This window comes from Perca flavescens, chromosome 11, assembly GCF_004354835.1.
Source record: "Perca flavescens isolate YP-PL-M2 chromosome 11, PFLA_1.0, whole genome shotgun sequence".
Lineage (NCBI taxonomy): Eukaryota > Metazoa > Chordata > Actinopteri > Perciformes > Percidae > Perca > Perca flavescens.
This window is the reverse complement of record NC_041341.1, coordinates 33,041,844-33,186,022: the sequence shown is the minus strand read 5'-3', so window position 1 is coordinate 33,186,022 and position 144,179 is coordinate 33,041,844. Positions and strand designations below refer to the sequence as shown.

Genomic DNA, 144,179 nt, shown 5'->3' with positions numbered 1-144,179 from the left:
TCATACCTCACTGCTGATCTCTGGATATATTTAACTTAAAGCTGCAATAGCTAAAACATGAGGTGTCTGCATGAATCACTGAGATAAATACTGAACTCCTGCAAGGACTTTGATGACATTGTTGTGTATTATTCAACTCTGAATGTCCTGGACTAATGTAAGGGATAATGCCCGACGTGTCCATTAGCATCAATTAATGGATGACGGGGAGGCCATAACCTTCTGACGCGCAGCGGAGTCCATTAATACCTGACAATAGACACCTCGAAGGGTATTATCTCCCCTATACCATGCTCACTTGCAACAATATCTCTTTTTCCCTGCTAAAACCTGAGGACTTGACTAATACCTGGAACGATCATCACAAGCCATCCACTCAAAACGTAACATTAGCCTACTACTCTTTGGCCGGCTCGCAAGCCCAAACAAGTTGTTTTGTTTCCGGTCTAGCTAGATCCGGTGTGGTGTTGTAGTTTTTTGAACGTTACTGGTTGTTACAACAACATGTGAAAAAAGTTTGCTAGGCCAAAAAGAACGTTAATCTTGCAATAAAAAAATGTACGCCGTTAGAATGGGTTTGCATTAACGCCGTTAATAACGCATTTAACTGACAGCACTCATTTAAATCAAACTGACCAAACAGCAAATACATTGGCAGATTTTCATTATTTTAGTAAATGATTGATTGCAAACTACACCGTATGTGCATCAACTGCAAAGGCTTTGATGTTGCATCCTGCATAACGTCACAATAATTGTGTACAAGTTCAAGTAATTACCAGCATGGATGCCTGCCGAATTTTTAACATCCACCACATCACCATTTAAGAGATATTTAATTTCCTTACTTAGTACGGTTGTCCAATACTTAAGAAAGCCTGCATAACCACTCTGTCATTAATAATGATCTTTTAGAATAAAGTGCCGCCTTAAATTACATCAGTTTTCTTGTCTACTTGGTTGACCCTAATGGATCATACGGAGTGTATTTTGTGGTTTTTATGCCGTTGCCTCTTCATGGTGGATGCCTTTATTTCATCCACATTTGTAATTAAACTTTAACGCTGAACTGGAGAAATGTTACGAGGTTTTCCATTTAGATGGAAAATACTTTCCAGTCATTATGGCACAGTTGGGTACCTTCCATATAATCTACCACGAAAAAGGCAAACAACATGCTCCAAGAACCACAATTAAGACTGAAAAGATGAATAATAAAAACAAACTGTCATTGGTGTGCTTTTTGACTGAGGAGAAGTCGCTGACTCCTCTCAGCACCTCAACCAAAAACGAATATTCAGTGGAATGTGACATTTAAGCCTAAAACACTGATTGATGTGATGCTCGCTGCAGATCAACAATGTTAACAAGGATGAGGGAGCGGTAAGCACACTGCCAAACATTTACATCTTTGCAAGTGATTTATTTTTGACATTCTGGATAATTTTTGCAGAAGTAATACATTATGCAGAGGCTAGTCTCGCATTGCCAGATCTATCTCCACAGTGCTGCAGAGGAGGGTCTGGCTAGTCCACACAGCATTCTGGGATGCGAGAAAAACGAGCTCTGGTTTATTGGCAAGTAAAAGACAATACATGCCCAAGACAATAGTCTTGGGCGGCACTAAGTGCCGGATGGAGCAACGGTGCCTCTGCAAATTACCCTCAAGAAGGAACTTGTTTTGGTGGAACATGTGTACGTTCAAAAGTAGTTCTAGTCGTGCAACAGAAAACTCAGATTGAACAGATAGTCTAGCTAGCTGTCTGGATTTACCCTGCAGAGAGGAGCAGTTAACCATAGTCCTCAGAAATCCAGATTTAAATTTAAATCTAGAGTCTAGAATGAGAACACAAAGAAAGAGGAAGGTGACGGACATCCGGCCAAAATGAGGGACATCCGGCGGAACATCCGGCGGAACATCCGGCGGAACATCCGGCAGAACCTCTGGCGACACCGGAACAATCCTGTAAATGAAACGTCGTCGATATAGACTACGCAGACCCAAAAACAGTTCTTTTAACAGATTTTAAGCCTAAATACAATGTTTTTGGACAAATGAAAAACAAGATTTAACCTTGCAATCTACTGTATAACATGTTAATCACTCAAATGTGATCTACTGACATATAAATAGCAAGTGTGAGTGAGCTCACACAAAACATAGACTACTATATAAGGCTCAAACGCTTAAAGTTCAAACTCATAACTTGGACTTCCATGACCTTTACACACCGGCTGCAAGCCTTCAGGCTGATCAATGGCCTTTTAAAAACTCTTAAGATTCCATCCAAAGAAAAGACTGCTCAGTCAGAAGAATCCATACGCTATTGTGTGGTTCACTGTGATCAGTCTCAGGACATTAATCATTTCAGCAGCCGGTCATTGAGCCAGCTTAAAATACTGTGTTGATTATCTTTGGCTATCACCTTGGGTTAGTTTGAAGCTGACGTTGAGCTGCGTGAGGTGAACCCTGCTCACTGCTGTCATTATCTGTGAACAATGTTGTTCAGAGGAGTAGCCTTCAGCACTTAAGTGAAAACAAGCCATCTCAGGTAACCGAGACTTTAAGATTTACTGGATTAATCATGTCAGTGGAAAGTCACCTCCTGAGTTCCCGGAATGGTTTCTCTTCCCTGTTGTGCAAAACCTCTGTCAGTAATTGAATTATACCTGGGGTAGCAGGCACAGTCGAAGGTCTTCAGGATGGAGTTTGAATGCCTGCAATTTAAAGCATCATTCATTTAAAACCATCTTTCTCCGGCGAACCTGTAAATCCTACTGTGCTGCAGGGAGGGAGCCTCTTGATCTATCTATCTGCCTGCTCCTCTGTCTGTCTGTCTGAGAGAGAAGAAATATCAAAAGCTCACAGTTATCATATAAAACTTGTTTTGTTTCGCAGCAATGACCCTAATGTTTAACAAGTGTACTTGACTTTCAGCTGATATGTGAAACCGTACCTTTACAACTTTTTCTGAATTCTATTTGGTTATTGACAACTGGCAAAACCTTCAAAAGTAATTACTGTAAATCATGCAGTTTACCTGTTTGTGTTTTGTCTGTACAGGCGGAGAACTCTGCTCTGTCCATGGAAAACGACAATCAGAGGAAGCAGTATGAACGCTGTCTGGATGAAGTGAGTGTTGCTGTTCTTCACAGCACAGACATGTCCTGTGTAAAGTGACTGCTTTTACTTTTACTCTCCACAGTGTCCCACAGTACATTTTTATACAGAAATAAAATGTTTTATCTTGTATTGAAAATGACCCATATCCATACTGGTTGTATCTCAGCACTGATTTGCACTGGCAAACACTGTCACCGTGCAAAATATCACTGCTCTCGTATTTCCAACATACTGCTTTCAGCATACGGTACTGTGTAGGCCTACATCAGTTCTAGAAAGCAGCCTTGCGTTATATTTGCTGTAAGGCAAAATAAGGGTTGAGAGAAACCACAAAAGTATTCAACAGGTGTGAAAATAAGAAAATCGTCAAAACGACAGTTCAGCTTTATGCTGCAGTCTTATCGATATCTGATTCTAAAGAATTAAGAAAATAACGTATTTCCTACCTTATCTGTAGGGTTAATATGAAGCTGGTTAGCTTAGAGGGAACAGCTAGCCTGGCTTTGTCCAAAGGTAGCAACATCCGCCTGCCAGAACCTCTAAAGCTTATTAGTTAAGAGAGTATTCAACTGCTCCGTCATTGCACTCCTATAGCATGGATGGTTTCTAAACTGATGCAGCAGAACCAGAGCTACCGTCTTTTTTTATTTCATGCTATATTCTTCCTTGTCAAAACCTGGCTGCGTTACCCACAATGCCAGCTCTGGGGTTTGTTATGCTACTAGCGGTTAATGTAGCCTCTAGTTGCTAGCCTCAAGCAGAGACGAGTAGCTACAGAGGTCTGGTAAGCTTACTTCTCCAACTCCACAACCCCTGATTCTTTTCACTGTCAAAGTTGTAGTCTTCAGACCCAACCAACGCTGACTCATGCTACGTTTGCACAGTTTGCGTGTAAACGAACGGCACACACAAAGGGAAATGTCTCAATTTTTCGAAATAACCATGTGCGTGTAAACTTCAGACTTCACACAGCTCCCTCAGGTACCACAATAGGCTTTACACAACTTTCACATATGCAGTAACGTTAGTGCTCCCCAAACGGAGTCTGATGTGTAAAATCAGTGGAGTTCCCATTAGACATGTTGTCTTGTTGTATAGATTGGTTTTCTGTACAAAAACCAAAGCGTTCTTCATTTGGATCTCCAACAAGATGAAATGTGTGAATTAATTAGCTTTAGACTTCTGAAGCTCATAAACATGTTTTAGCTTGTTTGTTTTTGGTAGTTTTAGTCAAATTTAGAGTTTTGAAAGTGCTGCTTGGTGGATTTTTTCACTTTAGACCGAGCCAGACTAGCAGTTCCCCCTTCCTCCAGTTGTATGCTAAGCTATGCTAATCTGACTGCAGCTCCTGACTCGAAGCACACAGTAGTGGTATACATTTTCTCCCCTCACTCTTGAACGGAAAGTGAATAAGCAATTTCCACAAAATTTTGAACGGTATTTCTTTAACTTTTAGCGAGGTTAAAGAGGTTTAAAAAACAAACGTATCTGTTGGTCAGGACTCGGACAATCAGAGATGACTGTCAGCTTCCAGCTAGTAAGAGACACACATCCACACTCCGACTATTATCTGGAGTGTTAGAGGACAGCCAAGAGAAAGGAGCATCTCTAATTGAAGTGGACAGACAACAGAAGCCTGGAGAGCTGGAAGAGCAAGCCTCACCGCTCAGGAGGACCGACTCCCAGCATGCATCTGGGTTCTCTGCCTGCACTCCTTTCTTCTGGTTTTCTCCATGACAACACTTTGATTGTCTCTCCATCTCTTCCCCTCATCTCTCTCCAGCCAGCCACTTTATTTTTTTTTTAGCAGGCCTCACTAATGGGCTTGTTACCATCGAGATTGCTGCCCATGAGATTTTACCGTATTCTGGTTGAGGACTGAAATTTCAGAGTTTTTGCTGTGGGATGAATTTCTCTTCTCTTGCTCTTTCAGTCTTATAATGCCCATTAATCGTTTTTTGGGCAAAGCCTTCAGAAGGCTTCCTGTCATGGTCTGAATGAGCTGAGGCAATTCGTTTTGATGGATAGATGAAAGAGGCGGAGGGAAATCATTTTTCAGCACACAAAAGTGAAAAGATAGTTATTATTCCAGTGTCAAGGTATAATGTATGCGTCTGCGTCAGAAATCAAAATAAAGCAATAAGCAAGAAAGAAGAAAACATTTCAGAGTATGCTGTTTTTAACTCCCAATACAAACTAAACTACAAAATGTCTTCTTTCTGTAAAAAAGAATATAAAAGTTTGGTCGGTCTAAATCCAGTTACATCAAGGCAAGCAAATTAATTGTGTAGGGATTGTTCAGCTTTTTATGACTATATTTTGGTTTATTTATGTGCTGAGAATAAAGTTAGAAATACTAACTGCAGGCAGCTTCATGAGTGATTTCACTAAATCGGACTTTATGATGCAACACGCTGTCAATTTGTTCTCACAGCATCTTCCATGCCGCTATGGAGTTTGTTCTGGGTCATTTTCATTTACAGTCTCTCTGCGTCTCAAAGCTCCACAGAAAGTTTGGATATCCACTCTACAATAATGACCGTTTTTACATTTTCACATTCTTTTTTCATGTCTGTTCTAGGTGGCTAACCAGGTGGTCCAGGCCCTCCTCACACAGAAGGTTGGTCTTTGTCTCCGTAGCAATGTTGCATCGTTAATCCAATCAGCCATTAGAAACCGTCACAGAAATGAGGATCACTACAGTATGATGAGTAACTGCATGTCACTAACAGGAAGAAAGATTAGCAGCACAAATCTAATTCCTTTGAGGTTCCTTTTGTTTAAATATTTCAAAGTAAGTGTTGCTGCTGTGAAAAGTGCAACTTTAAGTATTTTATCATCCATAAAGCATTACCAAATCAATTCCTTTGATACAAGGTATGGTCCACCAGACATGGACTTGAGTCAGACTTTAGACTTGACCAAATAAAATCTTATCTTAAAAATGATCTTCAATATCAATGATTTGGGATTTGACTTCTAATGTGAGGATTCACCAGTGATCTGTGTTTATAGTAGATAGTAGACATAGTAGCCCAGGTTTTAGAGCACTGTCATGCACATCTTGCATGAATACAACATTGTGTCCTTTTCCTGTTAAATTAGCATCTGGTACAGGTGTAGTTCTCTGAAATATCCCTCCCAGTTGCAGTGATCTGTCCGTTTTTCTCCTCTTTGCGGGGTTTCTAGGACTTGAAAGAGGAGTGTGTGAAGCTGCGGACCCGCGTGTTTGACCTGGAGCAGCAAAACCGCATCCTGAGTGTGCTGTTTCAACAACGTGTCAAAATGTCCACGATTCCTGTCTCCCAGGTAGGAACACATGGCACGATGGATACAAACGGGCACTGACAGACCCACCCGGCTCAAGGCTGTTTGAATTTTACATGACAAGTGTTCTACTTCAAAAGGTTACTAACATTAAAAAGGACTGCAAAGAGAGAGAAATCTACCCAGGGTGCAATTCAATTTAAATGGTTGGGCCTTCTATTTTTCTATTCTTAAATAGTGTGGTTATTTTCAAAGTGGCATGCTTCAGTGCGCTGGCGGTCATCAAACAAGCATAACCGTCCCTACCACTCTTCTTTTATACCAATCATGTCAGAATTTAACCAAATAATGAGCCTCTCATCCAGCTGTGCTGCTGGCCTGCACATCTCTTATTGGAATGCTGTCAACCAGAGAGTGCCAGGGATAATTGGTTCAAACCTATTGTTAGCCTACATGTTCAGTTGTTGAGCTTCACCACTAACTGTACTGTAGAGTTTTAAAGCTGCACTTAGCAGAAATTTGTTTTTAAATAAGGTGTCGGTAGTGGTGACAAATCCACAGAAAAATTCTGCAGTTCCTCTCAGCACTCCGTAGCATTTTAGCATCTTTTTGCTCATTGTTTTGGTTTCTTGGCTTGCAGACTTAGCTCATATTATGTATCACAAAAAGTATCTATTTGCAACTAATTATTCTATAAAAACCCACTGTACACTACATGCTCATCACCAAAGGGCAGACAAACAAAGTTAGCGACTAGCTGGTGAACATAGCATTTAGCAGCTAAAGAGACTAATATTTTGGTCATGCGTTGGTGGAGACCAAAACAGAGCTATAAGGAGAGTGAATATTTGGACTTCCACTCATCAAGTAGCCAGAAACACAATTCCAAAATGAATGCTATTGTTGCTCTGCTGGATGTGTAAATATTAGCAATGAAACGGTTACTAATTAGGGTTACCATGGTTTTCAGTTCAGTTTGGTACATTTTTGGCAAAATGTTAACTGTTAGCCTTAACACAATTCTGGAACAAGAACATAAACACTTCTTTATTGACGAAACTTTATTAAAAGAATAGACATGAAGCTTTGTTGAAGCATAAGCTCAACCAGCGCTAGACTTTTTCTTTTAATGTAAAAACATTATAATTCCTAATGCAATATTAGATGTTCCACTTGAAATTAAAGTGCAGTTTTTTTTTTGAAAATACAATGAAAGGAATATGGCTCCTTATCAAAAAGGAAGGTGTCAGTGTTTTAGAGGCTAAGGGCATCAACATAAAGTGCAACATAACACAAACACACTGTTTTCAAAAACAACACTGCTCTGTTCATTCTATTTTCATGTTCCTCTGCAAGAAAAATACAGTTAGGGATTCACTGTGTTGCTGAAATATTGGCTGTTTAAATGCTGCAGGAAGAAGGAGTTGCCCTTTCTACCTGACTCTCTCCTCCATGTGCTGTCAACAGACACACTGATGTGGTGTCTCTGTAAATGCGCCCTCAGAAACTCTATAGCTAACAAACAGCCTTGTTCTGCACATCCCTACAGCAGAGATGTGTTGCAATGGAGAGAAACGTGTCCTGAACTTACTGCATGTATCTGAAGTCAACTAGCCAGCTCTACCATGAATATTGATGATGGACAATGCTTTTGATGGAAAGGTGATTTTTCTTGCATTCTGAGCTGGGTTGGTCGAGCCCAGCTGGTTAGCCCTTCAGTTTTAAAGAAGTCTAAGCTGTAATTGACTGACAATGACTGCAATGATGATCTCTCACTGTCATTCTACCAGCCAATTACAAACCCAAGACACACTGTGCTGTTGAATAGCTACAGCTCTGCATTACTGGTGCATGCCTTCATTATTTGTGCTCCAGTCTCAAAATCGTTCCTTGTTTTGTTGAGTAGGCTGTACTTAGACAGGACACAAGTAGCAACAGAGACAGATTAGCCCAGGGCGGGATGGCACATCAAAGGTAAATCCACACTAAAATAGTGTTTTGAATCTGTTAATTTGGTTATTTAATTTTCTTATCCATGCACCCAAACCCCAATAATCCAAAAAAGAAGACCCATACAATATATGAAGAAATCAATGTTGGATTCTCACCGATCCAAACATTGTCAGATACTTGGTGTCGGGTGGCATGCCCGTTCGAAGCGAGAACCAATGGTAAATGGTAAATGTACTGCATTTATATAGTGCCTTTCTACCTTTCCAGACAAAGGGCTTCACAATTAGCCATTCACATGCCATGCAAGGTGCTGCCCTGCTCATCAGGAGCAACTTGGGGGTCACTGGCTTGCTCAACCTGTAGCGCTCTACCTCCTGAGCCCTGGCTGCCGTGACTACTTCACACTGCACTCCCATCGGTCCTCAGCAATACACCTGCCATGTGCCAAGTCGATTGGATGAATGTTTCTTGAATTTTAGACATGCATTTGCTTATATGTATATGCTTAACCAACCAAGCTCAGTCTAAAAAGGTTGTACACAACAGTATAGACAAAAACCTGTTGATTTGAACCCAAACAGCAGAGAAGGCGTTTACATACTGCATGACATAGAATAGCCTACATCAGACCGAAATCGCACAACATATCCTTTGTGCATTCATAACAGCATTGTGCTTCAGGACTATGGTCAGATCATGAGCAGCAAATGCCCTACCAGCAGTAAAAGAAAATCAAAGAATGAAAACTTCCATTTTCAGTTATGAAAGATATAATGAAAAGTGGCCAGCAAGGCGCCAAATCTTAGACAGTGTATCGAGTCCACGGCAGTGACAGGATCAAAGAAAACTAGAAACTACGTTACTCAGAGATAAGTTATCTTCTTATTTAATGTGGACAAAACACAAACGCGTTTCAGCTAGAAGCCATCATCAGTGTTCACCATTTCTTACTAAACAGCAAGGTGACTAGGTTACTTAAATAATAACGCAAGAAGCATGAAACCCGTTTTACTTAATGTTACCTCTGTGAGGGCCTCCTCTCTGGCTGATGGGCTGTCAGCTCCACTGGGGAAATGTCTGCACATGCTGCAGAAAAGCTCGTCCACAGAGCTGGGCTGGACTGGCCATCGGGCGTACTGGGCATTTTCCCGGTGGGCCGACGCACTTTTGGGCCGAATCGCCGATATAAATAGGCCTTTGTTAATTTTTTCGCCGGGCCAGCCCATAAAGAATTCACAGCGACCCATTGGTTAATTTTCTTTGTTGGCACTGACCTGACCCAATCAAATCCAGGAACCCTCTTCCGCACTCCGGGCCGCAACTTTACACACAAGCTGTAACAGTTTTGCTGGAAGTTTAGCATCCACCGTTAAAATGGACAAACGACCACTAAAGTGCAAGGGATGTGCAGAGAAATTACAGGAGAAAAATATTAATAATCTACAGGTGGATTCCTCAAAAACTTCGGACATGTTTGGGGCTGTAGTAGCTGCTTCATCAGCATTACCTGAAGCCGAGGAGGAGAGATGGCTGGCTATACAGAGAAGCAGAAACAGCATCATGACAGGGAAGAAGCCGAGGAGGAGGAGAGTGACCATGACAGGGCCAGGGGAGCGAGTGAGGAAAAGATGGAAGAGAGTAGGGCTGAACGATTAATTGCATTTGCGATAATATCGCGATATGTTAAAACGCGATTTCCTAATCGCAAAGGCTGCGATTTGGTCTCGATTTGATGACTTGCGATAGCAAATCAGTCTGCACTACGCAGAGAATGCATCAACTTAGCACGCTAACGCTACACTGTACCTTGAGCTGATCTCTGTCATTCAAACAATTCTGAGTTGAAGTTTAAAACTTTTACAGCCATTTTAATAAAATGAAGGGTTTTGCTCGGGCTCGAGTCCATACATGCAGTTAATGGATACAGGCACGCCAAACTGAAGGCTCGGTTGGCAACCTTGTTTGTCTTTGTTGAATAATACAGAAGAAAAAGAGCTTAAAAAAATAATCGAATATCGAATCGCAATCGCAATATTTGGGGAAAAAATCGCAATTAGATTATTTGCAAAAATCGTTCAGCCCTAGAAGAGAGAGTAGATGACGATGTGGTAAGGAGTAGGCAAATTAACAGGGATTCTCAGGAAGGGAAGGAGGCTGTGTTTGTGTGTGTGTGTGTGTGTGTGTGTGTGTGTGTGTGTGTGTGTGTGTGTGTGTGTGTGTGTGCGCGCACACGCAGGTAACCTGTAATCTGTTTAAGCTTACATTGAAAATGCTAGCGGTTAGCCTGTTGGTTAGCTGAAAAGTCTGTGATCTATAAAATCAGTGTTGATACAAGCATCAGTGTTCCTTGAATGGCTTAATTAGCTTTTCTTGTATTGTTGCTCTTTTCCAGGGCATATACTACTCTCAGATTTATTGTAGCTTTTGGGAAGGGTTATGGTTGATGGTTGGGTATATTGTATTTAGCAGACACTTTTGTCCAAAGCGACAAAATATGAATCTTCCAATAGTTAAAATTAAATTTAAAGTTGCTAAGCCAATATTAAGCAAAATAGTAATAATAACAATAATGGCAATACAATATCAAATATCAATAATAAAAAAATATAAAAATACCATAAATATACAACATACATAACTCTAAGAATGAATTAATTATTTAAGTGTAAGATCAACAGATAAATCTTGACACCCCTCTTGAAGGATCCAAAACTCATATCATAGAATGCACGCATATTTTAAGAGGACTGTCTGCAGGGAATGTGTCTGACCAATCACAGTGGGTGTGGACCGCCTGGGCCAAAAATGCCAGGGCTGATTTTTTGTCCCAGTCCAGCCCTGCTCGTCCTTATTTACCCTGGATTCCATCCACGATAACTGTCCATACCACGTTAAAGAGAAGCCATTGTTGTCGCATTAACTTTTAACAGTATATTGCTTAATACATCCATGGTGCATTGTCTAAACAGCCAGCTAGCTAGCTGCTGAAGGCAGCCCAGAGAGTCTGCCTGTTATATATACATAGCAACCAACTACGTTCCGGAGGCTTCCTAATTGTTTGATCCTTATTCTATGGTTTAAACAGCTTGGTTTTAATCCAAGGAGAAGACACATTAAACACACACAACTAGTTATGTTACTATTTCTTTTACATTGAATATTTTTTCATAAAAAAAATTATTTTGAGCTTGGCTGGCTGGACGGGCCAGTGAGTTAAGTGCCGCCCTGGCCAATTATTGACTACGCACCTGATATGGAGCAATTCAGGAACTCTGGCCATATGTTAAATGTATCACATAGCACGAGGCCATATACAAACATGTATTTTTTGAGTATGAAATACCATATGGATCTGAATACTGTATATTACTAGTACTACTACTACTATAGCAATATGTGCATTTCCATCCATCCACCTCAAAATTGTTTATCTTTGCATTTATGTTGCTGTGGCTCAGTGGTAGAGCGGTCGCCTGCCAATCAGAAGGTTGGTGGCTCGATCCTGGGTGCTGCAGTCCCATTTTGAAGTGTCCTTGGGCAAGACACTGAACCCTGAATTCCCCCCGATGCTGTGCATCAGAGTGTAAGTGTGTGTGAATGTTTATCTGATGCGCAGGTTGTACCTTGTATGGCAGTCTTGGCCATACAAGGTACAAGGTGTGCTTTGAGTAGTTGTTAAGACTAGAAAAGTGCTGTATAAATGCAGTACATTTTGAAGTGGGAATTGTTTTTAAATAAAGTATTGAAAACAAAAGGTGGAAAAATTGGTGTATCAATACAAGCAAAATCGGACAAATGTAGTCCGTACGTACGCTGTACATGAAGCCCGTAATTTACACATTCACTGGAGAGACAAAATATGTCCCCCTTCTGATGGAAGTTGGAACACACATGAATTTTATTTATCAGTTTTATGGGAATTAGATGTTCCACCAAAACAACTTCCTTCCCGAGGCTATTTTGCAGCGGCTCCGTGCGGAGCTTAGCGCCGCCCGTGACGATTGTGATTGGTTTAAACAAAAGCCAAATAAACCAGAGCACGTTTTTCTCCCATCCCAGATTGCTGTGTGGTGACTAGCCAGACCCTCCTCCGCAGCGCTGTGGAGGACGGTCTGGCTATGCGGGACTAATTGATGAAGGCAGAGAGATACATGTTTTCTCTAATGACCACAGTGCACTGCAACTCCTTTACACCTCATTACCATGTAACTGACATAGCTATATTCCAACCTTGAAATGTAATTATTCTGGTTTTATGACTGGATTCACTTTTCAGTGAGTAGGTAACAGCTGGCAGTTCACAGACCAGCTGTGTGTTTAAAGATTGTTCAGAATCAATTCAGGGTTGCCAACTCTAATGCGTTTGGTGTTGGACACCTCCTTTGAGGCATTGTGTCAAACTGCTGAGCAAACAAATGACATGCCATATACGTGAGCAACGAAGCCATTCTTGGATGGAAAACACACCTACAGTGTACACGTTATAGAAGATACGGCTGCACACAGGCCAATTATGAACACCAGGCTTTTCTACACATTTCAGCATCGTTCCATAAACATGACAGAGAAACGCGTTTTTCATTGCTTTAGGTGGCAAAAGAGAATTCACACACGTTCATGTTTATTAGTATTTGGCTGTTTCTCTTTCCTCCAACAATGCTCACACTGTTAAACAGTTTGAAATGTCCATCAAAATGCAGGTTTTAATGGGATTGAATTGAATTGAAAGCCTTTATTGTCATTGCACTTTACAATACAGCGGAATTAGGAGCGCTACTCCACTGGGTGCATACAATAAATACAATAAATAATCCTTACAGGACATATAAAACAAAATAAAAACAGTAAAAGAGCAATGATCAGATAAGTGCAAGTGTAGAAGTGTAAGAGGTGACAGTGAGCGACTGGGTCTGTCTAACTACATTTGTTTAGGGAAACTATTGCATTTGGGAAGAAGCTATTCTTAAATCTGGTAGTGCTGGATTGTATAGACCTAAAACGCCTACCAGAGGGTAACAATAGAAACAGGTGGGGGCTGAGGATGAGAATTGTCCTTGATGATGTTCTTGGCTCTTGAGAGTGCGGCTGAGTGCAATATCTGATTTTTTTTCATCTTAGACAAAGGCAGATTCAGGTTATTTGAGACTTTGGCTGTCTAACGACACTTCTTAATGGTGTACATAATGTCATTTTAACATGACTTGTGGTAGACATTTTGAGTATCCAAGGGTACATTTTACAGTTCATTGTGAAGTGAAGTTAGATTGAAAGACATAGTCATGGCTTAAATACAAAATGAAGTGTGTCTGGCCAATACAATGTTGATAGTATTTCAGCCAAAACTTTTCAAAACTACTCAACTTCAATTAAATAATCCGTAGTCGTATGTCATAATCATTATGCAGAAGGCAGGCGAGAAGTTGCTTCGTTTCTAAGGGTCTTTTAGGTTGTCGGGGTTCTCAGCATGATTCCTCTCCTCTGACAAACTCACGCTATCTGTATTCAGGGGACCAGTTTGATGTCACAGACAGAATTGGTAATTAACTCAAATCTTGGATAAACTGTATCAACACTCCAGAATTGTCTTTCTCCGGCTTCATGGAAGTTTTCATGGAAAGTCTAGGACTTCCCATACCAGGCCATTAAGTATGCTGCAAGCCTAGCAGAGCAGCAAGTGCTGTCCTTCATCTTAAACCTTTTCTGTAAAGGTCAGACTTGAAGACTGTTGAAAGAGAAAGAGGGATTCTGTCTTTAGTAGAACCGTATGTATCACTGCAGAGCTGTTTCTGCTGGAAAGCTTCTGTATTGTACATGCTGACATCTTACCTCAGAGCCTGATTAAATAAGGTCTCATCATTAGTTCACTGTTGAGCAAGTTCTTGAAAAGAAATATTGCTTAATGGAGCAGTAACTCGTTGCTATTCAGTTCCTCAGATAATTCTGTACATAGTATTTATCAAGGGAAAGACCGCTTGACCTGCAGTCTGATTCTCCACTCCTCTGGCAAACATTTCATCTGATTAAACCAGCTCTTTCCTCTCATTAAACACTCCGTACAGTAGTCATTAGAACATTCTCAGGCTATAAAATAGACTTTAAGGTCATCCGTTTGTTACTGTGGACAGTGAATTCCAAATCTTTCGCGATCATTTCACCATTTCACTGGGCAAAATGGATTTCATGTGCCAAATGCTGCCTTTGATTCACTAATGCAGCATTCCCAGCTATCCAAGAGGCTGCAGTAGTAGTGAGATAATTATCTTGCGCCTAAAGCTTGAATATTAACTACTGTTGTTATATTTTTTCGTCTCCAGCAAAGTCACAAACAAAAGTTTTGAGAACAAGCCTCACATTTAAATCATTGATTTCAAAGTTTTGGGGTATTTCATTTGTTGTGTACTTTAGAAAAGTTCCACATGTGATGTCCTGCTGGGACCACTCGCTGTGCAGCTAAGCCACATTTGGTTTGTGGTTATGACTAAAAGATGGATTCCCTATAAGGCTGGGGAAAAAAAATTCTGTCTGCTGGTTGGTGACTGGGAGTTGGGTCAGAAATGTTTACCTAAACACAGCTTCCATGTTCTGCATGAACTAACGCTGAGCCAAATTATGAATCTGAAAACAGTATATAATAGGTCACCACACCGCCGCACAGCAACCGCCCTGAAAACCAAGCGTTTCCCAAAAAAGCAGACATATTTTTTAAAGTGGTTCCTGCTGCCCCGTGGTTACCGCCAGAAGTTCAGCATGGTGAAATAAGCTTAGCCAAGGTTCCGTCAAGAAGACTCTCTTTGTTTGTTTGTTTCATTCATCCCCAATCTCTCTGTCCCCTCTCTGTCTCAGCTTACTATGGGCGTTCACTCTTAAGTTCAACCAACCAGATGTTTGCTCCGATCTCCCTAAGCCTATCATATTGCCTCTGTTAAAATTTTAATTCTGTTCTCCTCTGCTGCTGTCAGTTGTCATTTCAGTGACCCTCCTCCACCCCATTCACCTGGGGGACAATTCACTTTATTGTGCACCATGTAATGCATTTATTATTCATTCCAATGAAGTCTCTCCTGATTGAACTCTGCGCGGCAGAGCAGAATCTGGGCGCAGTCACGCGGCCGGCAACCGCATCCTACCTTTAACCGCCCCGATCAAAACCGCTTCCGCTCTGCCGCCTTTCGCTTCAATGAATTGACTGGAGGCGGCGAGTTACCGCGCGGCTGTGTGAAAGCCCCTTTAGATGTTGTTTCAGCCCATTTATTCAGTTTCCATTTGTCAGATCCAAAGGGGATGATAAGGGAAGGGGTGTACCAGTCTTTTTGAGTAGAAATACCATGGTGGCCGATCTACTCTAAACCTATAGTCACAACAGCCATTTTGAGTTGATGCCACACTCAGGATGGGAAACTCTACCTAAAACATTGCTATATACTGTCTATATAAAACTTATTTCAACATATTTTAATTGTTTGTACTAGCTTTCAAACATGTTTGTGGTGTCTTACCTTAAACAATTTTCTATGTAGAACACATTCAATGTGCCAGACGCGGTATGACTGGCATTGCCCCTTTTCTCTAAAGGCCCGGCTCACCTTTGTTAGTGATGGGCATGGCCTCTGAGATCAGATAAGCACTGCAACAAGAGCACATGGCTTTTTTTTACTTCCACAAAGTAAGAGCAAAATCCATTAGGCTCTACACTGTGTTACAGCTGCAGAGAGAACTCCACAAAAAAAAATGAAATCATTTCGTTGTCCCTATCAGTGATCATGGATGGTGTTGAGATCAGAGACATCATACAACACTCTGGTTGTATCAATTTGCCAGATAATGTTAATTTGTTTTTCCATGCAAGATATGCTTGTTGGATTCCTTAAACAATGTCTAACTCTTTATTGGATTTGGGCAAGTTTACACTTCATTTAGCCAAATACATTGGTTAGTCCTCGCCCTGAAAGCTTTTTCTCTTGTAACGTTAAAAGTAAAATGTACCGTTTGCTAATCAGTCAAACAAGGTTATGTTAGAAAGATAAAGAAGTCTCCCCCTACCTTCTTCCTTCTCATCCTTTTATACATAATAAAAAAAGCTGTTTTCAGACAGAAAGCAAAGCAGATATTTGCATTATTTGTGCTTATAGTTATTCGCCCCGTGCTGATCAAATTTTCTCGTCACAGTAGCCAAAACTTTCCACCAAAAATCAATGATTGCCAGCTAGAAATGAAAAGACTTGTCTACCTCTGTCAATCAATGATCCATTGTACAGACGAGATCTGACAATGCGTTACTTTGTTTCTGTGATTACACTGCGACTAGATGTTTTTAAGAAATGGTTGGACTGTATACAACAGCAACATTGTCTCCCTGTGTCTCTGTTCCAAAGAGTCCTAGCTGTTAAAGCCTGGTGGCTCTGTGACAGTGTCGTCTGTCACAGTGTTACTGGAATACAGCGGCAAAGTGACGCTCGAGAGACGTGCGACTGCAAGGTTTTTAAACAGCGACAGGTGCCTCTTTCCTCAGATATACTTCCTGGGAGGGCTGCAGCCAAAGATAAAAGCAAATATATAATAAAGTCACATTTATTTGCCCCCTTGGAAGTGCTGTAAACGACATTTGATTTAGTTGCTGTGTGAACTCGTATAACAAAGTCACATTTATTTACTCTTTTCGAAGTGTCTGAAGATGCATTCGCTTTTGCCTGGAAGGAAGATTTAGAACAGACATAATGTGTAACACAAGGAACCGCTTTGCTCGCTGGCCTCTTTATGTACGGTTCATGCACACTTTTTCTGCTTGCACTAAGCTCTGATTTAAAACAACAACTTGAACTTGAATTTATCGTGAGATTTGTCCAGGAATTTTGGACCAGGATACATGATAACCTCTGTGGGATTGCAGGGAGCCAGGTTCCATTCAGCCCAAGATGATTTGTCCTGGGAGATGGGTCTATCCTAAGTGGGATGGATAAGCACATAGGAAGCTGGGTCCAGACTAGTTGTAATGATAGCCAGACTGATTCTTTTAAGAGGATGGAAGAATGAAGGGGTGCCGTCAATCCAGGAGGGGGGGTTGTGAGATGGCTAGGGTGGCGGCGTTTGAAGAAACGTCATATTAGCGGTTTACCAGGTTGGATGTCTACACTAGAACATGAGGAACGTACCTGAACTTTCTGGAGGGCTCCTAACAAGCTTTGTGCTGGGAAGAGTTTATAGTGTGTCCATTTTGTTATTATGCTGTTGTATGGTTTTGAATATTGTAGTTATTGTCATCTTTTCTTGATTTTTGTCTGGGTGGGTGGTGAATGTTGCAAATTGTATTTTTTTTCCACCACACCCGCAGTCCTTCAGCACACCTCACCATGCAGAGCTACTAGCTAGTGCGGTCTGCCTGTTTTCCACCAGTTCCCCTCCCTGCTTCCCTCCTCTCTCTGTATGCTAACACCAAAGTGAACAGCAGTACATCCAGTTAGCGCCCTGCAGGCTTCACACTGAGCAGCAATGACAAGGGAGGGCAGACGGGGTGAAGGTGACATGAAAAAGACAGACAGCAAGGTGTAGATGAGCAAGAAGTATTACTAAGACAAGGAGTTGGATGAGGTGGCAGTCGGTGCATGTGATAGTGACCAAGGTTGGTGAAGGTGGTAAATGTTTCAGAGACTAGAGTGGAGAAGACCGTGGTCTGAAGAGCAGCTGAGCGAGTGTAACCTTGCTTTGGGCGGCGCAGGGGGACGCATGGACGAATTTTGATGAGATTGTGAAATTTAAATTTATAACTCAAAAGTCCATGGAAGCTAAAGTGCATTGTCCTTGTGTATGAATGGTCTGTTGATCAGCAGCCTGGTTCAGTGGCAGGGAATCAGAAAATGGCTTAATAGCGAATTACCACTTTAATATTTCGGACAAGCCATGATTTTACACTTTTTTTCCCCCAGGGTTTTAGGTGAATACTGACCGGAAAAAAGAAGAGTCAAAACCAGCCATGCCCACTCCCCTCTCTGTAACCTCTCCAGAGTCGGGAGTATGGATGTATAATAAGAACTAGATATGGTGCCGCCCCTCGGCATTGCATCCATTTTTTTCCCCAGTAGCCGAAAAATCCCCCTGCGGCCCAACATTTGTTTTTCTCCAATAGGCCTCAATTGTAAAAGAGACGTCTGTAACTGTTGACAGGACACCTCCAACTGCAAACAAAGTTGATTATCACTCATTTTATTCAGAATTTTGGAATCCATGCAAGGGAGATGTTGTTTTATTTAGGAGGCAGATCAGCCAATAGCAAAATACAACCAATAGAGAGCAGTCTCTATGGGAGTTTCTCATTACCAAGAATGCAAACTACGGACTTGTGTTCTTGGGGAGAACATTCTTGCTGGTTGTTCTTGGAAGAATGAACTCGCAAGTTCACAAGCACAGAAAACGCTGTTAACAGTTTGAGACGATGCGTTCTTGCTGGTTTTGTGCAACACCCCCCAGCACAGAGGCTACCTGCAGGGCTCCAAAATACCAGCTAGAAATAAAAACCCCAACAATATAACCACTTTGTATTAAAACAATCTCCGGACAAGAAAACCTCATAATGCTATCATAATGAGATTAAAGTATGCGGGTGAGTGGGCGGCTGGGTAGCTCACCTGGAAGAGCGTGCGCCCATATACAGAGGCTCGGTCCTTGTCATTCCCCCTCTCTCTCCACTTTCCTGTCTAAGCTGTCCTATCAAATAAAAATGCCAAAATAATTATCTTAAAAACAAGTGTGTACAATTCAGTATGCTGTCCTTACAAATCCAACCTTCTCAGTATGCTATGGTACGCCTTCCTTGCAACGTGAGTAACATAAATTCCAAAAGTTAAACTAGAAAAGCGAGGACCCCTCCTGTCAGCACAGTCCACTGCTGGGCACATGCATGTCTGAGTACTCCCAGTACAGCGTACAGTTTAGTTCCTAGAGTAATCTCCAGAACTGCCAGGGTTAGTGGAGTTCCATTACGAAATCTTTCATAAAAATGTATGAAGTCATGGCGCTGTGGGGTGCCTGGGATAAAAGCATCAGCATAATAGCATATGCTCTGTGGAGAACCCTTCATAAACTGTAGACCCACCAGCTGACATAGTGCTGTATTATTCTGACTGAGAAGGCTGGATGGATGCAGGGATACAGTTGTATGATTTTATCTGTTGTAATTCAAATGTTATTGAAATTATTATGATGAATGTAATTTGCTGAAATGCATGCTGCGCACTCGGCCCCATTCATGCCACGGTGCGTCGAAGCCCTTGAAATATACACAGTGATATTTAGGGGATACAATCCCTCCCATGAAGCTCTGTTGTTATTCTTTAAGGAGTATTTCCACACTCTACTATAGCACTGTAACGCTGGGAGACCTGCCAGACAGAGGTGTCAACAAGAATGGTCCTAACTGATGACCTGTCCCATAATGCAAAAACAACGAAAAATGCAATAAATAATTTGTCAGACCCTCCTGGTTTGTTGTTTCAATTTAAATCTTTAATACTACTAATAATTAATGACAATGATACTAAAAATTATATGAAGAAAAAGAAAAAAAACATAACTCGCATGGCACAACATACAAATGGATGCTGTATAGAGTGCTGCACTCTTGTTTTGGATCTCCCACAGCCTAGTCTTTATTCAGGACGTTCCACTTACGGGATTGCTCCAGTGCCGCAGGAAATTCGGCCGGATGCATGTATTTTCGCAGATGTCCGTTACCTTCCTCTTTCTTTGTGTTGGCTTTCTAACCTCCGGTGGATTTCTGAGGACTATGGTTAACTGCTCCTCAGATCTCTGCAGGGTAACTCCAGACAGCAAGCTAGACTATCTGTCCAATCGGAGTTTTGAACATACACACCAAAACAAGTTCCTTCCTGAGGGTATTTTGCAGCGGCTCCGTGCGGAGCTTAGCACCGCCCAAGATGTTGTGATTGGTTTAAAGAAATGCCAATAAACCAGAGCACGTTTTTTTCCCATCCCGGAGACTACCCACACCCAGACAGAAAACGTTTACGCAAAACCATGTAATTTTAGCACTTTCATTTGTGTCATAAATTAATTTATTCACTTACTTTTCCCTTTAGTCACGGAAAAGCTGGACATTTAAGTAGAAAAATCCTGACACTGAGCTTTCAAATCTTTTGTGAGTAATGGTTTTGTGATCTCTCTATTTACAGAACATTGTGAGCATCTGAATGACTAATGGTAGCAGCAGAAAGACTGCAAAGACATGTCCCTTATTTTCTTTCAAAATAGATGACTTATACATGTTTGATTTGATGCTGAATACATCCAGTGTGATTCATGACTTACTGCCATTTGCTAATGGCTATATATATATATATATATATATATATATATATATATATATATATATATATATAGGCCATTAGCAAAGAAATGTATGTGGCCAGTATCTGGAAGTGGTTTTGGTGCTGATGTAATCAAAATGACATAATCTTCTTCCGCCCTTTAAAATAGTCATGTCTGAATTTTATGAAACAGAAATGAAATATTTTGAAACGTTGGTTCACAAAGTGGAAAAACATTCAAATATATGATATGAAAAAAAAACATCTCCACAGCCCTTGAATTTGCCCTTGACTTTAAGCACAGCGGCACTCTGATTGAGGGTTTTGTTAAACTGGATCACTCAAATCTCAGATACCCCTCGACATGCTGACTGTAATTAGTTCCAAGATTAATCCGCACAAGCATGGTCAAATGTGGCCTCCTCCCACAGTGCTCGTGAAATAAAGGCGAGCACGGATAATCAAATAATAGGTGAATATCAATGAATAGACCAAATCACTTTAGTCCCTGGCTCCCTTAAGCAATTATTTCCTATTCACATTAATTATTGCTAACAGATGACACTAATGACTTTGAGAGGAAGCTGGCCGTTGCAGCCTCGCAAAAGATCAATGCTCTTTTAAATGGGATCACTACACTTTGACACCTTCGGGTCCCTCTGATTGGAAATGGCACCTATGCAAACAGCATATGCTGCATGCCAGTAAATAATGCCAGCAGTTCCAACTGGGCTTTCTACATAGGACCCAACTTCTTCACAGCTACTGTTAGTGGACTAATAAAACATGAAGCAAAAGATTAAAATACAAATGCAAAAATTTTAATTGAGAATTCTACCTTCTGCCCTTTCAGTGCATGTTGATGCCCTGCAACTTATCAAAATCTAAATTGACATAAAAATGATGACCAAATGCACACCAGTTGTCTGATGCGGTCTTTATCCTGTAATCAAAGATGACATTTTTGTAAACAAAAAACAAACAGACAAATGTGTTTTCTTACACACTTCTGTTCGGGCAATATAACTAGTTTCAAAAAGTAAAATGTTAGGCTTATATGATTTATATGTGATCCATATTATATTTTTATAAATTGGTTATCTAACCTACAAATCTGTTTTGTTAGTAAGGACTTGAAAACCATGTTGTTACCAGTTACATAAATTTAGTATCATAAATAATAAACAGTTAAAATCAATTATCTGGGATGGTGGGGCAAAACAAAAAGAGTTACTCAAATACTTCCATCCCAACAACTAACAATCAGGCACCTGAAGGTACCATAAGTTCTTCTGATTACTGAAAATGATAGACTTTCTCCATCTGCCACTCGTATTGCACACTCAGCTCATCAGGATTAATGAAAGAGACTGTAATACAGTCTATGTTAGCCAGAAAACCAAAACAAAGAGCCAAAAGTGGCTACAAGCTATAATTCTCAGTTGGTGGATACATATAAACCACTGGGGGGAAAAACACTTGAATACACCTTAATATCAATCAATGGACCAATCGGTCAGTAAACCTTAGAGGAGGGTGTCAAACTCAATTTCACTGAGGGCCACACTGAAAATTGAGAATCACATCTCAAGGGCCTGACGTGTAGTTTACTGACATGCTTTTATTGATCGAAATGAAAATATTTTTTACTGTATTATTGCATGTCTTATATAGCCTTCCTTACATACAAATCGGTCCACATAAAGCCCTAAAATGTCAGCAAAAAAGTTCCTAAGTCATCATAGAATTTAGCAAATCAAGCAAAACAATGCTTTCTGGTTACAATTTAAAAGTAGGTCACCACACAGCCGACTCACAACAACCTGTTTCACAGCCTGAATATGCAAACGCTCCGGTTCTGTCTCAAAGTCGTTGAATCTGCTAAATTCTGCTTTTGAGTGTCGTGTAATTGCAGTTTGAAAACAGTTTCCTGTCTTTTTGGTTTGGCACACAACTAGGCAGCCCAAAATGTAATGTGAGCCTAAATTGATATGCGGGCCGTATCAAAAATTGGAGGGCTGGATTTGGCCCCCGGGCCTTGAGTTTGACACATGTTCCTTAGATAGATGGCAGCTTGATCACTATAGAGAACTGCTGCTTCAGATTTAGAACAAGGGAGTCTACTTCAAAATAAGATGTATGCGATAAAATATTCAGTGAAAGTCCTTCCAAGGCTTTCAACATTTTTTTCAAAGCTACCTCTGTCATCATGTCTCTTTAAAACAAGTATTTTGCATCAGCTGAAGATGTATTTGTTTTTTTTTCTGTGATATCTAGTTTCTTAAAGGTTCTATGAGTTAAACATTTGCCTGTTATTACACTAAACTATTCAATCAAGAAGCTTGCAATGCTCTTTTCTTCACTTTGTCACTTTTGATGAACAGGCAGAGTGTGGACAAATAGTTGCTCTGGCATTAGCAGCATGCTTTGGAATATATATCCAAAGACTCCAATCAGTGAAAGATGCTTTTAGGAATCTTCTGAGTCAGAGGAAGACTATGTGAATGTTGATTTTTATTTATTGTGTAGACTCTGACCAACCCAAAAGCATCATCATCTAACAGCCGTCAACTCATTGAGCAGTTATATTTGAAATATGAATAAACAACAGACACACCAAGAGGCTCCTTGTTCAGTGAATCATGTCAGAACAGAGTCATCACTTTAAAATGTCTCATTGACCAGCTCCCAAAAAGTTATCATGGTACACCTGCAAGACATGAAAACACATTGTATTTTACAGTAGAGGACATCTAACGTGTGGAGTGGAAAATGGCATTCCAATTACTCATTAGCCTTTGGTTGGAAAGAGGCAGCTATGTATCCAGCATATTGATTCTTTGAGATCTATGACAGACAAATGGAGAGCCCTGGGACATTCTCATAGTGTATATCGTTCAGACAGCAAATAAAAATCTATTGAACATAATTTCAGGGATTAGGTGGATGAAAAACGTTGAGTTCGCTGGTGCGAATGTGAGCCATAATTACAATATGTGTGACTGCTGATAAATTGTAAATCCTATAAGTATATAAGTATGTCACTTATTACCAATGCTGTGTCAATGTTATCCTGCAACGATGACTTATATTTTCATAATTATTGTATAACTGCATAAAGGTCTTTGCTTAATTTGTTTAATTTCTGTTGATTCATTACATAATTAATGATTTTCCAGGAGGTCCAAAGGAACGGAAAAGCAGGTATTCCTGCAGGAAGGTGGCCCAGCCTGCTGAGTCTAACATGCCCACGCAGTAGTGGGAGCGGCAGTGGCAGTGAACTGTCACTATCCAGTGCTTGTAGTGAGTACTCCAGTGGCTCCCACACTTGGGCAGAAGGACGTGGATTCTCCAAGCAGGTGGGTTTCATTCATCTTCCATTCATCTTCCTTCGATTTGAAGTATAAGGAAGTTGTCAAAGTAAAATACTTGTTATCATCTTCACAGAGTGCTGCAAGCCGGGACAAAAGGATGAGTACGGGTTCAGTATCCAGCAATCACTCTGCACCCATTGAGCAGACAGACCTGGGATGGAAGGAAGGCCACATTCTGAAAGGACTTAAGCGTCTCCAAATGTGCAGCTCCAAAGAGGCATCCTCACATGCATCTGTTCCACACTGCAAAGACTGTGAAACCTCCAACGAGGGCATATACTCGTTTGGTGTGAACCAACAAGGAAGTAAAGGCAAGCAAGTAGCCACTACAAATAAACCTTTCAAGGCCGGAGCAGGGACTGCTACCCTAGACTCTGATGATGCAGATGATGATTCAACTAAATTACAAAGTAGGGAACCCAGTGACCAACAAACAAAAGAGCATGTTTGCTTGGAGGAACTAGTTGTTACAAGAGATGATGAGAACAATTTTCAAGAAGGCCCTGTTAAACTTGCAGATAATTCTGGTATTTTTCCTTCACCTGTCACAGACAACTTCTTATTTTTGGAGGGCCCCACAGTAAAACCTGGTTTAAGTCCAACAGATAGCCTTACGCATCCGGAGGAAAAAAACAAAGACTTGCTAGAAAAACACAAGCCTTCAGGCATGAAGTTAAGTGACAGAAACAATAACCAGGAAAGGTCTACTGATCGTAAGTCCAGACTGGATCATGTCAAAAGAAAACAGGGCAGACTCGCAGTCAAGCAAGTCGAAGCAGGTGATGGGAGCTCTCCTATTCAGCATTCTGCAACAAGAGCTGTGAGCTTTGAGAGTGTAGCCAGACAGCGCAGCTCCTCAATGGAGGTTCCTCACTGCAGAGACCAGGCGACTGAAGCTGGCAGCCAGAACTACACCATCTCAGAATCTCCACAGAAGAAACCAAAACCTCAACTGTGTGAGTCGGCAAGAAAGGCTTTCATTCTGCGGAGCAAGAGTGCGGATGGAGGGAAAGAACAAACGAAGCATACGCATTCTCCTCTCCACCAAAAGCTTATTAAGGGTCACAGGTCCAAAGGACAGTCAAACCCTCCTGGGCACAGTGTTCCTAGCGAAAGGACAACTCTCAGTAAAACACATTGTTCAAGCAAGGGACCATTATCTAAAGTTGAGAAAGATGAGGACATTGCGGTATCAACAAGTTCCAAGTCTCTCAAGAATGTGCGCTCTCCCATGGCTTCCCCTGTGAAACATTCAAAGACATTTAAGAGCCCAACAAAATCACCTTTGCAAAGCACTAGACTTCAATCAAGCAATGAGTCCATGGAAGAGAGCATCTATGACAACCTACCCTGCTCACCGCGAAAACAACGACGCCGAGACAAGCACTGTGATGTTTCCCGTTCAGAACTTAGGTCCCCATCGCCACCACCACCCCCAGGTCGAACTACTTCTCTTGTCCTTAGGCCCAGTTGTGACAGCTTACCCAAAGCATATACATCTACAGGTCAGGCTCAAAGCTTGACTACTGGGAAAACAACATCGAGCACCACCAAGCACCAATCAAATCTTGCTTCTATTTCACAGCTGCAACAATCCAATACGGCAAAGGACAATCAGCACACAGCCCCACAAATGGGTGCTGATGGTAAGCCACTGAAAGATATCCCTGTTAATCTCTACCATACCAACTCATCCAAGATGCCACCTGTCCCAGTTCAAGAGTCTTTAGAGTCAGTCCAGCTATCTATGGACAGAACTGCCACATGCCATGATGAACATGGTGCTCCCTCTATATTTCCAAGTCAGAGCATCTTACAGAGATCCCAACAGAGCATTAGTGAGCCGAAACTTTCAGAAGTCCTGCCTCAGGCATATTCTAATGTTTACTACCATGGGATTGCCAATAATCTTCAGAGTTCCACCTCAAGAGCTGCAAAAATGGCTCTTCCTGTAAATGCTAAATCACACGAGGCAATCTCTGGACAGGAAACCAGTACCTTCCTAGTTTTCGGGAGACATAACAAAGATGATACAAACTCTTCTGGAAAAAGTATCCACACCTTTCAGACTTTTACGTGTGATCCCCAGATGATACATGAATGTGGAGCTCATGACAAAGTCCGCAGAAAGATTGACACCCGCTGTAACTCACTGGATTCTGAGCCCTCAGTTCAGCCTGTCGCTTCTGACAGCGGTGTGATGTTAGATTGGGGATTTGATGAGGAAGGTTGGCTGTTTAAACGGTCTGTGTCTGTGTCAACCAGACCTCCCCTTAAGCCTGTAATGGGCATGAATGGGGCTAAGGCTCGTAGTCAGAGCTTTGGCGCACGCTACATGGACAGGCCAAGCTTCAACAGATCTGGAAAGGTCCGTACCCAGATCAAAACACACTCAGGGAGCTCCTTGAACTCTCTTAGTGATGTCCTTCCAGGAAGTATGAGTTGCTCTAGTAGCTACCATTGTCCAATGAACCGATCCCTTTTGAACAACTTCTTGATTGAAGAGGGCCTGACAGTTCCTTCACATTTGGGGTCCTCCAGTGAAAGACTTCAGAGTCTTAAACTCCAACGAGAGCAGGCTAGGCGCCTTCAGATTGAGCAACAGTTTTCAAGCGCCTTTGGTGAGCCAGTTTCTGAAGAACCAGAGAGACAAAGTACTATAACCACAATCGAAGAGAAAGTGATGCTCGGCATAGAGGAGAACTTGCACAAGTCTCAGGAACAGGAGAGAACCAGCGAAGTGAAGCAAAAATCTGGCTCAACTTTGGCAAATTGGTTTGGTTTTCGTAAGAGTAAGCTTCCTGCTCCAAGCAGCAAAAAGACTGATCCACCGAAAGTAAAAGAGGACAAGAGGGAGCAAAAGATTACATCACTTCTGGGAGGAAAGCAGACAAAGTCTGACAAAAAGAGAGACAGAAGAAAAAGCGATGGAAAAGACTGGTAAGAAATTCATTAAATCAGTAATATATGCCATCTTTTGACTGTGGTGCATTTGACACAATAGCTGTGCTTTTGAGATGTTCACTTTCATTGAAATTTCATCCCAACATTAAACCTTCACAGCTTGTTCTGGCAGATATCTTGATACAGTAGCTTATTGTCAATAAACTAATTTATTGCCTCAGATGACTTCAGCCATTTTTCATCAAGTGGTCTTGGTCAGTCTCTTTAGCCCAGAGACCATCTGATACACATTTAATACAGAGGTTTCAAGACATATAGGGTAATTTATCACGAGAATCACCCTGGGCATGTTGAGTCAATATCAGAGGATCTCAGTATGTAGTGATCTGTTGACAAACTGTTTTCTTACAGCTCTGTTGGGAAAAGAGAGTCTCATGATGCAGTGCGGGCATGCATCTCAATGCCCTGCCCAGGAATGTCCCTGAATGAGATACAAGGACATTCTGACATCATCGGGGAGCCAAAGGTAAATTAAATTAAATCCTACAAAAGGGGCAGCTATTTTATTAGTATGCGGACAGTTTTACTTCTAATCACAAAAATGTCTTCTTACATAAATGTGTTCCCCAACTCTGTTTTTATGTTAAGTATGTTTGTTTCGGTAATATGACATTACTGTGATTGCACCAGAAAGACACATTAAGAACAAAAACAACCAAAGACTAAAGAAAAAGTAGAAATAGAATAAAAAAATGTAATTTGAATGATTATTTGAAAAAAATAGTGAGATTAAATAAAAACAGAAAAACACTACATGACCGTCTTAACAAGTGAGTTGTGCTTCAGGCTGATTTCCCAAACTGTCCCTCAAACCCTCTTACATACAGTTTCATCATTTCGGCCTTTATTACCAGCCCTTATTATAAGACCTTAAAAATGTATCACTGTGTCCATAATTTAACCACGGGATCCCCGAATGTATCAATAATGTAACAATTGAACACATCAAGTTTCAAGCAGACCCACTATGTTATAGTTTGAATATTTGATAGTTTAAAGTTCAAAACCTGTGAAACTGTGCACATAAACCTCTCCATGGAGGACTGGGTAAACCCAGCCCAATCTGCCGGCGATTTGATTTCGCCCTGCAGCTCAGGCTGGAAACCTGTACGTTTATCTGTCCTGCTTCCGTTACAAATCTACGGGGACCAATCACAAACTGGCTTATCCACCTGACACGCTATTGCGCTATTTAAATGTCCCATGACATGGTGCTCTTTGGATGCTTTTATATAGGCCTTAGTGGTCCCCTAATACTGTATCTGAAGTCTATTTTATATAGGCCTTAGTGGTCCCCTAATACTGTATCTGAAGTCTCTTTTATATAGACCTTAGTGGTCCCCTAATACTGTATCTGAAGTCTCTTTCCTGAAATTCAGCCTTGGTGCAGAATTACAGCCACTAGAGCCAGTCCCACAATGAGCTTTCCTTAGTACGTGCCATTTCTGTGTCTGTAGCTATTGAGGAGGAGAGGGGGGGGGGGCAAGGTGGAGGGTGGGGGTGTGGCCTTGACCAACTGCCACTTTGCTCGTTTGAAAGCCATGATGTCTCTCTCTCATGGGTGGACCAAATTCTCTGGGTGAGCAAAGCAGAGAAAGGGGAGGTAACCTTGCTCCTTATGACCTCATAAGGAGAAGATTCCAGATTGGCCCATCTGAGCTTTCATTTTCTCAAAGGCAGAGCAGGATACCCAGGGCTCGGTTTACACCTATCACCATTTCTAGTCACTGGGGGACCATAGGCAGGCTGGGGGAACCCATATTCATTTTTTAAAAAAAAGTGAGGAAAGGGAATTGAAAACACTGGGCCCAGTTCCATTATTGGGAAATATATGGGAAAACCTGAGTAGTGCTTCAAAAAATCTTGTGCATCAACTCATACACTTCAAGCTGATACATCGGGCATATGCTACCCCTTTGAAACGCTTCAAAATGAAATTAGTCCCAAATCTTATTTGCACTCACTGCCCGGATCAGGCACTTGGCACAACAATGCACATGTTCTGGGAGTGCACCCCAATCAGACGCTTCTGGGCGGAAGTATTTTCTATAGTGTCATCACTACTGGATGTTGTCATACAACCTAGTCCCTCCCTCTGCCTTCTTAACGATGATTCACAGCTATCCCTCACTCTCAACCAATGTAGACTACTCCTGGCGAGGCTTACGGCAGCAAAGAAGACCATCTTAAGGCTTTGGTTCCACCCTAATCTACCCTTATCACAATACTGGCTAAACTGCCTACCAGTATATTACTTCTCTTGAGTGTACAACTGCACGCCTTAACAAGGCCAAAATAACAACCATCCAGGCATGGTCGCAGATTACACTGTCCAGCCAAGACCACTTTGTGAAACAGAAAAATCTGACCTGAATGTAGATTTGTGGGTGTTTATTTTTATTTAATTTTACTTATTTTATACATATGTTATTTTTATTTTTTATTATTTTCTGGGGAATGCTTTTTACTTAGTAGCTGATTTTGACATTGTATCTGCTATCTTTCATCTACTTCACCATCTCGCTTTTATCTCTCATGAGCTATGTATTGAATGTCGTACTGTAGTTTGCGCTATGCGTGTTCAGAGTAAATGTGACTGTAAATGTAACATTTCAATCTTTTCTAATAAAAGAATTGTTGAGCTCACAAAAAACAAAAAAGTGAAATGTACATGCCATGGGACATTTAACACGATGACGATATAGAAGCGACCAAGCAGCTTTTTGTTTACATTCAACTTGGCGGCCACCGAAGCGCAGCGACCCGTTGATGCCGCTGTCGCTGCTGTCGCTGCTACGTCACCCGGATGGTTGGGCTGATTGGTTGAAGGAATTGCGTACAGAGTCATTTGAACCATGCCCGTTGATCACGCCTCTTGTGCAGTAGAAAACACAGAGCAGACTCCCCAGACTAATGTTCAATCTTAAAAGATTGAGCTTGGTCTGGTGATAGCCAGTCTATCTCCATGGAGGACTGCTTAAAGAAGATCTGACATCCCTCCTCCTACATCCCAAACTCTCAGAAGCATATAGAGTGCCACGTATCAGTCAATTAGAAGACTGTTGGTAGCATGATGTAAATAGAGAGACCATGAGATGAAAATAAGGGTAGAGGCAAAAACACAAAAAGAGTATGGAGCAAATTCATTATTTAGTCACATTATGGCACTGTCAAGGTTAGAGGGGTTACTACAGTGCGATGTAGCGTTTAATGAGGCACTATAGATAAAAGCAAACAATGTCATTGTAGAAGTATGAAAGAACATGTAGGTAACTTCTTTTTTGTCCTTCTACAAAAAACCCACAAAGATGCAGATGATGAGCCTGAGAGCCGATGGTGAAAATGGATCCAACGTGAAGAGCCCCAACCAGGACGCTGTAATAGGTCAGACTTTCTATTCTCTGTTGTGTAGGACTGTCGGAGGAATTCCTTACAGTCACTGCAGTTAGTAATGGACCCCACTTAAAACATCTTGGTACCTTAACAAAACGTAGCTAACTGCAATGCAATGTTAGCTGTGTCAATTTGAGCATGCTAGCCTTAAGGTTTTATCTGTGCTTACCATTTTACAGTTTGCAGACAGAAGTGAAGACCAAATATGACAGATGTGTAAGTCATAAACATGATGACTATGCTTTAAGCAGTCAAACAAACTTGCAAAATGCTGAATTTTGTCAGTGTGTGCTTTTTTCCCCCCTCCATATTAATGTTTCATTGTATTTGTTCTACCTCTGCATCTTTGAATCTGGGCAAATAAGAACCATTTCACCACGGTTGTATTTCATGCAGAGTTTGCCCGGGGAGATTGTATACAGCCTTGAGCGCTCATCTTCACACATCCATGCACTGAAAATTTGCATGCACAGGCTCATCCAGTCAACATGAACCTATTCATCCCAACCAATCCTCCAAACCACACGACCATATTGGTTTTTATTCCTGCCCTCTAATACGGCCCATAGGAGCGTTTCATAATTAGCTGCCAACGGCGGCAGGTACCCACATTTTTCTGTCCTCATATGTTAACTAGCTTTAACACAGTCACACTTAAGTTTAAAAAAAAGATTGTTGTTTGGGCTAAAATAATTTAATTGTTATGCTTCTTCAAGTCAAAAAAGTAAAAAAAAAAAAACTTGCCGTTTATACTTTTATATTTAATTGGGCCAAGGTCTCCGGGGTAAAAATCCCATATTTGTTTGACTAATCCACCACCCCAACCTGGCTCCTTTAGGCGATCTGACAGCTGGAACACACAGGACGCGTAAGGGTCACGTAGCGTAAATACGTGCCTGATCGTGCGCCTGGCCATTCATACCAGACGCGTACTTCTACGTGCCGGTCACAAAGCGATCCTTCTCCCTTCTCTCTCTCTCTCTCTCTCTCTCTCTCTCTCTCTCTCTCTCTCTCTCTCTCCGATAGAAAGAGACAGGATGAGGGAAACTTTCTCGCACAAGAAATACAGGAGACACAGAATCTATCCGCAGGGACACTACGTGCCCGGTACGAACGGACAGATTGGAAACATGGGCACTGAAATAATAATAGCAGCGTTACGCTGCTATACGCAACAGTGTGTATTTGCTGTTAAGGCCTCTTTACAGTCGCTGTTCCTGACTTGTCGCGCGCCAATGTGACGTCAAAAGTGAAGTTAAAAGTGCCAGACCGTCTTAAGGAGCCAGGAGGGGGAGGGGGGGGTAATATGCGAGAACATTTTCAGAAATTCTCTGAGATGAAAGTGGTAAATTTTGCAAGAAGAAAACTTTGATATTATCTGAGAACATAAAGTCACAAATTCACGATAAAATAAAAAGAGTGTTTTTTTTTTTTTTTTTGTCAAGGAAACACATTGGTTTACTACGGGTATTTCGCTACCAGGCTTCCTTGGCGCACCTGCAGCAAACTGGGGCACAGGTTGGGATCAGAAAGAAAGCATTATTATAGGTGGGTGTATTAGAGGCTGTGGCAATCATGGCTTATCACATTCACTACTTTCATCCCGTTTAATCACAGAGGAGCCCTCGCTGTCATGACGCACTAACAGTTTGGGAATCCTGTAGAGAGTTTGTCTCAGAGAAAAGTTATTGTCTGTGCCTCGGGATGGACATTTTTTCAACTTTGGTTTTGAACCTGGACAATCTCTATCACAATGCTCATCACAGCCACACATAGGCTACCTGTAGGCTATTATAATAAAAAATGTGATGCTCCAGGCCAGCCTTAAAAAAAGATGAGGCATTCAGCTGTTACCTCAGTTACCCAGTGTTTAGGATGGGGACAATCCTGAGGGAGCTATGGCTATTCTACAACTCTCTGCTGCTGGTTGTTTTAGAGTCCTATTAGAGGGTAGGAACAAATGGCCTGTGTGTTTGGATGGTGTGGAGGACCTTTTGGTAGGGTCCCATTGTATTGGATTGTGTTGATACGTAATTCAAATTACCAATTAATCTAATGACCCAACAGATAATGATGCGGCATAACCATCACATGACAAAAATAGTTCTTTTGAGACAGACAGTGATTGTGAACTCTGAAGGTCAGGTGAAAATGACTGCTGGTGTATTGCAGCTGCATGTATTGGTGTTTTCCCCCAGTTTGGGTCTGCTCGGTTTGACCACACTTTGAATCTAATTATCAGGTCTATTTAGATCGGGATGGACTGGTCTCTCGGGTCCCTTTCGGATCAGTTCTAATTAACCTTGGGTGTATTTAAAATGTTTCTCTTTATTCTAAAATTGATTTATGCGCACCAGGTCTGTTTTGGATTGGTTCCAAAACTTTGGACCTGAAAGTATCCCGAAAATGTCAAAACACTTTTTCTACTTACTACCTAGTTAAAACTAGAGCTGACAGCCTAGTCAAACAAGATAGAAACTAGACAGGAAGTAAACTTTATGTGGTCCTTATTTCATTGCGGTCACTTTCTTAATTAAAAATCGCAGCCGATAAAACTCCACGTCGCTCGGATAGAGGGCTGGTGACGGACCCTGCTGAAATTCCATTGGCCAGAGTGACACCATCGGCAAGACGCTGCAAATATCAAGCATGTTTGATACGGGCGGACGCCTGCCCTCAGGGGTTAATCACCTCATTACAATTTCAGCAGCGCACCAGCTAGGCACGCTCATCCAAGCCACTGCTGACTGAATTAACTTTGCCTTCAGCAGTGAGCTGAATTATGCCATCCAGACTTAGCATGAACTTGTTGGGCCTCATGTAGAGTTGACAGAGTTGTTTTCAACTTGATGCTTCAAACTAAGATGAGAAAAACAAAAAACAACATTAAAATAATAGTTTTACACTATACTGAGGAACTCCATTTGATCGTGTGTGGCTGTGTTAGTTATTTCTCATCAAATTGGACTTCTTCTTTATCTCTCTTAAACCCTTATTTTAAAGGTCAACTGAAATTAAATAGCCCACAGTGCACATATCTCCTGTGTAAATGATATGTCTTGAGCACTCCTTTGAGAAAAAAACATCTGTTCCCAAAAGGGAGAAATTTATATTTTATATGTTCTAGTTCCATGATGGCACCCATCGGAATGTCATTCTTTGCTTACATAGACAGAGAGTCATTTAAAATAGATGTCCATGAAGCTGTACTGTCATTCTATAGACCTTTATCACAGCAGACATGTTGACATGTCATAGTAGGAAAAGCACAGGTGTATTCAAAACCATTAATGATGGCTGCATTCCACTTAGAAGAGGCCCTGGTATTGTGCATGCTGACTGAAATGAAATAGCTTACTGGGACGTTGATTTCGGTGGGGACGGTGGGTACGCGTACCTACCAGATTTCGTCATGAGTCATTTTGTACCCACCACTTTTTTTGAAAACCTCAATCTCAATTTAGTTAAAAAAAAAAAGTCCCATAACAAATTCTTGAGCGACAGATGCGCAAAAAAACAGATGCCATTCAGCTTAACGTGAAAAAGCTTAACGTGGTTTAATGTACCTAAACAATGATCAATGATCACCAAATTTATCATGGCCATATCTTGTAATGAACACTTGAGCCTGTCAAAAGAACTAAACCGAAATCCAACGATTATAAATTATCTCACATTAACATTTTCTTCTTCATTGGCGCCTATGGTGAGGAAAAAGCTTGTACCTACACAATGATCAATGATTACCAAATTTCTCTCTCATATTGCCAGAATAACCAGAAATGTAGTGATGATTGATCGTTGTTTAGGTTTATTAGGTTATTAAACCATGTTAAGCTTTTTCACGTTATGACTTATAAAGCCCATGAGAACCATGGGGAGTCAACCTACAGCCGCTCCGCTGCCCTGCTGAAAATGTGAAGCAGAAGCACGTCAGATGTCAGATAACGTCCATAATAATTGGACTTTGGGTTTGATTTTTTTTGACAGTTTTCAGTGGTTATGAGGAGCAATATTAGAGAGAAATTTGGTGATCATTGATCATTGTTTACGTACATTAAACCAGCGTCTTTCGAACATGACCTGCGCGAAAGAGAAAAAAAAAATGAATGCGTCATTGTACCCAGCACTTCCAGAAATGTACTTCCAAATACGTCTCTGTCCCCAGCACATTTCAAACCAAACTGACGCCCATGGAATCGTTAAGGTTATCAATTTCAGCTGTGCTTTTCCTACTGTGACAAGTCAAAATGTCTGCTGTGAGAAAGGTACATTATAGGCTGATAGAGACACTGACTAATGTCCAGACAGTTACTGCAGTGACACAACACACAGATACCAAACCTCAGCCCTCATTAGCTTTCTAGCTAATATCTTCTTCTCATCTACAGGCATGAACGCATTATTATGAATTCCACTGGGTTTCTCTTCCCTGCGTAGCAGCCCGATTGGTTGAGGTTAGGCATTGACTTCGAGTAGTTAATGTCAGGATGGCTCATTGATCTGGGAGATAGGACCTGAACAAATCGGGTTCCGGTACCTCGAGTCGCATGAGCATGAAGGCCTGGCCAATCCTTGTGCTTGAATTCTGCGTAGGGCCAAGACAAGTATGAATTATAATATGGACACAGGTCTTGTGTTGGACCATGACTGAGTGAATAAGCCAGCAAAACAAAGTGCTCATGTCAGTTTGCAGACAGCTGATTAGCTCGGCAGCAGTTTAAAAATGTCCCTGCAAATAAGGGCTGCACAATTGCAATTTTATTGAAATGGCAATAGTACAATACCACTAGTACAATATCCAAATCGCAGAGGGGGCACAATTTTTGTTAAAGGCAAAATATGTGTCAAACCATTATGAAATAGGTATTGTGGTGCTGCAGAGACGTCCCGGCCTACAAATCCTATCCTACAGACTAAAGATAAACGTCTTTGATTGGTACAGATCCTTGCAAAAATCACACTATAATCATTTAAAAAAAAAAAAAAATGTTTTAATATTTTTCAATGAAAATGAGAATAATGATACCAAAATGATCATTCCCTCCTATATCGTGAATCATATCGCAATCGCAACATCAGTCAAAATAATCGCAGTTCGATATTTTCCTCATATCGTGCAGCCCTACTACAAATGTTTAGATGCTACATTTTGTATCTTTATTCACAGCACAGCTAGCAAACGCTGTGTGTCTGTGTCTTGTAAGATACTACCAGCTGTCAATCAACACAACCCACTCAGAGGTTTAGAGGCTGAAGGAGCATTCTGATTTATCTTTTGTACAATGTTCATTCTAACTTTTTTTTTAAATTACAAATAAGGGTGACATTTATGATTTCAGATGGACTTTGAGGAGGGATGTGTTTTCTCACCACAGAACACTGATGAAAGCTTTACCTGGAACAAATCCTCCCCCCTTTCTCCTGCTTGTTTGGCTTTTTTTTTCTTTTTCTTTTTTTCTTTTTTCATGCTTTTGTACTTGAATTGAGTTTACTCTGTAGATGTACAAGTCTTTGACCTGGCCCCTTTTTTACGCTTTTTGGCTGAGGACAACCTCATTTCAGTTAGAAATAATATTATTTACAACAAGTACAACATGTTATTATGATTATGTTATGCACACATAGTATCCTATGTTTTAAAATGAAACAGAAGACCATTACTGAAGGGTAGTTATTGATTGAGCATGGATGGTAGAGGGGATGTGATGAAGACAACAACCTCATGGTCCATGTTCAAGGAAGGTTGAAACCAATCAAATCTCAGCCTCCGTGATTCTGCCTTCCCAGACAAGATTGTGTCACAGCTGTTCTAGTTAACTTGCAACTAAAGACCAAACTAATCAATAGTGTCTCTGTTATGTGTCTTTTCAATTCAATTATTTGTTCTTGTTTACAACTTGTTAACTAACCATTTTCATCTCAAGGGCTGCTTCCTAACATACACAGACACTTAAAGCTCCCTTTGAATACATGGAAGCTGCAATAGTCGTATAACTGCGATGGACGTGTCCGTGAATCGGCCCCTAAATAAAGCTATTCCGAGCTAGTGAGATGTTTTCAGTGCTGCATACACTGGCATTTGCAACTTATTTGTAATATGTGATAGTATCTTGTTTATTTCAAGTACTATACATAAAACTGGTCCTATAATACTGCATGTTTCTGTGTTTTCGAAGCCTAACACTGAATTTCCGTGACAACAAATACAGTAGCTTCAACTTTATTTGTACATTTGTACCCTTACCCTATCCACATTTTCTGGTAATGTGAGAAATAAAAAAATAAAAATAAAAACTCTATTCATTTGAGAAAAAAGGGAGGAAAATCGGACACCCAGATGAGGGGTGTGAAGTCTCATGTGTGCACACCTTAAATAATAAAGGGGGGAGCAGCTGTTGCCTTTGCTCCAGCGTGAGATTGCCTGCAGGCTCCTGCCACAGGGCACATACTAAAACATGAGCGTGCATGACAACAGCTAAAGGATATCTTCTCTTATTTAGACTCTGTGCGCCCTGGATGGAGGCCTGCTGTGAAACATTTTGTTGTTCTTTAGATTGCTCCTGGAGGATTTGTTTGGAAAGATAGATGGTTCTTTGATCGAAAATGTAGCCGAACAGCAATGTAAGTGACACAAACTCCGAGGTTTATTAGTGTCACAACTGTGTTATAGTGTGTAATTCTGGAGGCACAATGTCAGACTTTTGATTAAACAATGCAAACTCTGCATCTCTAACCTCACAGCTGAGAAACATCACATACATCATAAGCGTGCGTGTTTGACGTGTTGACATGTCTGATATGTTGCAAATACAATACACACATTTGGAGTGTATTTAAATTTCATTTCATATGCCATTCCGAGCATTTCATATTCACAGCGTGACCGATGCATGCTAGCAGTCACACACACACACCCATTAAACAACATCTGTAATACAAAGCAGTGGTTCAAGTGGGCTTGATTTGCATTGGCCGAGTCCTCCCCTGTGGCAGGGCTACATGTATGGTTTAATTAGCAAAATCATTACCCGGCCTCACACTTATGTGTAGTTAGATTGTACTGAAGCAATATTTTTCAAAAGTACAGTCTGTTGCATGTCTGCTTTGAAATGACCAAAACACAACACTAGAAATTAGCTGCTCAGAGCTCAAACTGTCAGGATAATGTGGCAGGAAACAATTGCATGATGCTGCAGAGAAGATCCATTATTATTGATTGGTAAAGCTGTTTCCCTGATTCAAATCTCCACTTTTCTATTTTCTAGCACTTTATCCACCACAATAGAGGAACAGTTTATTCTCCACGTGGAACAGCTGTACACAGACGCTGATGCAGAGTTACAGCGCAGGACATACAAGTTTTAAATTTAAGTTTATTTCATTCATATAGCACTTTAAAAGCAAACAAGTTTGCACCAAAGTGCAAACATATACAAGCATAAAACACACATGTATGCATAGATATAGTGGAAATAAAACTCTATTCAAGTAAAACAAGTTAAGAAACCAATTGAAACTCGTGAAATCGAATAAAAAGATAATATACATATATACATATATGCGTGCGTGCATACATAAACATACACACCCACATACATAAAATAGAAGGAAAGAACACTGATTAATTACAATTAAAATGAAAAGCCAGAGAATAAAAGTGGCTTAAGCTGTGTCTTAAAAATATCAACAGACTCAGCCTGTCTAACCTGTCTAACCTTTCCATGAACAGACTAGACAGTCTATTATTATATTAGTGTACCTGTATTTTACAGCTTTCTTTAGCTCCACTTCAACCATGGTTACCCTGTTGTTCCATTCCTGTTGTTCTCCCTCTCTTTCCCTCGAGCCTGAGCCACTTCAACTGTTCTCCTTGTGCCGCAGGCTCCGGCTGCAAGATGCGAACGTTGGACAGTGGAATTGGAACCATCCCCCTTCCTGAATCCTGTTCCTTCTTCTCCTCCATCCTGCACCTCCTCCCCAAATCCTCATCCACCCCCGAGCAGTCCCTCAGTCCTCCCAGTGTCCCCGGTTCGTCCAGCGAGGACGTGTCTCCTTCCCCGTTACCCCGGTGGAGGATACCCTCCGGCTTTAAGGACTGCAGCCATGCATGGGTGCCAAACTCCCTCTCCGACTCCTCCATGACCCATATCCAGTCAGTGCCTTTTCCCACTGTGGCCTACCTTCAGCCCATCCAACCCCAGTGTGAACCCATTGTAACCTCCGCCAGTGTGTGTGATACCAAGAGCAGGCTGCCCAGACCTCCGCCAGGTACAGTAAAGCCACAGAGGTTCCAATCAACAAGCATCACATGTGGACTGCAGTAAAGTAAAGATGATGCTCCAAGGGTTTTCTCCTTTTTAGTGCCGTGGACTCATCTGTAGGGCTGCAGGATAGGACGCAAAAATGCCATATGTGATGACGTTGTTGAGCATCACGATAACGGTATTACTTGCAATATGTAAACCGATATTGAAATGTACTTTTAGTTTTCTTCCAAAATACAACAAATTGTTTGGTGAATTTAAAACAGATGAAAGGAAATAATTTCCAACGTTCTTTTATTGAACAACTTGAACATTGAGTTGAACATAAAAAGGCACTTCTCAAAAAAGAATGACAGTTACGTTGTAAAGTGCAGTTTTCTACTGATATTTTCTTTCAACTAACACCCAAAAATCTCTTGAGTGTCTTGTGTCCTTTCGCCATGTGTTTATTGCGCAAGTTGATATCGCGATGACTATACAAAAACGATATATATTGTGCAGCCCTATCGTACAATAACATTTTTCTTAAAGTGCTCGTATTATGCTTATTTTCAGGTTCATAATTGTATTTAGAGGTTATATCAGAATAGGTTTATGTGGTTTAATTTTCAGAAAACACCATATTTTTGTTGTACTGCACATAGTTGCAGCTCCTCTTTTCACCCTGTGTGTTGAGCTCTCCGTTTTAGCTACAGAGTGAGACATCTCACTTCTGTCCCATCTTTGTTGGGAGTTGCACATGCTCAGTAGCTACTAGCCAGTCAGAAGCAGAGTATGAGGGCATGCCCTGGCAGTAGCTAGGTAAGGACTACTAGCCAGTCAGAATCAGATTATGAGGGTGTGCCCTGACAGTAGCTAGGTAAGGACTACTAGCCAGTCAGAAGCAGAGTATGAGGGTGTGTCCTGACAGTACCTAGGTAAGGACTACTAGCCAGTCAGAAGCAGAGTATGAGGGCGTGCCCTGACAGTACCTAGGTAACGACTACTAGCCAGTCAGAAGCAGAGCATGAGGGCGTGCCTTAAGGACTACTAGCCAGTCAGAAGCAGAGTATGAGGGCATGCCCTGACAGTATCTAGTTAAAGACTACTAGCCAGTCAGAAGCAGAGTATGAGGGCGTGCCCTGACAGTAGCTAGGTAAGGACTCCTAGCCAGTGAGAAGCAGAGTATGAGGGTGTGCCCTGACAGTAGCTAGGTAAGGACTACTAGCCAGTCAGAAGCAGAGTATGAGGGCGTGTCCTGACAGTACCTAGGTAAGGACTACTAGCCAGTCAGAAGCAGAGTATAAGGGCATGCCTTGACAGTACCTAGGTAAGGACTACTAGCCAGTCAGAAGCAGAGTATGAGGGCGTGTCATGCTAGCAGCTAGGCGAGCATTATAACGGGTGTTACAATGGCCCAATCCCAAAGTGAGCCCTGAGGACTACGGACTAAGGACTCACAGACTTAAGTGATCTCAGGTACTAAGTGGGCGAGTGTGTGAGGCCACATGGGCTCAGATAAGTAGAAACGGGATCGGGACAGCACTTCACGAGATCACATGTTACCTTGGCGACGTTTAATAACAAAGATGTTGCTGACACTTGCCGGTTTGGGAATTTTCATTTTAAGTTTGTTGCTTTCCACACGACCAAGGCTCACGAGACAGCTACCTGATTCCAAACTCTTGTTTTACCAGCTGGACACCAGGTTGGTCTGTTCTGGGGTCGCGTAATTTTGTAATTTCCAGATTTCCCTATCGTCTCTGCCTGTAAACGTCACAACGCTTTGCACTGTGGGTAATTCCCTTTGGTGAAGTCTGCATCGATGCAGACTCACGGAAATGGCTCGGTAAGTGTGTACTCAAACCCTCACGCTCTTTGAAATTCGACATTGGGACAACCCTAAAGCCCTTACGAATTTCGCGAGAACGCGCACCAAAGTCTGTGAGTCTGTGAGTCCGGACTTTGGGATTGGGCCATTGTGACCACGTTTGTCTCTGAAGTAAAGGCTGGACTACAATAGAGCTGTTTGGAGCAAGTTGTGAACAGTGTTTTCTGTTGGAGATGGTAACTCCCTTTGGGGTGGACTTTGGGCTTTCTCACTTTGTAAACCTATTACATGCACAAAAAAGATATATTACACAAAAAAAAGGAAAAAAAGCCAAAAAGCATAATCTCTCTTACGTCTTTCTGTGAGGTTTGCTTGTAGTATTCCATGTCAAATTCAGCAAATTCTTGAATGAACGGCACATATTTGTCGTGACCAGGTCGTTTTAACTCGATGAATGCCTTAATCGGTCTGATGCAGATACATAGAATACACAAGACACATTTTGTTGACGAATTAGATGTTTTTCATGTTTCTTATCTACAAGGTTCCTACAATATTGTCAGTGTTTGTGTTTTGCAGGGCTGTACTGAATGGCAAAGCTTTAAATGTCTGTCGTCATATTTTATCATTGTCCTCATCGCCCTATAAAAAAAAGTGATTCATTGGATTAAATGAGTTAGTCTTCTTTTATTAAATCAGCTTCCTTTCAAGAATATCACAGTTTCATCAACATACAGTAAATACATGTAGGCAGCAGGCTAATCCAATAAGGGCATAAAATAATGATGAAAAAATAATTGCTCCCCGAGCTTGTAGCAACACTATGCTACGACAAAAACAACACTCTTGGAAATGTTTGGATCACACGAGTCAGAAACAATCCTACGCAGCCACCAGGGGAATCTAATTCTACAAATAGTATAATACTAATAATATTAGTGTAGCATAATCTTTATCTGCAGCTGTTTAAACAAACTTAATAGACATGCAGAACAAAGAAAAAAGCTGCGCAGCATTTAAATGTTAAATTTACATTATGAAGCCTTGCCTGAGGAACCTAAGGATTCACACTGAATGTGGACAGTATTTACTGGACAATAATTGATATTTGATTATGAGCTGAAAAATTTAGTTTACTAACACTATCTATAGAAAGCTCTTCCACTAAACTCCTGCAATCAATATAGGATTTTTTATTTATTTAACAAATGTTGCTGTATAAGCTTTAAAACAGGCAGATAATATATATGCCATCTGTCACTCTCCTTTGAAAAGGACATGTCCAATGAAAGTTCTGCTTGGGGGTCACTTATTATTCATTTATCCATTCTAAAGAGCACACCAAGGAGGTGTTGAAGCTACGTTGAGGAAATGCATTTCATGAAAGACCCACTCCTGTCAAGTAGGGCTGGGCGATATGGACCAAAAGTCATATCCCGATATATTTTGGCTGAATATCGATATACGATATATATCCCGATATTTTTTCCGCAAAGTGAGAGCAAATGTTCAGTCAAAGTCAAAGCCAAATATGACATGTCACATGTAGTTTCATAGAAACCGGCTATTTCAGTGAACAGTTGCAAAATCAAATGAATAAATAATAAACATGTTTCTTCACCTGGTTCAATGCTCAGCTGTTCAAATAACAATAAAATGTGAACATATATACAGTATAACAACAGGAGTACCTTTTATGAAATCAAAGCGCCATAAGGTTTGTTTTAGTTTTTTCCAATGTTTTAAATTGTTAAATTTTTCTTCTACACATTTTCAGCACTTATTTCTACGTCCCATATTTTCTAATATAGGGCTGGGCGATATAGAGAAAATCAGATATCATGATATTCTTGACCAAATACCTCGATATCAATATTGCGGCGATATATTCTAGAGTTGACAGTTGGTGCTCTCGCAAAATATCTTAGATTTTAGATAAATAATCAATAATAAAACCGCTAGAACAGTCTGGTAAGTTCAGAAAAGTACATCACTTCACTGTAATGCAGCCTTTGAAACCAGGAAAAGACACTTATGTCATATCACGATATTACGATATCCAAAATCTAAGACGATATCTAGTCTCATATCACGATATCGATATAATATCGATATATCACCCAGCCCTACTGTCAAGTGTGCCAGTGAAATTGAAGGAGAACGTGTATATATAACAACACAATAGACTAGCAAAAGCAGCAGTGATCTCAGTGTGTCATGACAACAACCAGAGCCTTCATCGCTACACTGATAGCTTTCATGCAGGAGGACACCGTGTAGACGTGGCCTGCTCGGTATGCTAATCACACAGCATGAGCCGGAGAAAAACTCTCATTTTCACTGTGTGTTGGTGGCTCTTAACGAGTCATGTTTTTAGAGTGAAGCCCCAAGGGTACTCCACCACACACATAATATATATTTTCATCTGAACAGTTTCAGAATGGGGAGATGACTACAGTAATGTACACTAAATATGCTGGTGATTGATTGACTTTATTATTTGGGGGGATTGTCAATCTGTCCCCCCCTACAATCTTACTTCGAAGTGCATATGTGCAAAAGTGCATATCCACAGCGTACTTCATCACATGAGTCATGTAGAGCTGCAGTAGAAAAACAACAGATTTTGAAAAAAAAAAGTTACAGCCTGGAAAGCTTGAGAACTGAAACTGCTGGCTCCCTGCTCTACCCCAGGTACTGTAGCTATGCCTGTCAAGCTTTTTGTTTTTCATTCTCATGCGTCACATACGCATTCTTTTATTTTTTATTTTTTACAGACAATGCGTCCCTGATTTCAGACAGAGGTAGACAAAAGCAGGGCTCTCATTTCTAACCGACAACCATCGATTTTGCAGGATAAAATTACAACTGTCCCTGGCCAAGGGGGTAAGCTTCGCTTCAGAACTCGAGCCATCATGGCGCCATTTTGTTGCTAACTGGCCATCACTTCCTGTTAGCATTCCGCCATTTTTTTTTTACGTCACTTGACTGCGAATAACTTTACATCTGAAGCGTTTAAAGACTCTATTTGTCCGTTGTTTAGTTCCAAAGAAACACGACAATGTATAAAAGGCTCCATTACCTTGTACCTTACGTTATGGCTCCGTAGCAGACGTTTTTGTAAAAATAAGCTAACGATTGTGTCATAACCAAGTGACTTACTGTCGCATAGTAGAGGAATTACCGTATAGTACAGGAGAAGCTCACAGGCAGTTTCGACTTACATGAGATGTTTAGGTTTAATTACTAATGTTAACTACCATGTTAGTGATCAATAATTAGCCTGTGCCCATGTTATCTCCTTACATACACCTACAGTCTCCGTATCTGTAAGATTGGGAATGATTGAGATTTCTCTTGGCACAGCTACCAGAAGACTTACAACTTTCAGACACGTTGCTCACGTCACATTCTCTCAGTTGGAGGCTGCGCAGTAAAGCTGGCCATCACCGGAAAAGTGCTTCTAATAGCCTTCACTGGTCTCCGTCCAGAGCAACGGGGTCTATTGGTCCATTATATATTGTCTATGTCCCTGGCAGGCTTTATTAGCTCTAGCCAGCTAGCTAATAAGCGTTAGCCAAACCCCGTCTCCAGATGACTTTTTAATGTTTCCAGCTGACTCATTTTGAAATAAACTTTAACCAAATATAGTAGTGAGCCAGGCAGAGCTAGCCTAAACTCTTGATATTGAGGCACCTAGGAGCAGATGCCATGCAATGGGGAAATACCACGCAGTGGATGTGCTGTAACGGAGGACTTTTTTTTAACCCCCTAAAATGTACCTAGTTAGCTGATGAAATGCTCATTGGCCTTGTAAGCTAGTTAACCAGGCATGCTTTAGAGCAGATAAACACACAGTTAATAAATTCCTTATACTTTTTCTCTCGTGTTTTTGATTAAGTAAATTCTAAAATAAACAGACACGACCCTTCAAACTCTTAGCTCAATCACTGTCACAGACACATGCACGTGCATGTGCAATGCTTTGGTATAGAGAAACCCAAGCCATACAGGCCTGACATGCTTCGTCACGGTTGCTAAGCTATGATTGCACAATCGCTATTTTAGCAAACTGTCAATTCTACATTCTACTTAGTTGTCAGGTTAGTTTGGAAACCTCTGAGTATCTGACACTGAAGCCCTTCTGGACCCAGAGACAGTGCAGCTTGCTAACCTTGCATCAGACTGAATGCTGTTTGGGTGAAATGCATATTTAAATGGACATTTCTTCTGACACACATTGAATACTTTTGGCTGTTTGATTTAAGCAACCTTAAAGGGTAACAAGCTACAATGTAAGGTAATAGGGTAATTGTCCAGTTTGTATTTACCTTCACAAAAGTGCTCGTTTTGCCGCTGACAGACTCAGATTAATATTAGTATTAGTATTAATAAGTGTCTGACAACATTATGGAAAGGATCCCTTCAGAGATAGACCTTTAAAACTTCTTTGAGACCTTTCCATTCAACCAGAAACAGCTCTGAAGTTTCTAGCGCTAAACCCACCAGACTCCATTTAAAAAAGCAATACTTTTACTGTGTATAGAGCCAACATATTTTCACATGTGAATCAGTAAACTATGTGTTTATTTCAACCAAAACTAGAGTTGTGATGGTTGGAAAAGTGGCTTTTCATAGTTTCATTTTGTTTCTGTCGACTTTGAATGAAGTGTATTTTACGATGCTAAAATTACTGTTTATTTACAAGGAGTCTGGTGGGTTTAGCGAATGCAATTTTGCGGATGTTTTTATGTTTACAATAAAAGGATCTTACTCTTTAACATAAAGGTCGACCTCCTTAGAAATCCTTTCCATAATGTTGTCAGACACTTTGAATATTAACCTGAGCCTGTCAGTGGCAAAACGAGCACTTTAGTGAAGGTAAATACAAGCTGGACAATTACCCCAACAACTTACATTGTAGCTTTTCGCCGCTGCCGCTGCCGACTGCAGCGATCTCGCTTAATACTGGACCAATGTCAAAGATTGTTGTTCCCATCAGTCACTTAGACACAAAATTAGGGCTGGTCCGAATACCATTTTTTGAGCTTCGAAGCTTCGGTAGTAATGAGCATCGAATATTCGAAGCTTCGGAACATATTATTATCTCTAATAAAGGCAGGAATCTCTATGTGTCTGTCTGTTTGTTTTCATTTTGATTATTTTGAGAACCTTTCATCCAAACGACTTCACAAGGGAGTGCAGCAGTGTCGTATTTGGTGCAATATAAATAGACAGGCCAGACGCGTTCAGAATTAATAAACTTTTAACCTCTCAAGGATCACCGTCTCGTCAACTGGACACTTTGTGACTGGGGGCGTCGCTGTATCCTCGATAAAACTTCCACTCATGAGCGTTTTTATAACTTTAAAGCATTACATCTTTAAAATATACAGCCATGTACACAACTGTTACAAAGTAAAAGAAAATAAAACAATTTAGCCGTAATCTGCGCAGCCGAGAGTGCATGCATACCTGTTGTCGTTGTCCTTTCAGCAACAAAGTGGTACAAAGTGGACCAAAACTTGATTTTCATAAATCCCCAAGAGTCCAAGGAAATGTAATATCCAAGCTTTATATTCCAAAACGATCTCTTAGCCTCACAATGTTGAAGTTTCTGGCCAAATCACAACGGAAAAACGTGAAACAGTTTTCCATTTCCGCACTTGTTATCGCCGCTAGCTTCTCTGCCCAGCTTGCTAAATGCTCGAAGTGGGCACGGCATCATCGTGTACCGACAGTAACTTCTTCTTCTTTATAGTTTATTGGCGTTTGGCAAATCAACTTAAATGTGCATTACCGCCACCAACTGGACTGGAGTGTGAACGAGAGATAAATGCAGGAAATAAATAAACCAAAATAAAAAATAAAAAAAAACGAATATTTGAATGTCAAATTTTAAAATCGAATACCAACCCACCGAACGAATATTCGAATATATGAATATTCGGGTCCAGCCCTACACAAAATCATAGGAAAATAGGTCCAGGTTGAAAAAAAAACGGTAGTTACCCTTTAACTGTCACTCCATATCTGGCGAACTAAACTCGAGCTTCATTTATTTTGTCTGGTGAGATGGTTGTCACTTCAAGCTCAGAATTACAGATTTGCCACCTTTTCCAGCCGCTACCCGTTTAGTGTCACTCAGATCTCCTGCCTCGTTGAATGCAGGAATGATAATCTTGCTCTCTTTGAAGAATTCAGCCTGCCAGAGTCCTTCTGTTCTCCTAACTCCACGTTTGACTCCTCTTCTCGACACGAGAGAGAATAAAGTCTGACTGCTGAGAAGACCTCTGAAATGAGTTTCATTCTATGCTTTTTCCAGGTGGGATGGAACCAAAGAAGTTGACCTATATCAAATCGAAAACACGATCCGCTCCGAGCCAACAGAAAGAACAGACGAGACTACAGCTTGCCAACTGTAAGACAATATGGAGCATTTTTATTTAAGACGCATTTGGGTAAAACATCAGGCAAAGAAAAACAAGTTATAATCTGTGCACACTTATGTTTATTTCATTTTTATTGTCTAACTTAATTATCCAGTGTTACACAGTTCTTGATAGGATTATAAAAATAGACTACAGCAATTATTTTCCGGTTATCACCTCTGAAAGTCAAAGTGACCTGTTCCATTAAAACAGGCAATCTTCTGTATAATTAACTGGGACCTTCAGCCTTGTAAAATTCAAAGGAACACTGTATTAAAAATTCGCATGCCAACTTATAAACTTTCCAAAAGACTTTTGGGAACTAAAAACAGTGTCACAATTTTGGGGACTGCCCATTGGTTCGACAGCCCATTATCCTGAAAACAAAAGTCCACTGTTCCAAAAACTACGGTATTGTTTAAAAACTAAAAATTACGGTACCAATACCAATACCAGTACTCTTAAAGTGACACCGATACCAATAGAGTACTTCATTTGAAACAATCCTTTCGCATTTAATGCATTTATTTTTATCACAGGCGTGTAGTGTTGCCATACTTTGGAACATTTTGTTGGCATCTCTGCATGCTAAACTTAGCCTGGTCCTACCAGACTCTGGTACATTTCATTTGTACAGAGAGTCTGGCCACTCTCCATTGACAAGTGTTAACTTCCTTGAAGGCGGGGACTCTGTTGAAGTTTAAAACTATTGGATCTGCCCAGAGCCACTCTGGATCTGCCATAACCAATCGCTAACGTTTGGTCGTGACGTATGTCATGCGCATGTGCAACAAGAGGGGAGGCCGACAACAACTATTGGCTTATATCTAGCATTAGCATCGCTAGCGTTAGCCTTAGCCAACTCGTTCACCACTAACGGAGCGAGCTGTAAAATCAAACTTTTCCCAAACCCCGTGTGGAGGAGTGCCACAACATCATGGCCCCCAACACAACTCAGCAAAGATTGTTCTTGCTCGGGCTTTAACTTCTGGATATTTGGCAGGGTTGCCACAACGGACCGAATGGCTTCGCTCGCATCTTTCTAGCGCACAGCCTCAACGTCATCGCTCTCAGCCACTCCCTCTGTTCGCTGATTGGACCGCCAAATATTTGGCCGGAGAAAACCCAAGAATATACCGCAAACCAAGTAGAAATTTTGGGTATCTATACTTTACTGGAGTAATTATTTTACAGAAGACTTTGTACTTCTCCTCCTTACATTTTCACACAATTGTCTGTACTTTCTACTCCTTATATTTTAAAAATAGCCTCGTTACTCCTATTTCAGTTCGGCTTGTTTTCATTTCGGCTTGTCATCGTTCAAAAAAACACCAAAAACCTATCCAGATAAATTGCGCCATCCGGATACAGTGAATTTGATTGTGGTTGGATGAGAAGTATAAACATATACCATTCCGACACCCTATTGGTTTGTACGCGATCCATCGCACCTGCCCACGACACAAATCACGTCACACTCCAGCAAGGAAATAGCCTAGTACGAAGATGTCCGCTGGCAAAGACTCAAGAGAACTCGAGCGAAATGTCCCAACCAAGCACCAGCGAGGAGCTTGGTAGCCAGGAAGACCACCCAACCCTTCTACATCCATGGTCGGATGCAGAAACAACTCCTTTCGAATGCGCTGCAAGCTCTGCGCACCCGAGTACCACGAGCTACGTTTCCAAAACTCGCCGTCTAATTTGAAAAAGCATATTGATATTAAAATGTTTTTCCCCCTTACATTACTTTTACTTTTATACTTTAAGTAGTTTTGAAACCAGTACTTTTACACTTTTAATTGAGTAAAAAGCTTGAGTTGATACTTTTTAAACCCTAGTATCTATACTTCTACCTGAGTAATGAATGTGAATACTTTTGACATCTCTGGGTAAGGGTCTGGTTAGATTCAGGCACAGGCTTTTGTTTTCGGGATAATGGGCTGGCGGCTTTCACTTCAGTTGGACATTTTTTCAAACTATTGGAGTTTTGGAATAATGGGCCGTAGATTTGTAAAGCTATTTTTGTATTATTATTATTATTATTACTATTGCACCATTAAGGGTTGAAATTTTTTAAAGTTGTTGAGCAGTTCCACCTTTTTATTTTATTTTATTTATTTTGAAAATGTTTAAAGACAATTTGAATCTTCTCCCAGTTGCTTGGTCAGACATATTCAAACTTTCAAAACTGTCACTGTAGCTGGAAGCTATAAAGATGAAGAAACGTGCGACAATTTCACTTCACTTTGTACAGTACATTGCTACACTTTCCTGTTAAACTCATTTCCATCCCCACTGAGCAGAAAGTAAGCTTAATGGTGGCACCTAAACACATGACTAACACAAGTTTCCCAAACATAATTTGCATCTTACTACAGTACATTAACGATGGCATTTACAACACGCGTGTGTGTGTGTGTGTGTGTGTGTGTGTGTGTGTGTGTGTGTGTGTGTGGTGAATCGTAAAATATGCCTGTGGGTTAAAAACCAGCCACAGGTTTGAGGCGGCACATGAGGCACCGTCACACACACAACATGCACATTAAGATTCTGTGTTGCCTTTGAGTCTAATGATTTCATTAAAACTATTTCTTTATCAGAAAAACACTCGTACAAGTGTTTAATACTCTGTACGACATTTTATCACATTCACACCATAGTTACAATCTATAGACTATGTATCAGACCGGGTGTTAGTTTAACTTAAGCAGCTGACTAAGGTGGGAAAGTGATGCAACCTCACATCAACATGCAGTGCAGCAGGTTTCTTCAAATATCATCTCTGCCCACTGCAATCAGGTCACAAGTTGTCTCTTTCTATTTGCATTTAAAGATCCCATGACAGGGTGCTCTTTGGATGCTTTTATATAGGCCTTAGTGGTCCCCTAATACTGTATCTGAAGTCTCTTTTATATAGGCCTTAGTGGTCCCCTAATACTGTATCTGAAGTCTCTTTTATATAGACCTTAGTGGTCCCCTAATACTGTATCTGAAGTCTCTTTTATATAGACCTTAGTGGTCCCCAAATACTGTATCTGAAGTCTCTTTTATATATACCTTAGTGGTCCCCTAAAACTGTATCTGAAGTCTCTTTTATATAGACCTTAGTGGTCCCCTAATACTGTATCTGAAGTCTCTTTTATATAGACCTTAGTGGTCCCCTAATACTGTATCTGAAGTCTCTTTTATATAGACCTTAGTGGTCCCCTAATACTGTATCTAAAGTCTCTTTCCCGAAATTCAGCCTTGGTGCAGAATTACAGCCACTAGAGCCAGTCCCACAATGACCTTTCCTTAGGATGGGGGTGGGGGCAAGGTGGAAGGTGGGGGTGTGGCCTTGACCAACTGCCACTATTCTTGTTTGAAAGCCATGATGTCTCTCTCTCATGGGTGGGCCAAATTCTCTGGGCGGGCAAATCAGAAAAGGGAGGTAACCTTGCTCCTTATGATCTCATAAGGAGAAGATTCCAGACTGGCCCATCTGAGCTTTCATTTTCTCAAAGGCAGAGCATATTAATGTTAAAAAAAACTCATAAAGTGAAATTTTCATGCCATGGGACCTTTAAACCGCAGTTGCTTGTGCAGTATGACTGAAACTGATACATGTTTTATTGACTTCCCTCAACACTTTAATAATATTGAAATCACTATAAACTGTGGGTGCTCTGAAGTCAGCGGCAATAGTTTCTGACTTTTCTTTAATTAATACTGGGTTGTGTATGTGCAGGTTCTAGGCACAGATATTGAGGAATTGTATTGCAATATGTTATTTATCCCAAAAACAAATAGATATTGCATTTTATCAAAACTAATTTATAACAGTATTTGTTACTTTTCTTCATATGGAGGATGTTTTACTTTGGATGTTTGAATGGCACCTTGCTGCAGGATCTCACTCTGCTCTACATCTTCCATTTCAGAGTTTATGAAGCTGACTGAGTCAACCTCAAGCAAGGAATCAAGCAATCGGTTGGATATGTCGCTCTAACACACATGGAGGATCCCTAAATCCCACAGTTTGGACACTGTGTCTCTGTATCAGGATGAAACGCTCAGAGCTGTGAGCTTCGCATTGTGGGTTTCCAACTGTGCTCAGTGTAGTGTTGAGATACTGAGTATCCTTTGAGGTGTAGTAATGAAACTACATTCTGGCAGCCATTTTGGAGGTCTGCAGCATATTGGCATCAGCTGTGAGCAGCTGATTGAGTTTCTAAATGTACAACTCTGCGGTCTCACAGGAGTAAAACTGATTTTGTTTTTCCTCGGAGAAGTAACAATTTTACAAAAACATAAACGTGACAGATTTTTTTGATTTGGTAATATATGGTTAGCTACTGTAGCACTTCCATGGCTACCTGTAATCATCACTATGTCAGTTGCACACAAGCTCATGCATTAAAGTTTTAAGCTAATGTTGGTGGCCTACAGCTGCGTTTTGCTACGACATAACCATGCTTGTTAAGCTCATTTGTATAAATGATATGCTTGGTGTTCTCGTGAGAGCACCGCTGCAAGGCTACGATAACATGGACGCCAAAAGGGTCTAACTAAGGCTAACAATTTAGCAAGCTAGCGAGCTGGTAACTGGCCAATGGGAATATCAACTTTTTCCTGAGACCTTTTATAAAATTACGAAAAAATATACGATTAAAATGAAATATATTAACTTACCATTCACCGAAAAATGAACTTCCATGACCTCCGGTATTTCTGAAAACATCAGCAAACATGTCATAACTCGTGAACTTGAAGGTTTCAGAAAATGTCCGGTTGTGAATCCCACATGGACTCTTCGGTTGGTAAACCCGACCCCATTTTAAGGCATCAAAAGCCCCAACATCGCCTTATTAAGCTGTTATAGCTAACGTGTTAGCAAACAACGCCCTAGTTTCATATGCAGCAGACAGACACAGAGCAACATTAGCATCCCATTTGATTTTGATTTTGAACTTTAGAAATCTTATATTTAAAGTACAATATTCTCTTTTTACTCTTAAAGCTACATTGTGTAATTTTTTGAGTTGATTCTTAGCAAAAACCCCTTTGTTCTTTCACAAATATGTGCTCATTCATGTGTAATTACGTCCACCAACTAATCAAAGTATTCTCGTAAGCGTAAAATCTGCCATTCAGAATCATTCAGAATACATACGAGTGAGTCGCTCGAATGGCGACCACCATGTTGCACCTTCATCTTTAAAATACATTAGCCAAATATGGACATACCTCCGCCTTTCGCGCTTTTACACTCAGTGGCACCGTGACAAATGCCAGGGAGGGAGGGGGAGATTACTCGTGGCTGCTGGCAGATTTGAAAGCCTGTTGAAGATGGAGGATTACGCCTATTCAAGTGTAACGGAGTCACCAAGGAAGTTAAAAAGAGAATTAAAACGACAACGTGACTGGCAAAGCAACAAGACCAAAGTTAATATTGGAGTGGCTTTTCCAAGTTGGAAAGAGCTCACAAGGAGCAAGGATTTTAAAAAGGACGCCAAAGTTGCTGCTTAGTTTCTTCTCAAAAGGAAATTCTGCCTGTTTGTGTAAATTTGAAGTTTTATAGTTGCTTGGCTAACTATAGCATGGTTGTGCGTAATGCTAGAACGACGTCTAGGATACTTTTCCTCGCATCAATGATGAAAAAGGATTGTCTACCTTGTAACATAAACGTAATCATATGTGTCGTGATTTCCCTGGCAGGCAACTCAAGTCATGTGCAGTTGTAACACAGACTAGCTACAGCTAGAACAGCTGCGTGTAAACAATGGAGATACTTAAGCTTAGCTAATAGCTAAGCTTAGATAAAATAGCTAATTTCGGTTTTGTTGACATGATTGTTCATACTGCTCAGAGAAATTTATTAAAAACACAAACCTCCGTTGCTTCTCCCCTACGCTGTAAACATTGCCTTACACTACTAATCTCATACAATATACAGAATAGCGATAGCACTGATACTTTACTAACATTAGCTTGCATATGTTTGGGAACCTGATAGCTGATGTTAGCAATGAAATGGTACCAAAATAACGTGAAACTATTATTAATTCAATTCAATTCAATTCAATTTTATTTATAGTATCAAATCATAACAGAGTTATCTCGAGACACTTTACAGATAGAGTGGATCTAGATCACACTCTATAATTTACAAAGCCCCAACTGGAAGGAACACTCGCAGACAAAGTCGTACTTCTTGGAATAATAAGGCCACCGTAGGAGTTAAAACGCGCTCGGAATGGTAGGGGCTAGAAAGTAATATTCACTTGGTTGTCATATACAATTTCACCGCTAGATGGGAGAAATTCTTACACAATGTAGCTTTAAGAAAAGGCGTCTTTAGCTTGCTAGCTGTTTGTTTGTTAACATGAGCCAGCCACTTAGTAGCGTTGTCATTTGGCGCAGGCAGTTACCAGTTAGCAGTTAGCAGTTAGCAGTTAGCGGTTAGCATACGCCATTACAACCAAAACAATGAGCCAGAAGAATTATATTCAAGAATATTTTCAAGAATATTAATCAATGCAGGTTTGAACATTTAATTAACTTGTTACAAGCACAACTAATTGACCATCAGACCTCCATTATGGCACCAGATCAATGTTGCAAATTAAAGTTTCCACTAAAATCCTGCTGAACAAAGATTATTTAGCCACATTCATTTGCATTCTCCGGCCATGTTAATAAATGTTTATGTGAAGATCTAATTCTACTTAAGATTAAATACATATCTGAGCAAAACATATGTCAGTAATTTATTTTCAGATGGAACCTTATAAACTCAAGATCACAAACTATGACTTCCATCCTGAAGGCATTTTATGTACAGCACTAACTACTGATTGCCATTCATGGGCTCTATACCAGACTGAGTAATGTGATTCTTTAAAGTGTGCACTATCTTGTTGGAAAGTTTTTTTTTTTATTGTCACAATGTTAATATCATCTTGCATGCAACCACCCTCTGGCTTATTCTAACCGCAGACATATGAATCTGATATTCAACATATGAAGAGTTTCATCACAAGAGGTGAAAAATACTGATGTGTGAAACTTGATGTGCACTGCTCAGTATTTATGATGTACTGTATGTCAGAAAATCTGTCATTGCTTCAGCAAAGGTCTTTTAAAATATCATCCACAGTGAGTGTGAAATGATTTTAGAAAAGTGTCACATTTTGAAAACATGTGGTGCACATCGCACCTTATAATGAAACTCTTCACATGTGAACTACATTCTGTATTTTTTACATGTTTCCACAGTTATGACATCAAGACAAAGCAGTGAGTTTTGCATGTAACCTTAGATATAAAGCACCTAGTAGGCACATTGTGGACATAGTTGTGCTAGCTCAGGGAAAATACCATTTATTGTCTCTGATAGATGCTGTGGATTTAATAACTAAACCTCAACGTCCCAACCATTTCATTGCAGCCAGTGAACACCAGATTTCACTGTAATGGTTTAAGGATATTACCTGAACGCAGTGTTTTCCTCTTGTCAGTTTTTGTCTGTACATTTAACTGTATAATATCTCACCAGTTTATCTCTCTATTTATGTATGCCGTGTCCTTTTATAGTAATGTTTTGGTGTTTTGAATGCATCCCGACATATTTGACAGTTTTTGCTGCTTTGCAACGTTTACCCCCCTCACACCTTTGTCAGCTTCCTGCCTTCGTGTGTAGATATTTGCCAAAATGCGTGTTGCCAGAACCAGGGTCCGAAATTAACACTAGTCACGTGCCAAATGCGGGAAAAAAATTTTGTTTGGCGAGTAAATCTCAGAGGGCTATCCGCCACATGGTGGGTAAATGTTTGTACTTTCTTCTGTTCCTCTGCTGTCTGCCCGTTGGATCTTAGAGTGGGGGGGAGGGGGCAGGCCGACACACGCACACACCAGAACGCCAGCCACCACGTCACTACTTGTAGCTAGCGTTTACCTCAGACTGGTGCGTTCTTTTTGAAATGGGAAGTCTTAATTCCGAGTCAAAAATTTCAACTGGAACACCCCTGAAGTCGGAGAACCTTAAACTACCCCGACCAAAGCTGGCCTCAAAATCCAAGATGGCTTCTCCATGCATCAACAGTAGTGAAGCTGTAGTAATATACAATTTATTAGCACTCCTGTCTTATTGTTGTCAAATTAAACCGGTCATACACACGGTACTGTCCACCATTTTTTATCCGTAGACAGTTTGTATGCACAAAATACTGCATTATACGTTGTAATCAACTGGTATTGCTAACAATGGCTAACCTGGCTACTGTGAAATAACTGTTATTCTGTTGTACTGTAGCTCCAGGTTCCGACTTCCAAAGTAAATGGAACACACTATTAATTAGCCAGGATGTGGCTATTTTTGGCAGGAGTCAGCCAGCCTTCCAAAAGAAAGCACGATGAAAACGGAGGGTTACAAAAAAAATTGTAAAAGGAGTGAAGAAGAAGCTTGGCCAACCCGCCAACTTGGCCGATGGGTCAGAAGGTTAATTTCGGACACTGCAAACACTGCTCTGAGCTAATCACATATACAGGAAATGAATACAACTACATCCACATATCAGACTTGTCATGGTGACTATAGCCATATTCTTTTGAAACACTACAGACAGTTTACACTTTCACGTGATGTAGAACTCTGGAGCACTGTAACGTTGCACAATATCATAAGTCATCTTACTGTATTTACCTCTTCTTTACTTATTACATCTTTACTCACTTGCTACATGTATCTGTTGAAGGTAATATTTGTAAACTTAAAGTGGTGTTCATGCCAATAGCAACACACAGGTTTAATAAATGAAATATGTAGCATGCACAGGTGAGGCGAGGTGTTAATGGATCAGGGAACAGATTGGCTATACTGATACGGGTAGATGGAGCATGGCGTCTGTGTTTTTAAAATGGCTCACATAATGAAGAGCCTCACACTCACAAGAGTATTGTATTTTTCTAACATTTACTCTAATGCCCTGTATTTGTACTCCGCACTAATGAGTGTAATTTACCATGTATTGCACATATTGTTACTCACTATTACAGTATTTCTCCCTCTAAATGTTTTTTTTTTCAGAACCCAATAATAACAGTGATGTTATCGTGTGACAGTCACCTTAGCAGTACAAATTGTATTTTCTTTGTTTTATGTAAAAAAACAAAGTAAAAATAAACTATTTCAGTACTTATACAACATTAAGGATGCCGCCTTGTGGTTTGTACTATTTGACTGACTTCTGGGGCTGTCAATTTAACGTGATTAACGCCTGCACGTTCTGAGATTGGGACCTCGGACTGCTCCGTAGTTTGGGAAATCAAGAAGCGATGCAGCAGTAACGCTGTGGATGGCTTAAAGGAGTAAGCGAGCATCCGGAAAGCATACTTCCAATGGGGAGATTTCGAGGCTAACAAGCCATCACCTGCCATTAGCATTCCATTGACTCCCATTCATTTTGGCGTCACTTTGACAGCGAATAGTTACATCTGAAGCGTTTAAAGACTCTATTTCTCCATCCATCCATCCATCCATCCATCTTCGTCCGCTTATCCGGTGTCGGGTCGCGGGGGGAGCAGCTCCAGCAGGGGACCCCAAACTTCCCTTTCCCGAGCAACATTAACCAGCTCCGACTGGGGATCCGAGCGTTCCCAGGCCAGGTTGGAGATATAATCCCTCCACCTAGTCCTGGGTCTTCCCGAGGCCTCCTCCCAGCTGGACGTGCCTGGAACACCTCCCTAGGGAGGCGCCCAGGGGGCATCCTTACCAGATGCCCGAACCACCTCAACTGGCTCCTTTCGACGCAAAGGAGCAGCGGCTCTACTCCGAGCTCCTCACGGATGACTGAGCTTCTCACCCTATCTCTAAGGGAGACGCCAGCCACCCTCCTGAGGAAACCCATTTCGCCGCTTGTACCCTGGATCTCGTTCTTTCGGGTCATGACCCAGCCTTCATGACCATAGGTGAAGGAACGAAACTGACCGGTAGATCGAGAGCTTTCAATCACAACGGTGCGATAGATTGAATGCAATACCGCACCCGCTGCGCCCGATTCTCCGACCAATCTCCCGCTCCATTGTCCCCTCAATGAACAAAACCCCAAGGTACTTGAACTCCTTCACTTGGGGTAAGGACTCATTCCCTACCTGGAGAAGGCATTCCATCGGTTTCCTGCTGAGAACCATGGCCTCCGATTTAGAGGTGCTGATCCTCATCCCAACCGCTTCACACTCGGTTTGAACCGATCCAGTGAGTGCTGAAGGTCGCAGGCCGATGATGCCATCAGGACCACATCATCTGCAAAGAGCAGCGATGAGATCCCCAGCCCACCAAACTGTGACGCCTCGATATCCTGTCCATAAATATTACAAACAGGATTGGTGACAAAGCGCAGCCCTGGCGGAGGCCAACCCTCACCTGAAACGAGTCCGACTTTTTACCGAGAACCCGGACACAGCTCTCACTTTGGTCATACAGAGATTGGATGGCCCTGAGTAGAGACCCCTCACCCCATACTCCCGCAGCACCTCCCACAGTATCTCCGGGGGACCCGGTCATACGCCTTCTCCAAATCCACAAAACACATGTAGACCCGGTTGGGCATACTCCCAGGCTCCCTCCAGGATCCTTGCGAGAGTGAAGAGCTGGTCCGTTGTTCCACGACCAGGACGGAATCCGCATTGTTCCTCCTCAACCCGAGGTTCGACTATCGGCCGAACCCTCCTTTCCAGCACCTTGGAGTAGACTTTACCAGGGAGGCTGAGAAGTGTGATACCCCTATAATTGGCACACACCCTCTGGTCCCCCCTTTAAAAAAGGAACCACCACCCCAGTCTGCCACTCCTTTGGCACCGTCCCAGACTTCCACGCAATGTTGAAGAGGCGTGTCAACCAGGACAACCCCTCCACACCCAGAGCCTTGAGCATTTCTGGACGGATCTCATCAATCCCGGGGCTTTGCCACTGTGTAGTTGTTTGACTACATCAGTGACTTCCGCCTGGGAAATCGACGACAATCCCCGTTATCCTCCAGCTCTGCCTCTAACATAGAGGGCGTATTAGTCGGATTCAGGAGTTCCTCAAAGTGCTCCCTCCACCGCCCTATTACCTCCTCAGTGGAGGTCAACAGTGTCCCATCCTTACTGTACACAGCTTGGATGGTTCCCCTTCCCCCTGAGGTGGCGAACAGTTTTCCAGAAACACTTTGGTGCCGACCGAAAGTCCATCTCCATGTCTTCTCCAAACTTCTCCCACACCCGCTGCTTTGCCTCTTTCACGGCAGAGGCTGCAGCCCCGGGCCCTTCGGTACCCTGCAACTGCCTCCGGAGTCCTCCGAGATAACATATCCCGGAAGGACTCCTTCTTCAGTCGGACGGCTTCCCTGACCACTGGTGTCCACCACGGTGTTCGTGGGTTACCGCCCCTTGAGGCACCTAAGTAGCTTCAGCAATGGAAACTTTGAACATTGTCCACTCGGGTTCAATGCCCCAGCCTCCACAGGGATGCACGAAAAGCTCCGCCCGGAGGTGTGAGTTGAAAGTCTGTCGGACAGGGGCCTCCTCCAGACGTTCCCAATTTACCCGCACTACACGTTTGGGCTTACCAGGTCTGTCCAGAGTCTTCCCCACCCCTGACCCAACTCACCACCAGATGGTGATCGGTTGACAGCTCTGCCCCTCTCTTCACCCGGAAAGTGTCCAAAACATACGGCCTCAGATCAGATGAAACGATTATGAAATCGATCATTGACCTTCGGCCAGGGTGCTCTGGTACCAGGTACACTTATGAGCATCCCTATGTTCGAACATGGTGTTCGTTATAGACAATCCATGACTAGCACAGAAGTCCAACAACAAACAACCACTCTGGTTTAGATCAGGAGGCCGTTCCTCCCAATCACGCCTCCAGGTGTCTCCATCATTGCTGCGTGCGTTGAAGTCCCCCAGCAGAACAATGGAGTCCCCACTGGAGCCCCATGCAGGACTCCAGTCAAGGTCTCAAGAAGGCCGAAACTCCGAACTCCTGTTTGGTGCATATGCACAAACAACAGTCAGAGTTTTCCCCCACAACCCGCAGGCGAGGGAGGCGACCCTCTCGCCCACCGGGTAAACTCCAACACAGCGGCGCTCAGCCGGGGCTTGTGAGTATCCCCACACCCGCCCGGCGCCTCACACCCTGGGCAACTCCGGAGAAGAGACTCTATTTCTCCATTGTTTATTTCTAAAGAAACACGACAATGTATAAAAGGCTCCATTACCTTGTATCTCACGTTATGGCTCCGTAGCAGACGTTTTTATAAAAATATAAAAAATTTATTAAAAATAAACGATTGTGTAGAGAAATTACCGTATAGTCAGGAGAAGCTTGCAGGCAATCGTGGGGGCGGGGAGACGTGGAGGCATACAGTCAAGGGAGAAGCCCATAGAGAGTCCATGAAAGCATCGGAACAAAATGTTTCAGCAACGTTTTAATGGATTGGAAATACTTTGGTATGTGGCAAAATTGGGAATGATTGAGATTTCTCTTGGTACAGCTACCAGAAGACTTACCACTTTCAGACACGTTGCTCACGTCACATCTACGTCGTCAAGCTCAGGAGGCTGCTCAGTAACGCTCAGCCATCACCGGAAAAGTGCTTCTAATAGACTTCACTGGTCTCCGTCGAAGTCTATGGTGTCACTGTGTCCATTTCTTTCACTGTCTATGGAATGGCTAGCATAAACAACACTCTTTGAGCAGAAAGTTGAGTTTCAAAGCCCTTCCAGATGACTGAAGTTATTTGCGTGTACTGTGAATTGAGTTACCACCGGAGTACGTCCAGTCTCAAATACTAGGCAAATACTTGCCTAACCCTAACACTTTTTCCACTCCCATAAGGATAAGAGAATTAAAAACTTGAAAAATATCTCTGGTAAAGTCCATTTAGAAAAGATAAAATGTGCAATTAATTAGTGAATTATTGTGAGTTAACTTTGACAATCATGCGATGACAGCCCTACTGAATTCATGTGGCTATAAAAAGCTCCAGATGTGATTTTATGCTAACAGGGGAGACCTTGGCTTGAGTTTCCTCCGAGCCCAAGAGTCCACTTTAGACTCCAGCCCATTCTCTGTGTTTGCCAGTATGAAAGATGAAGGCGCCAGAGCAGTTGGTCCAACTTACTTTTCCAACTTTGTGACAAGTGTTGTTTTTTTTTTTTTTAATTAAATTCACAGTTAACAATTTGCAGAATACCAACCAACATGGGCACTGGACCAGGGTTTCTAAAACTGGAAGCAAACTCCTGCTGAGCTGCCAACCAGTGTTGTCAGATGAAAAGTTAAAAAAAACAGAGGAAAACGATGGCTGGTTCGCTAGACAGCACCAAGGTTCCAATAATCCTGAAGAAAAAAAAACAATGGAAGAACCAGAACTAATTTGGTGGGAAAGCAGGAAAAGAGACTTTGCTTGACTGCTTTATCTTTGATTGGTGTTAATTCTAGCATTTAAAAAGAATATTAACTATCTATAAAATAAAGTCTTGTCTGCAGGTCTTCGTTTCAGTCGCCAACACCCTCCATCAATCAGCCAGGGCAAAAAAGTTTGGAAATCATTGCTTATCAACATTTTTCAACATTTTCTCCCATCAACATCTTCTCCCATCTGCACCATGGTAGCTGAACAGTCAGAGACCAATGTTCAGAGATGTTATTAAGTAACAAAAATCAACGTGAACAATGAAAAGAGGATTATGAAAATGTGCCCGTACTGTCTTTGACATAAAGACTTCCTTTGGATTTATAGACACTAATTCAATAACAAGGCATGCATTATGATCCTTTTCCAAAGACAAAAAAAGTCTCATATTTCACTTATAAATTGAGTTCACTTTGGACATTTTGTTCAAAGAGCTTTACTTCCACTTTTAGGATGCTGGACACATTGTGTATGCGGTAGGCTTTTCTTCTAATCTGATGGTCTGTCATGCTTGATTAGTGTTGCTGTTAAAAGGCTCTGCGCATAATGCCTCCCAGTGTGTCATCACTCATGTTATGACACTCTTACTCAGAAGCTGACATAGAGAGAAAATATAGCTGGTGCACAATTATCTAAGCTCTCCTAAATACAGTGTTGCTCTCACTGCTGATGCCTGACTAAGAGTGTGTGTCATTCTAATGCATGAAACACTCATATTATAAATTTGAACCAGTCAGTCGGAACATTTTTCTCCGTAATCTGACAGCTGCAATAGCTGCCCATTATGTCTTTTACTTTCATACCAGCAAGGGTTCACTATAATTGTCTTCCTGGGCATCTCATTTCAGAATAAAAAGTGCCCTGTTGGATATTGTAAATCTTCTAATTGCCTCAAATTGAACGTGAATTACCCTTAGCTAATTTAAAGGATGATCAAAGTAGGGATTCATAACATTAGGTGTGTCTTAATGTGTAATTATCCAAGTTCCAATTAAGATGATTAGAACCATAAATCACAACCAACTTCTCCACAGCCACTGATGCAGCGCTGCAGGCTGTTCTCACCATTCGCACATGCAGCTACGAAAATTCATGCACTGTAATTCGTATGTATTCCATATATTTATTACTGTCAGCGCCATATTGACTCCTGCTTTATAAGACCGCTCAGGTCTGCGTAGGGAGGAGGTTGGGGTGGATGTTTGGGTCCTAAAACACGGGGCTTTCAAGCCGCGGAGCAGAGTTCATGTCCCAGAAGAAGTGAAGGGGAAAACACAATTTATTTCACTCAGGAAACCCCAAACACCTAACCCTAGCGCAGGGGTCTTCAACGTTTTTTAAGCCAAGGACCCCTTAACTGAAAGAGAGACGGGGCAGGGACCCCCTACTATATATTATGTATAAAATGAAGTTGCATATTAAACTCTGCCTACAATAACGTGTGGGCGTTCTATACATAGCCAAGTTTTGAAATTGGCTAATAATTGTTGGCATGGTTTTATAATCATGTTTTAATGTTAAACATAAAGTACATGTGGCACAGTGAATCCTTAGGATGAACTGTATCTGTGGATGGCCTTAGTGACTACCTTACCTATAGGCCTGTAAGCAGTGGGGATGTATATTTGCTATTAATATGTTGGATTTGTGTTTATTTTAAAACTTGAATTAACAATAGTTTTGAGGCCCCACTGCATTGACTCTGAGGACCCCCTGTTGAAGATCCCTGTCCTAGTGAATGAATGATATTTTTTTTACGTGTCATGCCACTAAGTGGCCCATCCCGCGCAGAATTACATGACACCAATACAAAAGTAATTTCATCCACAGCTTCCGGTCCAATGTCCACACACAACATACTCTACTTTGCACAAAAATAAAGAATAAAGAAAACAGGTTACAGCAGCCACAACACAATAGTGTAACCGATAAATTGTCCGACTAGAACTAAACATTTCATACATAAAACAAACCTACAGCCACAGAAAAATAAATAAAGTATTGCTGCTTAAGGGGACTGGTGTTTTAATCCAAACTACAAACTTTTTTTTCTAATATTAACTAGTCGTTTTGGTGCCTAAACTTAACTGCCATGGCCGCATGACGGTCACCTTTTGTCGGCTAAACCAGAGAATTTCTAATAAGGGGAGAAGTTCCACTCTCTCGATACTTCCGGCTTCTGAACTGGTTGCAGTTCCACTCTGGTTCCATATAGGGGGCGCTCATAGGTGAGTGCAGAATGAATGGAGATCTATGGAGCTACACCCCTCAAAATCCACTTTTCTCAGGATATCATTTTTTGTCTTGTAGTTTGAATGTTGCATTCGAAAGGTGAGGCAAAGAAAATACACACTGCTGGGTTTTAGATTTTTTTAAAGTGATCGCGTCGTGTTTCTTTTCATTACAGTCGCCTGTTCAGAAATCAGAGACGATGTAAGTTTGTACTCTTTCTATTTAGCCATTGCTGCAGCAGATGAAGCTATTCCTGAGTAGTTTGAGTCTGCAGTGAGTCCTGAATGTTAACCGTTTGACCCTGTGATGTGAAGCTGCTAGTTTATCTGGATAAACTAACTTGCTTGCTTTCCACTGTACAACCCACATTTTATTTCAGTATTTGTTAATACGTGATTAATAACCCACTGTTATATCAGATAATAGTAGTTATAACAGCTGTGACATTAATGTACCTTTTGGGGTTTATTTCAGAAACTTCCTTCATATCCAGCGATGTACAACTTGTGACCGCCTTAATACCAGAGCAAAAAGTTGAACTCCAACAATATGATATTCAAAATTTGACTGCTTTCCTTAATAACTACATAACACAATACTTGTAGTTTTACTTTTAGTACTTGAGTACTATATTTTAAAACAAACTACTTGTACTTAAGTACAAAAAATGTTGAATAATTTAATACTTCCATTTAAGTGAGTAAGAGCACCCCTACTTCTACTCAAGTCACTTTTTTTGATAGAGCACTTGTACTTTTACTCAAATCTGGGTCTCTAGTACTTCATACACCTCTGGATATGATACAAACCCGTTCATGAGAATGCGTTGTGCGCTAACATAACGTTAAATCCACTAATTTAAACAGGCTGATCACGACGACTGGCAGTGAAACTGTTGGAGTTTCTACAGAGGATTGAAACAGGCTCCAATCTGCTCCTCTTGGGACTGCTTAACAATGACAAAGCATAAGGTGCCCCCTCCTTTGCTGCAGTTCATAAGTTTGCCCTCATCTGGGTTTGTTTTGACATCCTCTGACTCTTTATGCAGCAGTGTGCCGGAAGGTGTGATAAAGCCATACGCAGTATAAATGAGTTTGTGGTCTGGAATGAACAGGTTGTTACTGCATGGTGTCGGGCCCGGCGCTGAGGATGACAGTCGTGAAGGTTTCAGCCCTGTATGAAATATTAGTCCACTCTGTACAGCACTGAAGAGACTAATCCATCTTTCAAATTTGTGAAAGAGTATCCGACCGTTTTTGTTTTTTTACCCCCAAGGGTTGAAGACAGTGTTATTAGTTTTTGAAAAGTGCCTCACTTCACACAGCCTTATCGTCGAGCCTTTTGTTCTGCGCTGAACCCGAGAGCTCTCTGTTTACCTCTGACTTATGAGGCATTTCACTGCCTGCAATATTTTCCTTAGGCGCATGTTATTTTAAATCTTGGTTTATGATGTTTTCGTGAAAAGTAGCCGTTAAGAGGTCCCGCGATGGAACTGTTTATTGCCATTAAGACATCAGGACTATCAAACCTATGACATGTTAACGGAAAACTTTTGTCCAATCAGGAAACTATGGATGATTTGTCTGAAAGGTCCTTGCACACACGTCATGCAGTTAAGATGTATTGCCTTTCATGGACAAAATTGTCTCATACTTTGTCTCTCTGTCACAGTCAAGGCTCTTCTCATTTCTTTTTTTTTTGTCTCCTCATCTCCTCTCTCCTACCTGAGACCCAGAAACCCATCTCAGCGTGTCATTTAGAAGGATGGCACAATTCCTAAAATGCTCTTCGAGGAGAGAGGAGAGAGGAGAGAGGAGAGAGGAGAGAGGAGAGAGGAGAGAGGAGAAAGGAGAGAGGAGCGAGGCTTGCGGGAGGAGCTGCAACAGAGGATGCACAGGTATTGTGGTGGAAGTTTTCCGTGAAGCAACAAGGTTAGTGATATCCATGATAAAATCAAAACGAATAACGACTGTTTGAGAATTAAACCAAAGTTTGATCTTTGAGTATTTATTTACATTTGCAAATGGAGAAACACAGTTTCAAAGGTACAACCTTTCAGGTCAGCACAACTGAAAATGTCTTTCTAACCTAAAGTCTAAACATCAAAACATCATATAGTGAAGAAACTCCGTTAAGCCACTCCTCTAAATGTATCTTCTAGCATGGCCATAGTTGATCACCTTCCCCTCTGCTCCTGTTCTTTTCATTAGCCTAAACAACAAGTTCTCCACTTCTATCTAAGCAAAAAGACAACAATGTGAGGAGCTTCAGGCTAGTAAAACTAAATAACTCTAGTAGGCTATAGTTGACGGCTGCAGCTGTTCCCCTCTCTGGTGCTTTAAAAGTCTACAGGAAGGAGCAGGATTTTGTGGAGGTTTAAAACAATCTTTAAACAAATGGTTAAAATAAAATTTGCCACCACAGTGTATCTCTATCGAAGTCTTTTTGGAGCCCGTGACGTATAAAAGAGGCATCACAAAAGACACAAAGCTGGAATAAACATGGTGCGTTCATGCCACCTGGGAATAACAGGGACTGCCCCCGCGGTTACGTTGTTTTTCCGACTGGCAGCGTTCACATGGTCGGGATGCGTGTTCTTCTTCTTCTGTTATATTGGCGTTTGGCATAACAACTTGTTGCATGACTGCCACCAACGGTTGGCCGTAGCCGAGAGCAGGGATCTTCAACAGGGGGTCCGGGACCCCAAGGGGGTCCTCAGAGTCACTGCAGGGGGGCCTCCAAACTATTGTTAATTTTTGAAAGTTTTTTCAAAATCTAAACGTTTTAACGTGATTCCAACATATAATTAGCAAATATAAATCCCCACTGATGATACGCTTACTGGCCAATAATGTAGTCACTAAGGTAGCCATCCGCAGATACAGTTCATCCCAAAGGATTGACTGTTCCACATGTGTGTTTAACATTAAAACATGATTTATAAAATCATGCCAACAATTTTAAGGCTATTTGTATTTGTATTCTATGCAAAAAAAAGTTATCTATAAATGCTTTAGGCTGCCCAAAAGTTATTGTAGGACCAGATTAATATGCAACTTCATTTTATACAATATATGTAGTAGGGGGTCCCTGATCCGTCTCTCTTTCAGTTAAGGGGTCCTTGGCTTAAAAAACGTTGAAGACCCCTGGCCTAGAGCATCAGGTGTGTGAAAACATGGAGGCCACAATAACAAAAGATTTTCTGCTCTTTTCTTATGCGAGCAGCCAAACAGCACATGGACAGGTGTGTGTTTGTGTTATCTGCAGGACAACCAACGGGAAAGGACACGGATAAGGTGTTGTTTTTTATACATGGGCCTATTTATGAATAATTTGAAACATATGTCTGTGTATGTTTCTTGGCAGAGGCGTTTGTCCACAATAAACAGTTTATCATCATTGAAATATGTTCAGTGAACCAGTCGCCTCCATCAAATGTCAGTTGTCAACAACGCGTCACCAACTGGGAAACTCGGTTAGCAAAATCCAGCCTGAGATTCCTACCTCTGATTCCCACAGGACGTGACGTGAATGGTGACGTTTTCACTCGTAAAAAAACTTTTTCCGATGTCCATGGACACACGGCCAGACCATGGCAGCTGTGCAACAAGTCCGCCAAACCATAAGACGATATAGCTCATTTGTTCCTACCCTCTAATACGACCCACAGGAGCGTTTCATAAATCAGCGCCCATGTTATAATATCATCATTAATTCATATTGTAATGGTTTGAAGTTTACACCCTGTGTTGTTACGTAAACTTTGGGAGCATCTCTGACACGGTCGGAGCCAGACGTGAAGATTGGGGGCTCAGCCCAAACCTGGGGGCGGGGGGGTCATGGGGCATGCTCCATTCATCAACTATATATGCACTATTTCCTCAAGCCATTTGAGATAATAGAATGCCTAATAATGTGTACATCATTTGGGGGAAACATGACAGTTGCCAAGGAAAGGAATCATCCTGTGGAGCTGACATCCTGTTTGGTATCCAACTGCAAGAAATTGTCCTATGTTACTATTTTTAAGTTGCATGACGTATATATAGGGTAGAAATTCGGCGTATACAGCATTACTAATCTTGAAACCTATTCACAGTAGAGTTCACAGAATGAATGCCGATATTTCCCCAGTGACTGAACTTTTGCTCCATTGATTTGTCAGAGAGACTGAGGGGAAATGACACAAAGTTGAAGATATTTTTAAAACCCGCCAACATTCAGGGCTGGAGCCCCAGAAACCACCCCTTGCTCCACCCCTTAGAGATTTGTTTGCTCATGCCTTCTGATTCTCACGATAAATGTAAAATAATACTTTCATAACAAAGGTAAAGTGGGTAGATGCTATTATCTTGAATAGATCTGATACATTGGGTCTGGGGGGGTGGAGCTAAAGCTGAAGCATGGTAATGAAAAGATTTCATTACTAAAACTCGGATTGGGGACTTTGGAGGTGAAAGCACTGAATCTATCCTGTCAGTTTATGGTCTCATTTCTGTAAAATGATGAGCTATAAATAAAGCAAATGAAAATGCTGCAGTAATTTGGCTGTATGAGACAGATTTAGCTCGGTCAGAGGAGCACAACTGAATGCCAGTTAGCCTCTTTATGACTCTTTGTGAGACTTTATTGATCCCGATGGTGAAATCAGTGTGTTGCAGCAGCAGCAAATCTAATGGGATACAACATGACATAATATAAAGTGCCCATAGTAATAATAACATCATACTATATAGTGCTGCCCATAGTAATACTGTGTATGATATTGATATATAATGGCCCCGCTCTCTGGAACAAGCTGCCTGATGACCTGAGGTCCATCACAACTGTGTCCACATTCAAAAGCAAACTCAAAACCCCCTTTGTCTTGGGGAGGCTGTTGGCAGGTTGTACTCTCTACTCAGCATGGATAATCATTGTCAAGCCATTGACAGCATTAAAACATGAATGGGAGGGAGAGCTGGATACAGAAATATCAGACGAGCTATGACAGGCTGCTCTCAATAACATACAGTCATCCTCTATCTGCCTGTGACATACAATTATCCAGTTTAAAGTTACTCACCGGTTACATTGGTCAAAAGCAAAGTTGGCCAGATTTGCACCTGATATTGACCCAGAGTGTGATCGATGTGATACAGAGCCGGGCACTCTGTCACATATGTTTTGAAGCTGCCTTAAATTGTCTGATTTTTGGGGGCTGATTTTTGCTTTTCTTTCTAAAGCATTAGGTACTCATATTGACCCATCACCGGTCATTGCCGTTTTTGGAGTAGTACCACAAGAACTTGGTATAGACAAATGGGATAGAACTGTGATAGCATTTGCAACTCTCATGGCCAGACGCATTGTTTTATTAAAATGGAAGGATAAGTCTCCACCTGTATTTAAACACTGGATCAACCATGTTATGCACTATTTAACTCTTGAACAAATTCGTTATTGTTTAATACTTTTAAATTCAGTAATATCTGGCAACCTGTTCTTACACTGGTCGAACAGATGGACTCTAATGACATTGTATGATGTGAATGTTGGTGTCCTCCTATTTCTTTTTTATTATTATTTTATAGTCCGTTTTTCTTCATAGCAGTGGTGCGATGTGGGTGGGTGGGATGTGGGTTGTTATGTATCTGTTGTTTGCTGTATATGAAAATACAATAAAAAGACTGATAAAAAAAGCAAACTCAAAACGTGTGTGTGTGTGTTTACTTGTAATGAAATGTGCTGTATAAATAAAATTGCCATCGACACTGAAAACCATAACGCACATCGGAGTTTCCTCAGCACCGCTATCAAAACAGTGACCTTTTTAGATGACGCTGTACACATACAGTCGTGCACGTGCGCGTGTGCGCGAGGCGGATAAGAGAGGTGAAGCGTCGCAGGAGGTGTGAGGCTCACCACCATGCCAGGCTGCCCGCCGCTGTGCGTCTGCGCCTCAGACCCGGCGAACCTCCGCCTCTCGTGGTCCTGCTGCTCCCAGGCTGCCAGCCGCCGCTGTGTGCCTGCGCCTCGGCCTCAGACCCGGCTAACCCCCGCCTCTCATGGTTCTTCTCCCGGTCTCAGTCAGCGGACCATGCGGCTCTTCACCGTCTCTACTCTGCTCCTCTTTTTCTCCAGCTCAGGTATGGACACACAGCGTCTCTGTCTCAACACTTGCACGGGATTAAACGCGACTTTTTAGGCACACTTTTTGACACCAAAACTCCCAAACCCGTTCGTTATTATTATTATTATTATTATTATTATTATTATTATTATTATTATTATTATTATTATTATTATTGGAGAAGGAGCGCGCGCAGCTTGGAGAGGTCCGCGCTGATCCGACGTTGTCTTCTCTTTAAAGTTGAGCATATTTCAGATGTTCATCATTTTATAGGCTATTATTCTACGGCTTTATGATGAGGGGAAACCTTGAATAGATATAAAAGTATCGGTTGCCACACATTCACCATTGACACCAATGAGAGATTTTAGTCTCAAGCTCGCTGTGGCACGCGCTCACGTGCCTATCTGGGACGATCCAGGTGAAGTTTAATGTAGCCTAACTGCTGACCAACGATGGAGAAAGCAGTCTGACTGCACTTTAAACAGTGAAATGTCTCCCTGAATGCCACCTCTCTTCTTTTCCTGTAAATGTTCCGCAATAATCAGAGAAAGGAGCAGATGGATTTAGTCTGGATAATCTCGGCCAGTGCTGCTGATGTTAAAATACTCCATTACAACTAAAAGTGGTGGAAAAATTAGAATATTTCATTCTGGAATGGTATAAAGTAAGATGGTACATATTTTCAGTGGAATGCAACTTACATTTAGGCCCACATACAGTTCCCAGGTGCTTATTCTTTAACTTCCACTTCTAAGTCGATGCTGTGTCCTAAGTTCAGCATGTGCTCTGTACCTGTGAAGATCTCACTCTTTAGAGTGTATTGTACACCTTACTATACTGCCTACCTGTGGTGTCGTTACAAGCAAGGCAGCATTAGAGAACTCCTAGTGGCTTCTAATGACAGCATGAGGCTGCTGCTGAGAGCTCCATGGATCTCCAGTGCGCGCCATATGTTTGCCAGTGTCAGGCTACCTACCTGCTCTGCTGTTTTACCTAACCTGATGTATAGATGTACGTGTAGGGTGTCTGAGTCAGAAAATAAATTCCTTAATAGGAACACAAATGATGACTGCTCTGTATACAGTATACGGTGCATGCTGTAATTTAGCAATAACAATGGGTTTAACTGGGCGGTCAATGTATTGGGTCTTAAAGGAATTCCTATTGGTACATAGAAAACTGTTTACTATTCAGAATAAATGAGTGTTTTGAAGGACGCTGAATGAAGTGAGTTCACTCTAAATAAAATCAAATATCAGCCATCAGAGCGAGACGTGCTGAAATGTTGCAACAACATGCTGCTAAAATAAATGTAGCGCCAGAAACTCTCTATGCAGCTAAATAATTGAGCATGTCTGTCACATCAATTTGAGATGGTCGGAGTTCAAGAAACCCAAAGTCAGAATATTCCCCAAACTGGAAGTGAACTTCACTTAGAGATGAAACTCAATGATTCTTTATTCATGATACAAGAGGAAATAAATGGAGTGTGTAAAGGAAAAAAAACGAGCAATGGGATGGTGGAGGCCATATAACCTGCCCAAAGAGATATCATTAAAAGATAGTAATATTTAATTGATAAGTTACATCAGGGCCCCCCTAAACCAGTAGCTCTCAAACCTTTAGATTAGATTAGAACAGGACTATGCTTTTTTATTTTCTTTCCCTTCTGTGCTTTTAAGATTATTTTTTGGGCTTTTTCCACCTTTATTTTGACAGGACAGCTAGGTGAGAAAGGAGAGAGAGAGAGAGAGGGGGGGAGACCCCTGGACCTCTGCGTCAAGGCATAAACCTCTAACCTCTATATGTGCGCCTGCTCTACCCACTGAGCCAACCTGGCCACAGTTGTATTAGACTTTTTACAAATTTTGAATCAAAAGCCACATAGCTTGGATTATATGTTGATCACTGACTGCAATTTCCTGGTGCTAATACAGTAAAGCTTTTAGTTCGGCAAGTCTGTCATTTTACTACTGTACATTCTATAAAGTATAGATGACTCATTCACTTTTTACATAGTTTGTTGCCGAAAATGCAAACATTTGACCCTCAAGCCAAGAATATAGGGTGGTTTACGGTAAAGTAAAAGGAAACTGAATTACAAAAAGCAATGGATTTCACATTGTCTAATGTATGCAGGTAGAACTGAACCATGAAAAGCAATGCAGTTTTTGTAATGTCATCAACTGTTAGTATTTAGAAAGTTGTTCTTTGATTGACTATATGTTCCTCTTGGGGGAGACGTGCTAGTGTTTTGACCAGATGATATGATTTTGAGTCAGGTTTGTTGTGTTTTCATAGAGTTAGTGTATGAAGAGTTGTGATGTATGTTTTTTTAAATGGTATTTAATGAACAAAATGTGGTTTTGAGCAGAAAATGCACAATTTGGCTAGTTGTGTGAGGTAGCTGGGTTGCTGTTTTAAGAGTTTTAAAAAAGTATCCTAAGTATAGGTAAACGCTTGTTAGCAACACTGCCCTAAACTGACACAAATTAGACCACGGGCCCCCACCATTTCATAAGATTTCGTCCCAGGGTCCCCCATCTGAAAGGATGTTTGCTTTTAAGGCCAAGACACACAGGGCCGATAATCGGCCGTTGGACAGTCTGGCGAGGTCGGTGACTCGAGTCTGTTCGGTGTGTGCCGTGCCGTCGTCAGTCTGGGGGGCCGTCTGCGTTCATTTTGGCCGACCTGACATGGTCAGTCAGCGGCAGGGCAGTCGGGACTCACCCGGAAATGGGGAGCGGAATGAGGTGACTAGAGTCTCTCAAAATCTGACGAAAATCTTTTAAAATCTTTTCAACTGACCTTTGTCGATCTGAAATGAAGACAGATTCAGCAACTGCACGGCCTATTTCTCGCTTTAAATGTTTTCAGAAACATGTTTCAGTGAACTATTTTAGTACAATATGAGATCGCCATGACAGTCTGGCTTTGAATTTCCGGAGAAAACAAACCCATGTGACGCGTTCGTCCAATCAGCTGCCGGTTTTCATTTCTTTGGCAACAATAGAGTAGCGCCACCTGCTGTTATGGAGACGTATTACGTTTCTTAAGTCGGTGTTGCCTCAGTGTGTCCCGAGGCAGTTTGTTGGACCTCGGGGACCCGACTGATCATCTCGACTGGCTTTTCTGTCGACAGTCGGCCGTCTGGCTGGTGTGTCCCGGCCTTTACATGTTTAATTCCAGAAAGGGGATGAAACCCATGACCTAAATAGACATACATTCTGTCATTGTGTTACTTATGGATGAAATTGTAGTGACAAAATAATTCCCCTTTTTGCTGGGGACCCTCTAAAACCCCCTCAAGGACCCCTGGGGCTACTTTGGGAACTACTGGATAATTTGACAGTGTGTGTGTGTGTGTGTGTGTGTGTGTGTGTGTTGCAGGGCTGGCTCTGCAGATCCAGTGCTACCAGTGTGAGGAGATGACACACGACTGCTCCACGCCAGAGTTCATCGTTAACTGCACGGTGAATGTGCAGGACATGTGCCAGAAGGAGGTTCTGGTCAAGGATGATGGTAAGCCACGTCTCTTGTTCCAAGCTTGTTTCATAAATGTGTTTCCATCTCTGCTCATTTTTTCCCGTCCAGATATCTCAGAGCAGAACAGACTCCAGTATAATCTGGATGGATTGGCCTCAATCCAAGAATTGAAAGAAAGTGGATTTTGATTTGGGTGGTGATATGGATCTGGGATTTCAACCTTGAATCAAGGAACTCGATTCATAATCTGAAGAGTAGTGTTAGTTTATTTTTTGGCATTAATTAACATACCTTAAAAGTGAAGCGATAGGAGTGATGTGTGTGTGTGTCTCTCTAGTTGTTCCTGAGCAGGATTAGTTTATCTGTTGTGCAGCCACAGCCTCTGGGGTGCACTGTGCTTTTTTACATTTTATTTAAGAATATTTTTTTCAGCCTTTTCCGCCTTTCATTTTTGACAGGAAAGCTAGGTGAGAAAGGGGAGAGAGAGGGCGGGGGGGGGGGAGACCACGGGCCACGGGTGCACTGTGCTTTGTAGTGCTCAGACAAGTATATTTATTCTGGATCGATGGAAATTAGGGCTGCAACTAGCAATTATTTTCATATTTAATGAAACTGTCGGTTATTTTCTCGATGATTGGATTAGTTGTTTGGTCTATAAAATGTCAGAAAAGGGTGAAAAATGTGGATGAGTGTTTCCCAAAGCCGTCATTTTCTGAAATGTCCTCTTTTAAGTCCGCACTCCATGTCTCCAGCCTAACTATCAATGTTTCTTTAGAGCCACGTGCAAGCCAGTTATGCAGTATATTGATGAAATCAACCCCCTCTCATTGCAATTGTTTGTCATAATTTCTTTTTAGGACAAGAGAGTAGGAATCCTGACTGATTGCTTTTGCATAGAAGAAATTAAGTTCCTCACTTGGAGATATTTAAAAATGTCAGACATTAGAGAGATTAAAATATTCACATTTAAGAAGCTGGAATTGTTTAAATTCTTTTCATGACAACTTATTGATTAATCGATTGTTCTTTGCAGCTCTAATGGAAATATTGTCATGTTTCTCAAAAAAAGGATGTTTTGGAAGGAAACTGTTTGTATTGCCGGCATGTTTGAAGTATCCCTTCAACACAAAGACAGCACAAGGAAGGAAAGCTTTCGGAAGCCAGGTTCTCAGCTGAGAGCAGAAATCAAACTGATCTCAGGTCAGTGGGAACAGGCCCTTCGGCGCTCTGTAAGTATTATTATAGGATGAAAGGGTTAGCTGCAGGTCAGTATTTGAAATACAAGTCATGGATGCAAACTATTCCATTTCCATCTGAGGAGAAAATCTATCAGCTCATGCTGTGCATGCGTTGCCAGCTGCTGTATGTCCTTGTCCCTGTGTGTGTTCAGGCCTTTCCAGAAACCTCAAATCCTGCTAATCTTATAATAGAGTCCAGCTTTAAAAGCATCAACTAAAGAAATTGCGATACAATGATAAAATAATGTCCAAAATGGGTTTGATGTAATTAAGAAACAGTGTCGCCATTACCAGGACGGCAGCTGCCACTGAGGACTATGCTGCCCTACAAAGCAAAAAGGCAGTAACTACGCAGAGTGCAGAACTGAGAAAAATGACTTAAAGTTATCCTGTAATCCAGCTAAGTAGTTGTAGGTAGATTATTGAACATGTGGCTGTTTTTATTACTTTATATTAGCTTATTCTTTGTACATATCAATCCTCATATTTAATTTGATATTTCACCCCTATTTTGCAGTTACTGTATTCTTGCTTTGTATTACTTACCAAAAATGTGGCACCATACCAAGGAAAAAGGCAGTAACTACAGATTCTCCAAAAACTATTTTGCCACAACTTGGGCTCTGGGTGTGTTAGATACACTGTATTTGAAATAATTGGAACCATTTGTTTTCCTGAACATAGATATACCAAAACCAGACCATTTTAGGTCAATATTTTCCACCCAGAAGCTGTTCTGGTGCTGAAACGGCTGCTTAAAGTCTCACATTGCTAAGCTGTATCAAGGCCCAAATGGGGACAATTTATTTTGAATAGGACCACATTATTATGTATCGCCTGTTAGCATAATGCTATCTGAATGGACCTCTGAGAGGAAGTCCCACCCTGGCGGCTGACAGGTGTTTATATTGTGATAGCCTAGCCTCTAAATGTTTAATCTGTCACTGTTACTTATCCTTCTCCGGGTATTTTCTTTTCAACGCCAGTTCGACCATCTTCTTTCCCCAGCTTTGTGCCATCTCAAACAAAATTTGTGTGAAGTTAGAAGGGTGAAATCGCAAATGTTAAAACTGTCTTGTGAGGATGACACGAAATCAGCTGTCTGTGTTCACCATGGAAACAGTAACTTCACTGCGCAGCAACACAGATATTTTTTGTTAGGTAAAACATAACAAGAATACAGTAATGGATGTTACTGTACTCTTGCTTTGTTTCACTAGGGCTTTTTGCAGTTACTGTACAAACGACTACCATTTTTCTCCAAAACGACACACATTTCAGATAAGATGTGTTGTCACATAACAAAGGATGCCTTGAATGTCATGAAAATGATAATAACTCATTTTTGACCAAAAATGCAGTTACTGCCTTTTTGCTTTGTAGGGCAGATGAGAGATGCCAAGGGGAGAGAGAGGGGGAATGACCTGCAGCAAAGGGCCGCAGGTCGGAGTCGAACCCTGGCCCGCTACATTGAGGAGTAAACCTCTATATATGGGCGCCCACTCTACCAACATGTCCTTTTTTCTAAGTGAATTCTGGGATTTAAGTAACTGTACACTTATGTTGTGTTCACACACCGCGTAATTCGTAAAGTTTGATCGCTCGAGTTAAAATATTTAAACTCACGCGGATTCGAGAACGGCGCAAATTGTGCGCCTTCGCGTCTCGCCATTCGCATTGTTCATTTCGTCCAACGCAAATTCACGTCTATTCCCGTCTTTGCATTGACTTTGCATGTCATCAGCAGCAGCAGATAGCTGTTTTCAGAAGAAAAAAAACACTTTCTCATACTGTCTGTCTGAATATATTTAAACAGACGGTATGAGAAAGTGTTTTTTGAACATCAAAGCATGTCAACATGTTCTAGTAGAAACACAAAATGCAAGTATGAACCTGAAAATTAGCTTAATATGGGACCTTTAAAAGTCATAAATATGGATATCGGTATTGGCCTCAAAAATCCGCTCGATGGTGTTTTAAGGCTCCAACGTCGCCTTCCAGGCAGCTAACCCTAACCTTAACCCTGAACATAACCATTGCCATGCTGCCTGGAAGGCGACATTGGGAGCTTAAAACACCAAACACCCAAAAATCCAGTATCAGTCAATACAGACTTTACAATACGGAAAGACAAGTGCAACCCACTGATCAGATAGTAGAGTACTTCCATCTATTAGCTTTGGCTTGTTCGTCAGTGTCTTTTACCTTCATTAGCAAAGGACAATGTTAAACATGTGAAGCTATGAACATCTGTCCAGTCTGGCTGTGGGAAGTTAATTATATCCCCTCAATTCTGCAGCACCTGTCTTTTACATTAATTCACTCACAGTATGTTTGTTTTGTGCACATTAGTTAACTTACTCAGTAAAGACGAATAACCTCTGTGCATGCAGGTTGGAATATATTTCCAAAACCAGGTCCTAGATCTACATCATTTTCACACCCAGCGAACACTGGGGGTCATTTTCCCTTCTCTGTCCACAGGTGCTGATGAGCAAAAGCAATAAGCTCCTGTCTTTTGATAATGTGGTTCCAATCCAAAGGGCAGGCACACTGCATTATAGAGTCGACAGTTCTTTAAAAGGAAAATTTCTGCATGAATGCTCATGTTCGTCCCTGCCTTTATCTCCCAGTGTTATCATTATGGCTACTCTGCATGAAGAGGAGGGCTTAGAAATACAACTGAACACACCTTAACGCTATTTGAAATGAAATAGATACATTCACAATTGCACTGAAACCTCTGTGCAATGTGCTGAAGTATAAGAATATAAATCAGTGAGGCTGTTTGAGTCTTCCTAAGGGTACTTGCCCTGTGATTGGGCTATTTTCTGTCAAAGATTAGACTGCCTGTATCTGGAAGGCATTATACAAACCAACTGCCCTTACAACCGAGCTCTCCAGCTGAGAAAGAGGCCGGCTAGCAGAACTTCAAGGTGAAAATCCTCTGTCAATCCACCATGAAGAGAGAGACGCACAAACAACCTGCAATCAGATGATGGCTATTTTTCAGCTGGACAGCATGAGACAAGGCTGGTTTCCTATCCCATCTTCTGATACTATCATCACCATTCACCACTGATTACTATCTTGAGAAATGATAAAAAAAGGATGCTGTTACCTTGCTGAGGACTGTTCCTCTCACTGTCTTTAAAGGACAGATGATTGCCACCCGCCAGCAGGCCACCTTTCATTTAAATGCCCTTTTTTAAAGGGGGATTAAGATGTACTGTGATGAGGGATATAAAATTGGCCACCCTTTTTTTCTCAGAGGCACTTTGTTGACTAAATTAATGTCATAACACACACAAACACACACCAAAAAGCATGGGATTATAGTTAGAATTGATCAATTATTATAACAAAGTTACTATATTTTAAAGTTGCACTAAGCAATATTTCAATGTCAACAATAGATCAAATGAGTGTGTAATGTAAAAAGGGTCACTTGTTTTGACGAGCCCACAGATAATTATTACCACATAACAGTGCAGTTTCTCTCAGCACCACAGAGAGTTTGAACATATTTCACTCCAAAATTCACTTTTTCAGCTTTGCAGATCTCCTCAACCTCATTTCCAGCCTCAGCAGGCAGCTGTTTTCAGTGGAAAAAGCTATAATGAACCCACTGTCCACTACCTGCTCAGCACCAAACAGCAGACAGACAAAGTTACCGACTAACTGGGAACCAGATGAATCAGCGAGCTTATGTTTTATTTGTTCCGGTACAGTACACCTGGTCCCTCTCCTTTTCAGACAAGTTTCCAGGCAACCAGGCCCTGGCCAGGCTAATCACAACAGTTTATTTAATATGGGGCGGGTTTCAAACGATGACAATTTGCAATGCCTTCGTGCTTTATGCAAAATAATTGATGATGTCATTTTTGGCGAGCATAAACCTAGCTTGGTAAAGAGAAGCGCAGATGAGGCGTTTTCAAAAACAACCAAGATGGCTGCAGCTGATGTGGAACTTTCTGTTGAAGTACTATTTTCAAATTTGAATGGCAACACTCGTTCAAAGACATGTTGGTTCTACACCATCACAGCTCATCTCTGCACACTGTAGTCTGTTTACATTTGTCCGTCACTCAGCGCTGTGTTGCATGTGTCATTGCTCTGATTGGTTGTCCAATCGCGTCCGGATGCATTAAGTCTCAGGCCGTTGATAACACCACTTGGAAATCGAACAGCTAAACTAAGAGGTTCAGAGGTCTGTCATGTCAACATTTAGCAGCGAGATATGTTTTCTCAGGGGGTGGAGACCATAACACTGATAAAAGAAGAGTGAATATTGGGCTTAAATTTGTCAGGTGGCCAGAAGTATGACTTGTAATGAATGCTAATGTTGCTAATTTTGCTAATGTTGTCATGTTGATGTCACGCTACAGCGCCACTTGATTGATTGTTCATATGAAAAATATGGATAAGTGTAGCTTAAAGCAAAGATAGAAGTTTCTTTAGATCTGTAATATCTGTTTAGCACCAATTATAGCTCTGATGTTGCTGTGACAGCAGCAACATCGGAACAAGCACTACCTCAGAAGATAAAAGAAAGCAAATGAAATCGCACAGTTAGTTAGGTTGACAAATAACCCGAGAGTAGAACTCTACCTCCTTGAGCAGCTCATACTTGAGCAGACTAACGCTAACTGATATCTTCATGATAAAGGACTGAACCAACTGCCTTAAATGTATAATGTCATACAGATGAATATGTCCCAGTTGCTGTGTGTCACTGCAGTGTGCCTTAGTCCCCTCCCACGGTTTGTCTTCTCAGTGAAAATGTACACAGGCCAGGGCAAATAAGCGTCAAAAGTCTCAAAGTCAAACAATAGTGGTTGATGTGTCAGAGCAGCATGGTGATGAAAGTTGATCAATAGCATCTAATTATATAGGGTTTTGTTGTGAAGATAGTTAACTACAGAAAGTGAAGTGATTTCACCACCTGGAACTTCTGCATCTCATCTCTAAATAGTTTGTTGGGGTATCTGGGCTGTTTGAGGGCACTGGTTCAATGTCTGAAATCAAGAAGGAAAACCAAATCGTTCGATGGCTTTCATGAGAATATCAAGTATTTAGATGATCAGGATGTCTAAGATGAAGTCAGGAGGGGCGTTCCAGCCTTCCTACAGTGAGAGGTGGTGAGGTTTCGTAATGACCCTGTCAATCATGTGATTCTGGAAATCCAGCTGGGTTGGCGTCGTCAAGTGTGCTCATAGCCTCAGGCGGCATGAGACATTATCACTCCTCAGATGCACAGTGACAAGACCGGTTCCGATGATCAAATAGCAACCGGCGACTTTGTCCCAGCTAGTGTCACACTGTTCTTCATGTTAAACAGACGAAGAAACAACTGAGTAAAAAGCAGGATGGAGACAAGCGGCGACTGCGCTTGTCTCCTCCTGATTTCATGCCTTATCTAAATGAGCTTTTTGCAATTTGCAAAACTTAATTTATTTTATCGGAAAAAAAGGAAATGAAAATGTGGTTAGTCACAGTAGTTTACATTCATTTGGTTAAATAGAGGGACTGGGCATGGCTGCGATTGTGTGATTTGGAGGGCTGTAAAAATGTAAATGAGTGTTTCAGGAGTGTTTGCTATGTATGCTAACGGTTTTTTCAAACATCATAGGTTTCTTAACTAAAGTTTGCAATTACTTCAGAGCTGAAAAGCTTTCCTTCATGAACGTCTTGTGAAAGTTGTTTTAGTCTGTTGCACCCGAAAACCACAGTCAGCAGTGATGTCACAGTATCCTCACCATCACATCACTGCAGTGACGTGAGGACGTCAAAACTCAATTTCTGAAAATGACAGCATTTTTAGCCATGCTAGAGGCATTGTTCTAGGGATGGCAATGTCTGTCTGCAGGTCTGTTGGTCTGTCGGTCCACCACTTTGGTCCAGACCAACTATTTGAGGGATTGGCATGAAATGTTGTATGATTGTTGTTGGATGTTCTTGTTTCGTAGAAATGTGGTACACACATTCATGTTCCCCTCAGGATGAATTGAAATGACTTTTGTGATCCCTTAAATTTTCCTCTAGTGTCATCATCAGGCCAATATTTTATATGTTCAAAACTTTGGTTCATGACCAACTACCAATAAAACTAATGACACTCCCATCAGCCTCAGCTGTAGCCTACTTTTAGTGCTAATTATTTTATGTTAGCATGCTAACACGCTACACTGAAATGGTGAAAATGGTAAACGCTATACCTGCTAAACATCAGCATGTTAGCACATCATTGTGATCATGTAAGCACACTGACGTTAGCATCTAGCTCAAAGCACAGTGTAGTATAAGCAAGTGGAGTTAGTCAGACATGTCTTTTGAATAAAGGTTACCTTGCACGACAGCTGGATTCTCGCAATATCAAGAGATCTCGCTAGAATCGCGGGATCACAAGATCACACAAACATCAATCTTGTCAGACTTCAAGTAGTCTGGCTCACGATTGTACATTGCTGTGATAGAGTCTCTCAAGCGCCGGATGTCCCTCCACTCTCGCTATCTCGGCTATCGGGGCTTAGAGCCACCTAGGAGGGTTGTGATTGGTTTAAAGCTTTAGTGCGCAACTTTTTTACATTAATGAACGTCTGTTACATTAAAGCCATCGCCAAATTAGTTGATACAAAGCTAATTAAGACTTTCAGCTCCACAAAACTCTCTCTGGATTTCTCAGTATGGCTATGTTCACAAAATGGTGTCATCTGGCGACTGCGTGCAGAAGCTCGAGTGAAGATAATGACCTCTTCTGAAGAGTCCATCACGTTCTTTTGATCCTCCGTGTCCTCCTTGGCTACTAGCAACTGCGTGTGGATGCGCCGACAGTTTTGTTGTCATTACTTAGAACAGACAGAAACTACACACAATAGCTTTAAAGCAATAAAAACAAGCTATCTGAGGCGGAACCACCCTGGTCCATACCAATCAGTGTCCTGTGAGGAGCTACTGGCAGCTACGGCGGGGTTAAGGTGTGTGTGACGACACGGAGAGGCGACTGTAAAACTTGGGTTAACTTTACAAAGAGTTTTGTCACCATAGCCCAATATCAAACTGACGCTGACCTTTGCGAGAACAAAGAGCCAGATGTATTTTAATGCTGTACATGATTCAATGCCTTTTAGGTTTTCCTCTGTTTCCTCTGATTGGGTTGGTGTGACATAATAGTGCTGCAGTTTTGGCTAGAACTGCCTTGAAAAAGAGCTTTAGATCTTTTAGAAGAGAACATCCTGGTTACATAAAGATAATACAAGAAATTACAAGTAAAGGCATTCCCAAGTGCTCAGGACTTTTATTTCTTGATGTAAATCAGGCTTTTATCACCAAAAATACCTGCTATCAATTTTATTATCCCAATTGACCATTTATCTGGATGACATCTTTATGTTGGCTCAACTGCCATCTGATTTCACTGCTTAGTCAAGTTTGATTTAGAAGGATAATAAAGTCCACAGAGCAGACTGATAGACAGTCTAACATACTTTAGGTGATGCACCACTCAATCCAAGGAAGAGATTTTGTCTTTGAGTCAAGGGCAGCCCAGTCACTGTTTAAAACTTTATTTAATAGCAACATACAAAAAAACCTGTTGAAAATTGAAGTTTTCTACTGCCATTTATGACATTAACTTATATAACTATTAGGAACCAAAAGCCTGTCTTGACACTATTCTGTGCCTTCTCTCAAAACCACAGACAGATTGTTATTGTTATTTGGTTAAAATCTCATTTAGAAGAGCAATCAAAGGTTCTCCAGACTATCGGACATATTTGACAGCTCCCTCTTCCCTGTGCAGCCGACCATGCTGATTCTCATTAGACTAAAGTTCTCTCAGCGCTCCAAAGTTGATAAGAGATCTCACCCTTCTCCCCATAAATTAACAGCATGATTTAGATTGAAGTGCTGAATCTTCAAAGTCCCATGCACACACTAAATGAAATCCCCCCTAAGCGCTTCAAATGTTATAAAGTGAGTGTTTTCCTGTTGTGCTGACTGAGATTCATTTTGGTGATATTATCTCAACAAATGCGGCAAGTCACTGCATTTATTGTCCATGCTCATAATTAATACATATGGAATATAATCACCATATACCAGAGGGATGTTTGTGTGTATTTGTCCTGAATTTCAGTTAGAACACTTCTCCTGGCAATGCATAATGTCAGCATCATCAAAATCAAATATTAGACCATTAACAACATCACGAATAATTTGGATGTTTTACAGTTGGGACTAATAGATAACAGATAGTAATATACTTTGTCTCTTCAACTTTTCCATTAATAAGGATGTCAGAAAAAGCAACAACCGAATATGTTGTGCTCGGCTGGAGTTTTGCCGTAGAGTGGTTCAATAACAGCCGCTCCTTCTCACAGTTTTAGCATTGTGTTCAAAGTGCTGCACTGTCTTGACACATTTATCTGCCTGGGCAGCTGCACTCCATTTGTGGATGTGCTGCGAAAAGTAATATTTCACTCTGGTGGTACATTGTTATCTGTAGTTGACACCGTTTGGAGGAGTTCTTGAGTAGAAAATAGTCACTGAAAATGATATTGTTACATACACCTAGGGAAGCAGCCAATGATAATTAGTGTTTCCTTTAGGCTGGTTACACACTGGCTGCGTGGCGTGAGCGTGGCGTTTCTGTTGCGTGTCAGCTGCGTGGATTTTTCTATGTCTTTACACACCAGAAACGTGTCTGACGCGGCGCTGCTGCTGCTAGCCTTGTCTGGACACATGGATGTTTCCCATTGATGAAATGAAATACCATGTTAAACATAAATATATACTGATTTGATTACAGCAAATACAACGTTGGCAGTATTGACAGCAAAATAGACTACAGAATATTTCGTTCTGTATTGACATGTGCAATATTAGAAAATCGATTTCTTTTTTTTTATTACATTTATATCTGCATTTATATCAAAACCTAGAGACTTTCAAACATCAACATGTCATTTATTATTATGTATTAGTGTCTAAATGACATATAAACATCTTTTCCTATTCTATTTTGCCTGGAAATGCTTCCAACACGCTTGCGTGTAGCGTGAAAAATAGCCGTCGGTTCTATTTCTAGCAGGCACATGTTTTCGCCGCGGCATCGAGCCACGCAGGCAGCGTGTAAGCTCTAACCTGTTAACACGGGACCCGAAATAAAAACGGACACGCCACACAGCTGACACGCTCGCGCGACGCATCCAACTTGTAACCGGCCTTAGGATTTTTTTTTTGCAGTGGGTGCAGGTAGGCACGGTTTGTATGATATCTTACGAGAAGTTATGCACAATTTTTTGTGCTTTATCCTAGGAATCTCCAGCAACACGAGCGATCAGTGCCCCTGCATCTGGAGCCCCTGGAGCACAGAACCTGTTTAGGCAACAAAACTACTTGGTTAGATTTAGGAAAAGATGATGGTTTGGGTTAAAGTAGTTAAGTATTAATAGTTTTTGTTTTCAAGCTTACATATGTGGTATTAGTTAAGTACGTTAACAAACACAGGAAAAGAGATTTTCCTTATTCAGAGCAAAAATTATAATTTTGATTATGTATTTACAACACTATCAGTGTAGGAAAGCTGTTAAAAGCACCTGCACAGCCATGGAACTCAAACACAGGCGATTCAATTGTTTCTGTGGAACGCAGGACACAGAACAGGACACCCAACATATTTTTAATCTTGTGAATATTGCGGGCCAACTTGCGATTGAAATGGCGAAAAAACCTAACTATGGAAATGTAATTTATACATGTGTCAGTAAGTACAATTATACTGTAGTCAGATAGTGAGAAAAAACAAGTCATATTATTGGGCGACAATTTACCAGGGAGAAGAAGAGTCATCTCCGGTCAGTGCATAACAGCTGTGCATGATTTGAGACAACACTACACTGTCAAAATGTACGCCCTACACAGTACAAGTGAGTACATGTGTACACAGTGTACTACATGTAAGTGTACATGTACATCACGGAAGTATCCAAATTGAGACACACCTTACATTTTGAAAGACAATAAACTGTGCTCACTAATGCTAAAAATTGCAGATGCAAACACTGTAAACAGGTTAGAATGTCTTAAAATAATAATATAAATATTGTTGGTGTGTAGGGTTGGGTACCGTTTGGATTTTTACAATTCCAATGCCAAACCGGTACTTTTAAAACAATTCTGATTCCTAAAGCGATTCTTGAAAAACTGAAAAAGTGTAATCTGTTTACTAGCGATCACGTGCAGTGAATGGTTAATATGCTTTTACGTCCATTTTGTTGAGCCCAGAGGGAAAATATGGCATTTTAAAAGTAGACTACATTTACGGTAGCTAGCTAACGGTAGACTACATTTACAGTAGCTAGCTAACGGTAGACTACAGAGAAAGTGTGATATTTTTACGTCCATTTCGGAGCAACAGAGGGAAAATATTTCATTTGACAAGTTAAGTGGAACCGAAATGAGGAACCGGAATTTGCGTTCTAATCCGGTCCGATTCCGGTTTCGGTACCCAACCCTATTGGTATGTATTTCAAATGTTGCCAATACTCCTCCTATTGTCTATTGTCCTCTAGTTTAGATTGGAGAACTTCAAGCAGCTCAAGTGTCAGTTGAAACTGAAGCACTACAAAGGGTTCAGTTAAAATCACTTCAAGTGTAATCGCTGAAAGCATTATATTTTCATGCTCAGTCTGCAGTTGAGATGTGACTTTGTATGTAAGCACCGAAAGCAGTTGAACTGTCGTTGAAAAAGATAAAAGCTGTGACAACTGTCAAAATGTCTAAGTGCCTGAGCTGTCAGTTGAAGAGCAAAAGTTGTGTCAGTGGACTTGTCGAGGCTGAAAGCCGTTGAAATGTCATTGGAAGTGTAAGAACTGAAAGCAGATGAAGTGTCTTTAAGTTAAAGAGCTGAAGAGAGAGTTGGTGATGTGGTTGTGATGTAACATTCTTCACAATACACAGCAAGTAAAAGTCTGAAAAAAGTTGAAACTTGAAATACAATTACAAAAAAACTATGAAAAGTATAAAAAGATAACTTAATATGATCATATGGTAAGTGATTGTTTGAGGTGAGAAAAGCCATCAAATCTGTATTCTCTTTCAGTGACTTTTCCTACTTATACGGCACCTCATTTTCCACTGACTGCCCATGTTACCGTGTCTCGCAGTTTTCCAATTACTGCTTGAGATAAAAACCAACAGATTATACAGCCATTTGTTATGCCCACAGGGTTGTCTTACTTTGTACCACAGGTTTCTTTTTGAGTTGTCTTCATAATATCAACGGACATTTGAAGGTTTGAGCCGGAAACAACAGAGATTCTCGGACGTGTGATCCTTTAAGAGCTAGCGCCACCGCTAAAGTTAGAGATATAAAGTAAGTAAGTAGCTTTATTTATATAGCACATATCACCGACAGAGTTACAAAGTGCTTCACAGGCAAAAATAAATACAAATCAATATGAATGAATGAATGAATGAATGAATGAATTTATTGGTCATAACCAAAGAGTAGGGTCAGAAGCTTCAGCTTATATATAACGCCCCCGTCACATTTTTAAAACATATTAAAAACATGCCTACATCTACATACATACATACATACATACCTACATACAAACCCAAAAACATACATACATACATACATATACCCATTAAGGGTCAGTGCTTTTATATATATATATATATATATATATATATATATATATATATATATATATATATATTTATATATATATATATATATATATTACAATTGCCATCTTAAGGTAAATAATATCATAATTAATGATGACAACCATAATGGTAATGATGTTTATCATCAACAACATGATTATCCACCTTCACACACAATAATACTCAATTTCTATACTTATCTAGTATCATGTCTTTATACCCTTTTTTAAATTTAAAAACGTTCGCAATATGTTTTAATTCCCTTGGCAATGCGTTCCATAACTTCACGCCACAGACAGAAGTGCACCTGCTTTTCATTACTGTGTTACAGGTAGGTTGTTTCCAATTAAGATCGCCTCTGAGGGTGTAACCCCCTTCTCTTTCTCGAAACATAATTTAAATGTTAGGAGGAAGTAGATTATTTCTGGCTTTATACAGAACTAACGTAGTATTTAAGTTCACCAGGTCCATGAATTTCAGTTTAATAATCATTAAAAGCACAATAAATCACAATAAATCTTAGTAAAACACAAAAGCATAAATACAAACTAATACAGTCAATGTGGCTAAATGAACGCCCGACTGAAAAGATGCGTCTTTAGCTGCTTTTTAAAGATTTCAACAGATGCAGCCACTCTTAAAACGTGTGGTAAAGCGTTCCACAGTCTAGGAGCAATGGTTTTAAAAGCTCTGTCACTTTTTAGTTTTCAGCTTACAATGAAGAACAGCCAGTAAGCCCTGATCTGAGGACCTCAAAGATCTGCTGACAACATAAGGGTGCAGCCATAGACTGTTAATATGAATGGACAGAGCATGTGTGACGTCACCCATTGGTTTGTGGAGATCTGCTATGAGTTGTCGAGTTTACGTTACGTTACGGGTGCAGCCATCCTGTTCGCGGATGTGACAATTTTAGACGACAGGGAGGAGAGAGGGAGGAGAGAGGGAGGAGAGAGGGAGGAGCCACTGTTGGGCGCTATCTGACTGTGACATTAGCTGAGAGTTGGCAATGCTGCTTACACTCTACGTTACGTTACGTTACACCCTTTCACCGGCAATCTGGATGGAACCAAGGGGGTAAGCTTCGCTTCAGAACTCGAGCCATCATGGCGCCATTTTGTTGCTAACTGGCCATCACCTCCTGTTAGCATTCCGCTGACCGCCATTTTTTTTTTAGGTCACTTGACTGCAAATAACTTTACATCTGAAGCGTTTGAAGACTCTACTTGTCCGTTGTTTAGTTCCAAAGAAACACGACAATGTATAAAAGGCTCCATTACCTTGTACCTCACGTTATGGCTCCGTAGCAGACGTTTTTGTAAAAATAGGCTAACGATTGTGTCATAACCAAGTGACTTACTGTCGCATAGTAGAGGAATTACCGTATAGTACAGGAGAAGCTCGCAGGCAGTTTTGACTTACATGAGATGTTTAGGTTTAATTACTAATGTTAACTAGCATGTTAGTGATCAATAATTAGCCTGTGCCCATGTTATCTCCTTACATACACCTACAGTCTCCGTATCTGTAAGATTGGGAATGATTGAGATTTCTCTTGGCACAGCTACCAGAAGACTTACAACTTTCAGACACGTTGCTCACGTCACATTCTCTCAGTTGGAGGCTGCGCAGTAAAGCTGGCCATCACCGGAAAAGTGCTTCTAATAGCCTTCACTGGTCTCCGTCCAGAGCAACGGGGTCTATTGGTCCATTATATACTGTCTATGGATGGAACTGCCGCTGAAAGCTAGCCTACATAATTTGAGGTAAGATTTAGCTTCTTTAGGTTTTAAATATATCTTTCTCCTATAGTTATATTACATATAAGACAGGACTCAATCACATCATAGCCATACCCTAAAACACACTCTGCTTTATCGTCGATTTTAAAATCAACAAGACCATAAATCAAAAAATGAACATCATTCTGTATTACAGAAGACTTAAAACTAGCGATTGAGACCATAAACTCATTATGAAAATGTTTACTGAGGTAATAAATCAAGTGAGAAGTGGGTCACTTTCTCATAGACTTCTACAGAAACCGACCTCCTTTTGCAACCGCACGTGTCTCCCTCTGCTGGAATTCCGATAGAATGCAGGTTTAAGGAGTCTCCGGATCCTGAATTTAACCGGTAGGCGGTGAAAAAAGAGGCCAGGATAGGAGTAATATGAACATGACCTCCCATTCTGGAGCAATTGTAAACGATCTACAGATGAGATTACTGAGGCAAGTAAAAAGTGAAATTACAGTAATCGTGAAGAAACAAAGGCATTTATAATTATTTCTAACTCACACACTGGATACAACACGCCTGAGTTTAGTTATGTTTTGATGTTAAACACAGTGTGAGTCAGGTGTTATTCTCCAGGCTTTGTGAGAAGAAGGGCCATTTCCTTCCAGAACTCTGCAACATTTTACACCGTTTCCATTGGATTACTCAACACCTTCTGGGACCTCCACTGATATTTGTAGTATGTAAAACATGGGAAGATGCACAATTTAAATGAGCATGCAGTACTTCTGTTGTTACCATGCCTGTTATTTGTTGCACTCGGGTGGAGAAAAGAGGGATGCATTACAAGGGTTATTGGAAGTTCATGTGAATTCCTTTGAAATAAAATGTCAGCCAAATGTTACCGTCTCCCTCCACTAATCAACATCTTGTTTCAACAAGCTTTTCAAGTAAATCAATGCTTTATAGTGCAGAATAAATTATATATATATATATATATATATTATATTCTGCCAACTGGAATGGTCACAGCTGAGGGTCTCTTTAATTCCCCGGCTCCCTAACCAAAGCTCATTGTGATGGGGATTATTGCTGGTGGAGATAAGTCAACTTTTCTGAGAGGGATGCTTTTCAAAGGAGCTTTAAAAATTGAATCCAGTCACTGGAAATTACTTGAAATAGACTTATATTTGTGCACAGATTTGCTGTAAATAGGATAGAGATAGAGAGATATCGAAATAACTCAGAAAAGGTTTTGGATGTCTTTGTGGGCACGGATGGGTGCACAATAGATGATTATACTTAAGGTTCACAATTGAACGTGTAGGTATCAAATTAAAAACTAACCGATCATTAATGAATAGCTAGCAAGTTGCTAAATAACTCTACATGAAGAATAATATATAAAATAAGTTACTTGAAAACAGACTGCGAATGCAAATGACTCTAGCCAGCAGTAACTACGGGGAGCCATTCTCAGTCCAGATAATGAACACCTGAGGCCACACTTTTGTATTTTCAGACATAAAAGCTAATTACTAAAAACTGCACAACGTTGGGAATGAGCATTGCTGTGGGATAAACCGGATGTTGTGGTGTAGCTCCCACTGTTCAGGCCAAGAAGTCTGCTTCTGTGTGGAACAGACTTTTAGATTAGTGTCAAAGTTTAGGATATCTCATGTTTCATGTTTTCATCTGGTATTAAAATGTCCTGCCCTCTGTGGCTGTATTTAGGCAAATATATATATATAATATATATATCTGTCGTGTGTTTTTTCTAGTGCTTACACAGTATGTGCATTGTAGTTCAGTTGCATGCAGATGATAAATTATTCCAGCCTGACCACTTCTGTACCTGCTTTTGAAGGTTTGACGTCATTGTGGAAAAAACTTGACATTCTATAATTCAAAGCCTTAATTGCAACTTTACACAGTAGGTTCTGGCTCATTAGACCTCTGCTGTAAGGTGGAGCACTGCTGGGAATTACATGTGACGTGTTTTCGACATACTATAATTTTACTTTTTTCGCCACTATTCTATGACTTTGTAATGGTTTTTTATAGACATTTAATGCTATTACAGTTTTCAACCTGAAATCTTCTGTCACACACTGGCTCAGTGGTTCACACTGCTGCAAACAAGCAACCAGTTAGTAGTCACTGCAGACTTGGACACAGGTTTGATGCCCACTCCTAGCTGGTCTCTTCATGATGTTTTTTCAACATACTACACTTTGACTTTTTATCTCTTTTTTCAACATGCTATACTATGACCTTTTTAATCACTTTTTTTAACATACTATACTATGACTTTGTTCGACATACTACAATTTGACTTTTTAATGGCTTTTTTCGACATACTATGCTAATACTGCTTTCAGCTGCTGGCTCACTGGCTCAGTGGTTATCAGTGCTGCAAACAGTCAACTGGCAAATAGTCACTGCAGACCCAGATTCAATACCCAGTTCAGACTGCCCCTTCTTGTGATGTGTTTTTCGATATACAATACTATGACTTTGTTCGACATACTACACTTTGACCTTTTACGGGAAATTTTTTCGATATACTATACTATGACTTTTTTATAACTTTTTTTCGACATACAATACTATGACTTTGGTATCACTTTTTTGACTTTCTATACTATGTCTTTTATCATTTTTTCAACATACTACGACAGTTAAATTACTTTTTTCGACATGCTTTAATATGGCTTTTATTACTTTTCTGACATACTATACTATGACTTTTTGGCATGCTATACTATGATTTTCTTCTCTTTTTTTTAAAACTGAAATATTCCACTTCTGTTTAATACATTATTGGTATTCAACATTTCAATGAAATTCATACTAATTAAAACCATTCCCACTTTTCCAACTATTCTCAATACTTCACCTTCTTCTTACACAATTATGCCAGCAATCCAGTTTAGCTTTAGCAATTTAGCTTTTCAACATTCACAAGCATTTTCTGCAGGAAAAGCCATATTCTTTCTTTTTTTATTTGTATTTTATTAGTGTTCAGAATCTCACGTACACATATTCCAATTTTTCAGATTCTATGACAAACCATATACTTATTCTTTTGCTTACTCAAGTATAGATGTTAAGAGATGAGATAAACAAACAGATATACAAATGAACCAGCAAAAATAACACCATAATAACAAAAATATAAATAAAACAGGGAGACATCACTTTCAATATAATGAAGAAATACAGTCAAGCCATTCATCTGAGACATAATCGTACCAGTTCTGCCAGTGTTCAAGAAATGTTTCCATTTTTTGGTTAACATGAGCTGTAATCCACTCCATTCTGTAGATTTCTGTTACAATATCTCTCCATAAAGTGATTGTTGGACACCCTGGTAATAGCCATTTTCTGGTAATAGCCTTTTTACTGGCCACCAGCATTGCATTTATCAAGTGTTTGTTCCCTTTCAGCCAACTTTGAGGTATATTTCCAAGATACAGAGTCTTAAAGTCCAAAGAAATGTCCTCACAGAATATGACCTGTAAAGCATTGTGTTTCGCCTTCCAAAAGTTTTTAATGCCGGGACAGTCCCAGAAGATATGGTAGTGATTTGCGCTTTGATAGCCACACTTTCTCCAGCAAACAGGGATGTTATTGCTATGATGAGATTATTGAGATGGTGTAATAAAATATCTTATACTATTTTTCCAGTTAAACTCTCGCCAGCTCATTGAGCTGGTACATTTCCATTGGTTCTTCCATATTAACGTCCATTCTTCCTCAGAAATATCTATCCCGGATTCCTTTTCCCATTTTGTTTTAATGTATGCTGTTGAATGAGTTTTAAGATCCATAAAGCGTTTATATATGGCTGATATCACCCCTTTACTGAGATTTGACTTATACACTCTTTTAAACAGTTCTATGAGGCTGGAATTAGCCTCGGTTAAATTTTTTACCTTTTTGTCAACATAATGCCGTAACTGTAAATATCTAAAGAAATCCTGTTTCTCCAAAAGATATTTTTCTTGAATCCTTTCAAAACTAAACAATATGTTTCCATTCATAATATTGCATAGAGCGGTTACCCCATTAGCTCTCCACTTTTTGAATCTGGTGTCCATTTTATTCGGTGTGAAGTCTGAGTCATATCCACGCCATTTAAGAGACAGTAGATCTCCTTCTAGTTTATATTCTCTAATGATATTTTTCCACACCTTAAGAGTCAATTTGACCCATGGGTTATCAGAACTGTCTATGTAGTGTTGCAGTTTGGAGTGCTTGTATTGGAAGTTTTCTTCAATGTTTTTCCACTGTGCAGAATATGAAGGATTGCAGGAAAAGCCATTTCCTAGTCATATCTGTGCTTTCAGTGTGTCAGCTGTGAAAAATGCTTGTTTTCTTAAATTTCAGCAATCATTTTTAGGTGCCTTGTGGGAGCTGTAGTCCAGATCAAAAGACTGCTGAATTTCCCCCACCTTTTCCAGCTAGTGGCACACTAATTTAAAACAGTTTTCCTTGTTAAATTGCAAACAACCTTTGAATACATATTGTGTGCAAGACATAACATAGCAGATGGAAACACTTAAATATCCAATGTTTTGATGGCTCAATGGTGAAGAAACCCTCAACCCTGCTACGTGTGCAGCTGATGCCTGGGTATTTTAGGTTAGCAGTTCTGCTGCTGGTTGATTGACTCCTGCTTCTTTCACACAGCTACCTGATGATTTCCTGCAATTCCTTAGTTTCTCTGGCTCGTATGTGTAACCATCCAATGCCAATTTCGGCTAGACTATTTAGTTCTGCTTCAGCCTGTCTTTGAAGGCAAATTCAAGTGACCTTCACTTCACCATCCAGAAGTCTGAGGTTCACAGTCCATGCTAAAACTAATTGATGAAAATCACTGGCCTGCTAGTTAGCATTGCTGGCTCCACTGGGCTAAGTGTTATCTATAAAGTTCCTCTGGATACATATAAACACAGTGAGAAGAGAAGTCACACCCACTGAGAGGACCAGTTAAAAAGCAAGAAGTGCTGTCTTTTTTCTTATTCATGGCCTAATTATACACAACACAAGTGTATAATTGTCACAGCAAATCTTGTAGAGGCACAGAGGAAAGTGTTACGATCGCAAAAGGATCATTAGCCCAATTATACAGAGATGTTTCCCTTTTATGTTGGGTTCCCCTTGATGAAAGAATACATTTTATTTAACCTTAATTACATACCTCCATCTCACTATTTCTGCCTTTGGTTCCTATCTCACACACACACACACACACACACACACACACACACACACACACACACACACACACACACACACACACACACTAACTAATCCTCTCATTACAAGCCTAATGCATCTAGTATTTCTGTCTTTATTTCAGGGATACACTACCGCAAGTCCTGCGCCTCGTCAGGAGCCTGTCTTATTGCTTCTTCTGGTTACCAGCAGTTCTGCACCGGCAAGCTCAACTCTGTTTGCATCACGTGCTGTAACACACCGCTGTGTAACGGACCGCGGCAGAAGAAACGTCCCCAACCGTCAGCCGCCATCGCCCTGACCACACCCCAGCTCCTTGTGGTTTCTCTCTACATCCTCGGACTACTGTCCTCCACCCTGTGCTGACACGCCTTCACACGCTGAGTAAAGATATGTATTGAGAGTGGAGACAACACAAACTGGAACTGTATTACCTGAGACAGAGAAGAAAACATACTGTGAAATGTATGTTCTTTGAGGCCTGTGGTACAGTATTTGTTCTCTTTTTGTTGCAGCTTGCCTCCAAAAGGTCAAATTGGGACATTTTGTCATCATCACGTGCATGCCACAAATATGATCATGGTGCAGCTGCAAGGGCAGCTGGGTAAGGTGAGGTGGAGGACAGTGCCGTGGATGGAACAGCTTCTGGCTGTTTTGTTGGGCAGCGGGTGGCTCATTCGCATCTGTCTTTGTTTACTTACACTGCAAGGTTAAAAACGACATATGGCAAGAAAGATAGTAAGTTGAGATTCATCATTCATTTTCTGAGCCTTAGGAAAAGCTCTCACGGATATATATCTGATTTATAATGATGATGTATTCTAAATCAATACGTTCCCTGGAACAATCACCAATTTTGCTGTATTGACGAACTGGAAAAAGACAATGCATATGTATGACAACGATACTGTTGTTTGATTCTGGAAAGAAAAATGCAGTTAGGAAAAAAAGGTATTGGATGAAGAAAAACATATGCTAGGGATTATTTTAAAGCTCCATACAGCCCTTAAGCCCCTCACAGATACATCTTATCAGTGGAGGCCATAAAAAGTTCTGTTTTTATCCTGAAACTTTCCTCCACTGTAACAACCATTGTAGTCTGCACACAAATAATGTACATAAAGCTAGCATGTTGAAATACACAAACCTTTTTTTCAAACTACTTACCACGTACCCACTGCATCTCTAACGGCTGAAATTAGAGCAGTTTGCATTGTTGTGGAGCAGCAGTAGTGCAGTGGTACGATGATGGGCATCTAGACATCTACCCTAACTCCTCATGGACTCTGAAGTAATCCTTGAAAGATATGCTAGTTCCCTCCGATTGGGGAATATGTTGTATGGTAAGGCATCCGTATGCATACCTTAAAGCTACATTGGGTAAGAATTTCTCCCATCTAGTGGTGAAATTGTATATGACAACCAACTGAATATTACTTTCTAGCCCTTCCCATTCCGAACACATTTCAACTCCTACGGTGGCCAAACCCCAAATTAGCTCTTAGTTTCTCCATTGTTTACACGCAGCTGTTCTAGCCACTCCAATTGGTCCTGTTGCTTTGCCTGTCGCGTTGTCGTTTTAATTCTCTTTTTTGCTTCGCTGGCGAGTAATCTCCCCCTGGCATTCATCACGGTGCCACTGAGTTTAAAAGGGCGGAGGTATGTCCCTCTTTGGCTAATGTATTTTAAAAGATGCAGCCGCAACATGGCTGCCGTCATTCGACGACTTGCTAGTATGTATTCTGAATGGCAGATTTTACGCTTACAAGAATACTTTGATTAGTTGGTGGAAGTAAATACACATCGCACATTGTGTACAACATCGCACACATTACACATTGTGAAAGGACAAAGGTTTTTTTTGCTAAGAATCAACTCAAGAAATTACACAATGTAGGTTTAACAGAGATTATTTTAAAGCCAAATATATTATAATAAGACGTAATGTGATGTGCTATTTAAGAAGTTGGTAATGCCAATCAAAATGTAATATTCAGTTGCTTTGCAGTGGTTGGTTTGGAGGTGCCCTGAACATTTAAGGTGCCCTGTGGAGTTTTGTGTGTGTGTCCTTGAGGTCTAACAAACATTTGGAGATTTTTGAGATCTACATTGCTAACATCTATGTCTATACCAGCTAACTGTCATCTTCTGCCCAATCTTTGCTAATGCATTGCTAAGTTCCTGGCTTTAGTGCCACCAGCTGGCAGTGGGTGGAACAGCATGAAGCCGCAGGACATCACATACAGTAGCTTGCATGTCATGGATGTACGGTATTAAGATAACTGAAAACCTGAAAATAACTAAAAATAACAGATTGTTCTAAGATGGCCCCCAGGTTCATATTATAGTATGTTTATCTTATTACAAGCCTTGTTGAATACCTGATTCGGATTTGTCAATGCCGGAATTTTACGGTGTGCTATTTCTGTATAACAGACCGTTGCTAAGGCCGGTTACACACTGCACGCGTCTCGCGAGCGTGGCGTTTCTGAGCTGCGTGGATTTTTCTGTGTCCTACACACCAGAAGCGTGTCTGACGCGGCGCTGCTCCTGCTGCTAGATACAGGGAGGGCTGATCTCGGGGCATAGTGCCGACAGATTCAAACTCTGAAAAATGAGTAAGTGGGCTGTCTGTGTAGCTGTAAAGAGCCTATACAGCCTATCTGATGTTGGACCATCACTCATGTTGTTATCGTAGCCTATCCTACTACCCTTTATATATAGCCTACTGATTTGATTAAAGCAAGACCACATCGGCAGTATTGACTGCAAAATATGTTACAGAATATTTCGTTCTGTATGATATTTATATTATATAATATTTTCTCTGAACTTTTGAATTACATTTATATCTACATTGATGTCAAAACCTAGACTTTCAAACATCATGTCACGCCGGTAGTGTGTAAGCTCTAACCTGTTAACATGGGAGCCGAAATATAAACGGACACGCCACGCGGCTGACGAGTTCGCGCGACGCGTGCAGTGTGTAACCGGCCTAAGTATATCAGACCGATGCCACGGATGGAGTTCTGTTCATAGACTCCAGCGGACAATTTTTAAATGAATAAAATCGTTTTCAAATCAATATTTGTGCTCATGCCGCTGAACAGCACGTCAGAAAGGCAGAGAGAGGGTGGAGGAAATGGGGATCGCTAACAGCGCTAATGGCAACAGTGCAAACCGAGCCTTAGTTAGCTCCATGGTTAGCTCACTCACCAGGGAGACCTGGCTTCCACCGGAGAGCCGTGCTCATCAGTGGTAAAGTCTGTCCCGAGCGGGAAGCAGGCGTTATCAGCAGGTAACCTCTGTATGAGTAGCCGTGCATAATAAACTGTGTAATAAGCGTGATAATATAGAGTGAGCCGGTCATTGTTGCTAATTGAACCCTTTCAGGCTGATTCAAGACCCCTCCGCTTTGCATTGGAAATGTGTTTTGGAAGGCACCCATGATGTTGTCCTGCTGATAAGGGGGTCAGATCAGAAAATGCTTCCATGGGCATGGATGAACAACGTATTCATCTAATTTGGAAAAGTTGTTGTCACATTGTCACTCTTACAGTGTTTAATGAATGAACTCTCCAACAACATCATGCAGGATACAATTACTTCTTTATTTTTTGTCAGTTAACATATTAACCTCATGCACATGGAGACATTTACACCATTGGGACATGGGATTGGTTATTTAAGGCATAGAAAACCACAGTTCATTCCAGTGAAAGTTGCTCACTGGGTGCATACACTGGAAAAGTTATTAACTTACTCGGGCTGCTGCACTTTTTGGCCCATTGAGCATAATGACTTCTTGCTGGTTTCCTGAAATTATTTACTTATTTACTGCTCTTCCTGACTTTTGAAATTTGATGAACCTAAAGGCTCAAATTCTGATGATATAAAGAGTGATTCTGGAGTATTGTAATTATCATTTTACAGTCTTTGCTTTTGTAATGAATGTGTATAGGCAAGTATTATTGGGCCAGTGCACGTCATGTGACCTGCTATTCCAACTGTGGCCACTAAGCCAAAATCGCCTTACAGCTCACTGCTGTTCCTGGGAGCTAATTGGATGCACATTTGCAAGTTCACCCTCTGCAGTCAACAAGATATAAATGTGTTGTATTAATGAGTGTATACATGTCATGTGATGTTTGCCCACGAGATGCAAACATTGTAAGACCCGCACACCAAAACAGTGCTCCATAGCACCCCTAGTGGTCACAAACTCCACTGCCTTTAACTCAAGCTGTGGGTCTTCATTGCCTGATAATCAGACAGAATTATCAACTCGTTACGCTTCAGTATGACATTGCCTCCACTCTAAACAATTTTTTTTTATTTCTCGCGGACCAGGATTAAATTTTTTCCTAACCAATCAGTATTCCACAATGATGGTAAACCAATCCAACATACTGGTTTTGCCGTTGTTTTTAAGTGAAATTCTGCCAATTTTCAACCAGCTTTGTGTCATTGCAGTGTGGGCAGTGTGTGCAGATAAACGGTGTGTCCCTCCGTGTTGCCTGCGCGCCCTCAGCTCCCCACTTAAACGTCTTATATACTAGACGCAGCCCAGCTGGCGCGTACAAATGTGACGTCATGGGATCGCCGTGACCATTTATACCCGCGCTGGTGCTCGCGACGGTAGCTGCGGTTTTCTCCTGAACAGCGGTGGCACTAATGAGCAAAGGCTACCGATGCTGCTCTTTCTACGGACTAGAAGAAGAAGACAAAAGGTAAACAGTGTCAATGCTTCGATTTGATTGGATGACCTACTTTGTCGGATCGAGCCTTTCATTCGCCATAAAAGAACCCATCTTAACCCAGTAAGTTTACCCAGAGAGACTTGCAGTCACTCAGAGTCCTGGCATCCGGTTGTCGGTGAACTCGTTCAGGCCTCCTGTTTCCGCTTTGTTGCGCGCCGCTGAAAAAAAAAAAAAGAGCCGTGCGCGACCTCGGCTCGTGCGCCATAAATCGGGCGCACCGGCATGGATATTACGTCATTTTGACGTCACGATGGCCACCTTGGATGCGTCTAGTGTAAAAACCCCTTTACTCACTGGCGGGGGTCTGCTGGTTAACGCAACGCAGACTTTTCCACCTGCATGTACTAATACAGTATAACATAGAGCTGGTTGAGGATTGGCAAAGTTTTCCTTTAGTGGAACAACAACAAACTATGATGTTGGGAGATATTGAAAGACATGCTGTCTATGTAAACACAGCTTGACAACGCTTTAAACAGCGTTAGTGCCACCCCTTGTGCTGATTGGGTCGATCGTTAGTACCCCAGCGGCGCTCATTGGGTCGATCGTTTGTCAATCGACAAACCGCCACTTCATGTCACAATGCCAGACAAATCAGTCAACTGGGTGATGTGGGTGGATTCAAAAGGTCTGGACCCAGGCAAGGGTCTTCATGCTAACTGAATATTTGAGCTTTTTGTGTTTATCACTTTCTGACTTGATAACTATTTCATACTTAAGGAGTCCCATGAAGCTTGTTATTGTGCCAAATTGTCAGCTGATCGTGATCTGTTAGTGAAATTCCAGAATTAACACTTTGTACTGTGTTTACTGTGTATAAGGAGTATCTCTTTATTGGTTTCTGATGGCAAAGCACAAGCATCCCTCACTTGTTTTTACTGTTCACTTTTGTTGCATTAAATTGTACAGCACATTATACTTCACTCTCCGATGGTACATCTGTCTTTGTTTGGAGAATTAAATCAGACTCTTCAGTCAGGCTAAGACTATTTGAAGCCACTCCTGAGTCACTTTGACTCTGAATGGTTGTAAGGGTGGGATGAGTTTTCCCTTCTGCGAGGGTTGGGTGGCCGGCCCTGTTGCGACGAAACGACTTCAATAGCGGCTGGAGGGAGCGCGCGGAGGCAGGGTGGGCACTGCGCACGGTGCGCTTGTTGACGTGTTCGATGGTGAGGCGGCACCGCAGCACCTGGACAAAAACCTCCCTGAACTGCCTGGAGGAGAGGTTGTAGAGGAACGGGTTGAGCACGGAGCTGAGGTAGAAGAAGCAGTCGCCCACAGGATGGAGAGTGATGTAGCTCCGGAAGAAGGTAATAGTCCAGTCGGATTTGGGCACGGCAGCCACCATAAGACGACGAATCTGGTTGGGAAGCCAGCACACCATCAAGGACCCCACGATGAGACCTGAGAAAAGTCAGAAAGAACGTCAGAAACACAAACGATAAGGAGAGAAAAGGGAACTCTTACAGAAAAGAAAAAAAAAAATGAAATTAAAGGTTGCTTTCTTTCTGAGAAGATGTATACCCCTCTCACGTCTGTACACTAAATATGAGGAGATGCTTAGCTTAGCTTAGCATAAAGACTGGAAATGGGGAACAGCTAGCTTGACTTCGTCCAACGAGAACAAAATCCTACTCCAGCACCTCTAGAGCTCACTAGCTATGTTTCCATCCACACGTTTTTATCCGAATTAAGTGATATCGAACGAAAAATGCCTTATGGAAACAGTAAAATTCGATTGAATTTCATGAATATCGACTCAAAAGGAAATACGTTCGGTCTCATCGGATTTTCTCTTGATCGATATATACGGCTTATGCGATAAACGCTGATGGAAACGTTATTTGCCCAATAAATTAATGAATTGCGATTAAGTTTAAGGTCATTTTATGATTGCAACCCACCACAAAAGCGAAGAAGAAGTTCTAGTTAATTTCCGCCCAGTATTTCCACTCTGTTTGCACACATGACAGGCGTCAACAAAGACAGATGGAAGCGGACGAACGACGAGACAAGAGACTTTTTGAATTTAATTAACGAGCAAAATATAACGGCTATTTTAGATAGCAAAAATCTAAGAAATACCATAATTTATCAGGAACTCGTGAAGGAAATGACCAACAAAGGGTACGACAAGCCGTGGGACGTCCTGCAGAGTAAATGGAAGGAGCTCTAACAGCGATACAGGTCTCAAAAAAAGAGAGTTGTCTCGCAGCGGTGCCGGAGGGAAAATAAAAGAAAAGTTCCACCTCAAAACAGCTTGACATGTTATTTTAGGGTGGGTTATGTGCCAGACTTTTTCCTAGTTGGGTGTAGTGATTTCCTGGAGTCTTGTTATCAACGATAGGTTACCAGGCAACCGTCAGAGACTTTACTTTTGGACCGAGCCAGACCTTCTGTAAAAACAACTTGTTGTTTTTGTACAGAGTGGAATCAATCTTTGAGACTGTCCTTCCCATGAGAAACACAAACATAAGTTGAATTGTTCAAGCAGCAATTATGACACCTACTTACGTTTATAATGGTGGCACCCCCTAGTGGCTGTAGTAGTTATGACAGGAGCAAAGCAGAAAATAAGGTGACAAAGTAGAACAGTGCCAGACAAACACAGGATTATCACCCAGGACACCGAGATTGATTCACAAACAGCAATTTTTTTTAAATGGAACTATAATGGAGCTACGTCTCGTTCTGGGTCACATGCGTTACCAGAAGTGAAGTAGCGTCTGATTTTAACCCAAACCAAGATTCTTTTCTAAACTTAATTAGTGTTGGTGCCTAAACATAACCAAGTCGTTTTTGTGCCTAAAGCTTACCAAACTGCGACTGTTTCACAATGTTAATGACGTGTTTAAAACCGAGACCGCTATGTTCCGTGGTTTCACATATAAAGTGGTACTTCCTGCCACCGCTAGGTGGGCTGATTTATAAAAAGCTCCCGTGGGTTGTTTTCGATGCTAGGAACAAATGCCCTATATTGTCGTTTGGTTTGCAGGACTTGTTGCAATCTTCTCATCCAAGTCTCGGCCAGTAACCGAAAAGGAATATTTCCCTAACTGTCAAACTATTCCTGCAAGAAATGAATACAAGGGAGGATTACAGTTATGCAGTAGTTGTCTCTCAAAATATATACTCAGCAAGCAAGTAGAAGTTCATAACCCGTTCTCCTGGTAAGTGTTGTGAGTCAATATGAACAAAACCTGAGAGTAGGACATACTGATACAGTGAACAACCAACACAAATGACACTATACTGCTCCTGTCACATCGTCTGGTATCAGAAACTGTTGGTCGGGGGCTTCAATTCCCCAAGGTGTTTTCTCCATTTTATCTTTAATAGGGTGCTGTATGAAACTTCTGCACAATGACACCCGTTTGTTCTCAAAGTCTTGACATCAGACTGTTCTCTTCTGTCACCAGAAGATGTGCCTGTGACACAGACAGCATCACTCTTTCCCTTTAGAGGGAAGAAGACACGATTGAGATCAGGCTCATCATATTTGTCCATATTTTATTCCTCCCAATCTTTTCCCATTCATAGGAACTGCTGTATTGCAGTGGCTCCAAATAAATGACCAAAAGGTTAACAACGTTGCCTGCATCTGCAAGTTTAAGTAAGCTATGCATTGTTTGCCACTGATTCGAAAAAGTGAGACCCAGTGTGTTGGCTTCCAGGACACAGGATGGCGTCTCGGACTGCTAAAACCAGTCTGCTGACTTTTCTCATCTGTCGGAGTCATGTGCTTACTCTTTGGAAGGACTAACACATCTTCATTCTCTAATCTGCGGTTTATCCTTTTCTCCCTGCAGTGTTTTTAATGGGGAGTAGACTGTGACCAAACAGCCTTCAAACATTAACAAAATGATCTGGCGTGAGACATCTCTTCCTGCTGCGGTACGCAGATATCAACACAATTATTTATAAAAACGTCGTCCAAGACTGCTATGGGAATTATTTATCCCGGACCGTGCGATTTAAGTAAAGAGTCAAACAAATTTGAAGAGATCTCTTTTTTGTCTTATTCAAAGATGCAAGAGACATGCAGGGCCGTAGTTATTACGGAGGACGCCAAGGACATGGCCTCAATCATTTTGGGGAAATTAGGTGGATTTTAGTAACCTTAAGTGAAGGGATTTCTTTATACTTTTTAGAGTGCTTTTGATCTCAAAAGTGCAACAAATACTTGGGAGGAATGAACACTGGCTACAGGTCAGTATTCATAAGGGATGCACCGAATCCAGATTTTTGGGGTTTGGCCGAATACCGAATCCACTGGTCAAGATTATGCCGAATCCGAAACCAAATACCGAATCATACCCCCATCCTCAGTCCATTAACACAGTAAACGCATTAATGAAGAAAAGAACATTCAAAGCAGTGTATTTTTCCTTTTATTAAAAAAAACAAAATTAGGCCGTCAGCAGTTGGAGCAGCGGTGGCTTTGACACAAAGCTCATGGAGGGTATTAAGTCCTATTTAAAGCTCTTGGAGTCTGATTTACCTAATTTATGTCAAAATTCGTCAGTCATCTGAACACAGACATGGTAGATTACATACATTTTTAGATTCGTTGTGACTTAAACTGGATATCATTGTCCTTCATGTCCTTCAATAACACAGCGTCAGACTTTGAAAACCCCTGCTCTAGTGCCACCATGATGGTTTCACGTCAAATGTCTCGGCAACTATTGGAAGGATGGCCACGAGAGTTGGTACACATATTCATGTTCCCCTCAGGATGAATTGTAATTACTCTGGTGATCCTCTAACTTTTCATCTAGCACCATCAACATGTTAACATGGCCATTGTGAGCTTGTTAGTGTGCTGGCGTTAGCATATAGCTTAAAGCACAGTTCTGTCCGTACGGTCTCCCAGAGCTGCCTATCATGGCTGTAGACTGGTTTTCTCTGCACAGGTTCCATCTTTCTCCACCACAATGTATCTGTTCTGCAACACGACATTAAAACAGTCAATGAATTACCAGTTTTCACAGAGCAATGTAGCCAATTTTAACATGACAGCTCTCAACATATGAATTTATTAAAATTGATAACCATCTGATGAGGAAACACAGTATTTGACCCCTGGGTATTCTGGAGCCAGAGGCCAGCCCATCGAGCTGTCAGGAAGAATCTGCTGTTACCAGACAAGATTGTTGATCTGCACAAGGCGGAAAGCAACTTGAAATGGAAGAAGCACCACACCTCCGCCAACCTCCCTCGGTCTGGGCCTCCACACAAGATCTTGCCTCGTGGGGTGTCCCCGATCATGCGAACGGTGAAGAATCATCCCAAAACCACAAGGGGGAACTGATGAATCAACTGAAGGCAGCTGGGACCACAGTTACAAAAGAAAGCGGTTGGTAACACACTACACAAAGGTCCCCTGCTCAAGAAGAAACATGTACAGGCCCGCGCCATTCACCACCTGGACAACTCAGAAGAGGCCTGGAAGAAGGTGATGTGGTCAGATGAGACCAAAATAGAACTTTTTGGCCTCAACTCCCTCTGTTTGGAGGGCAAAGAACAAAGTACAATGTAAAGAACCATCGCCATTCACCACCTGGACAACTCAGAAGAGGCATGCTGTTGCTTAGCAGGGCCAGTGGTCAAGCATGGTGGTGGCAACATCAGTGGCTTTTATCAATGAAAACAAGAGGGAAAGAACAAAAGTGATGGAAAGACAGCACTCTCTAAATAATGTTCATGTTAAACAAAAGTCATCTGCTCTGCTCCATCATGCACAATGTATCTGTTCTGACAAAATAGACATAGACCTTTCTGTGACATTAAAACAGTCAATGAATTACCAGTTTTCATTAATTATATTATTTTTTGCAAGATTGCCTCTATTTCCACTTTCTAATGATTTTATTTCTTTTATTTATGTCTTTTATGTATTCTTCTGTACAACACTTTGTTCTACTTTGGCGGTTTTAAAGTGCTATACAAATAAAGTTGAACTGATTGATTGATTGATTCCAACACATTATCGGTACATCTGGCATTCAGTAATTCAAAATGTCACCTACTGAAAGTTTTATTGATTGTTTTGAGGCTTAGTGTGAAATCGACCAAATATGGGACAAACGTATATTGTATGTAAACTTCTGGGCTACTATAGTTATAAGTTACCTATTCAATATAGCTTTTAGGGACGACGGTAGTCGGTACCGAGACCAGTAAAATTACATGATTTGCAATACCCAATTCGATACCACACTAAAAAAACTAAAACAAAAGTGTATTTCAGGATAAGGAATTTAGGGGCATTTCTACATCCATTCATGGCGAACTACGGGAGTGGAAACGAGGCTTGTGTATGTGTGTGATTTATAAAACAGAACCAGGCGTACGTGTGGCTTTATATATCTGACGAAAAGAATATGCATATTTCTGTCTTTGTCCCAACAAAAGACACTTGACACAAAAGGACAGAGGAGAAAACGGTGAAATCAGCTGGAGCAGTGCGGCGGGGCATCAAGGCCACTGTGGCTGCAGAGCACATCATTTTTTGAGGGGAATAAGGAGAAACTGAGGAGGCGGCCACCATAAAATCCCTGCCCTGGCCCATATGGTAGGCCTTATGTATGGAACTGAAGTTACGTAACAAAGGTACTTATTTTAACCCTAACCACAATTTTTTTCTTAAACCTAACCAAGTACTTTTATTGCCTAAACCTAACCAAACTGCACCCTCTTCACTACGTTAACTGTGACTGGTACGTTTAGGTATGAGGTACTGATCTGCTGCCAGTGAGGGCGATGGCTTCAGAAAAACACTCCTGTAGGTCATATTAAAGGGTAGGAACAAACGACCTACATGGTCATATGGGTTGGCATGGTTACAATTCAATTAAATGGGCATACATTTACCAAAACACACCATAAGACCTATATTTCTTTTTATGTGTATTTCTCCCCAAATAAGTTCCCTATTAAAAATTCCCAATCTTAAAAGGTCCAATATGTAATATATTTACTGTAATAAATCTAAAAATGACCCCAATGCAACAAGGAAACAAGCCAAGTTAAAATACAGTCTTTTCTGACAACAATGCTAATGCCAGTATTTTCTCCTTTTGAAATTTCCGTTCCGTGACGTAATGGGTTTGTGTTTTGATCTGTGTGTTGTTATCAACTGCCCAGTTTGACAGCCAGGCCGGGTTGCCAGATATACCTGTAAACACATAAACCCAGCGCGCTACAGCTGTAACGTTAGCACAGCCATGAAAGCAGCAAACAAACAAACGGGATCAAGGGAGATAAACTACTAACTTAAAAAAAAAAAATAGCATGTTTCTAACAGTTGCGTGACCAGAGACGTAACAAACCCCTGGTAAATATTGGAGATGTATTTGAAAGATGGAGACAGCTTAGAGCCCAAAAGGACAAAGAGTTGGCTAATTTCCTCCTGAACAGGTAGCTAAGCATTAGCTTCAGGCTAATTTATCACAGCTACTAGGGACGGGCATTTTATGTCATTTCAACATTCGTGTACTCACATTGAATTATATAGAGTACCCGAGTTGGTTACATTTGAAAACAATTGAGACAGCCAGTAAAGTGATCCCGACTGGTCCTGGCTAACGGCACCTAACTGCTAACGTTACCGGAGGACCAGGCAAGCGGGCCACGGCTGTTTACAACGTGTAGCCTGTTCAGCAGCTGTAGCCGACAACGGTGAGTTATTTTAAGCCAAGAGAGGGGGGCTGTAAATCAGGAAGAGAGGACCGTGAGTTTGCAGTGTGTTTAGTGATTGTTGCCGTAATTCTAAGGCAACGAAGTGTGTTCAGTCGGGTGGCGAGGACGGCAAGGTAGCTAACGTCAGTGTTATTTTTAGCGGTTCCCACCGTAAATCTAAGCCGAGGAAATGTGTCTGTCCGTCAGGTGGAGAGGACGGCGAGGTTGTGGCGTTTTAGTGGTTCCTGCCATAATACTAAGCGGAGGAAGTGTGTCTGTCAGTTGGGTGGAGAGGACGGCGAGGTTGTTGTGTTTTTAGCGGTTCCTACAGTAATTCTAAGATGAAAAAGTGTGTCTGTCAGTTGGGTACAGAGCTCTGCGTGAGCACGGGCTTTTATGACTGTCAATATAGCCAGCATCTAACGTTAGCTACTCCGCTGTGCTGTGTAGTAATGTCTGGCTATGTGAGACTAGCATCTAACGTTAGCTACTCCGCTGTGCTGTGTAGTAATGTCTGGCTATGTGAGACTAGCATCTAACGTGAGCTACTCCGCTGTGCTATGGAGTAATGTCTGGCTATGTGAGACTAGCATCTAACGTTAGCTACTCCGCTGTGCTGTGGAGTAATGTCTGGCTATGTGAGACTAGCATGTAACGTTAGCTACTCCGCTGTGCTGTGGAGTAATGTCTGGCTATGTGAGACTAACATCTAACGTTAGCTACTCCGCTGTGCTGTGGAGTAATGTCTGGCTATGTGAGACTAGCATCTAACTTTAGCTACTCCGCTGTGCTGTGGAGTAACGTCTGGCTATGTGAGACAGGCGTCCAGCAACATTGTTGTGGATGCTGCGGTCTCAGCCTGGCAACCAACGTGAATATCGAGTCTGGGGAGGAGGGGGCGGGGGAGACAACTCTCTCCAATATTTTGAATTAGTACTGGAGTAACTATTCTAAAAAACACTAGCTGTCAGTATTACATATTGGACCTTTAACTTCCCTTGGACATTTTCTGACCCGTTCCGACCCTATGTCTGACTACTTGATAGATCAACTAATTGTTCCACTTTAATTTTAAAATTGTGGTTATATGCACCACACTAGCTGGTCACTCCAGTCCTAGAACATTGCAGCTTTTAAAAAGTCAGTTATCTACACTGTATGGGCAATTGAAGATAAACTTGCCAACCTTTCCATCCTTATAAATGACACTAACTGTCTAAGATATTATCAATATGACACACTCCACTGATCCAGTTTCACTAAAACCTGCAGGGATGATGCATTTAGGCAGTAAGGTCTGTCGTTTAAAACTTACAAAGTTCAAACTTTAAACCGGCCACTAAAATGTCACTTAGAGAGATGATGCAGCGTGTTACTGATTAAAGCCAACAAGGCTGTCTTTATCTTTACTGCTCTAACACCCGATTAAGGCAACAGATCATGTATGAAATGGCAGTATCTTTCTTTGAAAATGATTTTTTTTCCCTGGTTTGGTTCTACCTGTCATGTCGGCTCATTGATCATAGTCTAGGCATTCATCTGGGAAATTGCCACTGAGTCAGCACAAATCCGCAACGTCCCCGCAAAGAAGAGTGTATGCAGCTAAAGTTGTGAAAGTGTGTGTGTGTGTGTGTGTGTGTATGTGTGTCACTCTACACTTTCGGTGTATGCAAAGCACTCATATGTTGTTGATAAATCTACTATGATTATCATAATTCTGCTCTTGTCATGCTGAATGTGCCTGCCCCAATCTGCACTCTAAGCTGACGGTATCATCAGTGATGTCCCCAAACTCTCTGAGGCACACACACACACAAAAATATAACTAGATTATTAGAAAGTAATTAATTGAATTGTCTGTCTTTTCTGTAACTGTGATTGAGCTCCTTAGTTCCATGGTGCAGTAAACACCGCTCTCCGTATCAGAGCCCTATTAAGTTACTGCTAATGCAAACCCAACATTTCCTACCGCTGCTACGTCTCGTTGAGAGCATTCAATTGTGAAGCTCTCATAATGACTCACAATAAACTCACACATCAAGAGCAATTGTTTATCAAAAATGCACACTTGGAATAAGCTCCCTACACACATGCACACAAGTTTCTCCTTGCACAACAAATGAAGTCACAAAGTCACCGTTTAATTGGACTAATTACTGTCAATCACACATCAAAGGCCACTCCCAGGTGAGAGCGGTGTTACTTATTTGGACCTATTTTTTTTCCAAAAACCCAAGAAAAAAAAAGATGATGACATTTAAGTAAAAAAACAACATGGATAGCAATTAACAGAAATGTATGACATATCTTAGAGCTGATAGCAAGATCAGCTATTTAGTATATTTAAAAACACACCAACACGACTTTGAATGGGTAAATCTCTCCCTCTGGAGACTCTGGGTCCAAGTGTAACGGAATGAATTTTCAACGACACAAGGTAAAAAGATCACTTTGAAAACTCTTTCACTTATTTCTTTTGGGAGCAGGCAGTCTGCTCCAGAAATACCACCTGCATTTTCAGCGGGGATTTTGAGTGAATGCAAAATGTTTTAATCATAACTCAGGGAGGAACTTTTCAAATAGAGGGCATCCCCACATCATTGATACCCTTCAGTTCCATGATTGGAAACGGCTCCATAGATTTAAATTGAATAATCAAGAGAAGTGATATCCTCCAGTATTTATAGACAGCCTGCCGCCTGACTGAAGAAAGACTGAATCTTGTCAGTAGCCAAGACTGTGCTGATTGCAGATTGATTTAAAGCATATATCAAATCTACATCATTACCTAAATGAAAAGTGTTAATGAAGGAAAAGATGAGTATGAGTTGAAATCATTAAGATTCGCATGATGAGGGGAAAAGTTAAGGGATTAATTTTTCACTTGTTTGCTGTATGATTATGCAACTGTTTTCACCCCCAGAAGCTGTTCATTGAGCCGACCACCACATAGACTTATTACCAAAACAAAAACGACATAGTCCATACCCTAAAGAGCCTGAAACTGAAAAGTGTGTGTGTGTGTGTGTGTGTGTGTGTGTGTGTGTGTGTGTGTGTGTGTGTGTGTGTATATATATATATATATATATATATATATATATATATATATATATATATATATTAAAAAAAAAGCTAGCTCGTCGGGAAGGGGGCTAAATAACGCTCTACATTTTGGAGAGAGAAAAACTGGCATGGCCCCTGTCAAAAGGGATCCATCATACCCCAGAATATCTGAATACAAATAGGCAGACGTGTATAAAGTACTAGAGACCCATACTTGAGTAAAAGTACAAGTGCTCTATCCAAAAAGTGACTTGAGTAGAAGTAGAAGTGCTCTTTAAGCACCACACTTAAGTGGAAGTACTAAAGTATTCAACATGTTTTGTACTTAAGTATTGCAAGTAGTTTATTTGAAAATCTACTACTCAAGTACTGAAAGTAAAAGTACAAGAATTGTGTTATTTAGTTATTCAAGAAAGCAGTCAAAAGTTTGAACATCATATTGTTTATATTATTTCAAAGGTTTAACCTAAGGCTGTAGCCAAAGGAATTAACTAATATTAAATATTATATTAACAAATACTGAAATATAATGTACAATTATCACACTGTGCAAGTAAAATGAACATCCTCTCCAGCACAGTAAAAATTAAAGCCCCAAAAAACGTATCACACACTAGCTAGTAACATGTGTGATGAACAGGAAAGTTAGCAAGCTAGCAACATCCAGCTAAACTAGCAGCTTCACATCACAGGGTCAAACGGTTAACATTCAGGACTCACTGCAGACTCAAACTACTCAGGAATAGCTTCATCTGCTGCAACAATGGCTAAATAGAAAGAGTACAAACTTACATCGTCTCTGATTTCTGAACAGGCGACTGTAATGAAAAGAAACACAACACGATCTCTGGGATTTCTTACGTAATTAGCGTACGTAACTAACATACACACACTGTAACCTACACAGTCTCCGTAGCGTGAGGAATAGTAACAGTAACGAGTAACTATGCAGCACATAAAAAATGTTCATTGATCGAAAATATGTACTCAAGTAAAAGTGGAAGTAGGAGAAAAAAAAAATACTGAGTAGAGTACAGATACAGCCTTTTAGTACTTAAGTAAAGTAGTGAAGTAGTTCTACTTCGTTACTATACAGCTCTACAAATAGGGGTCTATGGGTCTACGAGTGTCCCCTTTACAGACATGCCCGGTTTATGCTAATCCCATGCAATTTTGGCAATAACCATGTAAGTTTTGCACATGCAGTACAAATTCGCATATTCTAAAAAAAGTCAAGAAAGTTCTTTTCTTTTTTTTCTTTTTTTTAAAAACAAGGCCCCCGGCCTTCTGGGCTGTCAAATGGCCTACTGTGAAGCAATCTGTAATTTCTACCAAATTCATGTAGTTTAACATAATTCAGCACTATGTGTTTCATGTTTAAATTTTATTGTCCAATGTTTGGCCCTTTGCTTACTTTATTTAAGTCCGTATGGCCCTCTGAAAAAAAAGATGTTGCCTAACCCTGGCCTCGATTAATGATTAGATGTGAGCCGAGACTAAAACAACTGGAAAATTAATGACCTGAAAGATAAAAATAAATCAGAGTTAGTTCACTCTATTGTAGCAAGTGATTGGTGGTAAAAGGGGAAAAAATACATTATTGGATTTTTAAGTGTAAATCTTTGTAGTTTTTTTTATACTCAATTTTAATTATTAAACAACAATAGTATTTCTTGATGAAGTTATATTTGACTTGTCCAATAACCTGTTTATTTTTTTTTTTTTTTTTTTTTTTTATCAGTTTCAGGGCTCATACATAATCAATACTGCATAATAAACCGTCTGTCTGTCTGTCTGTCTGTCTGTGATCACATAACATTAGGGTACCTCTGTACTGGTGAAGGAAATGGAACTATGTCACACTGAACACTGAGATGAGTAAATAATCTAGCAGCTGTCGTATTGATCTGGTTAGATTTTCTCCTCAGACATTGGATAAAGTTTTGCTGAAAGTCTGTCCTGTGGATAATAAGCAACCTGCGATGAAGGCAAACATGATCAGAGCCTGTGACAGCGAGTACAAATATCCCTTGAACCCACACACACACACTATCAGAAGAGTGTAGACAGAAGCACAGTGGATGATTCACACCCGCAGAGAGTATAAAAGAGCCTTTTGTAGATTGGAATTTTGGCATATCAAATGCGTTATGAGTTTTTGAGTTGCCAGATGGGTGGGTTTAACTCGCAGGCCAACTCCGTAAGAAGACCAATCACAAAAAACATCCTTAATTTCAAATAGTCAAACATTGTCTGGCATAACGTGTGCTGTCCTCCATGGCAAACACCCATTGAGATTAAATTAAACCATGAGGAGTGATTGCAACAAAAGATCAATTAAGGGTTATTCCTACTTTTAACAACCACATTGGTTTCATTACACCTTATCCACAAAAGCCTCTCAGACAGGTAAAATCTAAAGTCATTCATGAGTCTGCCAGGCACTACTAGAGTGATGTCCTCTCCCACTGCAAACAGAGAAAGAAGTGACTGTTAGTAACGTTGGGCTAAAATCCAGGAAGTGTGTGAACGAATTAATTTGAAGGCTAACAGAAGATCCTCAGTCATTAAAGCATTTGAATAACTTGAGTAAGTCACAGAGGAATACCGTTCTTAATGGAAGTAATCTAATTATTTTAGAGGAGATTTTCTCATTGAGACACGGGCGCCTGTTGATACATAATCCTGCTTTGGAAATGCTCTGGTTTGTTATCTTGGAGAGGGTGCTATTGAATATGCACAGATGTTCTCGTGGTCTAATTCGGATACATGCTTTACATATTTACTGTCAATTTTTTTGCTAGACATTTTATAGACGTTTGTAGATTTTGTTTCTAATCAGTCATGCAAAAGCTGTTCATAAACTTTGGGCTGGAGGAGTACCTAGTAGAGCTGAAGATCTCTGCCCGAACCCGACGGGCCTGCCGGGCTCGGGCTTGCGCTCCAGGTTGTGGGGTAAATGAGCCGTCAGGTGATGCGTTTCGATAGCGTGTAAATGGATGCTGAGGAGGTGAAACAGAGGCTGGCCTCTGGAGGACTTGTTTTATTTCTTTGTTCCAACTTCCAAGTGGCCTATAGCCTACGTTACTCATGAATAAATTATGTTGAAAAATGTATAAATGACTCATTCTTGATGAAAGACAAAAGAGCTGTGTGCATGCGAGTTCTGTTGGACTCGTTACTTTTTGGGCCAAACTTTTAAGGCCCGATTACAGCTCTAGTACCTAGATATCAATTTCAATTAGTTTGGTTTCTTTGCACTTTAACACCATGCAGCTTAGACAACTCATTCATATCACTGATGGGATGAGGAAGGGTGGGATCATAGGCATAATTTACAGGGGGGATGTAAATCAAACCTGGCCAGAGCAACCCCCCCCAAAAAAAAACAATTAGAATTTCCTTTACATAAATAAAGACATTTGCACCATAAAATGATGCAGAAAAGACACAAATTGTTGCAGATAAACTCACCAGAATGCAGAAAATGAAGTGTTTTGCTCAAAAGCGGAGATCTCAGACCCCCCCCAATGTTGAACCCAAAGTTACACCCTTGGGTGGGATAATATGTCCAGTGATGCTGAAGTTGTTTGGGCAGCTAAATGCTTGTAAAACATCTGGTGGCAGGGGTTATGTAATCTCATAATTATTATTTTTATGTATGCAGATGATGCAGCCATATTTTCTGGTCAACAACATCTGTTGTGTATAAGCTCTCATTCTGTTGCTGGCTCAGACATAGGATTTATTGCTTAACAAAAAAAATACAATGGTAACTAGAAGGGCACTCAGAGTGCGTAGACCTCTTCAAAGGCCACGCCCTATCTCGCAATTGTAAGAAAAGTAAAGAAAACAATTGTGTATCCGCTGTGTGATTCGGATCGGATCCAAAATCGTATGGGTTCTTCCTTGCCCCATGCTACACCGGGCCAGTAGTTTTTCCGTAATCCTGCTGTAAGACAAACAAACCAAAGCGCAAACATAACCTCTGTGGCTCCGTTAGATGTAAAGATCTGTATGTCCAGAGCTCTAGAGTGGAGGCGCTCTTGAATGAGCAGCGAGGTCAAATATCTTGCTATCAGATGACAAGAGTACTTATTGACAATGTCGTAAATTATATGGTAATGGTATCACCCTTGTACTTTGTACTTGTACTCTCACACATGCTATGTGAAGGTCTTGGTTTGTTCACTGTCTGCTCTCACTGCTGTGATCAGTCAGCAGAGACTCACGGTCCCTTACAATGAGGATATTGTGTGGATGTTTTAGTGCTGCCGGTCATACGTTCTTCAGCATAAATGTACCTACATGTCAGACGGTGATAACTGATCTCATGTAAACATGGATGTGTACAGTAACAGATGGACTGGCTAATCCTGTGTTACAGCTGTGTCCACAGTCAGAGGCTGAGCTGTCGGGGTGTTTTCAGACAGATGCAAGGCAAATTTGAGACTCAGCAAAATTGCATCTAAAGTACATGTAAAGATTAAAGGCGCAAGTTTATCGAACTCAGGTGAAAATGGGTCACGCAAGTTGAAAATTTATAAACTTGAGACAAAAAGTTCCTCATCAATCGGCTTCACAAATCAAGTATAACTTCATAAATAAGAGGACGAGAGGAAAAAGGAGTTCTGAGAGCCATCAGAGTCTCAACACAAACACACACGTGGTCGGTTGCTACAGCCATTATCTGTACACTCGATACATTTACTGGTTAGGGCGAATAAGCACGGACTGCACAGACAGTCCATTTGTGCAGATAATTTGAGGTTTCTTTGCTTTCTGTCTGAAAACACCTTCACGCAAACACAGACCCACTCATGTATTTTGGTTGTTTAGATGGTAACCCACGATTTGGGAAACTCCGTTGTAGATGGTGATTAGACGGGTAAGGTTTGATTAGGCATGGACTTGGAATGGTTGAGGTTAGATGGTTGAGGTTAGGCACGGACCTCGAATGGTTAGGTTAGGGTTAAAACGTAGTGTCCGTGATGGGCACTGCGAGGTGCACAAGCACAAGGGGGCCATTGATGTGGAAAACTACTTAAAAAAACTGGTTTGGTTATTTAAAAAACAATTTTAAAAAAGGGATAGGGGTGTTAAAAAGGAGATTAAAAGAGCCACTGGACAGGACGATCAGCAGGATTTATACTGCTTTAAAAAAAAGGTTCCCCCATCTACCCCAATCTCTCCCCTGGCTAGATTAAAAGAAATACCCCGAGGTGACCGTATGACAATCAATTTAAAACAATTGTAAATAATTAAATGATCATTTGTTCACATCAAAGTTTTAAGATTATTAAACACATTTAAAAAGGACCTTATTAAGTGCTTATTGAATTGATTGCATCTGCATTTAAAAGATACACACATCCCCATCATAAAAGGTTAGTGAAGTAAGTGCTACAATAAGGTTAGATGGAGGAGTTTAGGCACTGACCTTGAATGGTTAAGGTTAGGATAGGTTGTCGGGCAAAGAGTCTCGTGAGAATTTTCACAAATCTAGGGTTACCATCCAGACACAACCCTGTATTTTACTAGCTACAGTATACACCTAATGTCTGTAAAGTCGGTAGTTCAGTAGGCAAATTCACAGCAATAATGCAAGGCAAAAATCCCTGTTCTGTCTGAACACACCTTAAGAGTATATTTGTCTACTTTGAGATGGATAATTTAATAATAATAAAAATGTTTTTATGATGGATGTTTTTAATGCTTGTAAATATCTTTAGGTCCACAAACATTTTCTGTCATGGTCCCCCTCCAAAAAGGAATTACTCCGGTCTTTAACAATAAAATAATATTGTGTGTTCTGAAAAGAAAAAATCTATTTAACTCTTCGGTTCCCTCCCCTTTTGTACCCTGGTCATGTTGGCTTTATTGAACCGGTTTTTAAACTGCAACAATACAGCAAACACTACTAAGATGACTTCTGAGTCCAAATACTATAGCCAGGAGGCCGAGACCAATCCCTAACCTCAGGAAAGTGTTCTCGAGACCAGACTAGCAGGAAGAACTCCAGCTCGGAAGTACCCTTCACTGAATTGGATGATTCTATGAATTCAATTAAAAGAGTGAGGCTTCGTGTGCACTCATAACACCACATCCCCATTCACCACACTCCACACAAGCCTGCATCAATCCCAGTAATGCTGAGAGACAGGTGGTGGTTTTACCCTGATTAAATTAAGGTGTCAGAACAATACTCGGGCAGAGCAGAGGAACAAAGAGCAGGCTGGACCAAAGTGCCAGTTTCCTCGGTTCTTTTCATTAAATCCACAACATGGCAACACTACAGCTGACTTTATGGAAATAGTGTGCTCTTCTCTGTTCATCTTTCCAGCACAGAAACAATATGTGGGAATGGCGCCATCTTTTAGCATTGTTTCTCAAATGGGGGTATGTGTACTCCTAGGGGTACATTAGAGTACTGCAGTCATGCATAATTCCTAAAATATTTGTGCTATAATAATGAACCAGTTTAGTAATGGATTATTAAAGTAGCATTTGAGTGTTTTTCAGTCACAAGGTTATTGTTTAGTAAATAAGAAACTGATGGCGCAGCACAGCATTGTTCCTATTTATATAGTTATTTTTACACAAAAAATATTTTTGCAAAAAAGTTTGAGAACCACTGTTTTATAGAGTATTACCTTTGGCTGTTATACCTATAGAGAAGGATGAAGAAAAATAAGTGAGGAGAACAAGAGACTGATCAGAAGCATCTGCCTCTAAATCGGACCTTTTTTTTTTTTTTTTTTTTTTAAATCTGTCTCTTGTTATGTCCCCTATCTTTATGAAAGTGCAATCATTAATGTGCCCCTTGAATAAATGCGCACACACATTAACAAGCTGTTCACTCAGTTTGGCAAACTGTGCACACATACAGTGGAGAAAAAAAGTCAAGATACACTCCTATCGAAATATCGAATAAATGAGTAATGTTTTAGTTTGTCAATAATATCATATTTAAGACTTTTTTAAAAGTTTCTTTTTTTTGTTTTATGTGAAACACTCTGCACAGTACAACGTACCTCTCCCAAACTTAATACAAAAAATACACTCCTGGGAATCACACAACATCCTATGGCCTTCAGAATAAAAGGAGTGTTTATGACACCACTTGTTAGTCTGCGTTTTCATTCAGCTGATACGGAGATCATTCTATGTGGGTTTGTCACTATAAGCAACCCCTTGTAAAGTCTTGTTATCTTGTGTTATTTTATCTTATCTTAGGCTGAGCTAAGTCACTGAAGAATGTTCTGTTCATATACAACCATTATTAATGAGGATATACTGTAACTGCAAACATAACTGTGGGGTAGCAGCACCCCAATGTATCATGTAGACATTGCTGCAACACAAGAACCATCAACCCACTATAAATTGGGGGGGAAACAGTCCTTAGCAACGATGACATGTTACTGTGATTCATCAGTCATCCTACGGGGCACGTCCTCTGCTCTCATATCCTGATTTGTAATTGCTTTTAAAAGGTGAGCGTGACACGTTGTTTTTTTGATTGAGGCAAAGCTCCTTGAAGCCCTGCGTCCCAAAGGGCATTCAAAAGTTCCTCAACCCCCACCTGCTCCCACCCTCGGCAACATCCAACACAACAATAGCCCCTCATTAGGGAAGGGAGCAGATTTCCAACTTCAGGAGTGCTGTGACGGATTCCTAAGGACAGGGAGTTAGCCATGTTCAGATCTGGTCTGGAACTGATGACTTGAAACTTAGTTTTTTTTTTTTATCAGTTGCTCATTTGTCACTTTGTCTTAGTAAATGTTTGTTTTCCTAAAAGACTGGAAGTCTCAATATTGAATTTTACTCCTCCGGGGGTGATTTCAATGTCTGTGACATTACAGATGGCGTTTAGTTTTCTGTTGTCATTTATAGTCATATAACAATGTAGACATTCATGGGACATCCCTGCAGCATACATATCATAATAGCCCAAATTCCCCTGAAATAAATGAGGTCTATAACTTCATTGTGCGTAACAGGGTTAAGGTTATGTATTATTACAGATGGAGACCAGGTAGACCAAAGACTGGAAAAAATGTAGATCTGTTGGTCAGTCCACCACTTTGGTCCAGTCCGAAATATTTCAACAACTATTGGACGGATTACCATGACATTCTGTACAGACATTCATGGTCCCCAGATGATGAATACCAAGGATGAGCCCTTAAATCATTAGGAGATCGCATAACTTTTCATCTAGTGCCATCGTCTCATAAAAATTTCAATTTCTCAACAAATGCAAATCTAATGGCATCCCCATCAGCTCTTATCTCATGCTGACAACATCACTACATACCAACAAGAAGAAAGTGACTCAAGTTCACCAACATGTAAATGCTTTCAAATCTTTGCTGGAACATGGAGAAAGCATCAGAGCAGTCCTGATCCTGTTCTTGATGGGACTTACTTTGCTCTGGTCCTAGTCGTTAATTTGTAGGGGAAAAAAAGCCATACTGGTACATTCATTTTTCTTGATTATGATTATTATTTAAAAAAGACACAGCTGTACATTATTCTGATACATGGATTTTTCGTCAGGCGACCCAAGGAGTCATTTTTGATGTATGTATCTAACGATCAGTGATTTGAAATGAATGGATGTGAACTAGAGTGCGGATACCCGACCTGAGCCCGACGGGACCCGACTGACGCGGGCCGGGCTCGGACAGAAAAATGCGGCCCTATCAGCACTCCAATGTGAACTGGGCCTCTGTCACTCTTGACCTGAGGTGAATTTGACTCAGGGGCTCTTGTTTTAGGTTTAGACATCCTCTATCTGCTGCCTTAAAGCCAAAACCATGTTATTAATGTGTCATAAAACGCTTCAATATATCTAAACACTGTACTTACAGGAAAATAAGAGCCCGATGAGTCTCTCGCAGTGGGAGTCATGAGCTTCCTGCAAGTGCAGCCAGTAAGTCACCCATCTAATCTCTAGTCAAGGTTTTAGTGTTGAGGCTGGGAACATGACTGCCGTCTGTGAAGGTTTATCTCATCAGTAAAACATGTCCAAATATCTGCTCTTACAAAAACAGTGGTTTTTGAATGAGGGGGATAACATAAATATCAGGTTTACTCACCAATGGTAACACACTTTCCAATTTTATATGCACATTACCATGTGCAAACTCATTGCTTACATTTTTCTAAAATATTCTATTATTACATCATACATTTAATGTTAAAGGACCCACGGCATGAAAACTTCCCTTTATGAGTTTTTTTTAACATTAATATGCGTTCCCCCAGCCTGCCTATGGCCCCCCAGTGGCTAGAAATGGTGATAGGTGTAAACCGAGCCCTGGGTATCCTGCTCTGCCTTTGAGAAAATGAAAGCTCAGATGGGCCGATCTGGAATCTTCTCCTTATGAGGTCATAAGAGAGAGAGACATCATGGTTTTCAAACGAGCAAAGTGGCAGTTGGTCAAGGCCACACCCCCACCCTCCACCTTGCCCCCCGCCCCCCCTCTGCCCCTCTCCTCATCAATAGCTACAGACACAGAAATGGCACATAAGCTCATTGTGGGACTGGCTCTAGTGGCTGTAATTCTGTACCAAGTCTGAATTTCGGGAAAGAGACTTCAGATACAGTATTAGGGGACCACTAAGGTCTATATAAAAGAGACTTCAGATACAGTATTAGGGGGCCACTAAGGTCTATATAAAAGAGACTTCAGATACAGTATTAGGGGGCCACTAAGGTCTATATAAAAGAGACTTCAGATACAGTATTAGGGGACCACTAAGGTCTATATAAAAGAGACTTCAGATACAGTATTAGGGGACCACTAAGACCTATATAAAAGAGACTTCAGATACAGTATTAGGGGACCACTAAAGCCACTATAAAAGCATCCAAAAAGCACCATGTCATGGGACCTTTAAAGGGGAATTTTGGTATTTTTCAATATTGATGATCGTGAACTTTTTGCAACACTATTAGGTAATAATGTGTCAATTTTGTGTCAACAACTTGTTCTACTAAGTGCCCAAACGGAATCAATTTTAAGGATCCAGCCTGCAGAGTGAGTTTTTTGTTTACTAAGAAGAAAAACCTCCCTTTCTTGTTACAAAAATTACAATATGTGCCAATGTTGTCATTGTGCTAAACCAGTAATACTTTTTTAAAAGTCAGATACTTCATGTTAAGCCAAACGTGACAAGTCGAGAGAAAGGTTTCAGGATGAGATCTGAAACGGCTCACCTCACATCATGCAAAGATCAGTCAATCCCAGGAGAGAGTGCCAGGTGCTGCCATGCTACAGCACACAGTTAGTGTTGTAAGAGAGACAAGTAAACACACCCACGCTCTCAGCGTAATCTGTGATTTCCCCTCAGAGCACTGACACACCAGAAGGCTACTCACTCGCCCTCTCGGTCATCTGCAGGACCGTCTCCCACTGCAGGCTGCAGTGCTGGAATGGAACCAAGTACATTTACTCAAGTACTGTACTTAAGTACACATTTGAAGTACTTGTACTTGACTAGAGTCTTTTCATTTCATGCCACTTTCTACTTCTACTCCGCTACATGTCAGAGAGAAATATTGTACTTTTTACTCCACTACATTCATCTGTGACAGCTTTAGTTACTAGTAAGTAAGTAAGTAAGTAAGTAAGTAAGTAAGTAAGTAAGTAAAATTACAGGGGTACTGGTGAGAAACTACTGTAAAGTTGTTGAAGTGGTAGAATAACGCTTAACATAAAAAAATAAAGCTTATCATTTGCTGAAGGCCAAAACACGTTTCCTGCAAAGAAACAGTTTTTTGTATAGAAGCAGCTTGTGAGAAACTACGTTAAAGTTGTTTAAGTGATAGAAACAGGTTTCCACTGTTTTTATAATACTTAGTACTTTTACTTTTAATACATGGAGTACATTTTCCTGATGATACTTACATCCTTTTACTCAAGTAGCATTTTCAATGCAGGGCTTTTACTGTAACAGAGTGTTTTTACAGTGTGGTATTAGTACTTTTACTTAAAGGTCCTATGACATGCTGCTTTTTGGATGCTTTTATATAGACCTTAGTGGTCCCCTAATACTGTATCTGAAGTCTCTTTTATATAGACCTTAGTGGTCCCCTAATACTGTATCTGAAGTCTCTTTTATATAGGCCTTAGTGGTCCCCTAATACTGTATCTGAAGACTCTTTTATATAGACCTTAGTGGTCCCCTAATACTGTATCTGAAGTCTCTTTTATATAGACCTTAGTGGTCCCCTAATACTGTATATGACCAACTGCCACTTTGCTCGTTTGAAAGCCATGGTGTCTCTCTCTCATGGGTGGGCCAAATTCTCTGGGCAAGAGGAGGTAACCTTGCTCCTTATGACCTCATAAGGAGAAGATTCCTGATTGGTCCATCTGAGCTTTCATTTTCTCAAAGGCAGAGCAGGATACCCAGGGCTCGGTTTACACCTATCACCATTTCTAGCCACTGGGGGACCATAGGCAGGCTGGGGGAACGCATATTAATGTTAAAAAAAATCATAAAGTGACATTTTCATGCCATGGGACCTTTAAATAAAGGATCTGAATACTTCTTCCACAACTGGCAGGCTGTCACTCCCAGCACCAAGGCTTGCCTTTAGCGATGTTAGCTGCCGAGGGGGCCACAGGGCTCTGGAGCTTATTACTTCCCTATACAGCTGTCATTCAGTGCAGAGTAGATGCCGAGAGACGAGGGAAGGGAGGAGGAATGGTGATGCACATTCATCAACCTGCCCAAAGAGGCTCAACAAATCTGCCCTGAGGTTTATTTTATATTTGATTGTAAAAGGGTTTGAATGAGGCCACCCAAGCAGCATAAACAGGCCGATGGGGAGTCAGGATGTGTAGTCAAACACAATAAATAAGCTCCATTGATCCCAAGGAGGCTCTCAGTTGGCAATTGGGCTGTCGCTGCAGTTCATGAGCTATGGCCCCGTCCAGGCAGGCCGGGGAGAGGTGACTGATGGGAAGAAGTAAGACAATGCAAGGTCAAGAAAGTTATTAATCCTCTTAAAGGAATAACCCACCCAGGGATTTTCATACGCTGTTAGAGGGTATCAATTTATTAGGTTTGATTTCAGCAGTTAGTTTGGTAATTATTGTCCTTTCCCTTTTTTGCTGTTGCATTTCACCGCCCTGTCTGGTCTAGTTGGGTTAGTGTTTTCCGTGTCTCGCTTTAGCCAGACCATCCTCCACAGCTCTGCGGAGGAAGGTCTGGCTAGTCCAGACAGCAATCCGGGATGGGAGAAAAACGTGCTCTGGTTTATTGGCATTTCTTTAAACCAATCACAATCGTCTTGGGTGGCGCTAAGCGCCGGACGGAGCCCCGGTGCCGCTGCAAAAATAGCCTCGGGAAGGAACTTGTTTTGGTGGAACTTGTAGGTTCAAAAGTAGTTTTAGTCGTGCAACAGAAAACTCAGATTTGACATATAGTCTAGCTAGCTGGATTTACCCTGCAGAGATCTAAGGAGCAGTTAACCGTAGTCCTCAGAAATCCACCGGAGGTTAGAACGCCAACACAAAGGAAGAGGAAGGTGACGGGACATCCGAAAATACTGACATCCGGCAGAAAGAAACGAGAGCAATCCCTGAATGGGGAACGTTGTGGGTATAGACTGGTGTTTTCCTAGTCCGGATCAACGGAAGGACATTTCCAGGATAAAGCCTGACATCCAGCTAATATAAATAGCTCATCTTACTGTTTTTCTAAAAGAAACTCGCCATTGTGTACAAAACTTGAGCTGTTTGTGAATGTCAAGAGTCCACTTTTAAAGCCATTTGAGAGGTTGAATCATTTCAGCAGATCACTCTGTGGCAAGTACCACGTGGTTGCACAAACAGAAACTTAGTAAAAGTACTTGTTTTAGTAGAACTCACGGAAATCAAGATCCATTGTTTAAAAAAAAAATAAAATAAACTGCCACTATTATCATTGTAAACTGGATTATATGCCGTGAATGGAAAGCAAGGTTTTCCGAATGGTCAGCTATTTCTAAATTGAAGCTAAATTGTATTGTGTGCAGTGTTTTGGTGTGTACATTTGGCCTTTTTTTTGATTGAAATCATGCAGAAAGATAAAAAGATAAAGATCTGTTCTACATTTCTACTCCAGCCCGATACTCCAAAGGTTCAGGTGATATAGAGGTATCTACGTGACTTTTATTACAGCATGTTTCAGCTCTCTAGATCATTTTGTGTACTGTGTGATACCCAGCAGTGATAACACGGGTGAAGACAGGATTATCAACAGCACTCGCTGCCCTCTTCTTTTCTCAAGTCCCCATGCACGCAGTCTTGGTCCTATCACAAACAGCCTGCAAAAGTCACAGGTCACAGTTCAATGGCTGAAGGCAGCAAAACAGAATTCACATTCGTTTCACGAATGCTGGCTTCCAGTGACTGAAAAAATAAAAGCAATTAACCTTCTGTCCCGGACGTGATTTGTAGGCAACTTAACGAGAACGTTCTGTGCTTTTAATTACTCTAACGTCGCGCAGCCTAACCAGGATTAAAAGTTATTTCAAGGTAAAGTGGAGCGCTGACAGGAGCGTGGCCACTTGAGAGATATCGGTGCTCATAACAGGAACGACTGTTTTCAGGTGAGCATCAGAGTGGAACTCAATGCAATCTGCAGCAGGTCTTTTCTATCTGACAACTGCATTAACATTTCATATTTAAATGTAGACGATTCTTTCAGCAGAGTAAAGACAGCAGTCAATAAGGAGGGGAGTGATGATGCCAGCAGACTGTGTCATGACCCCCTCTCATAATATTCGGTAAAATGTAATATCGCATTATGAAGACGTCGGAGTCCAGCTGCCAGTGGATTTCTGCTTGAGTTGTTTATGAGGACTGGGCTGTTATGAATTTTGAAGTAGTTATTACAGACGTGATGTGGCTGTGAGGAGATTACAATATGGCCTGGCTGACAAATACGTAGTTCTTGTAAAATCATCATTTACCATGTGAATATGACTCCGTCACATAGTTACGATTAGCTCCGTTAGACTAAAAACACCTTTATTATTTTACAATTACTTTTTAGATTTTTAGCTACAAATATCACAGCATCGTGATTTGTATAGCAACGCTTCTGTATCTGGCCTCATCAATATTTATACACCAATTTTCAAGTCTTTCGGTTATAAGTAGAGCAAAAAAGCTCTAGTGAAAGCGGAGTGTACAGTGAACAGCCCACACGATTCCTACTGAGATAAAGTAAGCATACATAAACTACTACTATCACACACACACTGAGGAGAGACATTACAGTAGGCCTGATTAAAAATCCGTCAAGGCTGTCGGGTTCTAGTCTCCGACTCACACTTCTTACTTTTCTCTTAGTCTAGATCAAGGATAGGACATTTCCAGGATAAAGCCCGATATCCTGATGAACTCCCTTCGCTTCGGGAAACAACAACAACAACAAACTTCGAGCTAACAAGCTAGACGCTGAAAATGGCGAGTTGTGAAGACAATTTGGATCGTGCAACAAGGTTAGGCCTGCTCGATTCTTTCTGGGGGAATGATTGTAAATAGTTACAAAGAATATGTTTACAGCATTTACTCTCTAACTGGGCACGTTTTAAGTGGGACAGTATTGTGTTAACAGTTAAAGCTATGGTGCGTAGTTTCTGTCTCTCCCTTGAGGAATTCTAACAACAACACTGTCGGAGCATCCACATGATACAAGCCTTCTGTGATCTTGCACAGAAGGCTGTAGCAATGGCTTAAATGTAACAGACTTTCATTATTATAAAAGAAGTTACGCACTAAAGCTTGAACTTCCTTTTATATTTTATGTAGCGTTTTCTTTCGCGGGGTGCAAATGTTGCACCAAAACAAGTTCCTTCCTGAGACTATTTAGCAGAGCCACCGTCGCTGCGTCTGGAGCTTAGCACCACCCAAGACGATTGTGATTGGTTTAAAGAAATGCAAACCACCCAGAGTGTTTTATTTCTCCTATCCCGGAATGTATCTGTGGTGGAGCCAGACCTTACTCCACAGCGCTGTGGAGATAGGTCTGGCAATTAGGGCCGTGCTTGATTGAAGAAATTCTTAGTCGAATAACACTCAATTGTATCGACTAATCGATTAGTTGATTTAATCGACAGATCTGTAAATATGAGTTTCTCCGCAAAGAGTCATGCAAAAGCACCACTTTAATTCTTGGGTTTACCAGAGATGTGCTCGTACAGTTCTTGGAAATAAGTCATTCAGCATGAAAAAAAGCATCAAACATGACTAATCAACTAAAGAAATCTAAGTTGACTAACACCAAAACGACCGATTAGTCGACTAATCGACTAAGAGGGAGCAGACCTACTGGCAATGCGAGACTACTTTTCTCTATGCACAATGGAATCCCCCTTAATCATACTTTAATCCTAATAAAAGGATTATCTGCTGAAAACCCAAACTAACCAAGAGTCCAATTCACCTCACCTCTGTTGAGAACTGTAATGGTAGAATCATTTCTTAAAAGGGTGGAACCTTCCAATAAACGGAGCTAAAAACACCAATAAAGCAAAATTTCAAATAAACAACACAGCCAAAAGCTTGGTACACAATACATATTTATATTCTTTGTATGATGGTAGCTAGTTACCTCTTTCAAACACCATGGAGTAGGTAGATGCAGTCAATTTCACTTTCCTCTGCGCACACACTTTTTCTGCAATATCACTGCAGTATTTTCTCAATCTATGATTTGGAAATGTACTGTAGGCTTATTTATTTTCAGATAGTGCAAGATCCAATTGACTAGAAAGACTTTCAAGATGGGAAAATAATGGTGTCCTTCAGACATAATAATATCATATATTGTTGTGTTTTCTCTCTGTTCTTTTTCATTCAGAACTGCGTTTACTGCTTGTGACAAAGGCTCATCATAACATTGGTGGCAGCACACTGACAGGCAAGGCTTATGTAACTCTACCTGAAGGTTGCTTTAAAAACTTAAATTTCAGCCTTGTTTAGGAGCGGCTACAAAATCTGAGACCGATTTCCAGAACAGAAACAGAATTCATGATCTGTGTTTCACAGCACAGTATTTAGAGCAGGTTAGGCAGTTTTATAGGCAAAAATCTCATAATGTAAATTGTAATTCAGATGGTGTGAGAGAAAATTAGACTTCTGCACCTCCTCTTGACTCAGGCTTTAGATAAGTTCCTACTGGCTGTTCCACAAATGCAGATTTGTGTTGCACGTCCCTTTAGTCCCGCTGGCGCCAGACTATTGCTGCCCACTGCTTCTAATTAGTTAGGATAAGTCACAATGCAGAGAACTAATTTCACTACACATTGTACTGTGTGTGACAAATAAAATAAGATTTCTTCTGCTATTGCGTACGCTGCAAAGCAATGTCATCACATTCTATCTTTCCAGTGATTGTCACTTTATCTTATTATCTTTTTAATGTCATTTTATCCTATATTGTCTTTTTATGTTTATTTATTGCTGAGCTGACCAGTTTTATTGTACCGTTGACCGTGGTTAACCTACATATAGTCTCCCATTGCCAGACCTTCCTTCACAGCGCTGCGGAGGAGGGTCTGGCTAGTCCAAACAGCATTCCTGCATGGGAGAAAAATGTGCTTGTTTATTGGCATTTCTTTAAACCTATCACAATCATCTTGGGCGGCGCACGTAGCCTCGGGAAGGAACTTGTTTTGGTGGAACATGTGTACGTTCAAAAGTAGTTTTAGTCGTGCGACAGAAAACTCAGATTGGACAGATAGTCTAGCTAGCTGTCTGGATTTACCCTGCAGAGATCTGAGGAGCAGTTAACCATAGTCCTCAGAAATACACCAAAATCCACCAGAGTTTAGAATTACAACACAAAGAAAGAGGAAAGTAACGGACATCTGGGCGAAAATAGTGACATCCGGCAGAATTTTCGGCAGAACGAGAGCAATCCCGTAAGTGGAACATTGTGGGTATAGACTAGTGTTTTCCTAGTCTGGCTCAACGGAAGGACATTTCCAAGATAAAGCCTGACATCCGACGAGATCTGAGGAGCAGTTAACCATAGTCCTCATAAATCCACCGGAGTTTAGAACGCCAACACAAAGACAGAGGAAGGTGACGGACATCCAGCCGGAAGTGGAACCTCGCGGATATAGACTAACCTACGTTCGACCAACGAAACTGAAACTTGAACGTTCCCCTCCGTGTTCCTTCATCTCCTCCTGCGAATCATCACATCATCGTCCCCATCTTCAACCTCCCTCTCAACATCACCATCATCATCATAACTGCCACCCCCCTCCTCCTCATTTCCATCATGACCATCAGTGGCAGCATCATAATCTCTCTTCCATTAACACCAGTTGGTGTAAATATGTGTAAGCACGTTCAAAATGCCATCCATACAGCAGGACAGAAACTATTATGCTCTATCAGGCAATGAAGCTGCGCAGGGATTGTGACTAATGGATAAAAGCCCATTTTATGCATTGCTTGTAATGCAGCTGACCCCTCCTCCCACATCCATCTGAGGTCATCAGAGCACAGAAAGTCAATTTGACTCACACACTGTCCAATACGTAATACATAATTAGACTGGTGAGGATGTACGATTGGCTGGTAATTGAATCAGCCAGAGTGCTGCAGTCCTGTACTCAAGGAAACACTGAAAACGTACATAGGTGTGTATGAGTAGATGGAATATACTGTGCACTCATTGATCATTTTGTACATAAAAGAAGAAACAACCTTTTTGTGTTGAGTCAGATGAGTAGGTAGGTCAGCATCTTATCAAAAGATAAATGGTAAAGGAGTTGGCAGAAAGTCAGCACGTATCCATCATTAGGGTTTCCTCCACAGGATGCTGCGAGGCTGATTAAATGTCAGTGGTGCTGATACATGGCTGTCCTGAGGACTTGAGCTTATAGTTCTAGACACAGTGCTAACCCCTGAACAGTGTAAAGGATGCATGCTATAGATTTGTCAAAAACATCTTCTTGAGATGAACTTTAAAAAATGGAAAAGGAAGATCTGTAAAACGGTTTATTGATGCTATTTACACCTTTAAGGTCACTTTTTAAACTAGTTCATGTAGCTGCAAACAGGTTAAATGATAAAAATAAGTAATTGTACTTATAAAATGAATGTCCACAGCATTGCTGAGACTTGGGATAGACAGAGGTTTTAGGTTTAGCACTGCAGGCCCCCAAAGACAAAATTGAGACAACCGCGCCCAGCACTCCCCGCCAGTTTAGATAGAGGAAAGTCAGTGGATGTCAGTCAGGGATGTTGCAACAATGTTATGATAGTGCAACATGAAAAAAGTTCATATTAATACAGGTTTCCTCCCTATTTTTTGTCTGACTACTACCACGTTGGATAATCATCTCTATGTTTCGGAAATATATTTCCCATGATGCGTTGGGGAACGTAAACAGTATAAAAAAAAATTATAAAAAGTATAATTTTGTCATGGATTCACTGAGTTACACTTCGGGCTACAATCATTTTAGCCTGTATTTGTTTACATTTTGGCAAATTTGCTTAATTAAAAGTATGGAGAATTAGCCATTAGCAGTTCCTGTTTTCAATGTACTCAGGGATGTATAGACCAGTGGTTTTCAAAGTGGGGTTCGGGGAGCCTGAGGGGTCCTTAAGTCATTCATTTTCACTATAATTCCATCCATAAGTAACACAACGACAGAATGACTATTTTGGTCACGTGTTTAATACACTCTCTGTAATAAAACATCTAAAAAGCTCAAATCCTATCAGATGGGGGACCCTGGGACAAAATCTTATCAAATGGGGGTCCATGGTGTAATTTGTGTCAGTTTAGGGGTCCTTGATGTTAAAAGGTTTGGGAACCACTGGTAAAGACAGCTATCATTGGATTACTTTGATACTGAAGACAACACATGATGATTCTCAGTTCTTGAGCTATAAGGAACATCTTCCTGTGATTTCTAAGCAGATCTCGATGGCCAATTGAGTTACGGGAAGTGTAAATCAAACTGAATGTAAAAATATGTCTATCACATCTTTGTGTTTAGATGGGAGTAAATTATGACTCCAAGAAAAGGAGTGTGGTTTTTGATGTAATTTGCAGCAATCCAGTGCTAGGCTTTTTACCGCCATTGCCCTCATTAGTTGAGTCACAGTCAGTGCTGCTGCAGACCCGGTTGATAAGCATTCCAAAATCAGTGGCCAAAGTACAATTACTAACCGCTCCAGCTGTTGTCAGATCACCAGCATGCATGGAGCTCTTTCAACTCACGCAGTATCTTTGCCTCATGTCTCTCCCCCTCTGCACCTCACAGTTTGACAAGAAAATGTGAGTTTCAAGAAGTATTACAGTGTCAAAACACAAAAAACACCTGTCACTATTTAACTGGGCTTTAGAGCTTGGGCATTTCACTTTAAAAGTAACGTATTCCCAGAGGTTATTATCTTCTGTTTCAGATCGCGTGTGCATTTTGTATTCCACCGATTGCGTAACCATGAGAACTACATACAACACAAAACAAAATAGTTACAAACAACTATAAATTATTGACCGTGCAACTCCGTCAGCAACCAGCAAGGTTAAATCAACCACCTTAAAAATGTGAGATTGAGCTGTAAAAGTACACAATGAATTCCAATGCTGTGATTCAGACCCATGTGCTTGTAGTTGTCAGTATTTGGTGTACACACGTGTGTGTGTGTGTGTGTGTGTGTGTGTGTGTGTGTGTGTGTGTGTGTGTGTGTGTGTGTGTGTGTGTGTGTGTGTAAGTAAACACACAGGGTGTGGTGATGGCAATGTTTCCACAGTGAAAACACTGCTTGGGATCTCGTGTTTGGTGAAAATATCGGATAATCTCACAGAAATCATACGCAACACTAAAATCATATCAAAGTCATATGTTCAGGGAGATGAAGCCAGTCATTTTGTTCCAAAAAAAGGGAATTTGACGTTTATATGCTGCCCTCACGATACAACTTCAAGTTCAATGTATTAACAAAAGTTAAAAGACAAGTACAAGCATAAGACATAATGCAGATATGTGAAATGGGACACCCTGGTAAGCTATTTGTAGCTTGTGTTTAGGGGCCCAAAAATACACATAAATACATGCTTTCTAATTCAAGTGCATTCTTCTGCAACTATGAAAATATATCACACCTGCTTGTGCCTTCCAATGTAGCAGACCTCGGTGCATCATGCTTACTGAAAAGTGCCCAAAAAAAATTTAGCTAGCCATCTGCTGCTGGAAGCAGCTGGGATGTACTGTAGATGACAGGTATCACAAAGCTGCAGGTAGCACAGCCTTTCCTCAGCATGCTCTCTTTCTTTAGAAAACTTTCTTTTCTGGAATTAGAGAGATGTCCTTTAAACTGCATTTTACAGAGTTCCCACTAGGGCTGCACAATTAATCGCAATTTTATCAAAATCGCAACATGGACTAGTGCAATATCCAAATCGCAGAGAGGTGCAATATGTGTCTAACCATATAGTATTGTGGTGCTGCAGAGAGGTCCCGGCCTACAGATCCTATCCTACAGACTATAGGAAAACATCTTTGTTTGGTACAGATCCTCGCAAGAATCACACGTTAATCACTTCATTTTTTTTTTTATATTATTTTTGAGTGAAAATGAGAATAATTATACAAAAACAATCATTCCCTCCAATATCGTGAATCATATCACAATCATAATATCAGTAAACATAGTCACAATTAGACATTTTCCTCATATCGTTAAGCCCCAGTTCCCACAGTCGTGGAAAATTTGGAAAATTCATGGGATTTCAAAATCTCATTTTCAAGGCCTGGAAAAGTCAGTAAAATCCTTGAACGTTTTGGAAAATTCACGGTTGGAATTTTGTTGTTTGGTTTATTGAAATGATTTTTTTTTTAAAGTAATCCTCCGTGAACAGCCCGATAGCCCGTACTATTTTCTGCAGCTGTAAAGTAGCTCTAGGATCCTAAGATGTTTGAATATTGCCAGCCAAGCGTACATTTGATATTCCATGTGTTGTATGTTGGGAATGGCCATGTACATTTTTATTAAGGGTCCTTGAAAAGTTTTGAAATTTTTGTCCATGAAAATACAGTATGTGGGAACCCTGATTTTACTCTAAATAAAAGAAAAGAATTAAAAGGAGTATTCTGGTTGATTTGTGTGTGCCTGTGAAGGCACACGCTAGAACATTTACTATGTTAACAACGGCCATTTTCACACTTCTTTGAAACTTCCAGAACAAAAATGTGGAATGATGCTTTTTAAAAACATGAACACACAGATTAGTGAAGTGTTTTCTGACTTCTTTCATATAGGTTGCTTTCCTGGATAGAATTGGTGCTAAATTAAGTGAACAGGTGTTGGCAAACAAGTGCCTATTTACACATGTGGCAGACAGGGAGCAACTATTTCATTCATGTGGACTGGTTTCTGGCTACCTGACAAGTAACTCAAATATTTACTCTGCTTTTAGCTCTGTTTGGTCTCAGACAGGGAAATCTCTCTGGGCGTGCTTTCTTTGAGTTGGTTTTAACAAGACACACATAGTCCTTGAATTAATAGTTGATATAAAAAAAAATAATATTTAAGTGCAGCTTTAAAGGTTTTACATAATAGTGGAATATAAATTCCCTTTCGTAATCCTTTATTGAGAAACAGTTGTTGATATGCATTTGTACATTATACAGGGAGTAACAGGGAGTTTATCCCCAACGCGTGTCCTGCTTCTTGTCAGTGTACTGTTTATTCATGTGGCCATTTCTCTGTGACTGTTCTGCTGTCTGACTAAAGGGATTCTGGGAGTTTGTCTGCTGCATGTCCTGTCTCTTCTCATGTCAGCCGAGCCTGTCTGCACTATCAGCATCCGCTAACGTCTCGGAGTCCCTCCCTTCTCCTGCTCACTGATAGCGGATGTCCGCTGGACCAAGACGGCGCTCATGTCCTCAGGATGTCCACCCCAGTGCTCACATTCCGTTTATTCGGAAAATTCTGCTACTCAAATTGTATCTGGGTTGGCCTCATTTCATACCTGACTGCCGGGAGGGAGAGTCCTTGTCTGTGAGGTCTTTTGTGAGCTTTCACTCACTCATTATTTTTTTTAATTTTATCTTTTCATGGCAGTATTGTTGTTGTTGTTCTATTTGATACTAAGTTCTGTGGGTGTCTTTTGTTTCTGAGTTTTCTCAGTTAAAAACACACACATGGAGCACTTTTCACATTGTTAACAGTGGCTATAAAGAACAGAAATACCTTAATTACTGAAATTGTGACACCCATGCTTTGATATTTTCACTAACTTTAATCCCGTTGTATAGCCTAATTTTGACTTGACGGGATGGGAGGACTGAACATGTTTCTCTGTAAAAACACACACAAGCAATAGTTACCATCCCGAGACGGTTTATCTGCACTTTCAGTCCAAGAGCACGCCCTAAACAAAAGCTGTGTGTGTGTGTGTGTGTGTGTGTGTGTGTGAAATCCATCATTTGAATGGTCATAAGACTGGAAGTATAGCCTTTCTCACTTCCACTAGTGGCCCAGCTGGCATTTAAACAGATGAAAAGGCTGTCTGACATGTCCGGACAACTCAAGCAACGCTGGTAATATGTCAACATCACACAGACACACACAGACACACACGCACACACGCACACACGCACGCACACACCGCCATACATAATGGCCTAAAAATAACACTTGATAACATTCACCGTTAAGCCAATGACAGGGATTTTTTTTTTTAAAGTAAGATTTGTGAACAATCTTACGAAGAAGATGAGAGAAAAAGAGGGACAGCTGTATGAAGAAGCAAAGGAAAAACAAGGGAAATAATCGACAGTACGAGCCCCACACCCCCCAGCATTGGATAGTTGTTTCTGGAATGTTTTCTTAGCGCATTGTCATTTCAACATGTACAGGAACCGACAGGAATGGCGGGGCGGTGACACAACACTTGCTGGATCTTATGGTTACAAATGAGGGAAATATGATGGATGATATTCAGTATTTAAGACCTTGAGGTAAAAGTGACCATGTGTTCACCTGTGGTTTGATGTTTCAGGTCATTTATTATACAAAAACGTTAAGAAATGAAGTTACAAGGAAGAATTACAACAAGGGCAATTTTGAGGGAATTAGAAAACTTTGATTGGGTGCAACCAGTGGTGTAGTCTACGTGATACGTAGGTATACGCAGTATACCCACTAAGAAAGCTCCAGGATTTCCATATACCCACTTAAAAATGCCCAATGACACGCAACCACATACTTTGCATTCTTATTTCAATATATTTTGAATTGTCATCTGCGTTTTTCTTCTTCACATAGGCTAAATAAAGGGATTTCCACCCGCAAATTGGGGCATAAAAGTGTGTCAGAATGCAGGAAATGAAGACGCTCAAAACTTCCTTGGGGGAGGACACCCTGACTCCCCACTATGAAATGCCCCCCAAAAGGCCCATTCTGGCCCATATATATAGGCCCATACATATATAGTACACCAACTACAATATGTTAGACTACACCACTGGGTACAATACCTATCCAATTATGATGTTGATTAAAAAAAACTAATTAAGGCTGAATGAAGTAGAGGACAAGTCTGTACCAATCAGTAAAACCAGGCCTTTACTAGGCCTAGAAATAAGGAGCAGCACTTCTGCTTGGACAGCACTACAACGAGGAAAATTAAAGAAAAGAGTGATCTTGCGAGAAATGCAATAAAAACTCTGAGGTAAAACAGGAGTATCAGAGAGTTTGAACCTTTACCATATTAAAAGAAAGAGGAAGATTTGAAGAGAAGATTTGGCAAGACACCAAGGGCTGCACAATTAATCGCAATTTTATCAAAATTGCAATATGGACTAGTGCAATATCCAAATCGCAGGGAGGGTCACAATATTTGTTAAAGGCTAAATATGTGTCTAACCATTCTAAAATCAAGTATTGTGGTGCTGCAGAGACGTCCCAGCCTTTTTTTATTTTTTATTTTTCAATGAAAATGAAAATGAGGATACAAAAATGATCATTCCCTCCAATATCGTGAATCATATCGCAATCACAATATAGTAAGAGTCAAAATAATCGCAATTAGATATTTTCCTCATATGGTGCAGCCCTAAAGACAATCTTAAAAAAAAAAAAAAAAAAAAAAAAAAGTTTATCTGGAATTATGTAAATAAGGAGGACAAAAAAAATTAAATTTTTTTTTTTTAAAGATTATATATACAAAAGGATATTTTTTCCATATAATAAACCAACTACCTACCAAGAAAAATGATGGTCTGCTTCCTGGCTGTCTTGGCCTTTGAATCTTCGTGCTTGGCGGCTCCTTGAGCTCCGTTGATGCCGCCGCCGCCGCCATCCGCACCTCCCAAAGGTCTCCGCAGGACCAGGACCATGGCCCAGCACATGACGGCCACGCCGATCACCACGACCATGTACACGATGAAAGCCACGAAGATGCTGACCCTGTACATCACCCAGTGCTCCCGCAGGTTGGTACAGAAAGTCAGATTCTGGGCGGGGGCGTCCGCCCGGTGGGGAATGTGTCCCTGTGCTCCCGTGGCGATCAGCAGCGGCAGGGCCACGAGCACGGACACCAGCCAGGCGAAGGTGATGAGGACGGAGGTGCGCTTGCCCCCCAAGGCTTTGTAGCGGAACGGGTGACAGATGGCGACGTAGCGCTCGAAGCTAAGCGTGGCTACGTTGAGGATCGTGGCGTAGCTGCAAGCCTCGAACAGGAAGTTGTAGATCTTGCACGGAGCGTCCCCCTGTTCGGTTGTGAACGGGAACCAGATTGCGCTGTAGAGCTCCACCGGCATGCCGATGAGCAGGACCAACAGGTCCGAGCACGCCAGGCTGACCATGTGGTCGGTCACGTTCTTCTGCAGGTAGCCGTTACGCCGCAGCACCTGGGTCACTCTGATCGTGACCGAGTTACCCAGGATGCCCGTCACCAGGATGAGGCTGTACAGGACCGTCAGGAAGATTTTGACAGGGTAGGTGGGTTCAAGCTCGCGCCAGTCTTTCTGAACTTTCTCACTCATGGTCACAGAGTGGGGAGCTCAGATTTCCCCAGATATTGATTCCCCCCCCACCCCTCTTCCCTTTAGCTTATCAGGTCTGCTGGGTGAAGTCTCTGCGATTAGAGCCAGAAGGGAGCCTTTTTCCGAGATAACTTAAAGCCTGCACACTTATCTTTGTCTGGAACAATGTCTTGATTCTTCAAGGAGAGTGTCCCAGTGGGTGGTAAACTCCAAATCACAGCAGATGGAACATTTCATGACACTACAGTTAGAGAATGTGAGAATCCGTCAGCACTTTTTAAGTTTCTGGTGTGTTTTCAATATTCGGTGTCCTCTATCACCAAAAGAAAGTCCAGTGTGATGTGGATCCCGGCCTGGCCCATCTCCTCCCCCGGTAGGCTACCTGATGATCCTCTGGGATCCCCCGAGAGTCCTCGTAGGTTTTCAGTCCAGGCTCAGGTTGGTTTCACCTTAGTCTGAGCAAAGTGTTAGCCAACACTGCACTCACACAGGTTTCCTCCTCCCCCCACCTAGGAGGGCAGTTCCACATTACGTCAGGCACGGTGAGCCCTGAGGCATGCTCTCATTTCTTATCACCACAACACACGGGCCTCCCCCTTTCACACAAACACTTGGCTTTCACGCCAAGTTACTGTCGAGATTAGGAATAAAGAAACATGAACTGGGATGCAACTTGGAAACGAAATAGGAAAAAAAAAACTGAATAAAAACATGACTGGCTTTGACCAAATAAATAAAACCGGATGAGATTAACGACCTACTGTAGGAGTCTAGTTTGGAGATGTCAAAGACAAAGCTGGAGCAGCTGAAAGTGACATTCAGAGAAGAAGTGACATTAAACATGGCTGAGAATGTGGCAGAGAAGAACTATTTAGGCAGACCGAGAAGTCCAAAGGTATACAGGACAAGGTAGTTTTTAGATAAAGAATAATAATAATAAAAAACTAAGTGCAGGGAAGTTGAGCTGTTCAAACAGGAAGCGAGCTGAAATAAACCAGGCGTAGCTGCGTAGGTTAGGTGAAGGAGGTATGTTAGTGTTTACAGTTGTGATTACTTAAACACTATTTTTGTTAATTATTCAGAAGGCTACACCCAATTAGCACAGCCACGCACCCAATCAACAGAACACCTCAGACCCTGAGCAAAATGAAATGCTCTTGCAAAAACTATACACTTATATATAAAAAACATGTTTTGTTACCATATGAAACAAACACGTTCCATATGACTTACTTATGGTTGAACCAGTTCCACACTGCTAGGTTGCTAACCTAAAACACTTTTAGAAATTCTACTTCTCAGTAATTATAGAGTACTGTAAATGAAGTACACAGAGGAAGTGCAAATATGTATATGTATAGTTAACCAAACAATACACAAGACCAATGCTGCAGACTGAGGGAATATAATTAATTTCTCTCCATATACCCAAATCAGTCAACATGGAGAATCCCAACAACAACATGTCCCAGTTTTCATACAGCTACTACAGTAATGTGCATACCACTGTTAGCTCAGCAAACAGACACACATAAAATACTGGCTCCAGTACAGGTTACAATTACAGTCATAAAAAAATAAACAAAAAGAAAAAAACTGAAAATACAGTACAGAAAATACTAGACATACCTGCTGCATTTTTATAGAGCTTAAACCTGATTGGTGTGTCTACAATTAAGCAATCATGCAAGGAAGTGACATCATGACATACTTGTGTGTCTAATAAAGTGTGTTTAGTGTTTTGCAAATCACAGTGTGTGTATTATTTAGCAAAAAGTGTGAGGCTGACATTGTGTTTATAGCGGTGCACATCTGGCCTGATGTTTTGCGCCTTGAGTGTAAGGTTCTGATAATTGTGTAATACTTTTGATTTCAGTGTGTAAGCAATTGGCAAAAACTGTAAGAAAATGTAACATAAACAGAATCACGATTGGGTAATATAACCTTTGGGTGGCTGATAAAATTATACTCTTAGAGAGACTGGTGTTACTGTGTTTTTAAAGATTAAAAAAATATATATTGTATTTTCACTGAGAAGAACAGGCACATTTATCCTTAAAGGTCTCATATTATAAAAAGTGATATTTCCATGCTTTAAAAAAAAATAATTCTAAAGCAGGTCAAGGCGCTATATAAAAATAAAAAAATATATATATATATAAACTTGCAATCCAAAGAGAAATGGACACAGCCTGTATTCATAAACTGTTTCTTTAAACGAGCCGTCAGGACTTCCTGTACAGTTGTGATGTCACAACTATACTATATATAGGTAGAAAGTGCTAATACAGTGCCGTTACAGTCATTCCCCGGCTGTGATAACGGTGCAGAAACCCAGAGAGCGCAGATGCAGAAAACCCTGGAAGACCCGGAAACGTTAACCAATCAGGGCAGACCAGGCTTTTTCAGGATGGGGAGGCTTGTACCGTGATAACTGAATTAAAAATAAACCAAATTGAAAATTACACAACCAGACATGTCCCAGCAGGAATGTGACCCCAAATTTGGGAAAAATTGACAACTTCTGTAGCCAAAATTACAGCTTTCCCTTTTTTGCATTAGCACGCAGGTAGATGTAAGTAGCAGCGGATTGTAATGGAATTGTAGCAGCACTTTGTACCGTCAACAGTCTCCAATGGACCTTTTTCACGGCAGACATTTTGAGTTGTCATAGTAGGAAAAGCACAGCTGAGATTGATAACCTTAACGATGGCTCAGTTCCATCATGTGTCCCAGTAAGCTATTTCAGTGAGTCAGCATGCACAACACCGGGGGCCTGTTTCACAAAACCAAGATAAGGGATTAAGCCGGGATTTCCTGGTTATCCTGGATGAATTTAGCCTTGACTCGGTTTCACGAAAGCAGAGGCACATAAATCACCATGGAGATTTATTCTGTGCAGCTAGCCTGGTCCTGACCAGGCTAACAGCCAGGCTAACAGCTAGCCTGGTCCTGACCAGGCTAACAGCCAGGATTTATTTAATCCTGGAACCTTTTCTGTTCACTCAGCAGTGGTTTTACCCTTTTGTTATCCGCCTGGATTAAAATACAACAGGTGCATATTGCTGTTCATTTAAGTACTGTTATTATTTAAAGTTGTGACCATTATTTTTTTTTTATAATTATACATTTTTCATTGTTACTGTTATATTGCTGTATGAAGACTGCTGTTCACATTGTTGTAAGAAGTTTGATGAATATATTATGGCAGTTGTTGAGATAATTAGAAAAGGCTGAAAAAATTTCAAATGAGTTTTAAATGAAGTCTGTTACTAAGGGCAATACATACAATGCTGTACATTTCTATAGTTCCCCAATGCACCTTAAATTATTTTAGTTTATAATAAAGGATCATGTTTGTTCTGCTTCCATGTACATTGTATTTGGCATTCTTAGCACACAATTTGTGTTGTCCAGTAAACTGGGACTATAATTTGGGAGGATTGTACAATTTTAAGAACATATCCTAACTGTACAATCCTCCCAAATTATAGACTTAGTTCACTGGACCAGTAACTATCTAGTGATGTAGGCTACTGTACATTCATGGAACAACAGGGAGAGGACACCTTAATGGTTTTTGACCTTATATTTTTCCTGGGGGGAAATAACTGATGAATATACTCTGTTCCATTCATGTTTATAGTGTGCATGGAATTTATCACTTTATTATCTTTATAGTTTCTAGATTTTACAGTGCAATTTCTTCAGTGTCTTTATTTTCTATGTCCCTATATACCAGGGAGCAAGGCATATAATATGTAGAGAAGGAAACTCGTCCTCTATAAAAAATAAAAAAAACGCGAGAAAAAGCGTGACAGATAATAGCGGACCGACTAAATGATAGTCTAAAAATATACATTTATGACTATAACTGCTCTTAAATGAAACCATTCAATGTGTCACTTGTCATTTGCAAAAACAAACACCTGTACACTTTGCATTAAAAGCGAGTAGTGGAAGTTAATATGACTCAGGAAATTAATATTTTAGCCCATGAGAGAGAGGGAGGAACAGAGTGAAAGAGATATTTACGCTTCATATTCTAGCGCTATAGAAAATGGATCTTCATGGTATATTTCCTGAGTTATCTTCTGCTTACTTTTAAGGCAAAGAGTACAATTGTTAATTTGTGCAAATGATTATTAGCCTAATCATTGAATGGTAGGATTATGAGGGTTTCCATTCAGAGCAGAGGTCAGTTAATGTAGATATTTAGGCTGCTTACGCATTCAGTCGGTCCGTGATCGTCTGCTACGCTTTCTCTCGCTGTTTCGTTACAGCGGCCGTGTTATTTTCTTTTTATTCAAATAATGTGTTTCACGTCATCATACTTCCACAAGAAGCTGCTGCTCACTCTGTATAAAGTATGTACAATGCGTATTCTCCATTTTGGCATCAGTAAATCTGTGATCGACCTCGCGGTCTTTTGAGGAAATCCGTGGACGCGCATCTATCTGAATGAGTTCAGCCTGGCTCGACCTAGTCTCTCCTCCTCAGCCTGGCTCGACCTAGTCTCTCCTCCTCAGCCTGACTCGACCTAGTGTCTCCTCCTCAGCTCCTAGTCTCTCCTCCTCAGCCTGACTCGACCTAGTGTCTCCTCCTCAGCCTGGCTCGACCTAGTGTCTCCTCCTCAGCTCCTAGTCTCTCCTCCTCAACCTGGCTCGACCTAGTCTCTCCTCCTCAGCCTGGCTCGACCTAGTCTCTCCTCCTCAGCTCCTAGTCTCTCCTCCTCAGCCTGGCTCGACCTAGTCTCTCCTCCTCAGCCTGACTCGACCTAGTGTCTCCTCCTCAGCCTGGCTCGACCTAGTGTCTCCTCCTCAGCTCCTAGTCTCTCCTCCTCAACCTGGCTCGACCTAGTCTCTCCTCCTCAGCCTGGCTCGACCTAGTCTCTCCTCCTCAGCTCCTAGTCTCTCCTCCTCAGCCTGGCTCGACCTAGTCTCTCCTCCTCAGCCTGACTCGACCTAGTGTCTCCTCCTCAGCCTGGCTCGACCTAGTGTCTCCTCCTCAGCTCCTAGTCTCTCCTCCTCAACCTGGCTCGACCTAGTCTCTCCTCCTCAGCCTGGCTCGACCTAGTCTCTCCTCCTCAGCCTGGCTCGACCTAGTCTCTCCTCCTCAGCTCCTAGTCTCTCCTCCTCAGCCTGGCTCGACCTAGTCTCTCCTCCTCAGCTCCTAGTCTCTCCTCCTCAGCCTGGCTCGACCTAGTCTCTCCTCCTCAGCCTGACTCGACCTAGTCTCTCCTCCTCAGCTCCTAGTCTCTCCTCCTCAGCCTGGCTCGACCTAGTCTCTCCTCCTCAGCCTGACTCGACCTAGTCTCTCCTCCTCAGCTCCTAGTCTCTCCTCCTCAACCTGGCTCGACCTAGTCTCTCCTCCTCAGCCTGGCTCGACCTAGTCTCTCATCCTCAGCTCCTAGTCTCTCCTCCTCAGCCTGGCTCGACCTAGTCTCTCCTCCTCAGCTCCTAGTCTCTCCTCCTCAGCCTGGCTCGACCTAGTCTCTCCTCCTCAGCTCCTAGTCTCTCCTCCTCAGCCTGACTCGACCTAGTCTCTCCTCCTCAGCCTGGCTCGACCTAGTCTCTCCTCCTCAGCCTGGCTCGACCTAGTCTCTCCTCCTCAGCTCCTAGTCTCTCCTCCTCAGCCTGGCTCGACCTAGTCTCTCCTCCTCAGCCTGGCTCGACCTAGTCTCTCCTCCTCAGCCTGGCTCGGCCTAGTCTCTCCACCTCAGCCTGACTCGACCTAGTCTCTCCTCCTCAGCCTGACTCGACCTAGTCTCTCCTCCTCAGCCTGGCTCGACCTAGTCTCTCCTCCTCAGCCTGGCTCGACCTAGTCTCTCCTCCTCAGCCTGGCTCGACCTAGTCTCTCCTCCTCAGCCTGGCTCGACCTAGTCTCTCCTCCTCAGCCTGGCTTGGCCTTCTTGAAACACACCAAGCCAGGATGCACAGATTAGACTAGGTCAAGCCTCACTTTATCAGTTATCCTGGATTTATATATTCTGCTTTTGTGAAACAGGCCCCCGGACCTCTCCTAAGTGGAATGCAGCCATCATTCATGGTTTTAAATACACCTGTGCTTTTCCCACTATGACATGTCAACATGCCAAAGGTCTATACAGACACCAATTATTACCAGTTGTCACAAACCGGCTCAACGCATTTGACAAAGAGGGGAGACCAAACAGGTTAAAGTGCCAAATGAAATGTTTATTGTTAAAGAAACGAGATGAACTACTAACAAAGGAATCATGACGTGAGGAATCAACGGTATCAGTAGTGTAAGTGATGCGTGGGTGAGTGAAAGATGAAAAAATCTGTAACAAAGGAGATCAAACCAACCCAAACCAAAAGACGTGTGAGCCTAGGAGAGGGAGAAGACAGCAAGAGAACAATGAGACAGGACTTGTACAAGTAGTCTTGGTTGAGGCCTACCCAGGTGTCCACCAATTAACTAACGACCCCTCCCATACTGCCAGCTCAGCCAGGAAAGCCAGAGAAGCCAACCGCAGGCAGAAAAGGGAGGACACTAAACCTCTGTCTCCTATACTGTCTTTACTTTATAATTAACAGTACGCTCTAAGAGACGTTCTAGCATGTGACCTGAAATTGGGGTTTATAATAACATCAGTAGCTAAGGTTACATGTTTGGCAGACGTTAGCAGATAGCTACATGTAGCACCAGGGTGTAACGTAAACACTGCAGTAGCGCGCCTGCCTGGAGCAGACGACTAATATTCTATATATAGAAAACCGGTTCTGTATCAGATGACACACGAGACATGACACAGAGCCGAGGGTGGAAAAACCAGTTGAAACGGCAGCATTCGGAACAGTGGGGAATCTGAGGTTTTGGCTTACAGGGATTTCTTTTAAAGAACTCATTATTTGAAGCTTTGGCCACGTTTTAATATGAACATCCGACACAGTCACATTACGAATATAACCAAAAATACAGGAAGTCATAATAGGTCTCCTTTCAGACAGAGGGTGAACACAGGTGTGTTCAGACAGACAATATGACAAAAACAAATGAGTTTTCTGAACAGTAAAGCACGTAAACCCCAGTACAAACCCAGAATACAATGAAAATTATCTTTTATATGCCTCTTTTAAAGCATCACTTTGTCATCCTTAAAATTAACAACCTTCGATGTCTACAGGTTGAACCTGATTACATAAAAGCTCCGAGTGCCCTCTCATTGTGATTGCGTATTGTCAGATGCTGCCGATGAAAGCGCCGCGTTGTGCGTGGCATCACGGCGGCGGCAGCAGATGTTAAACTGCCAGAAGCGAGAGAGGTGAAATCACGGCTGATTGTTCGTTATGATAGCGGAAGCCTCTTTATTTACGCCGCGGACCTCTTTTGAATTAACTGCTGGTGTGTTAATGTGTGTAATTACGCGCAGCTTGACAGGGCATTTCTCATGTCTCAATAATGAGGTGCTTGTGTGTTAGAGATTGCATGAAATTGTCTTTGTGACTTTGAGATAAACATATTGTTCTGCGTGCCAGAAACCATTCACAGCTGTTAGATAAAAGGAGGAATTAAGACATAACATAACAACATAAAAATTATTTACTTTACAAAACCAGTGGTGCATTTGAGGGATCGGGACTTTTTTTGAAACCTGCCTAGGTGGGAGAGTTCAGATAAGATCCTCTGCCCGAGCCCGAACTTGAGCCGATATTTCCCGCCACTATTCTCGGGCCGAGCTGGGCCGGGCCCTTGATCAAGCATTTGTGTTTTTTTAATCATTACTTTACTAGTCTAATTGGGTGGGGAGAAAGAGATAGATAGATAGATAGATAGATAGATAGATAGATACACACACAGTTGAAACCAGATATTTACATACACTTCAGAAAAAAAAACACAAACTTTTATTTCTTTACTGTCATACATTAAATCAGAGTAAACGTTTTCTGTTTTAGATCAATACATATTAACATATTTTTTGCATTTGTTAAATGTCAGAATCGAGCGAGGGAGAATTTTTATGTATTTTTTTTATCACTTTCATCAAAGTCAGAAGTATACATACACTTCCTTAGTATTTGGTAGAATTTCCCGAAACTGTTTGACTTGGGCCAAACCTTTTGGGTATCCTTCCACAAGCTTCCTACAATAGTTTGTTGGAATTTTGGCCCACTCCTCTTGACAGAACTGGTGGAACTGGGTCAGGTTTGTAGGCCTTCTTGCTCGCACTCGCCTTTTCAGTGCCGCCCACAAATTTTCTGATCTGGACCTTGGAATTAAAATAGCCCCCCCACATCATCACATACACTTCACCATACCTAGAGATTGGCATGGGGTACTTTCCATAAAATCATGTCTTAATGCAAATCAAACCAGCTATTAGGCTAACTGAACTAAAACCATGCCAATCTCTAGGTATGGTGAAGGGTATGTGATGATGTGGGGCTATTTTAATTCCAAAGACCAAGGGAACTTTATCAGAATGCATAGTATCCTGGATCCATGAAATAACTGGCCTTTAAAAATAAACATCTGCCTGCCTCTATGGAAATTTAACATAGGGGTGTCTATACGTATGCCCCCTGTATTTTAAGGAAGAACATTTATTTATTTACGATACATTATTCATTCACAAAGATAATTTGTGTCCTTAAAGGTTTGATTTTTCCTAATATTTTTAATTAAGGCATTAAGATCAATTTCCAAAAGATTTTATTCCTCTTTTTAGTCAACTTTAGCATGGGTGTCCTCATTTTTTCACATGAATGTATATATGCCATAATCCTGCCATAATCAGCCTTCAATGTCCTCTTCTGTTATTTCTCCAAGCATACCCCTTCTAAACAGATTTATGTAGTTCAAACAACTCAGAATTGTAGTTGAGAACAATCGGGCTCGGGCTCATAATTCCAGTTAATGTGCCGGGCCGGGCCGGGCTCGGACCCAACATGCACGGGCTCGGTTAGGATCGGGCTTGATTTTTTTGGGGCCCGTTCTAAGCTTTACTAGGTGGTATTTCTACAGTATCAAAAATGAGGGAAAAGAAAGAATGTGTTGAGTTTAAAAAAGTGAAAAACAATGCTGATCTTTGATATAAACGTACTTTTATGTTTTGATGTAGTCACAATGCACTCTGCAGCTTATTGTGCGAATTAGATCAAGGCTGTTACTTGGCATACAGGAGGCGGTTCTTTTAGTCACATGGCAGGGAGAAACCTTTTGTTTATCCGTCTTGGAGCCAACCCCTGCTGGCGTGCAGAATAGAAACACATGGATTTGGAAATAGCGCCTTCTTTTGGGGGGGACGACAGACCAATGGAGAGAGTTTTCATTCAAGGAACCGCCCACAACTTCAAGGGAATATATTGGTGAAACTGAGAAATGTTTGGGACCGTAAAATGTGAATCCACAAGGGAGAAGCAACTTCTCAGTCCGCTGCGGCGTAAAACCTGTTTTTGTCATTTTCCGTTTCGTTATTAAATCTTTTTGTTAATCTCCACTGGCCTCTCTTTTCTCAAAATTCGAGAAAATGCAACAGATGTCAAGGAATGAGCTTTATTCACTTCACATATTCTCCACTTGACACTGAAAAAGATCAAAAAAAGACACACTTAAGTCTAAATGCCTCAGGGAACATCTATTCTTTACTTTAGAAGACTAAAATGTGTACTGCATTATGTAATGGCAGGTTTACTCAATATTTAGACCTCTGGCCTGCGTCTAAATTCGATGATGTATGTTTGCAGGCATTCAGCATTATGAAAGCAAATATCTGCATCCTTTTCAAACCAATATCTTCTTTTGTGTGACAGATGAATGAGGTGTGTGGATAGGGCTCTTCTTCCTTCAGCACAGTCTGTAATTGGATGGCATTGCAAGCTCCTTTTTGTGCACATTTTTCATGAAGTTCATTTTTGTCTTTTTTGAGTTAACGGTCATAAATATGATTTGTGAAGTCTTGCAATGAAAAGTAAAACTCCCTCCCTCTCTATTTACTATTTACTATTTAGTGTAGAATGCGTGTAAATTAATCCATTTAGTGTCAGAATAAACTCAATTTGGTCACATTTTATAAATTAATCCACTGATGATGATATGATGTCTGAAATCTCAATATAGTGCTCACTACATTTAGTGTCAGAATAAACGTGTAAATTAATCCACTAGTATATGATGCCCTCAACAATCCCACAACTCAATTTGGTCACATTTTATAGAGTTTACAGTTGTGCAACTTTACAGCTGATGATGATAAGTGATGATGGTTAAGTGTCTGAAATCTCAATATAGTGCTCACTACTGAGTGTCTATTGTATACATTCCTCGTTACTAACGGGACAAGTTATCCTGTTGCACTCTTGAGGTGTTTGATTTCACAATGCCATTGCTGCCATGATCAACTGTAACCATTCCCTCTATCTTTTTGATACAGATCTTTGGCCCAAATGGAAGTCAGATAGCATGTTGTCTCGCATTGCCAGACCTTCCTCCACAGCGCTGCGGAGGAGGGTCTGGCTAGTCCACACAGCATTCCTGGATAGGAGGAAAATGTGCTCTGGTTCATTGGCTTTTCTTTAAACCAATCACAATCGTCTTGGGGCGGTGCCATGTGCCGGACAGCGCAACGGTGCCTCTGCAAAATAGCCTCTGGAAGGAACTTGTTTTGGTGGAAAAGTAGTTTTAGTCGTGCAACAGAAAACTCAGATTGGACAGCTAGTCTAGCTAGCTGTCTGGATTTACCCTGCAGAGATCTGAGGAGAAGTTAACCATAGTCCTCACAAATCCACCGGAGGTTAGAATGCCAACACAAAGAAAGAGGAAGGGGAGCATGTTTGGTGTGTACTCAATCCACAATTATTTTTTTTATTTGACCCCGTTAGAGGATGTCTTTCAATGCGACCCAGGACACATTTACATACACACTGCAAAAAGAAGCTGGCCATGTGCAGCCCAGACCACCTCTGAATGTAGTCTGGATGTGTCTTCAATGTGTCTTGGGTGCATTAACAACTGTACTTAGAGCTGCCACTTGTGATCGGATCACCAAGGAATTTAGGGTTTTAGTTTTTCGACCTGGAACCTATTTTCCAATGCATTTGTGTCTATGTGACTGTCAGTATTGAGCAGGAACACTGTAACCGGTAGCTGCAAACTGCCACAGGCTCGGATAGTTTTTTCCAAGTGGCTGACTACATTATGGGAAGATTGCAGGTACAGTATTGGTCACATCCATCAAGTAAATTGTGAAATATTTCACTGGATAAATAAAACATTTATCCTGCTGGCACTAGATGAAAAGTCCGGGGCTCAGCTCTAAGGACCATGAATTGCAAAATTTCATTTACCAATATTCATCAAGATATTTTGGTCTGGGGCAAAGTGTTGGACTGACTGACCTGCATTGAAATTCCAGCACCCACTCTGCTAGCATAGCTAAAAAGAAATGCCACTGGCTGTTTGACAACCAAGGCGATACCAGCAGTAATGATCGAATAATCCCCCCGGTCAGCCTGTACTTTCACACCCACAACAGTTTGACAGCACCTAGCATGAGTTTGCACGACAGGAGAGCAAATATATGCAAATTAAAGAAGAAATGCT

At 41.1% G+C, this 144,179-nt stretch overlaps 3 protein-coding genes across 3 annotated transcripts in view; 2 read left to right on the top strand and 1 right to left on the bottom strand.

The window, feature by feature from the left end:
- LOC114563689 (nck-associated protein 5) overlaps nucleotides 1-39,134 on the top strand; it is a 46,016-nt gene extending 6,882 nt beyond the window's left edge. Inside the window, exons 4-11 of the mRNA XM_028590483.1 lie at nucleotides 3,065-3,133; nucleotides 5,706-5,744; nucleotides 6,314-6,433; nucleotides 23,841-24,020; nucleotides 24,109-26,975; nucleotides 27,351-27,465; nucleotides 30,308-30,383; nucleotides 38,277-39,134. Coding sequence (XP_028446284.1) covers nucleotides 3,065-3,133; nucleotides 5,706-5,744; nucleotides 6,314-6,433; nucleotides 23,841-24,020; nucleotides 24,109-26,975; nucleotides 27,351-27,465; nucleotides 30,308-30,383; nucleotides 38,277-38,719 — 3,909 coding nt within the window. The 3' untranslated portion in view covers nucleotides 38,720-39,134. The remainder of the gene's footprint in view (nucleotides 1-3,064; nucleotides 3,134-5,705; nucleotides 5,745-6,313; nucleotides 6,434-23,840; nucleotides 24,021-24,108; nucleotides 26,976-27,350; nucleotides 27,466-30,307; nucleotides 30,384-38,276) is intronic.
- Nucleotides 39,135-68,482: 29,348 nt separating this feature from the next.
- On the top strand, nucleotides 68,483-92,735 carry LOC114563688 (ly6/PLAUR domain-containing protein 1). Its single transcript, XM_028590482.1, has 3 exons — nucleotides 68,483-68,702; nucleotides 72,080-72,211; nucleotides 92,194-92,735. Exons 1-3 carry the CDS (start codon nucleotides 68,483-68,485, stop codon nucleotides 92,433-92,435), a joined length of 594 nt encoding a protein of 197 aa, XP_028446283.1. The 3' UTR covers nucleotides 92,436-92,735.
- A 2,926-nt stretch (nucleotides 92,736-95,661) lies between these two features.
- gpr39 (G protein-coupled receptor 39) lies at nucleotides 95,662-133,160 on the bottom strand. Its single transcript, XM_028592143.1, has 2 exons — nucleotides 131,831-133,160; nucleotides 95,662-98,236 (listed from the first exon to the last, which is right to left on the bottom strand). The coding sequence occupies exons 1-2, from the start codon at nucleotides 132,609-132,611 to the stop codon at nucleotides 97,746-97,748; spliced, it is 1,272 nt and encodes a 423-aa protein (XP_028447944.1). The 5' UTR covers nucleotides 132,612-133,160; the 3' UTR covers nucleotides 95,662-97,745.
- Nucleotides 133,161-144,179: the final 11,019 nt, after the last annotated feature.

Excerpts from the sequence above, each read along its gene's own strand:
- LOC114563688 (XM_028590482.1), top strand. The coding sequence starts at position 68,483 with ATGCCAGGCTGCCCGCCGCTGTGCGTCTGCGCCTCAGACCCGGCGAAC. Across the intron at positions 68,703-72,079 it reads CCTCTTTTTCTCCAGCTCAG|GGCTGGCTCTGCAGATCCAG; the intron begins GTATGGACACAC and ends TGTGTGTTGCAG. Across the intron at positions 72,212-92,193 it reads GGTTCTGGTCAAGGATGATG|GGATACACTACCGCAAGTCC; the intron begins GTAAGCCACGTC and ends TCTTTATTTCAG.
- gpr39 (XM_028592143.1), bottom strand. The coding sequence starts at position 132,611 with ATGAGTGAGAAAGTTCAGAAAGACTGGCGCGAGCTTGAACCCACCTAC. Across the intron at positions 98,237-131,830 it reads GCAGACCATCATTTTTCTTG|GTCTCATCGTGGGGTCCTTG; the intron begins GTAGGTAGTTGG and ends GACTTTTCTCAG.